At 38.0% G+C, this 138,704-nt stretch overlaps 19 protein-coding genes and 1 non-coding gene across 23 annotated transcripts; 7 read left to right on the forward strand and 13 right to left on the reverse strand.

The window, feature by feature from the left end:
- Positions 1 to 1,599: 1,599 nt before the first annotated feature.
- Positions 1,600 to 6,623, reverse strand: LOC137934879 (probable transcription factor KAN2). Of its 3 annotated transcripts, XM_068779441.1 has the most exons (7): positions 5,682 to 6,623; positions 5,490 to 5,566; positions 4,848 to 5,306; positions 4,581 to 4,629; positions 4,262 to 4,415; positions 2,897 to 2,963; positions 1,600 to 2,608 (listed from the first exon to the last, which is right to left on the reverse strand). In XM_068779441.1, the coding sequence occupies exons 1-7, from the start codon at positions 6,277 to 6,279 to the stop codon at positions 2,513 to 2,515; spliced, it is 1,500 nt and encodes a 499-aa protein (XP_068635542.1). In that variant the 5' UTR covers positions 6,280 to 6,623; the 3' UTR covers positions 1,600 to 2,512. The 3 variants fall into 3 exon arrangements, 2 of the variants coding, with proteins under 2 accessions (XP_068635542.1, XP_068635543.1); XM_068779442.1 differs by lacking the exon at positions 4,848 to 5,306; XR_011109212.1 differs by lacking the exons at positions 1,600 to 2,608; positions 2,897 to 2,963 and having other exon boundaries at positions 4,369 to 4,415; positions 4,581 to 5,306.
- A 4,960-nt stretch (positions 6,624 to 11,583) lies between these two features.
- LOC137934184 (lysine-specific demethylase JMJ13-like) lies at positions 11,584 to 18,457 on the reverse strand. Its single transcript, XM_068778443.1, has 11 exons — positions 18,112 to 18,457; positions 16,311 to 16,695; positions 15,554 to 15,710; positions 15,249 to 15,468; positions 14,727 to 14,780; positions 14,550 to 14,629; positions 14,181 to 14,458; positions 13,555 to 13,959; positions 12,882 to 13,279; positions 12,521 to 12,784; positions 11,584 to 12,391 (listed from the first exon to the last, which is right to left on the reverse strand). Exons 1-11 carry the CDS (start codon positions 18,112 to 18,114, stop codon positions 12,059 to 12,061), a joined length of 2,577 nt encoding a protein of 858 aa, XP_068634544.1. The 5' UTR covers positions 18,115 to 18,457; the 3' UTR covers positions 11,584 to 12,058.
- Positions 18,458 to 26,287: 7,830 nt separating this feature from the next.
- LOC137934418 (homeobox-leucine zipper protein ROC3-like) lies at positions 26,288 to 31,273 on the reverse strand. The gene is made up of 12 exons (XM_068778735.1): positions 31,247 to 31,273; positions 30,648 to 30,887; positions 30,396 to 30,555; positions 30,167 to 30,284; positions 29,608 to 29,796; positions 28,672 to 29,133; positions 28,491 to 28,592; positions 28,192 to 28,401; positions 27,932 to 28,100; positions 27,575 to 27,843; positions 27,397 to 27,492; positions 26,288 to 27,278 (listed from the first exon to the last, which is right to left on the reverse strand). The coding sequence occupies exons 2-12, from the start codon at positions 30,805 to 30,807 to the stop codon at positions 26,865 to 26,867; spliced, it is 2,349 nt and encodes a 782-aa protein (XP_068634836.1). The 5' UTR covers positions 30,808 to 30,887; positions 31,247 to 31,273; the 3' UTR covers positions 26,288 to 26,864.
- Positions 31,274 to 36,629: 5,356 nt separating this feature from the next.
- LOC137934876 (probable plastid-lipid-associated protein 3, chloroplastic) lies at positions 36,630 to 41,107 on the forward strand. Its single transcript, XM_068779434.1, has 3 exons — positions 36,630 to 37,366; positions 40,386 to 40,581; positions 40,708 to 41,107. The coding sequence occupies exons 1-3, from the start codon at positions 36,777 to 36,779 to the stop codon at positions 41,035 to 41,037; spliced, it is 1,116 nt and encodes a 371-aa protein (XP_068635535.1). The 5' UTR covers positions 36,630 to 36,776; the 3' UTR covers positions 41,038 to 41,107.
- A 441-nt stretch (positions 41,108 to 41,548) lies between these two features.
- On the forward strand, positions 41,549 to 41,665 carry LOC137935592 (U5 spliceosomal RNA). Its single transcript, XR_011109292.1, has one exon. It is a non-coding gene; the product is annotated as a U5 spliceosomal RNA (small nuclear RNA).
- On the forward strand, positions 41,561 to 43,556 carry LOC137934918 (tRNA-splicing endonuclease subunit Sen2-1-like). 2 transcript variants are annotated; one of them, XM_068779508.1, is made up of 3 exons: positions 41,561 to 41,846; positions 41,993 to 42,055; positions 42,646 to 43,556. In XM_068779508.1, exon 3 carries the CDS (start codon positions 42,725 to 42,727, stop codon positions 43,460 to 43,462), a length of 738 nt encoding a protein of 245 aa, XP_068635609.1. In that variant the 5' UTR covers positions 41,561 to 41,846; positions 41,993 to 42,055; positions 42,646 to 42,724; the 3' UTR covers positions 43,463 to 43,556. The 2 variants fall into 2 exon arrangements, with proteins under 2 accessions (XP_068635609.1, XP_068635610.1); XM_068779509.1 differs by having other exon boundaries at positions 42,716 to 43,556.
- Positions 43,557 to 45,962: 2,406 nt separating this feature from the next.
- On the forward strand, positions 45,963 to 47,575 carry LOC137934795 (probable calcium-binding protein CML18). The gene has a single exon (XM_068779326.1). The coding sequence runs from the start codon at positions 46,675 to 46,677 to the stop codon at positions 47,173 to 47,175; it is 501 nt and encodes a 166-aa protein (XP_068635427.1). The 5' UTR covers positions 45,963 to 46,674; the 3' UTR covers positions 47,176 to 47,575.
- A 605-nt stretch (positions 47,576 to 48,180) lies between these two features.
- LOC137935165 (uncharacterized) lies at positions 48,181 to 50,819 on the reverse strand. The gene is made up of 2 exons (XM_068779849.1): positions 50,569 to 50,819; positions 48,181 to 48,839 (listed from the first exon to the last, which is right to left on the reverse strand). The coding sequence occupies exons 1-2, from the start codon at positions 50,697 to 50,699 to the stop codon at positions 48,383 to 48,385; spliced, it is 588 nt and encodes a 195-aa protein (XP_068635950.1). The 5' UTR covers positions 50,700 to 50,819; the 3' UTR covers positions 48,181 to 48,382.
- Positions 50,820 to 53,387: 2,568 nt separating this feature from the next.
- On the forward strand, positions 53,388 to 54,581 carry LOC137967106 (uncharacterized). Its single transcript, XM_068813542.1, has 5 exons — positions 53,388 to 53,642; positions 53,731 to 53,901; positions 54,019 to 54,094; positions 54,230 to 54,304; positions 54,415 to 54,581. Exons 1-5 carry the CDS (start codon positions 53,440 to 53,442, stop codon positions 54,439 to 54,441), a joined length of 552 nt encoding a protein of 183 aa, XP_068669643.1. The 5' UTR covers positions 53,388 to 53,439; the 3' UTR covers positions 54,442 to 54,581.
- Positions 54,582 to 56,010: 1,429 nt separating this feature from the next.
- Positions 56,011 to 57,150, forward strand: LOC137934772 (uncharacterized). The gene is made up of 3 exons (XM_068779298.1): positions 56,011 to 56,315; positions 56,405 to 56,449; positions 56,543 to 57,150. The coding sequence occupies exons 1-3, from the start codon at positions 56,078 to 56,080 to the stop codon at positions 56,683 to 56,685; spliced, it is 426 nt and encodes a 141-aa protein (XP_068635399.1). The 5' UTR covers positions 56,011 to 56,077; the 3' UTR covers positions 56,686 to 57,150.
- Positions 57,151 to 59,422: 2,272 nt separating this feature from the next.
- On the reverse strand, positions 59,423 to 63,602 carry LOC137934059 (binding partner of ACD11 1-like). Its single transcript, XM_068778260.1, has 5 exons — positions 63,309 to 63,602; positions 61,250 to 61,353; positions 61,059 to 61,134; positions 60,314 to 60,397; positions 59,423 to 60,221 (listed from the first exon to the last, which is right to left on the reverse strand). The coding sequence occupies exons 1-5, from the start codon at positions 63,312 to 63,314 to the stop codon at positions 59,646 to 59,648; spliced, it is 846 nt and encodes a 281-aa protein (XP_068634361.1). The 5' UTR covers positions 63,315 to 63,602; the 3' UTR covers positions 59,423 to 59,645.
- A 460-nt stretch (positions 63,603 to 64,062) lies between these two features.
- On the reverse strand, positions 64,063 to 69,709 carry LOC137934058 (GPN-loop GTPase QQT2-like). Its single transcript, XM_068778259.1, has 7 exons — positions 69,622 to 69,709; positions 67,747 to 68,002; positions 67,522 to 67,663; positions 66,704 to 66,930; positions 66,329 to 66,619; positions 64,651 to 64,856; positions 64,063 to 64,567 (listed from the first exon to the last, which is right to left on the reverse strand). Exons 2-7 carry the CDS (start codon positions 67,834 to 67,836, stop codon positions 64,276 to 64,278), a joined length of 1,248 nt encoding a protein of 415 aa, XP_068634360.1. The 5' UTR covers positions 67,837 to 68,002; positions 69,622 to 69,709; the 3' UTR covers positions 64,063 to 64,275.
- An 8,604-nt stretch (positions 69,710 to 78,313) lies between these two features.
- On the reverse strand, positions 78,314 to 79,615 carry LOC137934228 (S-norcoclaurine synthase 2-like). Its single transcript, XM_068778502.1, has 3 exons — positions 79,438 to 79,615; positions 78,772 to 79,236; positions 78,314 to 78,600 (listed from the first exon to the last, which is right to left on the reverse strand). The coding sequence occupies exons 1-3, from the start codon at positions 79,613 to 79,615 to the stop codon at positions 78,314 to 78,316; spliced, it is 930 nt and encodes a 309-aa protein (XP_068634603.1).
- A 4,936-nt stretch (positions 79,616 to 84,551) lies between these two features.
- On the reverse strand, positions 84,552 to 85,850 carry LOC137934229 (S-norcoclaurine synthase 2-like). Its single transcript, XM_068778503.1, has 3 exons — positions 85,676 to 85,850; positions 85,009 to 85,473; positions 84,552 to 84,838 (listed from the first exon to the last, which is right to left on the reverse strand). Exons 1-3 carry the CDS (start codon positions 85,848 to 85,850, stop codon positions 84,552 to 84,554), a joined length of 927 nt encoding a protein of 308 aa, XP_068634604.1.
- A 3,760-nt stretch (positions 85,851 to 89,610) lies between these two features.
- LOC137967093 (S-norcoclaurine synthase 2-like) lies at positions 89,611 to 90,513 on the reverse strand. Its single transcript, XM_068813526.1, has 2 exons — positions 90,205 to 90,513; positions 89,611 to 90,038 (listed from the first exon to the last, which is right to left on the reverse strand). The coding sequence occupies exons 1-2, from the start codon at positions 90,452 to 90,454 to the stop codon at positions 89,752 to 89,754; spliced, it is 537 nt and encodes a 178-aa protein (XP_068669627.1). The 5' UTR covers positions 90,455 to 90,513; the 3' UTR covers positions 89,611 to 89,751.
- Positions 90,514 to 96,393: 5,880 nt separating this feature from the next.
- LOC137934508 (S-norcoclaurine synthase 2-like) lies at positions 96,394 to 97,967 on the reverse strand. Its single transcript, XM_068778894.1, has 3 exons — positions 97,763 to 97,967; positions 97,088 to 97,555; positions 96,394 to 96,965 (listed from the first exon to the last, which is right to left on the reverse strand). Exons 1-3 carry the CDS (start codon positions 97,938 to 97,940, stop codon positions 96,667 to 96,669), a joined length of 945 nt encoding a protein of 314 aa, XP_068634995.1. The 5' UTR covers positions 97,941 to 97,967; the 3' UTR covers positions 96,394 to 96,666.
- A 4,367-nt stretch (positions 97,968 to 102,334) lies between these two features.
- LOC137934230 (uncharacterized) lies at positions 102,335 to 103,231 on the reverse strand. Its single transcript, XM_068778504.1, has one exon. It carries the CDS (start codon positions 103,229 to 103,231, stop codon positions 102,335 to 102,337), a length of 897 nt encoding a protein of 298 aa, XP_068634605.1.
- A 3,545-nt stretch (positions 103,232 to 106,776) lies between these two features.
- On the reverse strand, positions 106,777 to 108,331 carry LOC137934231 (pentatricopeptide repeat-containing protein At5g06540-like). Its single transcript, XM_068778505.1, has 3 exons — positions 108,197 to 108,331; positions 107,556 to 108,043; positions 106,777 to 107,098 (listed from the first exon to the last, which is right to left on the reverse strand). Exons 1-3 carry the CDS (start codon positions 108,329 to 108,331, stop codon positions 106,777 to 106,779), a joined length of 945 nt encoding a protein of 314 aa, XP_068634606.1.
- Positions 108,332 to 109,607: 1,276 nt separating this feature from the next.
- Positions 109,608 to 111,244, forward strand: LOC137934232 (sugar transport protein MST3-like). Its single transcript, XM_068778506.1, has 2 exons — positions 109,608 to 109,737; positions 109,833 to 111,244. Exons 1-2 carry the CDS (start codon positions 109,608 to 109,610, stop codon positions 111,242 to 111,244), a joined length of 1,542 nt encoding a protein of 513 aa, XP_068634607.1.
- Positions 111,245 to 115,781: 4,537 nt separating this feature from the next.
- LOC137934564 (S-norcoclaurine synthase 2-like) lies at positions 115,782 to 117,332 on the reverse strand. The gene is made up of 3 exons (XM_068778989.1): positions 117,108 to 117,332; positions 116,461 to 116,928; positions 115,782 to 116,337 (listed from the first exon to the last, which is right to left on the reverse strand). Exons 1-3 carry the CDS (start codon positions 117,283 to 117,285, stop codon positions 116,039 to 116,041), a joined length of 945 nt encoding a protein of 314 aa, XP_068635090.1. The 5' UTR covers positions 117,286 to 117,332; the 3' UTR covers positions 115,782 to 116,038.
- Positions 117,333 to 138,704: the final 21,372 nt, after the last annotated feature.

Consider the following 138,704-nt stretch of genomic DNA (forward strand, 5'->3'; position numbering starts at 1 on the left):
GTTCGTCCATCCATGCACACACTCTCTGTTCCATCTTTGAAACAAGCTCTTGAATCAGGGTTTTACCTCTCCGATCAGGCATTTCATCATTCAAATCCAGCCCAGGAACCCTGATCTGCTAAATATTCTGCAGGGAGAGAGGTAGAGCCCCTGAAGAAAACTACATCCTCTTCCTCCCGTCATTCCATTTGCTTCCTTGGGTCTCATGTTCCTGCTTGAGCGTGACTTCAGCAGAGACGGGTCGTTCTCACGACGGGCGCGTACGAGCGGCCGCTTGTAATTTCAGCATTTCGCAGCATATGCTCGACAAAATTCCCGAGAGAGGACAAGGCGAAGATGTCAGCAGCAGCGGGGAACACGATCGCACGAAACTCAGCCAATCGATCGAGGATCGTTATCTCGGCGTGACAGACGAGAGAGCGCTTTCAATGAGGGGGGGAAGGACGGGTCCCCCATGAAAGGAGTGGAGAAGTCCGAGGAGATTAGAAAGAAAACGAAAAGACAGAGAAGAGACCAGCGCAGCAGCAGTAGCAGCGCCAAAAGCTACCACCGCATTCACGCAACTCCCTTGGTCGGCCCGCCCATGCAAGCCTGCATGAGCCATCCCCTCCCATTTGGTGAAAACTAGGCGTTAAAAAAGAAAATAAAAAATCGAAATTGAACGTCACTTCGCTCCACTCGTCCAGAGCTCCCCCGCGGTCGAAATCAAGAACCGCGGATGTTTGACACGTGGCTAAAGTAAATGATACCGTAATCATTCTTAAATAATTTGGAGTGGAGTCCATTCTAGTCAGATTCCGGACCGCGTCTCGAACGACGAAACTGGCGCGGTCCCCGCGGGGCATTCGCTACCTGGTTCGTGGGTGCGCAGTGCGCTCCCCAATAAGAGGAGGAAGGGGGGGGGGGGGTCTCCCCTGTCATGTAACCCTTTCGAATTTTTAACATGAAATAAAAAAATAAAAAAATTAAATCTTCATAAAATTGATGCCCAACGGATATATACTTTTGGAAAGAGGGTTTTGTGGTATAATATTTAATATGGTGAATAATATTGTTGGAAAAATTATGAGAGACATGACATAGAAATTGATGTGTATATGCACATTCTAAGCAAATTTGATCATTATATATAGATGGAAGGTGACCAATATTGTCACTTAAATGAAATTTTGGACCACAAAAATTATATTCGACCACAAAATGACATCACCTAGGAATACTTAGAACGCTTTTAGGTCATTGTTTGTGTTGTTATTATTATTATTATTATTATTATTATTATATAAGTAATAGTATTGTTATTTTATTGGGTTTTAATAAAAAATTGAACTTGATAATTTTTTTTGTGCAAGTTCAATTTCTTTAATTCAAAAATTTGCTAATAAAGCCAAAGAGTGCGCATCACTTTTGTCGATCGTCAGAGGTGACTCATTAAACCATGGTGTTCTCAATCAATCTACTCATGCATTTCAATCAATCTTTGTGTTTGTTACTATTTCTTATTTTGTAATTTTTGTGTGCAAGTTTAGCTTCCTTGATTCATAAAATTGCTAATAAAGCAAAAAAAAATAGATTAGTGCACATCTTAAGTGGCTAGAAATGAACTATGGTGCTCCTAATTGATTTACTCTTGCACTCCTCTCTTATATATAGATTGGACACATTATTCACAAACTAAGACAAAAACATAAGGTAAATAAATATGGTCCCTTTAAACTCTACTTTCGTATATTCGCATTGTCTCATCATCACCCCGACCTTGTCCTGATCGTGCCAAATGTGGCGGGCGAAAAACTTCCTTGTAGTACATTTGCATGAAGAAGACTATGCATGAGAGATTCCTCGTGGTCCATTCGCTACTTCCATGTCAAGGGATCGATCATACCAAAACTAAAAATAAAAAATAAAACAAATGGATTGAATAGAGCCAACACCAAGTTAGACATTTTTACTCTTAATTAAGCTGAGTTTGGAGTTTTGAACTTGTTAGAGATGAAGACATGAGTTGAAGCTTTCACCCTGAGCTGTTCTCCTGCTGCATGGTACTGAAATTTAATTTTTCTCATTGTTGGAAAGGTATAAAGTGACCACGTGAGCGTGCAAAGAGACGATGAAGAGAGGAGGCCTTTTTCAAAAATAAACTGTTCATAAAAAGGGCCGGATACAATTACCAAGTATCATCACTTCATGCTTTATGATAGTGAGAAGACATCTCTCTCTCTATCTTTCTCGTGGCGGGACCTGTAAAAATCGATTAGATTTCATTCCTATATTTACGTAGAATATATTATGCTTTTGCCTGGGCAGAGGCCACTTTCGCAGCTCCAATGGGGGTATTTCTTTTTCGACCCCTTTTTTTTTTTTTTTTTCCTTTTTTCTGCTTTCTGTCTGCTTTGTCTCCTCTGTCTTTCTTTCTTTCCACGCTTTTCTTTTCTTCCTTTCTCTGATTTTCAAGTGGGTACCGGATTCCATCACATTCCCAATGGAATGATTTGAAAATGAGTACCTGAGATCAATGCGACCTGCCCAAGGTGAACTCCAGATTGGGCTTTGATGCCTTCGTATCTGACGTTATATCGTAGCTTGAGCATTTCGGCTCCGTCTCGTTCTGGAAGAGCAAAAGAATAAATCGATGAGGCTTTTCATCAAACAGGTGTTGGGCTCGAAGTCAAGCAAGAAGAAATATTTCGAGACAGTGTAGGAGAATATAATATGTATCTTCGATTGATCTTTTCCAGATAGGAAATTTAAAACTTTCGTCTTTTTCCTCTCCGTCTCATTCTGTCATGGAAAACCCCCCACGAAGGGTCATCCGCTCAAATCCATATCTGGGACTGATTTCAGTCGTTTCTAACTAGAGAATAATATCAATGGTGTGTTTTGGCGAAGTGGGTACCTCGAAAGAAGGTCTGCTGCTTCCCCTGGAATCCCTGGTTTTTTCATGGAACCAAGCTTCTTCCCGACTGCAAAACAGCATAGAGAATATGTCTATCAGTGGAAGTCCTTGCATGAACAAAAGCAAACCCAGAAAAGAAAGCCAGCTTTTTACTATTAGCTTGTAGTAAGCTGTTAGCTTTTGCAATTATGCTGATTGAAAATAAAGTCGAGCACCATGTGATTGCCCATTAGCTATAAGAAGAAACAACAAGGAAGCTTCAGGGAGTGGTTGCTTTAGCTCCAAGGTTTCAAACCTTTGGGTCCCATCTGCTCCTCATGGGCAACCAAACAAGATCTTAGGAGGAAGCTCTACGTTTCAGAAAGATTTTACAGGGGATCTTCGTGTCTGGGACTGGGTGAATAATGGAGTTGTGCTTGTTGTTTTCCAGACTAAATCTGTCTTTTTATAATTTTTGAAGAGATCATTGCGGCTTTCATGTGGCATCCAATCTGATCCTGAGCAGAAGAACAAAACTGTGTCACCTCTCTCACTACTTTTTGTGTTCATTTGCATGCATTCTTGTGGTTAGGGAAAAAAGGGATTGGATCCTGAAAGGAATCTGATAAGTTTTGTGCGTCTGGTGTTCTCCTTGTGCAATACTGTTCAAGTAGGGACCTTCTGTGTCTTTTTCTTGCCAAGTGTTCTATATAGAAGAATCTGAAGGTCTCTGTGTCTTTCCTTCCATTTTATTCAGCACTGTCTTTTTTCTTCCTTTTTTTTTTTTTTTTTTTTTGACTGAATCATGTCTACGATGACACAGAAAAACCTTGAGAAGGATCCGCTACCGTATCATCTCTTCACCCAAAAGATTTCTTCCCCGCACAGGCGAAAGCAACAGATAACCCTTGTTCGGTTATCTGAGTTAGTGAAGAACTGATCAAGCTTTCGATCAGAAAAGATATTTTAAATTTTTTTCCTTCGATTCATCAAAACGAAGAGACTGAAATAAATACTAGAGTTGTAAATGCCCAAGTAAACTTTTGAACGAGGGAGAAAAAAATACAAGGAAGACGACAGAAGAACAAGTGAGAGGGAATAAGAAAACCACGATTATATTTCCTTTGATTCAATGGAATCAAACTGGAGTTTCAGATTACTACCAGGCACCGCTTGATGGCCAGGAGAAGTTAAAATAAAAGAAACTGATAATCAGCGGAAAAAAAATTACAGACGCAAGAAATTTAGAAAAAGCAATCCTCTAATGACTATCTCTGAAAGAAAACAGAACCCGTTTCCGCCATCTTAAATGCATCATAAGCTCGGTTAACACATAAAAACAGAAGCCGATCGATAATCGTATTCAGAGGAGAAAACGGACATCACCTGGACGAGTTGCTCCAAAGGCTACAATGCTCGGTGCCAGTAACTGTCCTTCCCTGCTGGACCGTCAGCTCAGAGCCGCGTGTATTACGACTGTCCGGCAAAAGGTCGTCGGAAACTTCACCAGCGGACCCGTTTTCAAATCCGTCCGATTGTCCTGAAGACGAAAGCATGTTAGATGCGTAGCCATTCTTTCTTCCATCATTTTGCCCAGATTTCAATCTTCATTTCAGGGATAGCAGCAATACTACGGTCTACAGAAACAAATTTTCTACAAAAAAAAAAAAAAGGGAAATCTGAACGACGATAGACATTGACGTACCTGAAGACGCCGGTGCTGGCCGATCAGTCGTCTTTACAGTCCGGTACATCTGCCATTGTACAAACAAAGTTGTTTGAAATTGTATACAGGTACAAATGTAAAAAAATTGCTGCAAGAGTTTTGACTCGATCTTCTCCGCATAAAAATTTATTAATGGATACTGTAGTACTCGGCGTTGAATAGGGTAACCCTTCTGTGTTTTTTAAAACAAAATACGATTGAATATATAGTTTTATACATGCATGAGCTTATATAACCATGGCTTACTGCTGAACCGCAGCGGGGGAAAAAAAATCGTTGTAGAATGGCGAGTTCTTGTACTTTATGTTTGTTATTTCTGTAAAAGGAAGAAAAATGATCTGCTTCTTCTACGATTGCTCCAAAAACTAAAACCCGAGTTGCAGGAATTAATTGCGTGTGAATCAGAAACGGGGCAAACTCGGCCTTGACTCGCTTAGTCTCTGGTTTCACAAAATGTCTGATCTGATCTTCTTTCTGTTTCCAGTTTCTTCTGTTAGCAGGTTTTCTGCTTCTGAGTAAAAAGCTGCAGATTAACTTGCACAAACGTGAGACGTCTAGAAAAATGAAAAAGGAAAAAATAGAGACTGATGGACTGGAGACGAAGACCCTTTGGGAGGCAATGGAATTTTCAGTGTCGTGACAATTTTTTTCCTGTAATGTGGACCTGAAAACGCCAATGCACTTACACCAAGAAGCCACTATAGCCTGTTAGAGAAACAGCAAACTGAAAATACTCAAAAAGGGGAATGAAGACAGAAGGATTTGAAGTTTGAACCATCTGCCTTTTTATTTCCTGAACCAATTAATCCGATTAAATAGCAATCATGATTATGTAGAAGAAAAGAACCCAGTTTCTGTTTTAATTTTTTTTTATGTAAGATGTTTCACCTGCAGATGGGATTTCACATGCGCCAAGGTGAGATCTTTGACATCCATGAGCTCAAGAACTGACTTGGGTGTAGCCCCTGAAATCGTTTGACACAGAAGAAACATAACCCCTCAGTACCATTAAGCTACGATGAAGCTGAGGATGAGCAGGTGAGGAAATTGATCAGAAAGAAATCAAGCTAGAGAGCATACTTTCGTGGCCACCCAGCAGCTCAACAGCATGAACAAAGCGCGCATGGAGGGTCGTAGTCCATCGCATTCTCGGAGCTCGCATGCTTCTTTTCGCAGGGAATCTCGACAAGAACCTTGATCTCATCATGGCCTGAGACGGGAAAGAAGTGGAAGTAGTAGTGGTGGTGGAAGAAGAAGAAGAATCGCACGTCTGCTGTTGCGCAAACGGAAAGGACGGAGGGTTGTGATACACGGGGATTCCTCTGATAGGTCGCAGGTACCCCAACTCGTGATGATGGCCGCCCCCATACTGCTGCTGCTGGTGATGATAGAGCTGATGCCCATGAAGATGAGGATGATGGCTCAGATTCTGTTGCAGATGATGGTGAATGTTGCCGGCGCTGCCGTTGGATTCAGACAGCCTCGGATTTGCCAAAGAGAGCTCGAATCTCGCATCGGGTTTCCCCGTAGACGGGATAACACTGTTGGTGTCCAGAGCTTTCCGCCAGAATCCCAAATCCATCTCCTCATCCGCCCTCGTCCACCCCGACGCGGGTTTGCTGTTCGGAGGACTGATTTGAAGAGACAAATCCGGTTGCGCAGGAAACAGCTCCATCATTCACCGAAGCGAACACTAACAGCAATCTACAAAAACCCTTCTTCTCCTTCCGGCGTTCTTCCCCCTTGCTGCAGTTTCTGATGATGATAACTACCTTTTCCGAAACAGGTTGTCCAACTAACAGTTTTAGGCAAGATGAAGCTGCTGAGATTTCAGGTACACCGTCTGGGTTTTTCTCTCCAATCTCCAATCCTTTTTGCTGAATTTCAGGGAGTTGGACAGAACAACGAGAGAGAGAGAGAAAGAGAAAGAGAAGAAGAAGAAGATTTGGGAGATAAGAGGAGGTAATGACAAAGGGCGATGGCTTCCCTCTTTGCTTGTTTGTGTGAAGTATGTGGGAGAAAATGACACTTACAGAGGCTTACAGCAGCAGCTAAAACAAAGAAACGAAGAAAGAAAAGGCCTCCAGGCCTTCGCTTTTGTGGACGTGGGAAAAAGGAAAAATCACCTCACACGATTCCCCCCCTTTTCACCCCTTTCCCCCAGAGGAAAACATTTTCTCTTTTTATCCGGGAAAATTGAAAGAAAAAGTTTCTGGGTTGGTGCGGCTTTCCAGAAGCCCTAAATCCCTAATCCCCCTGGATTTAACTTAATTAAGCCGTGATTAGTCGTTTTGGGCGTCATTAAAGGAATCAAAACCCTAGTTTTTAATCTCCCTTTTTTTTGGGTTGGTCGCATCACGTTTCGTGTAAACTTCATTCTTTCCTACCGTTCTCTTACTCCAGATTCTCCCCAATTTATCGTCTCCAACCACGAGAAAATGGACTTTATTGACCATGCCTGTCTTTAGTGGGCCCACTTGTACTTATTTTATATTTTTACTTATTTTTTAATTATATAAATATTTTTTTATTTGCATAAAAATTGGTAAATTATGAAAATTAATATTTATTTATAAATAATTATATAGGTAAAAAAAAAAAAACCTTCTTACTTGATACATGGTACCGAACATATATCTGTTGGAATAGGTAATGAAATGACCTTTATCTACTTTGATTGCTACACGTTTATATGTTTCGTGAACGTTTTCAAAATGGTTTTAGTATACTAACTAATGTTTGTACATGTACAACCTTATCATAAAGAGTGGTCGAGCGGAAGAAGGGGGAGGGCCAAAATTGCCCTTCTTCTGTCCCCTAAATAATAAAATAAAATAAATTAAGAGAATTTTAATCATTATTATTTTTAAAAATAGCTAATAAAAATGAGATTGTGATCAAATTCTTTTTTTTACTAATTTTTTAGGAATAATAATGGTTAACTTTTTTTTTAAAATTTTTTTCCAAACATAGGCTTAATATTTTTCCCTAATTTATATTGTAATTTAATATTAAAAATTTTAAAAATATAATTAATGTAAAATATGAAATATTAATAAAATTATAAAATGATATTAATAAATATTTTTTATTTTTTTCCCTGGTGGAGAAAATTTGGCCATTAAAATTAAGGTGACAAACTCCAAATTTTTTGACACGCCTGGGTGCACACTTAAAACAAAGGGCACGTGGCAAACATCGAGTGGTGGAAGATTTGATATCCTGAGCCGTCAACATGCTGGAACCCTAACCATCGTTTTCTCCCACATCTCACGGAACAAAATACCACCGAATCCCGCGAAGAACCCGCAATATCTCGTATCGCCTTTTTTTCCCCGTCTGACATCCCGAAATCTCCCAACCCATCGAAGCGTAACGGTTTAAACTTTTCTTACCGAGGCGGTTGGTAAAAGTAGTAAAAAGGTAAAAACGGTAAAAAACTGAATCTGAAACTGAATCTGAGGAATTGATGGGAAAAGAGAGAAAACCGTCCAATGAAATTTGAAGAGGGGAAAATGTGTTTTATAAGAAAAGAATACCAAGGAATAAAAAAAAGGGGGTTTGCTTTGACCATGGCTGGGAGTTAATGGGTCTCCTTCTTCCTATTCAAATTCATGGCTAGGGCATTGGTGAATTGTTCTAGGGTTTACTTCATTTCCCTAGTAAAAGAATTGCAACTTAACCCTAAATTTTGAATTTTTGTTAGGCTAGTATTTTTTTTGGAAATCGACATATCACCGAGTATTATACAATATCGACCGAAATAAATTAGTAAATATGTTTCGATATTGCCTGTGTCAATCGATACATGTCAAAGTTTTATGGACTTGGTAATGTATTTGGCTTGAAATACCCTTTTGGAGATTGATACTAAAGATAATGATTCATGTCACAAATGGGTTAATATAGTATTGACCGACTTTATATATCGCCAGTGATGATCGATATGTGTCAAAATTTTAGTATGAAATACTTATTATTAGGCATATAAAACCGTACATAAACTTTGTCACGGTTAATGGGAAAGAGGGTTTGTGAAGATTAGAGCGAAAGTTTAGTGATTAATAAGATGAGATGAGAGTGACCCAAGTCACAAATCTTAGAGCATTAAATTTGTTATTAGTGAAGAGCTTAAAAACCCTAGGTTTTGTCAAGAGGAGGGAGAGGGGAATGAGATAGCATGGGGATCCCAATGGAGAAGAGACAGTAGATGGTGCCTGGAAGGATCACATATTAAATAGTCCCATTTTGGTCCTCACAGGATCTGTGACAACATTGGAATTCATGCCTTGGGTTTACTAGTTTTTGTTGATTTATTTATCTGCTCTTAAACTATTATAAACTGTTCTTGGCACAAGACACAATAGAGATATAACAGCTGACATCTTGTTTTCTATATACATATTTATAGGTGTTGAGTTAGGGGGATTAATATAAAGAAAACCCATGAATGTCAACTCCTCCTTGGAAAAGGAGACTAGGGTTAGAAGCATCTCATGCTAAAGGCCAGAGACTATGAGAGAAATGTTTCTCATTGCCCTAGAAAAGAATCTGATTTTGAATTCATGGCTGACAAATCTGGGCAGAATATTAGGGTTTCAGCTTGACTTTCAGGGGGGGGTGGGGAGAGATGAGCCACATGATCTGGTTAATTAAGCAAGGAAGGAATGTGATGAACTGGAAGTTTCATCAAGGAACATTTTCTATTTGGGAGGGTCAAAAGGAATCTGGCTTGGGATGTTCAATTCTTCATGTAAAAGAAAATTAAGTAATAAATAAAGAAGAAACTCTTCTTTATTTTTTTTTTTCAGCTGTTTGGACTCATAACCTTCAAAATGAAAACTGAGTTCTTATATGATGGTTTAAGGGGTTAGTTGAATAATTTTTTTTACTTTGGATGGGTTTTTGTAATTGAAAAATCGACTAACAACCCGAAAAGAATATATAAAAGATAGTTCTCGATCCATATTCGAGCACTTGAGGTTCTTTTGAGACACTTCTTAACACGCGAGCAATCAAGGTCATTCATTCGTGTAGGTCTTATGTTATTAACGAACTATTTTAGTTATTATTTTACGATAAAAAACATATAAAAATCTTCAAGGAATTTCCCAATGTTGACTCAATGTGTTGTAGATAAGTGCAAGTGCGATTTGCCTCGAGTTGTCTTGAAATTATCTTGTAGGGTTTTCCTTTGTTTCTTTGTTGGACATAATCTTGTAATCTTTTGGTATGGAAGTCAAAGAGAGAAGTATTTTCTTATCCTACCACATAGTTGATGTTGCAAATACACCTAATTGGACTAGTTATAATTCAATAATTATGAGGAAAGCTTGTTTTCTTAATTTTCAAAGAGGAAGGGTGCACTTAATCTTGTTCTTGTGGTTGGTTATATGATTCCTAGTCTCTCCATTTTATTTTATCATTTTTACATAATTTAAATAGACAAAATGGCTATGGATCTAAGTTCTTATACTTAGGTGCACCCAGTTTCAACTTAATCATAAATTTTGAATTGCATAATTAAAATTATTTTATTTATTTATTATTCTTATTTATTATTAATTTTTAATTATAAATGAAGATAATAAATAAAGAAATAACATTCTCATGAAAAGAACAAACTTTTTGAATTCAAGGAAAAGTCCAACTTCAAATTCAAGGCTAGGGCATTGGTGAAAATTATAAGTATGTCACACGATTAAGTTGGTCGCGTGTTACATCAATAAAAGATTCATATTATTATTTGTCGCAACATAATATTTTATATATCGAAAATAGAATTTAACAGGAGTGGTAGGTGGATATAATTTTGGTGATATTATAGAGGTTTAGGGCATATAAATATTTGTCACATAAGTTTTTGTTTGTCTATGAACTTGAACAAAAGCAATTTTGTTGGTACTCTATGGGTCTCAATCAAATATTGTCCCTAGAGGGCTAAACCATTTAAAACAACTCTATCAATGCTATCTTGAAGTCATCTTATGTGCCCATCTCTTCAAAATTTTCATTTTTGCATCCTCATCTTATGTCTTATTAAAGTTTGGTTGGTTTAACAATTATGTTGTTGAATTTTGGTTTGCTTCACATGAATGCTCTTTTTTCTTTAACACCGAAAATGATTAAATTGCATGTTTCATAACTAGGTAGTTGGATACATATTTGATGTTTATGTATCATGAACATTTTTCAACTGCACTCAATTTTTTCCTCCTTTAGAAGTCTATTTATTTACAATAATACCATTACCTTATTTTATCTCTAAAATAAAATATTTTTTTTAAAAAAAATTTGAAATCCCATTTCCATAAATATAAAATATGTAGCATTTAGAAAATTTTGGTTTTATTAAATATGGACAGGCATCCAACCAAATAATTAGGTACCTGATGGGACAACAATAATGTTAATTTTCACCAGATTCCTTCCCAGCTTGCTCTCAATAATCTGCCAATATTGCTATGGAATTTTGTTATCTGGAATGTGCATCAAGCTTTTTCCATGAGCTCATGAATTTTATAAGACACATCCCATAATGGGTTTTGAAAGAGGAATATGACCCCTAATTGCTGAAAGGGGAAGTGGTTACCCAATCTATCTCTCTTTCTCTCTCCTTATATTTATAAATGTTCAAAGGAGAAAGGAAGCTTGATTGTATGAATCTTTTCATTTCACACAGTTCTGTCTTGGTGGGTCTTTTCCAGTTCATAAATATACCATCTAAAAGTAGGAAATGGGGATGAATCTTTGAAAGATTTGCAATTTTTATGAGTATATTGACCCTACTGAGAATGTTTGTTGTCTGTTCACTACATCACTTGAAGGTGTGTGAGAATGGCCTATCACACAAAGCCCAGGTTGGGTTAGGCCCTCTGGAGGGGAGAGGGCCAAACTAACCTGAATAATCTGACCAATCCTCCCAGTTGATGACCTACTCGTAAGTTCAAAAGAAAAGCAAAAGAATAGTCTATAACATAAAAGAGCAATTTGCTTTTGCATTTTATTAAAAAAGCTGTCCATGGTACAAGGCTGAGTGAGGCAAAAGAATAAAGAAATTGGTAGAGGGACGCAGTAGACGCTGACCTTCAAGAGGATGGACAGAAAAATACCCGTCGCCTCTCCCAGTCAAAAAGAATTGCAATGAAGCAAACCATTTACATCTGAAACTAACACAACTCCACTCTAACTGCCTTGCTTGTCAGTCCCCGCCAAAGATGGAAAAAAACCTTGGCTGAGAACCAAAGAAATCCAATCAACGAGTGGTAACCCCTCAATTTGAGGTCTCCACAAAGAATCCAAGTCTTCCCTCTTCTAGTAAACACACCCCTGTTAATTGCTGCCCCCCACAGTCAGTTGTTTTCTACCTGTTGTTAGAGCCGCTTTCGGAAAAAATGCCCGGTTAGAAGAGTGTTGAGTCAGTCACAAGCTCACTACCACCTGCCTGCTCATGATTACTACTGTGAAACGAAGGACCTCTTAACTTTCAAGCGCTTTGGCCCGATCTCAATTGAAGGAGGTTCCCTCTCTGTATCCCTCCTCGTGTGTTCTCTTAACTTTAGCTTTGCTGGGTCCTCTTTAGCCAACTTTGTTTCTATTTGTGACAATCTGCATTTGGAAAAGAATGGGTTGGTTCCTCCAATCATCCTACTTCTAGGAGCTGAAAATGTTGACTCCTTATAGTGAACTGTAGAGCACGAATGCAGGTCAGGCTTGTCACTGATGGATTCTGATTGTGATAACTGGCTGTGCTTCTCATCAGGGTGGAGTTTCTTCAACCGTTTAGGTGCCTGTCTCAGAATAATACAAGGAGAATTTAGACAGTTTCATTGCACTTTGAAGCAGTTGGAATGTGAATGGCAAAATAAGAAAAAAATAAACAACAAAAGAATCATTAGGAGTACATACTATCACCACACCTGCTGTTCAGGAATCTTAGACTTCATAATGCTGTTCACAGCTCTTTTCTCCAATTTTAGTGTGGATCTACGCTTAACACGAAATATTTCAGAATCAGAATCATCACTGTCCTGAACTCCAACTGTAGGTAAGACTGAAATCCCATCAGTATTGCCCTGGTTGGTGATACCGCATGTATTTAGAGATGGATAAGGGTGTGATGATGATTCATATGAAGCAACAGATGTTTCAGATGTCTTTCTACTGTTAGAGTGTGCACAGACCTGCATACAACCATTTTCAATATTCAGATTCACGAATAATATGCAGGAAAAAAAAAGGATCATGCTCATAGTTACTTTACAATTACAACAAACTTACATAATAGTCCATGGAACTTCCATATGTCTCCAAGAAAGAACGCTGCATTGATGTTGCTGTAGACAGAGCAGCCTCTGGTACATCAGACATGAAAGACAATCTTTCAGTATTAGGGCAGCAAACGGAAGCACATCCTGGACCTTGTAGTTGGGCTGGATTAGCTCCTTCAACAGGGTTCAACTCAAATCTAATCTCGCAATAAGGTACATATCCATCTCCAGTGCCAGAGAAAAGTGTCTGCCACAGGAACAGGTCATCACCTTGTTGGACCTGCTGCAGAACTTCTGATAAAACTCCGTCGTTCTCAAATTTCTGGGATGCAGCTTCCATTTCCAAAAGATCCTTCCTAACATAAAGAATATAACCATCACCACACGTGCAACACGTGGCCTCAATTTCTGATTCACAAAAAATGAGTAATAAAATCCATCAGAAACAATTGAATAGAACATGAAGTGCAGACATTCTCTACAATGTATAATAGATGAATATGGAGTACAGCTCAAGTAATAGCTAAAAAAGGCTTCAACCATCAATACCAAGCCAATTTGGAAAAAAAAACATCATAAAGGAAAACACTTATTGCTCTCTTGTTATGCTCTCCCTAGGGAGTTTCCTATAATGAACTTTTTTCTAGGTACTAAAAAAGTAAAAAGAAACTTATTGCTCATACCATGCCGCAAGCATATAGGTTGCATGCAGCTGCTGCATCTAATGTGTGCAACATAACAGTCACGTTTGCAGAGAGTGCAGAGAACAGTTCCCTCAGCACTAGTAGCAACAGTTGTGCACGCCCTTGATTTCATGAGTAACCAACGGGCCCGATGAAGACAACGCATTAAGGACACAAAAGATATTTTTAGACAGCGTTGCGAAAGCAAGTCTGCTGATGAAAGAACCAACTCTTTGCTTTCTGGAAGAGAAGACCTCCCAAAAAGAAGCATTGATTCTCTACAAAGGAGTTCTTCATGAGGGAGAAGGGGACTCCTGTTGAGAAGTGCATAATGTCGGCTGGCCACTGAACCCATTCGAAACCAATCACCAACTGCAAAGTTCACTGCCTCCCCACAATTAAAACCTAAAGAGTTGCCAACAGAAAGTTGAAGGATTAGCATGAGAGAAAACTGGATAGAGAAAACAAATGGAAAATTTTAAAAACCAAGAAAAAGAACTGCCTCACATCACCTGACAAATATTATGAGCCTGCATGTTCCTACTATTTGTCATGCAGGTATGTAAGATCCCAGAAAAAACAAAACCATTTGATGCAAAACAAAATTAATAAAAAGAAATTCTTACCATGACTGAATCCTGCATGATATGCACGAGGAAAGGTGATGACAAATTCCCCAGGCTTTTGTATGGCTTTGAAGATGGGTACACCTTGCTCTAACAAAATACTTGGTGGAAACATGGTTGTCTTTCCAAGTAGAACATCAAATGCAGCATGATCTCCTTCAACAGATAAAATATCACGAGTGTACACACGATCCCGAACAGCCTTCTCAAATTCAGGGGCTGCATGACCTGGAATGCCATACCAGGTCTTTGATGCTCCACAGTGATGGTAATTAATGCTGTGCATGTAACCAGATTTTTAAGTTTAAATTCTCATAATAAATTAAACAGGAGACAAGACCAAAATTAGAATGGACATTGATTGAGTACCTGTACAAGTAGTGATCTTCCACATGCCAAGCAAACATGCTGAATAGCATTCCAATGTAAAGCATGGGATCTGTTACACCCTGAAATGAAATCCAGAGGAAAGTGAGAATCACCTCAGACCAGCAATTCACGCTAAATATTTGTAAGAAATGTAGCTACAGGACAATAATTTCCTACCGGAATTCCATTTTCCAATAAACGCAGCACAGATTTAGGCAGCCGAGAAAGTCTCTGCAACCCAAAATTATCAAATATCAATTTCATAGTTTGTGAAACAGTAATCCATTTATCGAGCACTCGAGCAAGAACTTTAATTAAAAGAAGAATTATTTAGATATTCTCAAACTTATTCCTTTTCAATGAACTGAAATTCAACACATAATTAATTCTGAACTCTATGCAGGATAAAACACATGTACCTAGTAAAATAAGTCTCCGTAAAAAATAAAAAAAGAAAGAAAAACTGCATGGGCTAAATAACAAATGATGCACATCAGTGACATGCTTAGGCTATGCAAGCGGGGAGACAGGGAAAGATGTAGATAAAAGAAGCAAGACGGTGCACAAGAGGTTTCAGATGGAAGCATAGTAAAAGGACAAAAAAATTAAAACTTGCAAATTTATCACCTTAGTATGTAAAAGAGAATTTTTTTTACGTATAATGGAAAAGTAGCATGACAATGCAAAAAGATATCACACCTTTAAGTTCCATTTGCTTTGCCCAAGTTGATCACTCGGAGAAGATGAAAAAGCACTGCCTTCAATGTCACATGCATACTCAACACTTTCCGTTTTGCCACAGGCTATTTCATGCCAAAATTCGTTTTCCATGTACTTGGCTGGAAGACCACCAGCACTAGAGTATCTTCGAGCGAACACCTTGTTTGCCATTTTCTCAAAATCCCGGAATGTATAATTTCTGAGAAATCATTACCATATTCATCAATTTAAAAAGTTCAAAATACGAACAAATTCTCTAGGTTTTTGATCTATTAGTTTTATACCTTCCACTCATAAAAAAGGTAACCGTGTCATCAGCATCCCATTCAGCAAGACGAAGAGGCTGCACTCTAGTAGTAAACTTGAAACCGGCTTTCTCTTTCATCAAGACAACACCAGCAGGAACAGAAGCACTCAAGGGGGAAATAATCTTGCATATACCTGAAAAGTTGGTATAAGGCTAATTAAAACAAGATGTTTCTTATCAAATTAAAAGAAAGATTCATGATACAACTAGTTTCCTTTTATTCTTTATTTTTTTCTTAAGGTGGGAATGCCTCGTCTTTTATATTAGAAAAGGTTGGATGCCAACTATGGGTAGCATTGAAGACAAAATCAAAGAGTTAATTGGATGGCATCATCCAACTGTTTTTGAAATATGGAACAACAACTTGTATAAAAGTAGTCTGGCCACAAAAACCAAGTTGATTGAACCATATGATTTTGCAAGCTATCCCTCATTCCCCTATATTGATCTTGTGAGATCACCAGAATGTAACAGTAGATATTTTGATTCATAGCAAACTTTTTGGTCATCTGCTACGAGGATGGATATACTGAGAAACAATTTTGAAGGTATATCAACTCCCAGTCGAATCATATAAATACACACAGTAAACTTTCTAACAAGTTTTGTAGTAAAGTAGCAAGTTTTTTAGTATTCTGCGTAACTCATAAAAAATGCACGATCATTGAGATCGACAAATGGTACCAACAATAAAATTTGGTGAGTGAAGAGTACTACAAAAAAAAAGTATTTACCAAATTTGGAAGCTACAGGAGCAATCTGCTGCAAATAAACCAAAGGGTCCTCAAATTCCTCCTTAGTAGGACAGAACACGGGACATTCTGGAATCCTATCTAACCATTCTAAATCAGTTGTCTCAAATTTAGCCACCTTGTGCTTTGAAAAAGCATCCTTCGAAGTAGAAAAACCATTATGCCGAGGAAATGCATCAGCATTTCCACGAAATCTCATTCCACATGATGCTGAAGCTTTTAAAGCATCCCCGCCACTTCTGGTCATCATAGTAGTGACATCGGTGCCTTCAGGGACAACGCCTGAATTCATCTGTTGGAACCTTTTACGCTTCAGAATCTCTAGACCATTTTTAGCCTCTCTAGACAGACAAACCCGTCCTTCCACCTGTCAAAAGAAAGACCATGTAATAAAAGAATTTAAGATACTCATTAACTTTTCACCATATCAAAGTCCACTCTTTAATAATTTCTAAATAATTGCTGCTTCAACTAACTAGAGTGGCTTTAGCAATAAAATGACAAAATAAATGAGTGATAGCTCAAGCAAAATGTTACAGAGGATTTCTAACAAGATTAGACATACGAGATTGTACGAAAATTCATTTTGGCTTCAAAAGGGGCTCATCCTATGATGAAGAAATGGAAATATCACCTTGTCGATTTATGGCAGTGCAATTTTCACTTGTGGTCTCAACCGGGCAGAATCCATATAAACCGATTATACAATCATTCCTTCTATTTTATGGGGCTATCCCTTTGATGGTAAGGAGTCAAATGCTAGAAAATTGATTTCTAATAGATACTTCTATTGTTACCAACCATGTCACATACATTATTCAAATCACAGATGTAAACATATCTATGCAACCTACAGCACAAATCAGCAGAAAGTGTTGCTTGGTACACATCATGTATAAAAGGAATGCTCCATGGTAAATTAAGAGAATCAAGAATTTTACAAGGTTTGTCACTGTTAAATTACACAGGTGAAAACCAAAACTCCCACAACAAACAGAACACTGAGGTCTCGACCCAACACTAGGACAACCAGTGCCAAATACCGAAAATTAAAACTTTTGCATTATTTTTTAAAATTTCCCATTCAGCTTCCTCGCACGCAAACGAAGAGGCAGTAGAACATGTACGGGTAAAAAAAGTGCGGTTTTACTCTGTAGACATAATATCATAAAATTTTAAATTCTCTTATGAATCAAACCACTCCGTTCAGGAGGGTCTTAAAGAAGATAGACAAATTAGCGTAGATATTCGAGAAAACGACCACCAAGTATTCTTTCAATGTACTCAAATAGGCGTACTTTAGAAAATCCGTCATCGTCATGTTGCAAATTCCCATAATATGTACCCAAAAAGAGAAAAAAAAAAAAACAGAACACATTCGGGCGTAAGAACTCTCTCTACATCGCCATGAGGCAAATTCCCATAATATGCAAAAAAAAAAAAAAAAACTCGGTGCAAGAAATAAATAACTCCCTCGGCATCGTCATATTGCAAATTCCCAGAACATACAAATAAATAAATAACAAATCCGTTAATAGGAACTCCCTCTACCACGATAATCCCAATTTCAACCACCTGACTGAAAACAATTACGCCAACAAGGACATTGACGAAGCATTGTGCAATCACGAAATCAAACCATTCCTCAAATCAATAAAAAGATTTGAAAAAAAAAAAAAAAAAAAACTTCACGTCAAACAAAACCAAAAACCATAACAGAAAAAAAAATTCAAAAAAAGGAAACAAAAACGCCGAGAGAGATCACAGATACCGCACGACATACCATCGCATACCGACCGCTTCCCGTCAAGCCCTCCGTCTTCCGTTACAAACGACCACCAAAAACACCGAAATTCCTCAACCATAGCCACACTAGCAACGGATCACCCCCATTGCCGTCCTCAAAATACCGTCTTTTTCAAAGAGAAATCCACATTATCCCCACGAACCGAGATCTACAGTTTCCACCGCGGGAACCAAAACCGTCAGCGAATTAGACACCTTGTTGCCAGAAAAGATGAAAAGGAGGCGAAGGGAGAAGGATTCCGGCGAGAAAGGGAGGTTATCCGGCGAGGAAAAGAGATTTCCCGGCGAGTAAAAAAGTGAGACGGAAGCAGAAAAAGGAAAAGTACGAAATCCGAAACCAGGCTTAGAAAACCGGAAAAAGGAAAAGAGATGGGGTATTTATACAAAGTAACAAAAAAATAGAAATAACGAGGGAATGGAAAGCGGTAGTTGTGAGGTGGTTCAACCAAACGCCGGCGAACGGAAACGCGTCTCCCGGCCCGTTCCCCGTGACCTTTTTTTCCTTTCTCCAAGTAACTTCCACAAAATTAACGAAATACCCTTACAAAATTACCAAAACCCCGCTGTTCAATTCCTTAATTGCCACCTACTCCCCCCAATTACCAACCCTGATTTGAATCCGTTTTTTACTTAATTTAATAAATTAATTCACACAAATTAGCATCCTGTGAGAAATTATTAGAAAATCCCGAAAAGATGGAAAAGGCATTGGGGCCATTAGACGAGGGTAATTCAGTCAATCCGTAGTTACGTGATCGGAAATGAACACATGTTAGTTACGCAACTTCCCTCTAAAACCCGCCGTATCACTCAATTAACAGCAACGGCGAGAATTAGTTTTTTAAAAAGACCCACGAGAATACGGCTCCGTTTCACCTCAATTTATCGCGATAGTTTACCCTCCCCGACGGCTTCACTAAAGCGACTAGTTTCCATTTCCCGCGAAAACAACGGCGGCGAATTAGAGAAACCGCCGAACATTTTCGAGTAATTAATACGGAACCGAAACGTGATGAAGCGACAAGTACGTGGCAGAGTTCTGTGCTGCTTCAGCTTTTGTTTTTTTGAATCGTCCGTCAACGGCTACGATGCAGAATGGAAACCCGGGTTGGTTCTTTAAGCCCCATTTGAAACCTGACACGTGGCCAGACTAGAATTAGATATACGGTAGTTCGTAGACAGTTGGGTAAGGGTACGAATGATGGCGGTAAGGAGGGGGTGTGTCAGAACGGAACTAGCTGGCGGTTACAGCAGGGATCACGCCGTATCAGAGGGCAGCTTTTCGGGCAGGCCGGTCACGAGCCGGAGAGCCCGAAAGCGTCCGGGTTCTACAGGCAGCGGTTTTTTGGACATTTGGCGGTTTCTCTCGGAGCGCTTTTGTAACGCGGAGGTTGGTCTAATCATGAGCGCTTTTTCAGGATTATTTAATTTTCTCCTCGAGTCATCAGTCAGCTTAAACGATTATAAAAAGGGCTCGTGACGCACCGACCCCACATCCGCGGGGACTTGAGCCGGTCCAACGCGGCGGATGAGTCGGTTTGACTCGGCGCTGACGGACTCGGTCTTCAGACAAGGACGGGAATCTTCTTTGTCGTTTTCTTTTTTAAGAAAACTGACAAAAAAGCCCTTTTAAATTTTAAGGAATTACATGGGGTCCCCATCTGACGGTTCTATTGGCGCATTTAACGAACTAATTTCCCTTTCGGTCTTTTCCAGGGAAAAAGGGAGGAAAGAGAAAGACGTGACTCACCGAACTCTCCCCCCTCGCTTAATCCGATATTCCAATTCCTACCCAACCGAGAAAACAAAGGAAAAATGCGTTTGCGGGAAAGTGCTGGCCCGGTATTGGCATTTAATAATTTAATTAATAATAATAATAATAATAATAATAATCAAATCGAGATAAGACTGATAATAGTAATTAACGGTCAAGATATGATCTTCTTTTTCACGGCCTCTGAGTCTGGACCTCCCAAAAAGGAAACGCTGTGATCTTGTTCGAAGCTTTTGTTGCTCGAAGAGTGATGACATGTCTCAGCCGAAAGGAAATTGTGAGTGGTGGGCCCAACTACTCCCTTAAGAAAAACTGCCAGTGACACTATTTAATTTGAAGCAACCACTATAGATATTGGATAAAATAGGAAACAGGATAACGCTATAGATATCTAATGAGGATAGCAAGATTTTTCATTGATAATACGATTGGATTTGGTGGAGAGAATAAGGAGAATCATTCCCAGATATCAAGCCAAGTGTCTCTTTTGTTACCTATTTGAATGCGAATCCTTTGAGAAGATGCTCATCATTTGTTTGTCTTGATGCCTCTAAACATTTTCGTTTACTGGAACGAGCTCCGTGTCAGAAGTAAACAGCTGAATGCGAGGAAGATGATGTTCCCAGAAAACAGGGAATGGATTAATTGGGTCTGTTAAGGAAAGGACACCAGCGACAGCGACTGATTCACAGAACCCCACCGTGAGATTGACTGAAATCGTAAAGGTCGATAAGAGACCTGATTTTTCTACGCGTAAAAGGTTTTCTGGGACTGTTTGAACTTTGAAGTTTGAAAGGGTCTCGTCTTCTCGGCGGCGAGTCGGTGAAAGCCGCAGTAGGAGAATGTCAAATGGGGATCGAAGACCGAGACCATGACCGAGGCCGGTCGTTGGGTTGCATGGTCAGTCTCAGTAACTCCTAACCCTTCAAAAAAATTGCTGAAAGAAAGCCTTCTGGTGTGGAAAGTCTTCACATCATCTTTAAATGTTGGCGCCGACCCCTGACCTACCTTTCTGTTTCCTTCTTCCACGTGCACTCTTGTTTCTGCGTGTTTTTTTTTTTTTCCAACAATGAAAGTTTCTGCTTCTCTAACTTGTTTTTTTCATATAATTTACTTTTAACTTATGAAAGTTCAAGATAGTTTTATGAAGTCAATGGAGAAGGTTATCTTCCCTTGATTAATGCAGAGAAAAGCACAAGTCAAGTAAAAAAATATCACTAGTTGTGGTTCACATCTCCAACTTATTTGGATTTGTTTTTGAGTTTAATTGCAATCTAGCTCTGACTTGTTGGTGGAAGGTGATGGATGATAGCCTGTCCCATGAATTAAATTGGGAATGGACATACTTCTACTGGATGAGATTTCATTGGACACCTTTTAACTTGGTGAAATCGATGTCACCCATGTGCTCTTTGATTCCAATTTCATAAAGGGCACTCAATTGGGTTCACAAGTTCTATTCTATTCTTTTCTGTTCCAGTCATTCTCATTGATATCTGTTGAAGCGCAGAGCTTTTCAGAAAATACCTCTAGAGCAGGTAACTGGACAGGATGGTATCTGTGGCTTCTTTATTTAATAATCTCTTTCAAATGACTCCTTATTCATTGCCCGTAAAAATTTGCAGTGTTTTTTTTGTCTACTTCAATCAAAGATCACAAAAAGTGAGGATTCTACAATTTGGGAATTCAGATAAATATTGCATAAGCTGCAGGACTAGGGTCAACGGCTTCGCAGAGAAGAGGGGATGAGTGAGCCGCAAAAATCCAAGGCGAGTCTGGTGGATGCGTCATGCATGTCTGGACAATGCATCCGCCAGTGAATTGCCTTTTACCTGAAATAAGGTAGAACTGTCGTGGAGTGCACGTATTCAATAGCCGGATGCTATCTGTTGTTTCTTCTGGACGGTGTTTAGCAAGCTGTTCTGTGTCTTCTGGGCGGTGTCGAGAAGCTGTTAGACGGTATGACTACTACTTGTTTGTTTAATTGTTTCTCTGAAGTAGTCGACAAGCATAGCCATGAAATTATCGCCTGACCCTTTGTACAGAATGTCCTGAGCTCTTATAGGAATCATTTGATGCTAATACCTGCTTCTACTTTTAAATTGTCTTACATTTTCTGTAAGTAAATCATAGTGCCATCTTTTATCACCATTAATGAACAGTCAAGAAAGCAAAAAAAGGTAATTTTTTTTGCTTTCAGGAGGAAAATTGGCTATTTGGAACCACAAACTTCACCAGAGTATGTTGGTGCCCTTTTGTGAGGGTGAGGAGCCAACTGGGGGGCTTCCACCTATATTAGTTGATAAACAAGGACAGCTTGGAACACACATTGAAGAGTTCCAGGAATTTGGTTCACTACACCAAGGGAATGAGGCTAATTTTAACAGTATTAGGTGAACAGTACTTTCGGTTGGTTCTTAGTAGTCCACCTACTGTCCTAAAAGTCCCTTTTTCTTAATCTACCAAGGCTGCCCATAGGCAATGATCCAATCATTAGTTGTATCACAATTAAAAACAGACTTAGTAGCTAGGATGACTCTCCACAGGTGAAACAGGTGAATGTGGAATCTGACATAAGCAAGCTTAGACACTCCGTGCCGATCGATACTAAAGAGCCGCAAACCTCGGTGCGATGGTGCTGGCAGCCCTGCTGCAAGGAGAATGTCAAGAAGAAGCTTTCAACTGTAAGCTCAGCTAGTCCATTGGAGGGATCTCAACAAGTCCACTTGTTGAAAGTGTCTAGAAGATTTTGAAGTTGAAAAGCTGGTAAGCAGTTGATGACACTGAACAGCCAACGCAGGTTTGACCCCATAACTGGCAAAACTAAATGAATTCTCTTCCATATTATGCTAGTCTGTGTCTACCATTTGCTTCATCTTTGTCTGGGCATTTGTGGAATCAAGCGAGGGGGATACTCAAGACAGGTGAGACTTTCAGGGTGGATTGCTCAGCCTGTAAGTAAAGAAGAAAGCAAGGACACGGACGTACGCCACTTACATTCCTCCTACTCCTGGTTATGTGCCGTAACTGGGAAGGAAAGCATCTTAGCTAAGGGGGAAGGAATGAATGAGAATTATATTCCAAAAGAGAAGAGACAAGATGGACACGACTGCTGCCTGGGAATGTTGGCTTGGGCGCAGGTTTAAGAACGAGTTAAAATGTAAGAAAAGTAAAGGAAATACCAATAAAAGGTGATTGAAAGAGATAAAGACTACTCAAATTTTCGGTGATTGAATTAGAGATAAACTAAAATTGTAGAGTTGTAATCACTTATCATAATTCTATAAATAGTGTACACCTCATCAATGATAATTACGGCAATCAATGTGGAAACTGAAGTTTTCTTCACCGGCTAACTCGAGCTAAAAATCAAAGAGACTCGGAGAGTCAAAAGTTGCTTGGAGTTGTTAACGCCTCAATCATTTGGGGATATCATAATCAACTTGCTTAAACTATTGTTAACAACTCTTATAATATTTAATTCGAGAGACACCCACTCATCAATTGATAAAATTGTTCTTGAGGACAACGTGATCTTGTTTATATGTTACACTCGGGGCCATTTCCAAGGATCAAGGCCGATTGTCTCACTAACCAAACCAGCCAACATTAAGATGAAAAAGAGAATCTCGTGCAGCATGAGATCATTATTGTTAGGATAGTGACGATGATAAAGTAAAATGGTCTCCTTCTAATATAATGATCATGACATCATAACAAAAATATATTTTCTTGCTTTTTTAGTTTTATAGTTTCTCTCTGATTTTCACTAACGAGAGCCTCTGTATTTTGTTTTTCTTTTCCGCATCCCGTTTGCTTGAAAGAAAAGGGCAATGGAGTTCTGAATCGCTGATTCTTAATTGTCGGGGTGTTAGGCAATCGCAGAACACAAGAAAACACAGATACAAATACAGTCCAGACCTCTCCCACTCACCAGACAAGCTTTCTCTTGAATTTTCAGGAAACCTGTAATGCGAGGATGCTCGCCATCTGTTTGTCTAAATGCGCCTAAAGTATGCTGCTGATGTATTCCTTGGCTTTAACATGGCTAAAAGCTTTGCCTTGCCTGATTATGCTTGGAGCCCTGCAAAGAGACGAGAAACAGCTTAACGAGAAGTTGAACACGGAGTCCCCAGAAAACAGGCGCGTACTGATTCGGTCTGTTATCAAGAGGACAGCTTTGGATGCATAGACCCACACAGGAGTTCACTGAAAACAGTAAAAGAGATCATGGGTAGAGCTTAGAAGAATCTTCTTTTTTCACTGCAAGTAAAACGTCTACTGGGGCTATTTTGAATTTTGTAGATTGAATGAGTCTTGGGACTGGCCAAGAGAATCTTAAACTGGAATTGAAGACTGAGACGATGACTGTAGCCAGTAGTTGTCGAGAAGCGATGGCTGAAACTAGGTTTTCATGTCTATTACTAATGTGTGAATAAGATTAGTCCGTGAATGGGACCGTTTTCGTTCAACTGGTTTCAGAGGACCCCATCTTGTCGTTACCTTGGTGTTTATAGTGATCAAGCTGAGAAACTCGAATAGTGTGGGCACGTTTTGTTGAAAGGAAGACGTAAGGGTGAGAAAGCCTCTACTCACCTTTGTGTTTTTTTTTTTTTTTTTTTTTTGCGTGTTCACTCTTGTTTTCTGCATTTTCAACAATGACAAAGACCTGTAAAGCTTCTTTACTGAATTCAACATTGATAGGATAAATCTTACTTTGACATTTTCAGACCTCTAAAGATGTCATAAAAATGTTATCAAACACAGATTGGATTGGTTGAACCAGGTTCAGTAATACCCCTTCTCTCATCCAGGTTTGTTAATTCACAACTTTGCAGAGTTGGTAAAAATTGGTTGACCTGGTTTTAGTGTTTCCACCAGCAAACCGGATTGGATCACAGATGACTAAGAAATAACATTTTCAACTGTTTGAAGATAAATATTTTCCAAAGTAGAGAGAAATCTTTAAAAGGTCAATCTAAAGTAGGTCCCTTTGCTTTGTCTCTGTTATATTCAAAAGGGAAAACATGAATAAAAGAGTAACAGCTTTCTTTTCCGATTCTAATTGCAGCCTAACTTTGACTGGAATAGGGATGTTGATGGCCTGATGGGTGATGGTCTGCCTCTTGAAATGATAAGACAGAAACTCCCGGTGGATGGGGATTCCAGTGGAACACCTTTTAACCAGGTGAAAGTGATAACACCCATGTGCTCTTTGTGTCCCATTTTTGAATTCAGTATTGTTTTCTGCCCTTTCTATTCAATTCTATGTCATAAACATCTATGATCTGTTGCTCCTTTTTTGCTTTTCTAATCAAATAACTTTAAAGGCAGGTAGGGAAAGAGGAAATGTTTAATTACTGGATAAGAAGCCTATTTGTCATCCATGTGCTCCAGCTTCTTTGTTTATCGGGTGAGTATCCTATGCTATATTGAGCACTTTTATTAAAGATTGGTCGAGACGGGTTGAAGTACTGCAAAGCGAAGAGCAATAGTGGTTCATCTCTGTCAAGATTCATTGAAACAGTAAATTCCCCGTGCCTTTCAACCAAAGGCACCTAATTTTATTGGCATGAGTTGTCTCCCAAGATAAATCAGAAGAGGAAATCCTCTGATTATTCTCCAAGAGATTACAGGAGGAAATCCTATAATATAAGTAATCGATTATGTATAAATCCCGTAAGCAGTAAAGTGTAGAGGGTATTTAATATATGAGTGAAAGAAGATTTTTTACGGTAAAGTTTGACATGGTATCAAAGCGGGTGAACTCTTTCGGCCGATGCTAGGAGGAAACTCCACTGAGACCTTGGTCTTCCTGTCTTGTAAACTATAAAGTGTAAAGGGAATTCAATATACTAATGCAAGAAGATTTTTTTCTGTAATATTTGACATGATATCAGAGCCGGAAAATTCTTTAAGCAACAACATTGGGAGAAAACTCTCTGTAATATTTGACATGGTATCAGAGTTAGCTGTTGGATGAGTTGGAGTTATCTTGAACTCCAATTTTAATTCTAATTCTTATCTTTATCTCTATCGGATCAGATTTTACATAAAATGGTATAATTTGAACTGTTTAAAAATATAATATAAAAAAAATGATCCGAAAAATTTTAATTAAAAAATGGAGAAGGAATTATTGTCAGTGGCCACTGTGAGAGAGTGAGAAGCTACACTGGGCTCTCATCCCTTTTAATGAACATTCCTAACATGGAACTGAGCACGAAGAATAAGAACAAAAACGTAAGCCATAAGGAGTTGCATCTACTCCGCATCGAAGAGATCACCTACCACTACATCCTCCATCACTCTCGCCTGCACATTCCATCTAATGCTGCAGCCATGCAAAAGGACGGCAGATCGCCCCAGCCACCCAGAAAAGGAAACCAGCAATTAATATCATAACAGTTCTTCTTCACTACGGAACAAAAAAGTTTGAAAAAAAAATCCGAAAACATTGCAAACCAGAGACATGTCATAGGCAGAAGAAAGTCAATACCCGAACCAACACCCTTGCTGCCTGGTGAGGCCACCACCATTGCTCTTGTTGGCCCTACCAGGCAGCAAGGAGTGTACCTGGTGCGCTCTTGACTCCCTCCACTCTCCCCCTTACGTTTCCTTCTTCTACTATTTTCATGGTAATACAGACTGAAAAACTGATGTCAAACCTACAACAAACTCCATTATTTCCTACATGACTAACCGTGGCTCGTCTTTTTGCTGCTGCTGTGAATTACCCACAACATCCACTCCCTTCTGAAATGACAAAAACACCATTGAAGCAAGACCACTTTCTTTCTTCTGCTCTCACAGGGATGGCAATTCTTTGTCTTGCTTCACAGGTGTTTTAGTCACTGGGGGCTGCTTAATGTCGAAAAGTTGGGTTGTCAGTTGGAGAAGACATGAGGTAACTGTCGATGCAGAGGGTAATTCAACCGTTGCTGCTACTTTTTTGTTCAGTGACCGAGCCCTCTGGCGAGCTCGGAAGCACTGTCTCCATTGCTGCTGCCGCTTAGAGCTGCAGTGATTTGGCGAACTGTGTTGCATACGTGGTTGTTCATGGCGTTAACACTGGATAGATTGAGTTTTGCAGATGGAACTGCACTCGCCAGGACCTGGAGGCCAACAGTCAAAAGACACCCCGAAGAGAATCCATTTCCCTCCGAGGTTGGGTTACTATCATTGTTTGGCCCAGCCGGAAGGATCACAAAGCCATGCGGAAGCAGCGGAATGTATGACGGATCATCGCCGCTCATTGCAACCTGGACTGCGTCGACATCAACAGCTGCATAAACAACTAGGCTGCCGGAAGGGTCAGTGCAGCTCTCCTGTAGCATCAGTTCTACATTCTGGGAGGAGTTGCTCGCCGCCTGCACACCATGGATTTCACAAGTTAAATGCAACCATTCTGAATCTAAAAACTCAGCATCAAATTGATGAGATTAAATGAAATTGAAAAGAATAAAGGTTTTTATTAACAATATTTACATTTACACGCAGAAGTGAAATACAGTTCCCTGGATGAGATCCATTTGCAATATGAGCCACCTCATGTAGTGAATTCCCATTTGATAGAACATCCAGCTGCAGACCAAAGCCATGAATTAGAATAAAAGCTAATGACATCCGATCAAACAAAACAGAATGAACAAACCAGATGAATCACCTGAGATCTCCTCCGCTCATCCCTCAATAGATCAAAGACTTGACTCGGAGAATATGGCAGCATAGTGGTGGAGACCGCAGTCAGAATAACCCCATGGGGTTGGCCGGGCTCTACATTTTTCCTGGTAGTGATTCTCAAGGTCTCATTAGCTGAATCAGAGAGAGCTGTCCATGACTGACCGTCAGAGGAGCTGATGTTAACACAGAATGTCCTAATCATTCTCTGGGCCAGCTTCATCATATTCCTTCTTGCTTCTGGAGAGGGAATAACTGCAAGTTCAACAGTAAACGATTGAGGTTATGCTGCTGCAGATGCATTTCTGGAAGCAACAACTCTTTAAATATTATCTGTAAGTACCTCCAAGGTCGGATATGTTTCTGGCCATCAGGCTAGCAAGTCTTTCACACTGGCGTTGCAGGACTGCCAGCCATCGTTGAGCCCCAAATGCCATTCCGCTGCTAAGAAAATGATCGAACACCTGATGAACTGGCTTATCCTCTACCTCAACGTGTTCCAGCCATGTCACCTGTACATGATCAAAGCCACTGAAATATTCAGAGATTAAATTTATACAAACAAGGACAAGAAACGATCGTCATTGTAACGATTGACCTTACCCTCGAATACCCATTGGGCATATCTTGTATAATGCAGCCAGATGGCCTTCTCCTGAATCTAGGAAAAGAACCTTGAAGACCCTCATGGAAGCCATCAACAGGAAAATCAACGATGGCCCAGGTGCCCTCAACATTTTGCTGGCAATACCGGAGGAAGTAAGCTTCCCGGGTGGGCAGCAACGGCGAAAGAACCTGCAGCTCTGCATGCATCTGCCCAGAAGTTGACATTAGTCACAGGTCGAATATAATCAAATGTACCAAACATCCTCAATCAAATGACATCAAGGTGAGATCGTTACCAGTTGCAGAGAGCCATTTCCATGACCAGAGACACCAGTAGTTATGATTTGGATGGTCTTTGCTCTTGAAATAATCGAAGGGAACATCTCCATCCACTTGTTCTGTCAAACAGCAGATTGTCATATTGTCAGCGATTTCAGATTGATAGGAAAAAATCTAAGATTTGATCAAAATACTTACAGCATCCAAGAAGGCGTCAACCAAGGTAATACTGTTCATTATAACAACAGCGCTGTCCCGACTGGCTTCGGTCTTCAAGTCCATTTGCTGCTTTAGATTCAAGGGCCAATGAAACATCCTTTTGTATTCTTCAACATCAAGCATCTCCTTGTTCCCACTCCCACTTCTGACCCAAAGAGCCTCATTCGTGCTACACATCCTCACCAGCTCATCCACCGCCGCCATTGCCAGGTCCAGCGCCAGGGGCTTCTCGTGCTCCAAAAGTCCCCCGGAAAAATGAGGATTATCAGACACAGAGGAAGTGGGGATTATCTCAGTGCAAGTAGGCAGCGGCTCGTGGAAGTTCCTGCTGTAGATATTCATGTCAAGATCCAAAGAGGGTAGCATCATCGGAGGCGCCGGACTGATTACAGACAGCGGCCGACTGGTGTAACGCCCTGCCATGCAGGAGAGACGCTCGAGCTGCAAACCCATAATTTACAGAAGACATGAGTTGTAACTCTAAAGCTATGTTAATTTCTTCCATGAACAAGCATCAGCAAAGAGCTTCCATCGAAGCCATGTGCATGCACGTAGTGAAGCTAGAACAAACCCAGGTACTTGCACCATTAATACCATTGTTTACCAAGTACAAAACAGGAAAAAAAAAAAGAGATAACAGAAGGAGGCCCAGCTCCTTCGAAGGGTTACTGGATAGAAATAAATACAGCCGCGGAAAAGGGAGGTTCTATACTGTCCGCCATTCCCGAAAGCTTCGACCAGAGAGGTAAATGTCAACAGCTGGAATCAGCTGTCTCACCCAAGCCTCTCTTAATTATCATCGTCTCCGATCCAACTCCCACATGTGCGAAACCAGTACACGTGGGAGCTTTGACTGCTCGAAAACCGCAGAAAAGGCCGTCTACGACGCGTAAAGCAATTAAACCCAGCGGATACCTCTTCTTTGAGGCGAGCGTTCTCCAGGCGAAGATGCTGCTCGTCGAATGACATCTCGCCGAGCATCGCCGGACCACCGCAACTGGGGCAGATCAAGTTCCGTATAGCCGCCTGCAGCCGATAGTTCTCCGTCTTCAAGCCATCGTTCTCCGCCCTCAGCATCACATTGTCCGCCCGGTCTTGTTGCGCCTTCCGTTCCCAAATCCCAACCAAAAACCCAGGACACAAAATCAGTTCAAAAGCGAGAAAAATTCTGAAATCAATCGAAAAGACGAAGTTTCGGACGGAAAAGATTGTAATCGTTTGCATGGGCTGAAGGCGATCAGGCCGGGCAAATGGTAGCAAAAAGCGCGTGGTGCGTAGGATACGCAATTACCGAAGGGACGTTTTGGGTACTTGCACAAAACGTCACGCAAAGCAGGAAATCATGATCCTAAAAAATAGTGCCTCTGCTGCATGAAGAGGAGATATTATGAGCACCAACCAACCCACGCGCATTTTAGCCATGTGCCCCCACCCGCCTTCAACGTTGGAGTAAAGCGGCGAGGAGGTGCACCACCTTCATCTGGGTCCGGCGGTTCTGAAACCAAAACTTCACTTGCCGGGGCTTCAGCCCGAGTTCTTGACTCAGTTTGAGCCGCTGCTTGTCGTCTGGATGCGGACATTCTTTAAACAACCTGATCAGACAAATCTCTGCCAGCTTAATTAAACAACGAAGGATCGATTGTTTTTAACACAGGGGCATGACAAGGAATAATTGCAGAAAAAGGGAGAGGAAGAGAGATTACCCTTCCATTTCTTGAATCTGCCGCGCTGTGTGCCTGTGATAACGCTTCTTCTTGGGCTGCTGCTCGTTTTCCTGCTCGTCTGCCGATACTCCTTCAGTCTGCCCGCCGCTGCCGGACCGGCTCTCGATTTCCTCTTCTTTACCTTTGATTAATCCCACGTCTTCTTCGTTCGAAGACAGATAAGCACTGTTACTCAACCGTGACGCGGTGATAATTTTCTAACAGTGACAAGCATAGATGTAATGAACTCACCGGACTGATGAAATTGCATGTTGGCCATGAAGTTAAGGTTGGGGGGACTTCTGATTGGTGAAGAAAAGAGATGATCGGAGGAAACTATGTTTCCCACTCCCATAGATGACAAAACCTGGCAATCTCCATACATTCTTGCTACCGCCGGAGAAATTAACATAAAAACGAGGAGAAGGTAAAAGCAGAACGAGAGCTTCAACTCTTCTGCTATACTTCGCTCGCCCACCACGCCCAACCTGCCTAAAATTTCCCAAAACCAAAAAATGGGGGAAAAAACGAAAAAGAATCATCAGAAGTCAGTGAATGCAACTCTTATAAGCTCCAGAAGGGAACAGATTAAGCACAAAAGTAACAAACTAAAAGAAATAAAAAGGAAAAACCCAAAAAGAATCAGCGAATGTTAACTCTCACAAGCCGCAGACATGAACGGACTAAACAAAAAACGAAACGAAAGTACCCACAAGACAAGAACAGAAACTTCGAATTAAGCGTGCACCGAAATGTTCCAAAAACCTCGCCGTGAAATCCAAAACCCAGATCGAAATTGGGACAAGGAAAAACAAAAATCAAGTTCAAAGAAAAAAAATCGCTTCCCTTACCTTTTCTCACAAGAGTTAAACCTCGAAGTAAACTGAAAAAACGACGAGAGAACGGAGGGAGCAGGAAGAAGAGGGAGAGCAGAAACGAGAGAAACTAACCGGGGTTTAAGAGAATCGAGGGAGAAGAATAAATAGAGGCGCCGGTTGGCAGTGGAATGGGAGAGAAGAGGGAAGAGAAGGGGTGAAAAATGAAAATTGCCGTGGGGTGGATTCTCTCTTCGGAGCTCCGACCGACCTTAGTTATCTCCCTCTCAGTGGTTTTCTCTCACAGTAACATCTTCTTCCCATCTCTCTCGCCTCGCCATTACTCGAACCGTACGGGGTAAATGAGGACTTTAACTCCCCTCGACAGAAACCGATCGCTCTCGAGTTAATTCCGTAGTCCCTCGTAAACCGCCACGTGTCATTTTCGAACGCCCGGAGAGGGAAGCGTTGGCGTTACCATACTCCTCAAGTCAACCCTTTCTCCGCTCCCTCTACACCCTCAGGAGCATACAAATATCTGCCCCCGCGCGGCCAAAAGTCCTCGATTTGGAGGTAGCGGAGTAGAGATTGGTATGATCCGCTGGAGTTACGTGCTATCTAGCTGGACTTTAGCCTGTTCGCGAGCATCAGTTTTACCGGTTTTCAGCTGACTTGTTGACTCTCCTTTGACTCTAACGTAGGTCTCTTGATGTGAAGAGACAGAGATTTTGTCATTATCTCTAGGTTCGGGGGCTTATTTGTCCTTTCCTGTGAGCCAAGAAATTGAGATCTCTTTGATGCCGCAGATTTCGCCTCCTACGGTTCAGATTCACCTCTGCGCTGGCGATGGCGATTGCTTTCAATTGGGCCGATATGGAAAAGCGTTTCGGTTTTTTTTTTGTGTATTTTTTTTCATTTTATTCGTAATTGGGTCGATTTTAAAGAGTTTCGGTTTTTTACTTAATTCTCACCCGATTTGGAAAAACATGGAGGGGAAGAAACCGGAGAGAGCGTGTTTCCTCTTTTGTGTCTCCATATTTGGTATAATTTTCGGTCCTATGTGCACCATACATTCACAATCCTGACTCGGATCTAACTCAGCCATAGTGAAACTCAAAAGTCAAAGCCAAAGTCCAAAAGTTGAGTTGATGTATTAACTTATTTTGTTCCATTTATACACCATTTTTACAACCTTAATAAATCGAACCGGCCACTCGAAAATCCGAGTTAGCTCAGTAAATCACCAAAACCATGCCCTAAACCTAGAAAATTTGTTATATTTATAAGATTACAACAAGTGTCGTAGCATTTATAACTCTTCAGCTACGTTTATTTCTATCAGGTATCTTACTCTTGACTGAAAGAGGTTTATAGGCATTAGTGAGGCTCTTATTGACTAAAAGAGTAAGTGCAGAGTTTTCTATAAGATATCTGAGTTTATGATGAAGGAAGACTGGAAGGGGCATGGTTCTATTAAGGTAGAGCTGCTGCAAATTATGAAGAACATGCATTTAGCTTTCAGGTTAAAACATTTGAAAGACAATGCTGTCATTGATTTCATTTAAGAGCAAATGCTAGGTGGTCATGGAAACACATGAAATGAATGCTGAGTGAGTATTGGGATCAATTACATGGATGAAAAAACACTATAAATGACCTAAGTTTAAGTTTACTTTGGTACCATCTTACCTAAATTTGAATGCAAATGATCTCTCTCTTTCAGGGCTCCACTCAACCAATCAAAAAAAAAATGATAATCACAATGGACAAAAAAATGATAATTATGCAGCTGCATTAAGTGAATGTCTGTTCAAAAAGAGGTCTAATTGAGAATGAGCCTCAAGACTTCTCAAGAACAAAGCGAATTTGATTTAAAACATAAGTAAATATTTGAGACATCAAGGGTCTGTTTGGAACCCAATAAAATGAGAATTTGACCATTATTATTTTTAAAAATAGTTAATAATTTTTTTTATCATTATATCATTTTCATTAATTATTTTTTAAAATAATAATAATCAAATTCTTATTTTATTTTCTTTTCTAGGGTTCCAAACAAACCCTAAGGCCCTAAGGTTCCAAACAAAAAATAACAATGACCCTTTTTGTAACAATTGAGAAGAAAAATACTTTTCCATTTTTATGTTCAAAGAAAACACGAGAAATGAAAAAAAGAAAAAAAACCCTCTCCCCCTACCACCACCACCATCACCAGCACCAGCACCACCCACCCCACAAAGACACATTGCTGCAAGCCTTTTACATGGGAAAAAAGGTGGACCAGTGAGAGAGGGGTGATCCTATGGTATAGTTAGGGGACCAAGGGAGGGGAGGACGCCACTGATCTCACCCCTGGGGGGCAAATAACCGGAGAAAATAGGCAGGAAGACAGAAGTCAGATGAGATTAGGGAGGGCCTTAGAAAGTAGATTATTATGATAACAAAAAGGATTTAATCCATGGTCCTTTCCCAGGCTACTTTCATACTAAGATTGTTATCACTAAGCTTTACATTTTTCTAGCAATACTTAAATGATTGAACATAGGACTAATAAATATTTATTGTGTTTCCCATTCCATAACCCCAGCTTTTGAGGTCAAACCAGATCGATACAGTACACTGATGTAGCAGCTTCTTGTCCAATATGTCAGACTGGTCGGGCAAACCTGATGTCAAGAACATTAAACAGCACGAGTCATTAATAGATTAAGAACAAGCATTTCCAGTCTATTCTCCTTTCCTGTAGAGTTCATGGGTTTGGGACCAGAACGTAGACAGGATCAACAGAAAGGTTGATCAGTGCCTTCATTTCAAAAGATGAATCGGTTCATTCCATATAAAACTTTCCCAACCGGGACAGCTATCTGGTAGAAAAGAAAACAGAGATGGTCTCAGCATCTTAGAACGCGTCATCCACCAATACAACTCCTGCCCACTTACCTCATTAACAGTTCATCTTAAATCAGCTTGGACCAGAGACTGCAAGGCTGAGGCACGACCATTCAAGCACTCCTCCCCGTAGCTGATACCTATTGGGAGGTCAATAATCTCAGGGGTCTGTGCTGTAGTACCCTGTCACTCACAATGGGTGACGGGGATGGATAATGAATTTGCATGAAATTGGCATCCCTGGAGAAGCAGAAACTCAATAAAAGCTCCAGGTTAATGGGTCAAGATTCAAACTCGGTACGCCACACGAATGGAGGATTTCGAAAGCTTCGAGTTACTTCCGTCATCTACTCTCTAGGACTGCAATATATAAAACCACAGAAAGCTGGCATATTTGGCGATGCAAGAGTCACTCACGTACAGTGGGGAATTTAAACAAACTCCTTGTCTGTGGACCACTCTGTGTGTAGGCTGCACGCGTTCATTTTCCTCAACAAATGGGACATCAAAGTGTTTGACCAAGATCGACCAAATAATTATAAACCTGGGCCCTCGACTTTGATACCCATTGCTTCTGTTGCAGAGATCCCGCTGAGAGAGAATAAGAGAATTGACCAGAGGCCAAGGCCAGGAGGTGCATGATAAGTGAAAATTTGATGAAAACGCGTTCCGCGAAGTACAGGGATAAATGCCACACGCGGGTTGAATTACTGTACCCATCAACCATTCGTGGGGATTGACATTTGACTATTGCTGGCAATGGAAACTGCTCCTTTCTGCATTTCCCATCCACGACAGTTGAAAATTATCTCTCGTTTAAGGCTCTATGAAAGATATGCCTTGCTGGTATCTGGATCAGCGACCTCTGGGCAGGGGGGGAGACCGAATTGAGTGTTCGCTTTCTCACCCACCAAAATCAGCATCCCTTTGCACCCTTTTGCAGATGGATCGTAAAGTCGAAACTAATGCAATTGCATCAAAAGGGACCTGAGTTCATAATATATAAATGTAGGGAGACGGAAACAGTGGAGTGGCTCACCATCATAGATTCATTGTCTGCTTGCCATCTACAGTCATGTACAAGCAATCAGATGAGATTATGATTGAAGATATATAATAAGTTAGCTGACGGCACTGAAGGAGGATCAAATATCTGTATTCCGATCCTGCTCATCTATGATTTTAATTTTAATTTCTCTTCTTTTTTTTCATTTTAACTTTCTTGTTTGTTATAGTGTGGACTTGTTGAGTGGGAAAAAAAATTCTCACATTGAAAAATAAAAAATAAAGGTTAATGAATTATAACGTTGAGTAATAGGTCTCCTAAGTGGCTAGTTATTTTGGGATGAAACCAATATTTTTAGATTAACTAACGAAAGATGATTGAGCATATTATGCCAATGCTTTACATTTGGATTAATTGTTGCTACAACTGTCAAAATTGAAGAGTCGATGAAGCACAATGATAAAAAAAAACTCACTTAAGAGTACCAATAAAAAACACCCATATATAAAAAAGAACGAACCTAAGTAATGCAACTAAGAGGTTGGTATAAAAGGGTAAAAAAGACTAAAAAAATGATGGTTGAAGAAAGGTAATCGAGCAAAAGGGTTATAGGGGATGAATGGAAGAAACAATAACCACCACGATAATAAGACGAAGACTATTACGGTAAGCCTGATATAACTTAACAAACCAGTTAGATCAAGTATGACCTCAAGGGAATTTCTGGGGGGTGACCAAAACTTTTAGTTGACAATGTGGAAGATATGCACTATGAAGACAAGCAAGCCAATACTAGAAAGGAGACTTCAAGCTAAATTGTCTCGTGCACTTGCACACAATGGGGTTTTTGTTACAACTAGGTTACATGGTGGAAATTTCTGATATTATGGTTTGACCTAGACATATGTTACCATTATTAAGTCTATTGCATTCAACAAACTATACTCATCGATACATAATCAAATTTAAAGGGAGAACACAACCTAATTCTTAATTTTAATGTTACCACAAAAATTGTAATATTCACTATCCAACACCACATCATGAAACATCCATAGAACAAATACAACCTTATTTTTTCGGGTATTGATGTTTACATTCATGTAAAATATTTTCACTTATCTCACTTAACATTCATCCACAGTTGTGACCTCCCCATAAGTAATACAGTGTTAGTTACATACAAGATACTAAAATGAATGTTTCACATTCAAAGTAGTCAATCCACACAATGAAAGCAAAATACAAATGCCATACCAACATTCAAGAGAAGAGAAGAAAAAGGAATGAATATTGGGCGTCAAATGGCGACCAAAGAGAGGGAAGAACATGGAATATAAAAAAGAATAGGGAGGGGAAAGGAGGAGATTCAAAGAGTTGGATCAATGAGGGAAAGTTTGAGTTTGTTTGCTTTTTTTTTTTTTTTTTTCTTTCAATCAAACTAAATTAAAAGGGTACTTTCTTTAGAAGATCAATAAATGGTAAATGTGTTAGTCTTGTTAGTGATACGGGAACAAGGTTCAACGCTTGCCGACGGCGCTCGCGGGCTTCTGTCTTCTGTTTTTTTTATGTTTTTCTGACATCCATGAAGTAAGAACAAAGAACAGTCGATTCTCAGTAACAGTCGCTGACGATCGAAGAAGCGTTGTTCCTCACATTCGTGCAAAAGAAATGACTTCCTTACGTCTCTCTTCACACCCTTCTCTCCTTCAAGGCCCTAAAAACCTCCGTCTACTTTCTGCTCCAAATTCCTCACTCTCCTTCGCTTCCATCGCTTCAAATTCCCGAATTCGATTGCCTTCTCTTAAAATTACATACGCCATCTCCGATGAGGAACCCGCTAAAGATCCAACTATCGGCCACAACTTTTCTGGGAATGTGTCTGAAGAAAACGTCGACGAGGATTCTGAGGCTTCTACCCGAATTACAGACGAATGGGGGGAAGAAGTGGACATTGGAGAAGAAATCGGAAATGCCGGTCCGAAGATTGCAGCGACGGATCCGCCCGAGTATGAAGACGAGTGGGGAGAAGAGAAGGGAAGTGGGGACTATTTGTCGGGGAACGAGACTGCGTCAGGTGATAAGAACGGGGATCTGAAGCGCTGTCTTGTGGATTCTTTTTACGGAACGGAGTTGGGTTTGCGCGCTTCAGTTGAAACGAGAGCGGAGATTGTGGAACTCATTAAGCAGTTGGAGGCTGTCAATCCCACACCTGCGCCTACTCAGGTTGCGGGGCCTCTTGATGGAACTTGGATACTTGTGTAAGTTTCTTTCTCTGTGTATGTTTTCGGAGAGCTCTCTTTTGAAATGATCAAATTCTTAAGTTTCAAAAAATAAAAAAAATATCAAATTCTTGTATTTTGCATATGCTGTTTTTTTTTATTATGTTAGCTTTTGTAATTAATTTTCAGAACCTGAAAGATGCTATCTTTCTGAACATTCCACTTGTTGGGTTCTGTTGTCACTGCAAGAAACCTTAAAGATGCTATCTTTCATGTTGGGTTCTTTTTTCAGAACCTAAAAGATTCTTTCATGCTGGGTTTTGTTGTCTCTGCGGGACTATGAGTGCTTGATCCCAAAGTATTCCAACTTTTTTCTGTTGATTACCTTAAAAGTTTCCCTAGTAAACTTTGCTTATGTAATTCATTTTAAGTGACACGTTGTTGTCCTCATTAATGGATTTTGCATCTAACGTCTGGGGACATCTGGATAAATAAATATTGGAAGGGGCAAGTAAACATATATGAAGTGAGGTTCTTTAGAAAATGGAAGATACTGCAGAAACAAAGAACTAAGACTATTAATTTTAGATAAGCCGAATTATTTCATTATTGATGTGCTGCTGCCCTTTTTCTACTTCCGGTGCTTCTGAGATTCGCTAGCAACTGGTTGGAGGCTTCATTGAGACTGCTATCATTATTTCTAACAGTGGCCTCTAAGAGCTTTTGCTATTAGAATCTAAAGACATTGGACATTAGGCAAAGTTACCCTGCTCTTTCCACCTGCCTGCTTGCTTGCTCTCACTGTTCAAAAGTGAGAGAAAGTATTCTTCTTGAGATTTTCCCTCTAACTAGATGTCAAGAACCGGTCATCTATGATTCATACCCATTATATTTTGTGTTCAGCTTGTCTTTAGGATTTGAAATTGTTGAAGAGCAGATATGGAAGAGTCTACCATGACTCTCACAATAAAATGTCTCAAAAGATTAGAATTAATATGGTAGAGTCTTACAGGAGTCTCAAAGGATGAGGTCTCATAGAAGAGTCTCAATTAAATGTGTTTTAGTTATGTTAGTCTTCTATTTATGTTCAGTTGTTTAATTATGCTAGGATTTATCATTAGTGTTAGACTTTGGGTGTAATTGGGACAAGGGTAGTTTAATTGTCATTGGATTCTATTTATTTTCTCTATTATAAATAGAGGCTCATTGGACTCAAATTACATCAAGTCAATGAAGTTTTTCACTTTTCTAAAAATTCATCACAAACATTTAAAATTCGAGTCTCCTATCCAAATTTTTTTTGCATTTGAAATTGTTTAGCCTTTTCTGTGATGATTAATATGAAAGAGATAACTATGTTATATAACACATTTCTGAAGATACTTTCAAGCAGAGATTTCCTTTGACTTTGACTTCAGGGAATCTCTGCCCTGATAGGAGACAAATAGATACTTTTAGGGTCGTGTTTTGAAAACCCATCCCCACCCCATGAACCTGACTTGAAATCTGTTCCCGCAAAAACCTGCAATGGGTTTGGAAATCCAACCCCATCTCTACCCTACGACGAGTTTCTCCATGGAAGAGTTTTAGGATAGGTTCACAAGGTGGGGATGAAAATAATAAATTATGAAACTACACAAAACCTATAATAATTGGTTGTAAAAAATCCATGCATATCATTGAAACGACTTCTAACAACAAAAATAATAAAAAAAATCCCTTTTGTCTTGTAAATTTCTATATCATTCTTAATATACTCTATGGGTTCAGTTTGGGGCAGGGATTCAAAAACCCGTCTCGCCGTATATCTGCCTCGGCAAGACCCCATCCCCTCAAAAATTGGTTGAGTGTGGTCAAGTTCCCTGTTTAACCCAACACATGCCCACCCCTTGGCACTTTTGGTGTAATGAAGGTAGCGAAATCACTTTCTACTGGCTCTAGCAGCTGTAAGTTGGCAGTTGCTAGAGCTTCCTATTGATTTTATAAAATACTCTTGAGTCACTAATGCTGCATAGGTCTTAAATCCTGTTATGTACATTTGCAAACCTGTTTCTAAGTCCAAAATTTGAAAATCTGGCTGTTGCCTTGTGCTTCCACCTGTCAGACCAGGTGATACTTGAAGTTGAGTCTAGCATGTTATTCATACCTTTTCCACTGTTATATTTAGAAATCCTTGAAAATGATGGTGAAATAATTTTGGGAATAAATGCCTTTAGTTGTCTAATATAAGTTCTGCCATTGCTTCAGAAAATTAAGGCAAGTACCTGTACTTGAAGTAGTTGCTTTGTTGAGGATTAGGTGTAACCCACTGACAGATTACCTGCAAAACAAGGTTATATCCTGTTAACAACTGTTTGAAAATCTCTAGTATCTCAATGCAGGAGATTTGAGTCAGTTCCCACATCCCCAAAACAGCTCAACCATGTCACTTCAATGTCTCTTTTGGTGCTGATTGTTGTCTCGAAAAGAAGTCTTGATATGGTTAGAGTCCAGCACATGTAGAGGAGGTCTTGTCTTGGCAAGACTGCTTTCTTCACTGTTAGAGGTTTATCAACTGATAGTTAGCCCAAGAAATGTGTCAAGCGATTCAGTTATTCAAACCTTGTTGGATCAATTTTTGTTCTTTCAATCCCCGTAGCCTTCTTGATGGAGGAGAAGTGGTATTAAACAACCTGCCTGTCCTCCCCTTTTAACAAATAGGAGGTAATGTGATATCAATGGGATTAACACAGGCCATAATTCTTCTGTCCTCAAGGAGCCCACTTCAATGACTCATATCAAGTTAAAGAAGCATATAGAAGTTGCAATTTTTTATTTTATTTAATAATTCGTGTTTATGGCAACAAAAAGTTCCTAAATGAAATAATCACATTTATTATTCTAGAACAATAGTAATACCATATGTTATTCTATTTTTTACAAATGATTGTAATTCTTGTCAGTGTTTGCTTAGAATTTATACTGCCCCATGTCTTTTTCTCACTCTATATTTAAATTATCTAGGGAGCAAACATTGTTTTTGTAGTTTGTTCTGATCTATCATCTTGAAATATATCAGGTACACAGCATTCTCTGAGCTGTTGCCACTCCTAGCAGCTGGGACATTGCCATTGGTAAAACTTCAAAAGATCACCCAGGAGATTGACACTTCAAGTTCCACCATAGAGAACTCTACTACATTTTCCAGCCCTTTTGCCACCATCTCCTTCAGCACATCTGCTTCCTTTGAAGTTCAAAGCCCTTCAAGAATCCAGGTAGTTCTCATTCTCAGTAAAAACAGGTTTCTGTCCTTGATCAGAAGGCTATAAGGATTTAGTGTTATATTTTAGTTGGTCATTGAAGTTCCTATTTGCACCAAATAACTTGGACAATGGTCACAGGTTCAATTCAAGGAAGGAATTTTTCAGCCTCCAGAGATATCCTCAAGTGTTGATCTACCAGAAAGTGTTGACGTTTTTGGGCAGAAAGTTGAGTTGTCGGCCGTGAATAGTTTGCTCAACCCTCTCCAGGGACTTGTCGCCAGCATTTCTCGAGCAATTTCTGGGCAGCCACCTCTTAGGGTTCCAATTCCTGGCGAAAGGACCCAGTCATGGCTCATCATAACCTACCTAGATGAAGATCTTCGAATCTCTAGGGGAGATGGAGGGTTGTTTGTGCTTGTTAAGGAAGGGAGCCCTATAGTTGAAAAACATCTACTTCATGTATCTTGATATTTGTTTCACAGAACTGTTTGAACCATTATCATTCTTACATGTATACAAAGTCTTTGGGATTGCAAAAAGGAAGTATTAATAGAACCCTATTTCAACCCTGTCTGAGCATTCCCATGAAGTACAATTTTCATTCCTTGAAAATCAGTTTCAGTAGATGGGTCTCTTGCTAATGGAGCCTTACTCTGATCTCTTTAAACAGAGACAATATTCTCGTTAATGATCAGGTTGGGTTCTCCGAGTTGGTTTGCTTTTTCAGACTGGGAGCTTACGAGTTTGATCCCTTAATCGATTGACTTGAATCGACTTCATTCGATACAAAAAACAGCTTTGGCACAAGTTAGATTCGAACAGGTGCAAGTTTTTAGGCTAAAGGCGGACTTTGAACGCAGATATGCAGTGTAAATGGTACAGAAAACCGTAAAGACGATAGTCCCACATAGAGTAACGAGAGAAATATCTCGAACCTCCTGCTAATATAAATTAAGGGAAATATATTGCTTAACCACGGAGCTGCGTGGTGAGCACAGAGCGAACTATTCTTTCGCCTTTTACTAAAGAATACCGTGTGTTCGCCACAAATAGCAGCATACGCCAATTTTTGGAGGGTTGTCTCTTTGGAGATGGCCCTTGACAAATTCAATGAAAAATTCAAATTCCTGATTCGATCAAACAGCAGCGAGGAGGGCTTAGACAGCTCGACTTCTCATCTACATGGTATGGGTTCAGTAAGGCAGCAGCTCTTATAGGTCTTTGGTTTATCCGAGTACGCAGGCGACGGAAGAAAGGTCTTCGGCCATTGGTATGAGGTAAGCATTGTCCCTTTGGATCTGAAGCTCTCTGAAACAGTGAAGTCTTAATGGTGCCTTTTTATATTCTGACTTTTGGTTCTTATTTTCGGCCTTCTCTCTGTTTCCGTGGAGGATTCTTACTGTTTGTGGTATTTTGTGATCAGGATTCTACTCTCAGAGTAATAAACCTAGCTTGGAGAAAGTTTCCGCTGGAGAGGGAAAAGAAGGTAACTTTGGCGACGCAAATGATCCCTCAAAAAGTTGTAATCTTGTCGCTTTTCTGTATTGCCTATGATATATTTAATGGGTTAAGTAAATGCATTAGTGACATTGCTACTGGTTGTTGTTATTCGTTGCTCTCTTTACTATTTTTATTCGACCTAATTCCTTCGGAATTTTCTTTCTTGTAACTGTAAGATGCCTGCTTTTTTACATGGTTTTGTCTTGGATTACTTGTTCAATGTTACAGTCTCATATATCCCAGTACTTTCCCGGGTGATTGTGAGTCATAATTGTTTCTTTGCCTTAAACGTTCTTCCCCGGTGATTTTGGGCTATGGTCTTTGTGTTAAACCGTGACCATGTAGGTATATTTATTGCATCTGTTGCACATTTTGCAATATTGTACAGCAAAATGCACTCTTTTTTGCTTATGCACTTCTGCATAAAACAGTTGGATTGCAATGAGTTTTCTCACCTTCGTATCATTTCTGTATCTCCCTCTATACTGTGAACTTAACTTCCTCTATGTTTACCTTGAAGGTGGTTCTATATTTGATTATTCGCCTGTTCAAATAATTTGTTTTTGCTGATGACAGTTGCTCGTTATCTCAGCAGTTCCAATCTGAATTATCAGTTTACTTATTTACTTGTTTTTCCTACTAAAAGCATACCTGAATGGAGCTGAAGGGACCAAGATGGAAGGGCAAAGATTCAGCATCCATTGCCTCCTCTAATCCCATGTCAGGAATAATTACTAGGCTACAATCTTCTCTATTGCAATCAAAATCACCTGCTTATCTCTGTGGTCTTGATGTGCTTCTTGAAGCTGGACCAGAAGAAACAGATTTACTAAAACGCTCTTGCTTTGGTCAATCAATTGGCACAGCTGAGAAAGATAAACAGTTGTTCCAGTTGGACTTTGAAGAAGCTTTTTACTTGTGTCATGCCTTGAGATGCCTAGAAATATTTGGAGAAGATAAACGACCTATGGATGTGAAAGAAATCTGGGAATTAATGAAATCCAAGAAGAAGATGTTTCCTGGTTTCTATAAGGCCTATTATCATTTGCGAAGGAAGAATTGGGTGGTTCGTGCTGGAGCTCTTTATGGAAGTGATTTTGTGCTTTATCATCATCATCCAGCTCTTGTTCATTCTGGGTATGCTGCAATAGTTTTGACAGAGGGAAATGCAGATGAGAATGCGAGGCTGAGTGTATGGTCTAACTGGGAAGCTTTTGTTCGAGTTTCTGGAACCGTTGCCAAGACATTGTTGGTTATTACCATTAATGACAATGCTAGTGATGCTGCCTTCCCTTTATGTCTGGAAAGTTACACAGTTGAGGAACGTGCAATCACAAGATGGAACCCTGACAAGCACCGTGAAGATCAATCGGTTGCAAAAAATGGTATTTAGCATAATTCTGTTCTCAAACTAATAGAAGAATATATGTTGGACATGTATCCACCCTTTTAATCTCTCGTTGTTAAAGCAATGATCAAATAATGTCTTTCTGTCTTTGAACTAAGATCATTTCAGCTGCTGAAAATCTCTTCTTTCATGTAATTAACTAATACATTTTGTACTACAATCACTTGAAAACTCCAGGCTCATTTTTTGGGTCTCACCCCGTGGGTTGGGGATAGGGTGGGGAAAAACAACACATCAGTTTGGCTTCTCTAAAACACGACCTGTAGGGACGGAGATATAAAGCCGTATAGGAACAGTTTGGGATGCGCTGGGTTTAGGAGATCGAGTTGGAATCGGTCAAGTTTACAGGGACTAGCGGAAATGGGTCGGGTTAAAATCGGGTTTACAGAATGGGAAGGGATGGGTCTATAAAATCGGGTTTACAGAATGGGATGGGATGGGTTTACAAGTACGGGTGGCACCAAGCCGAGCGTGATTTAGATATTTCAAGCCGAATTTTGTCTTGACCCTAAAATTGTTATGAGTTATAACCCAAAAATCTTGATTTAGATATTTCGAGCCGAACCTTGTCTCGAGCCTAAAATTGTTATCGATTTCGAACCGAAAAATTTTGAACCTTGTCTCGAGCCTAAAATTGTTATCGATTTCGAACCGAAAAATTTTGAGCCGAACCTCGTCTCGGGCCTAAAATTGTTATTGAGTTCGAACCCAAAAATTTTAACCAAGTTTGAGCTTTAATATACATTTAAATTTTTTCAAAAAATATATATAAAATAAATTGTATATAAAATTATGTATACATTTTACATAAAATTGGGTATAATTTATATATATAATACATGTATAAGATTAGGCATGACCTCTACTTAAAATTGAGCATAATTTATGTATATAATACCTATATAAAATTTGGTATGATCTCTACTTAAAATTGGGCATAATCTATATACATAATACCTGCATAAACACTTCATAAACATTTTATAAAATTGTCTATTCATTCCATAAACACTCCATGAAATTGTTTATACACTCCATAAAATAGTCTAAACACTCTATACACTGCATAACATTATGAATAAACTCCATACAATAATCAAACACAACAAAAATAAATAAAATATCAATATCAATTTACAATTACCCAAGTAAAAACTATAAATCCTTTAAATAAAATTTTATTACTATTAGTGATTTATTAGAAAATTACAAGAAATATTTTAAATTTTTCTTAGGAAAGCTAAATGTACCTCTTATTGCCTCTAGAGAAATAAATAAAAATTAATAATCAATATAATATATTATTATATTTATCGATACATTTTTAATCAAATAAAATGTCAAACACAAAATTGTAATGAAAATTGCTTCATGCTAAAAGTATTACAACATCAACTGTTAAATACTTATTCAAAAAACATTTTTACAGTTTTCTACCCGATCTTGGCAAGAAAATCTTATTTAGAAAATTATATGATTTTTTAATAAGAATTTTCAATTAGAAAAATATTTACAAAAAATATGAGATACTAATAGTTCATTGAAACTTATTTCTATAAAATGTATTTTTAATTTGTTCAAGAGCTATGAGGAAGGAGAATTTAAGGAATTTACTTTATGATCTCGCACGTGCGAAATCATCTTCGCGCGGGGGAGGGGGAAGATTATTTCTCCCTTGAACTTGGTTCTGGTTTTCCACTGAGATAACGCGGAGGGAAGGGGGTTACGGTGCCGGGGAGAACTTGTCGTCGGGGATGACAGCTGCGATGGCAACGGAAGTAGTAGTGACGGAAACAAAGGCAACGACGAGGAGAGGAAGAAATAGAATGGATGGCCACAGAGGCAGTTGGCGAGCAGCTGTCGACGACGATAGATGTGGCGACTACAACCAACGGGAGGAGTTCGGCGGTGACGAGGGAAGGAAACCACCCCCCCCCCCCTCGCTCATGCTCCTACTCCCGATCCCAATCTCAATCCCAACTCACCTCGAGCTGGTTCGCGAGCCAAAGAACCGAACCTAACTTCAATCGAGCCCCCCCCTCGCTCCTGCTCCCGATCCCAATCCCAATCCCGACTCACCTCCAGCTGGTTCGCGAGCCAAAGAACCAAACCTAACTTCAATCGAGTTCAGTTCATTAATTTAAACAACCAATTTCGGAGCTCGAACTCGAGAGATAATGAATCGAATCGAGCCGGCACTGAGCCAAACTTGAGCCACTCGTGAGCCGGCTCGGTTCGAAGCCACCCCAAGGTTGGTGATAGAATCGATAGAATCGAGGTCAGGTTCAACATTTCAGATTTTTTTGGGCTTGTTTTGGGGTCGGATTTGGACCCGTGTTTAGGTTTCAGGAAACCCGACCCGTATCTAACCCTGGCCTACACGGGGTCCCACCCGTAGTGACCTGCGGAAGGTAGCCCCACAGCGATCAGTTGAAAATTTGACGAAGTCTCCGGTACTATCCAACGCCATGGCGGTCCTCCCCCGCCAATCCTATCAAGGAAGACGTACGTGATTTCCACTCCCTCCGCCTCTCCCGCCGCTCATCCCATCTTGCCTAATATTCTATTTCATTTTTCATAATCTCTATTGGAATAATGCGAGAGCGTTACAGCTTCGGTCCCGTCTGCTGACATAAGTTCGTCGTTGACAACAGGAAAAGGCAAAGAACCAAAAGAAAACGACTCCGTGCCTACGCGGCTTCCCCTGGTTCTCCAGCCAGAGCCTCATTCTTCGTCTTCTTCCGATCGAACTGCGGGTCAGATCCGACAAAGCTGGGTCTCCAGATCCGCAATACGGTGCGAGAAACATCGGGATCTGAACCAGAAGTCGGAGAGAGAGACGAAGGCAGAGAATTAAGGCAGCGCAGCGCTCGACTGGGACAAATCAAGTCTGATTGGATTTTGGATCGGTTTAGATACGAAAAGAGACACTGATCGATCGGCTGATTGATTACGTTGACGAAGCAGAAGAATATTGGTCTGTCTGACGCGCGGTTGTCGTTTGTTCTTAATGAAGAAGAAAGCATGATTTAGATCGCGAGGGAGAAGAAGGAAGCCGGATATTTGCTCATTCTTGACCGTGAGAAGATCGTGTATGGTCTTAGCTCGAGTTTCTTTTTCGTGTTAGCGCTGCGACGACCGATCTGAGGAGGCTGGAGGATCGGTTGAGGTATCGGGTTTCTGTCCGAGAAGGGAAAATGAACGGTAAAGGTAAAGATGAACCGGTAAAACTGGACGACGACCAGATCGTAGAATTACGGGATATTTTTCGGTCGTTCGACCGGAACAACGACGGAAGCCTCACGCAGCTGGAGCTAGGGTCCCTCCTAAGGTCCCTCGGACTCAAACCGAGTCCGACGCAACTCGACGTCTTGATACAGAAGGCAGACACCAACAGCAACGGCCTGATCGAGTTTTCGGAGTTCGTCGGCCTAGTGGCCCCCGATCTCCTCCCCGCCAAATCTCCGTACACGGAAGAGCAGCTCCGACAGCTTTTCCGGCTGTTTGACCGTGACGGAAACGGGTACATCACAGCCGCGGAGTTGGCGCATTCCATGGCTAAACTTGGCCATGCCTTGACAGTGGAGGAACTCACGGGGATGATCAAAGAGGCCGATACAGACGGTGACGGTCGGATCAGTTTCTCGGAATTCGCGCAAGCAATCACCTCGGCCGCTTTCGACAATTCTTGGTCCTGAATTGCTCTAGTTTTCCGGTGCGCTCTTAGCTCTTTAGCTCTTCTCAAACTTTTTTCGTTTTGGTTTCTTCGGTTTTGTGGGCGTTGAGATTTTATTGAATGGGTAAAAATCTCGGCCAAGCATAATCATGACTGCACCTTGTGCCGGAGTTGTTGTCGTGTGTCGTTCGATTTTCGTTTCTGTAAATACTTGTAGAGAAGAAACTTTCCCTTTGAAGACAGAAACAAGAGAAGAAACTTTCGCCTAGCTTCTTGACCTTCCTTTCACTCTTACGAATTTGGCTTGAAACAGGTAGCAGAACTGAGAAAGCAAACGTTGCATTTTTCTGTAATTTTGAAACAATTCCAAAACCTGAACCCTTGGACAATTCATCGTTTTTCCTGCGTTATACCTGCATTTGGACATGAAAAAAAAAATGGAAAAAAAATTAATAACTTGCTCTGAGATGATCAACAATTTCTGAAAGGATAGTTACAGTTGAACTGAACGAAAGGAAGTAATAATGCTTGAGCAAGCAAGAGCTGAGATTGAGAGCAGAAGAATGGAATTCTGTTCTTAATAAGATCCAATAGAAGTAGGATGATGATGAAAACGAAGAATTTACACTTGAAATTATTTCTACGAAAATTATTGCAAATTCAACTAGAAAAGGCTGAGTATGGGATTTGCATGATCAGTCCTGCTCAAAGAAGACATTTTCTCGACTCAAACCATAAGATGGTTAATGCTGATATTATTGTGAAACATGTAGGATAAACCAAAATAAGTTAATAATCAATCAAAAAATTTAGATTTTGGGATGCATAAATCGACAATATAGATATCCATAATCGATAATTTGATATAGATGTACAAAATCGATAATTTTTAAGATAACCATTAATCATAATCAAATGGCTGAGATAACCATTAATCATAATCAAACGGCTAAAATAACCGTTTCACACCAAATGACTTTTTGTATTGGATCAGCCCTTGGATAAATAGTCTCTAATTTTCCATATAAATAAGCTTTATTCACCTTCTTATGTAATTTTTCATATAAATAAGCTTTATTCACCTTCTTATGTAATTTTTCATAAAAAGGTATCTCTAACAAAATCGTTACACAGTTCTGCCCATCTCATTGTAACCATTCAACAACCTCCCACAGCATCAAGATTTACAAATTGAGAGCAACAAAACATAAAGTGGAAAGATGTAACCATCAGTTCATCATCCACTGCATTATGTCCTTCCGGTAAACACCGTCAAAACGACCCCTCGTGAAGTACAAGTTTGGGGATGCAGATACAGACCACATTTGTCTGGATTGGATGTCCAAACCTGCCGGTCTTCTTGGCCTCAGCATCATCCCTAAAGTGGGAAAAGATTTTGGACGAACATATTTTGATGGAGAAAAGAAGTGCCCATCAGCCTGCTTCTCCAAGAGTTTGGAGACCATGCGAGTCCCCTTTTTATGAAAGTTTGCAACATACTTTGCCTTCTCATTGCCATTGGCAGGTGGCCTCTTCCCAGGATTCCCACCACTTATGTTCGCAGATGGTTTCATGCGATCTAGCCACCGAAGAATCCAGTTTCCAAGATTCCGACCAACTTCAAGGTCTCTTTCTTGTACACTGCGGTGGACTTTCAATGCAACATCAAAGGCACTACGAACACGTCTGCAAGAGTTCAAATATTATAGTTTACCCATCCAAAATAAATCTGTTTTAGAAAAGCAAATAACTAAGATGGATCAATTGCAGAGTAAAGAAACAAGCACCGAGTAGAATTAGGTGAATGGTTGGCACATAAGGACAATATTAAATTATAGTGAATATATCTACCAGAGGGAAAACAGTTAGAATCAGACGACATGCAACATAAACACTAACCTCAAGTTCCACCTTGGGAAATTTACTCAAAAGGTTCCACTAATTGGTGGTACCTATCTAAGCTCGGTGACCAATACAGTAAACATCATAACTCTTTCGTGGTTGCACTGCGTGGGCTTCACCTAGATGGATAATTCTCCTCTATTCTTGGCTAATTTTTCCCACTTTCATGCCATAATATTTTTCTGCCTCCTATATTTCACTTTCAGTCCCTTGACATCCTCAATATCATTCAAATTGAACACTACTGCTCTTCACAGAACAAGCTAAAAGCTCAACTACTTGCAGAGAAAGTATTTAAACCAAACTAAGCAGTTCCTCATATCAAGGCAATATGCATCAGGAGATAAACAAATAGACTTACAAATTTAGGAAGCTGATACCAGCCATTCTAAAAAGATAAACCTTGAAACCCAACATAAATGTATTAAATAGGAAAACACACTAAAAAAATGCCATATACAATTCAAGCCCAAAAATACTAAATTCTTCTGCTACATTGGAGTACCCTAACCAAGGGAATCAGGTATGGATTTAGTCTATGTAATCAAATATATTTAGTAGCAGCGAGACTTGTGTTTCCAAGTGCAAATGCTTGCCAAAACCTTAGGATAACCACCTTGATACTCGGATGATGAATCTCTTATTACTGAAGGTGCTGAAAGCTATATTTACTAACGCCAGTTTTTTTAATCATTGAAGAATTTAAAGTGAGCATTCTCTATGTGTCTAAAATTGCTTCAGTCCAGGTAATACAGAGACACATGTCCTCGTATAGGAGACAGAAATCGCCTGTTCCAACTTTAAATGGACTTCTATGTTAAACCATTGTCAACTACTGCATGGAGTCACAATTGCTTCTCTAGTTACATGATATACATGAACACCTGAAAACTCAAGGCCAATCCATCAAAAGCCAGCAACTAACACCCAACACCCCAGCCTCCCCCTCCCCCCCTCTTCTCCACCGAAACTCTGGGATACTGACTTGAGCTGCACAAAATGCCTCCATATGCTCAAATAAAAACTAAACAAAAGCTGACACGAGAAACCAAACGCTAATCTGAATGAACCAAAAAGCTGAAAGAGAGGCTAATCAAACACCAACACACTCATTTATAAGAATTACCAGCAAGAAGTCCAAAAAGGGTAAATGTGATCTCCACAACCAATACGCATTAGCTCTAGCGATGCCACTGAAATAACGGTTTCAGTCCTTGTCATGCGTTTAAGATTGCATATCGACCATCAAGGCCCAGACAACTACCGCATATATTAAAGAAATAAATTCACAGATTTCAGCATTGAAAATACGATTCCCCTTTCACAAGATCAATTTCATGAACACACCATGATCAACCACATATCCTTCCGTTTCATTCTTCATACGCTAGCAGTTAAATACAGAAACCGTAACGAAAACATAGATGTTTCTGCCCTTTCGTTCGAGCAAAAAGATGAATCTAGAGCACGCTAATGAAAAACAAACAAAAAAATGAAAGAGAGCAAGTGTTACCTGCGAACGAATTGACGAGCCCTTGGGTATTTGGGACTGATGACACGGCGCTGGATTTTGAGAGCGAGTCTGTACGTCCGCTTCAAACCTAAAAAATAAGCAGTCCCAAGAGTAATCTCCCAAAGTACCATCTCCCCCTTCTTCTGGTAACCAATCTACTCTCACTTCCGTCACCGTCGCCGCGATATCGTCGCCGCATCCAACCCTTGTCTCCTCTAGCTCAACCTCCAGAGTTACCAATTCACGATCCCTTTTGGCTTTAACGACGCCTGAAGGCAAGCACCGAGGTTCATGGCGGATTTATAGTGGGCCCATTGGGGTCCCGGATTTTGTGGGTCCGGTTACATCGGATGCAGTTACGTTCCTTTTGTGGAACCGTCTGGAGACTATGGACGCTTAAGCCGCCGGTTCGCCAGGATGAGAGAAAATGCGGACTTGCGGGTCGGTGCATCAGTCCACGCGTGCCTCGCCCTAAAGTTTGACCAACGGTGGAGTGAGGACCAAGAAATCTTGGGGTTGCCGGACCGGATCTTAAAGAGTAAAATTTTATGGATTAAATGCGTAAGAATTAGGATTATATCAATTAAAATTGCATAGCACTCAGGGGTAAAAACTTATAATTTATATTAGAGTGGGATTTTTAAATAATTTAAAACTTTAAATATCTATGGATTAGTGGCCCCTATGAATTCACCAGATATCTCGAGAAGAGTGATTTGGAAGGGTTGGGTTGAGGGCGGGTTTTTAAAAGAATTTAATTCCTCCACAAAACCAATTTGAATATCGTCCTCATAAAAACTTGTAATGGTCTAATATCGTCCTTGTTAAATTGGATCGAAGGATCTATCCCAAAATGACTAGCCATTTAGAAAACTTTTTTTCCCAGCTAATAAATACAAGATTTTTATACTCACTAATGTATGTGGAACTATCATTTTAACACTCCTCCTCACCTGTAGGCACGTGGATAATTTAGGTAGAGGCTCCTCACGTAGAAGCACATGAATAATTTTGGGTGGATGCCCACATATGAGAACATTGCTTTGATACCATGTTAAATTGGATTGAAGGATCTATCCCAAATGACTAGTCACTTAGGGAACCTTTTTTCCAGCTAATAAATACAAAATCTTTATACTCACTAATGTATGTGAGACTATCATTTTAAGACTCCCCCTCACGTGTAGGCACGTGGATAATTTTGGTTGAAGCCCTTTATGTGGTGGCATATGTATCAAATTTGGATGGTTTGTGGGCATGAGAAGAGGCAAAATATAAACATCCAAAAACTCGTAAATGAGAGTAAATGGGGATAATATGAAATAATTGTTCATAAGGTGTTTTACCTTACAAGACTGGGATAGGTGTCCAATTTATGAGATAAGCAGTTGTTAAAATGACATCCCCCCAAAATCGTTTGGGAAGATGGGCACAAAAAAGTAAGGTTTGGGCCATATTTAGAAGGTGTCGATGTTTGCGTTCAGCTACCCCGTTTTGTTGCGGGGTGTGAACACAACTGGTTTGGTGGATAATGCTTTTGGACAAGTAGTAAGTGGCAAGAGTGAATTCAGGGTCATTATTACTACGCACAACTTTCACCTTGGGAGCAAATTGGATTTCTACTATACTAATAAAATTAGTTAGGTGAGTTTGAGTTTCAGATTTGTGACGTATCAAATAAATCCATGTCCATCAAGTAAAGTCATCAACTATAGTAAGGAAATATCGGGTCCCAGAAATCAATGCAATATGGTAACCCCCCCAGATATCAACATGTAATTTTTCAAAAGATGAATTGCTAGAAATTGTACTAAAATGAAATGACAATCTAGTTTGTTTAGCCAAGGGGCAAACCAGACAATTGTTTGAACTACAAGAATTTTGATTAAAAAACGAAAATGAGACAGATACTTGATGTGATGGATACCCGAGACGTTGATGCCAAATACCATATGAAGAATGTACGGAATAACATGATGATGGTTTTGGACGATCAAGGTAGTAGAGACCCTGCTTACCCCCTGTTGATTCCTAAGGCCAATATTTATACCCAAGAGAACTAATGGGACTGAGATAAGAGAGTAACTACTTTTAGGAGAGAGGAGAGAAGAAACCAAAGGAAATAAAGAAGAGGAAAAGAAAGAAAAGTGTACGAACGAATTTGAGCCAAGAGGAAGAAACTTGAATGTTCTATCCCATGCCTTGAGGTTATATTTATAATCATGTGAAGGTGTTACAATGACTATAATGCCCTTAAGGCTACATGTTTAAAAAATAAAATAATCTAAGAAAACATACACCAACTTGTATAATTACATCTCTATGTCATCTTTATAAATTTTTTTCTTATTTACTAGTTATGCCACCCCTACACATCCTAGGTGTTTGTTAACACCCCACCCCCGTGGCTCCATGGTAGCTCATTTAATCTTTTCAACATAATTTGATTAAATATAAATTTTAAAAATTAAATCTCACCTTACTTTGAGAGCAATACTTAAAATTTAAGTAGAAATAGAGAGAGGAGAGGAGGCACAGCCTTTGCATGTGCTCTGCGTATCAGTTTACTTTTGTATTATCAGAATCTTTGACTCAATTTGTTTAGAACGTTGACTGGCAGAATCAACCGACTCGTAGTCTTGCAGGGAAAGTGGAATCGAACTGATTATTTCCTAATCCGGTACGACAGTACTTGTCGACGCAGTTCTGATCCTTTGGACCAGGTTTCATCCTCCATTATTAAATCCTCGCAAACATCCTTCCCTTTCCTTGATTTCCTCTCTTCTCTGAGACTCTGTTTCTTTCCGTTCTGTTTTCGTTCCTTAATCCGACATTTTCTGGTCGAGATTTTGTTATCTTGACGGAATTTCGATGACCAAAACGATGGGGAAAGCGGTTCAGCTGTATCCGAAGTCTCCGTCCTTCGCAACGTCGTCTCTCTGCGATGCTGCTGTCCTAGAGGCATCTAAGAATACGAAGAGCCCCCTGGAGAGTAGTTTCAGAGGCAGGGAAGTAAAGAAGCTGACGACCCAGAAGAGGAAAGCATACTTTCTTTGCTGCAGTTCCAAGAAAAGGTAAGAGAGACGGAGAGCCAAGCTCAGAATCCAGATAAACCTTCACAATGTAAAGATTTCTGATGTCTTTTAGCTGAATTTGTTGCAGAAGGGAGGCAGCCGCGGGAGTGAACAGAACCCATCGGGGAAATCACATTCTCCGTCGGGCGCTACTGTTGGAGGCGCGGAAGAGGTTTCTGGCTCACCGGCTGAAGCAAATGGCGGCCACACTCGACACTGTGAGCAGCGAGCTGCGACCCGTCATGGAAGAAACTAAGGGGTAAAAATTAAAACCATCTCATAATCGGTGGTTTTGGATATAAAAAAGTCTTGGATTCTTTTAAGCTGCTATTCCAGTCTTCTGGTTTTCACAACAAATTGATGAAATGTTGAACAGGGTATTGGATCAGCTGCTTTCGATTGAACACAAAAATGACGTGGATGACACCAGAATCATTAACGGGTCTTTGGTGGTATAATTTTTCCAGGATCCCGTCGTTCTTTCAATGATCACAAGCTTGATTAGACGAACTAACCTGAGCAGTGAGCAGGGAATTGTGTGTTGGCTGTGAAATTTCAATCAAGTTGCTTTATCTTTTCGAAAACAGGAAAAATTCAAGAGCTTACTGGAGAGATGCGCCATGAAAGAAGACGAAATCTTGAACACGACAAAAGCTATTCAGGTAAGAACACTTTTCATTGCTTTTTTAATCTGTAATATTCGATCTTCTGATGGGATGTTTTCGGTCGGAAATTTGGTTTTTTGACATATTTTTTGTTGGTGGTTATAAAGGAAAAGATGCAAGAAATTTTGTCGTGATTGGGAAGAAGCTGAGACTATGAGCAGGACAGGATTATCACTTGATGAAATTATTTGGTTCTTGTTGTTTATCAGTTCTTCTGAACCTGTATCAGATGAAAATCTCTTCAATTATTCCATTTCTTTACTTTTCCAAAAGAAGTTGCAGAATTGAAAATTTGATTCAGCACGGTGAATTCTTATAATAAAGCTCTTAATCTATAGGCCTCTGTTTCTATCCTGGTTGCCTCAGCATCTCTGCTTCTTTGCGAACGAATCAAATTGGACCAATAGCACCACGTCAATAAAAAAATTATCGCAATATAAAAATGCTGAAAATTTTCGCTTTAACAAGCTGAGTTCCAGATTAGCTGAGTTTCCTTTCATGGCAGCTGGTCAATTAATTGAATATGGTCTTGGGTTCCAAATGTTAAGTATCTAACTAATATTATCCAAAAGATCGGCATGTTAGGAGTGAAAGTCATATATATTTAACCCCAGGACCATAACAGCTTCCTGCCTATTGTAAAATTTATATTTTTTTATTGTTAAAAATTATTTCACTTGATATAAATGAATGTTATAATAAATTGTTATATTTTGTATAATTTTATACTTTATTGTTCTCCGTTCTCCCATCATAAACCTAACCTAAAACTCAATTTTCGCAAAAATCCATCATAGTCAAAGACAATACGATTTATCTATTCTTCAACAATTTCTAATATCTAGTGGACCTCCTAGTAAGATTTGTAATAGATACTAAATTGAACCCCATATTTGCATTGATTAAAGTGAGAGAAATCAATCTTATCTATTAGTAATTAAAATTGTGACTATAGCACTGATTTTATAAATAGATCTTACTCGATAAGGATGAAGGCATGTGCAGAGGATTAATCGATCTTTCCTGATACCATATTAGAAGTTGAACTAAATTACATTTTTACATTAATTAAAAGTGGTATTTATATAATTTAGAAAAAAAAATGATTGATAGAAATCTTATCAACTAAACCAAAGGAATGATAAAAATTCAAGCTTGGATGCCAAGAGACTCAAAGTGGTAACGCCTGGTCCAACCACCGTCCCATCATTCTCCTCTCTCATTCAACTTTTGTCTCTTCCCCAAGAAAACTCCCAAATGCAACAACTATTTATTATATTAAATTACCCTCCCCAGTAACCGATCTTACTTCGCACTCTTCAAATAGATCGCGTTAGTCTATCGAGTTAACTCAGTTGCAGGTTGAGTCACAAGGGGAAATTCTCCCAACTCCGGATCCGAGTCCGGATTACGAGTAACGACTCAATCAGAACAATTAAAAATATTATCTGTCCCCTTCAAATATCCACCCAAGTCTATCCAGGATCAAACTCTACACGCGCGAGTTTGGGTTTCTTCCGGACCCACCCTTCCACCAGAGACATGATCAGGACCGTTGATTCGTCCCGCTTTCGACGAGAGCAATCAACGTAGTCGATGAGGCCAATCATTTTTTCTCAAAAAGCAAACGTAGACGCGTGTGACACCCGCGACCGATAAGAAACGGGTCTATTTGTTCACAGGCGCGACAGCCAGGCTGGACGAGAAACCTTTTATAGAGAGCTCTGAAGTGCCTCTCTCGGTTTCTCTGTTTCGATTCTTCTCCCAGGGATGCAGAGGCAGTCGCTCGGATCCCCGGCATCGAAGCTCCACGTCCATGGTGTGGAGGAGGACCTGGATAGTGACGATAAGCGTAGAGAGTTAGAAGAGAGAGACGGAGACAAGAATGTGGAGAAGGCTCACCGATCCGCTCACCGGAGGGTCGATTCCATGATACATTTAATTCCTCTCATCGTCTTGGCTTGTTTCCTCATTCTTGTCTTGGTTTCTCACTCTCCAACGGATGAAGGTAAGAATTTTTCTTTCCTTCTTCTTCTGTTTCTTTTTTCCTTGCTCCTTTTCTCATCGATTTCATATGCTTTTTTTTTGTTTTGTCAGAGCTATTCAAACTTGGAGGTTTGAAGCGGTTGTCTGCGCCGAAAGGTACAATGCGGGAGAGAAACTCAGAAACACGGTTTTGTTCCTTGGAAAATCTTTTTTAGTTTTTTTTTTTCTGCTGATTTTGTGCTTCTGCAGTTGATTCCGTTTTCGAGAGGTTGTTGAATATCAAGAAAGGCAATGTTCTAGCTGTTGTAAGCCATCGAAGCTTGCAGGAGGTTGAAAAGAGAGTTCGAAAATCTCAGCCGCGTTATTTACCAAGAAAATTGGGCAATTTTTAGTCGCCGGATCGGAATTCCGTCTATCCTACGCAGGCGACGGCTTCACGTGCGATCTCTTCTCGCAGCGGAAACAGTGACTTCGACGATAGGCACGTGACAGGAGACAACGAGGCCGCTGCTGCGGTTTCTCTGCCGCGGAATAGCGCTTTTGTCGTAAATACGAGTTCAGATTTTCCTCATTTCTGCTTATTTCTTTTTTAATTTTCGAGAGTGATGAGCGAGCGGTGACCGAGGTCCGCTCCGTCATGGTACTTCTTCTGCTTCTTCTTCCACTCTCCTCTGCTTGTAGTTAGTAGTTACTGCTGATCTGTGCCAGCTGTATGTGTCAGCGCTACTGTACCCGGGCCTGATTAAGATGGCAGCTGGCGCCCAATACCACTGCTCTCTGCGCTCCGATTGCTTTTATTGTTAATCTTCGTAATCTGTAGCTGTTCCCTTTTGTTGTGTGCAGATCCAGTTAAAGGAGATGTGATCTAGTGCTATAGATGGATTAACGTTGGGTGAAAATTCAATCATTTTAATAAATAATGTAATAAACCAGTGCTATAGATCTCTTGAGTTATAGATCCAGTTAAAGGATATGTGGTCTAGTGCTATAGATCTTGAGCCATATTGAGCTTCTTTGCTGCCCCTTCCAGCACACTCCAGTTTCAGAAATTTGAGAAAACGAAGCTTAACAGATAAGAAAGCTTTTCTGTTTTCTAGATAAAGCTTGATCATTCCTCCTTCAAAGTCCAATACAGATTTCGAAGATTAGACAATGATGGGGCGAGCAATTAGTTCCAAGTATTGTACTACCTGATTTTGATGAATTCTTTTGGGCTCCACCAGTCTGACGATCAATATTTAAATATGTTCGAATTCATGAAGAACTGAGGAACGTGGCTACATGAGCTAATCAGAGTGACAGGTGTATGCGAAATGTTCTTGTCTGGTAACTGCAATTTAAGTACGTGGCAATGCTTATCTCATTAAATGTCAATATTCTAACTGGTTATTGTCGTGGTAAAACAAAAGGGGTTGTTTTCAATCTCGTGCCTTGTTTATTTTAAAATGCAGTGTCGGCAGGCTAATTTTCTACTACTGTTTGTGAAGAATCTTCTCTTGTGACGGATTGTTGTTATTTAAGGAGGCTGGTGGAGCACTGGCGTCCTACGGTGGAGCCAAAACTAGCCAGTCCTGAGTATCTTCTCTCTCAGCCTTGAACGCTTCTCTTTGTTTTCTTTCTTATTTAAACCTGTGTTTCCTCTCGGTGGTAAGAAATAATTTTTCTGTCAAAGTAGTAGCAAGGTGGGGCAGAAAAGCCAATTAGCAAAGTGATCGGCCACTTCATCGACGGAAGCTTTTCTGTTTGTGGCTTTCTGTGTTATACTATATAATGTTTTAGCTTGTGGATTGTCTTGTCATCTGCCATGATTACTAGAGTACTGTTGCAATTCGCTTGAATAATTAATATATGATTAATATATAATTGACATTTATAAATATAAAAAATATAGATATTTGTACAAAGTTAACACATGGTGCTAAATAAAGTTAATCGGAACCGTCCATTGAATTCAAATTACCTTAAGACCTAAGGTTAGCATTTCAGATCGCCTTAATTGAGCTTTTGATTGTCCAATAGAGAGCTTTTTCATATACTACATTTAGATCCATCTATTTAGCCCCTTTCTCAATATGATCAAGCAAGGCAAAATGTTACTGATCTCGATCATCATCCAATCGATGAAAAAAGCTCAAAAAGCATTTGAAAGATTTTTTGCTATCTTTTTATTTACCACCGTCTTGCTACAATTTCCGGCGATAAATTACCCTTTCTAGCTGTTTCTTCCATATTTTAAACTTGGGTGCGTCTAAGTTATAGGTAAAACTCAAATGAGTAAACTCAAATTCCCCTGAGTTTTGTAGTTTGTTTTTACAAAAAAAAAAAAAAAAAAAAAAAACTTATTTGACCGAGTTGACTTAGCCGAGTCCCAAGTCTAAATCGGCAAATTTCCCAACTACGATTTCACAATAATAATCCGTTTTAACATCAAGATGTTTTCTGGGTAACACCGTAGTATGAAGACATTATACCAAGGTCTCAAAAGTGGAACCACTTTCAGAGTGCGAACAATTAATCTGGCAAACTAGTGCCCTGTCATGAGGATTTCAACTGAGGATTTCCGAGGTGGGATCTCAGACATGGGAAAGGAGAAAATCATATCTTATATCGGAAGAACATAAAGTATGTGAAACGTAATGGGGAAGTATGAGTGAGGGAAACCGAAATGGGGAGGAAGAAGAAAAAGTTAGGGTTTTTGTTACAATATGGGACCCACCAAAAGGACCTCAGTTAAGAGGAGTCCCCACATGAGTTAGAATATATTGGAAGATTTGAGGACCAGGTGAGACCTACAAAATATACCACAAGTTGGTATCTTTCTTGATTTATATGATTGATTTATCTTCCTTATATTAATATATTATAAGGAAAAATAAGAATCTTAATTGATTAAGGAGTTTTCCCGATTATGTATTATAAGGGAAAATAGGAATCCTATTTGTGATGTCATGGGCACATAAGTTTTGAATAGTGTAGCCAACTATGATCTCCCCCATCAAGACTCGTCGCAAAAGGCGTTAAAGGAAACCAAAAAGAAATAAAAATTAAAAGAAACCTCGTTGCTAAGATTTCCTAATGTTTAGGCAGCACCATGAGTTCAAAAAGCACTGCCTTCATCATAAAATAGAATAACTTGCACTAGCACGAAAATACCCTCTCAAATGAGGGGGACTTAGAAGCAAGGGAGGATAAAATAAAAATTATATGTCAGAATCTGCAATCTTATCTACCAACAAGGACGGGCCGGTTCAACATTTTTTTGCCAAAGAATGTGTAAATCTAGTTTATGAAATCCACAAACCTACATCTTTTATTTTTTCACCATAACTAGTTATTTACAGATGATATAGAGTCAAAGAAACAAGCCCTGGGTAGGTTGAGGTTTGGATGAATGCTCACCTGATTCATCAGCAGCTTTAGGAGAGTCAGAAAGATGAACCTGAGCATACTCTTCCACCATGCCTTTCTTTTGCTGTTCCTCAGCCGTGACGACCTTCTCTTTTGTCTTGGACCCTACATCACCGGCAGCCTTGGCAACCCTATTGAAGGCACCGGTCACCCATGATGCCCCCTGGAAGACATAACGGTTTTTCATGATCGCAGACCCTGCACTACTAACTTTCTGTTCTGCAGCTGCAAAGGCAGATTTAGTCTTCTCAGAGACTTGGAACTTCTGATCCATTTCCTTGACTTTGTCGTTAACAACTGAAGTTCCAATACTTATCTTCTCAGTGAGACCAATTTTCTTATCCAGTGAGGAAACCTTAGCGGTCGCAGTAGATGTAAGTTGATGCTTCTCATCAAAAGTTTTTGCTTTGTTCACAGCATCTTTCCCCAAGATGAAGCCTTTTGCAAGCATGCTGGTGACAACATCTTCCGCCTTCTGGACAGCTGATTCGGCACCACCAGGTTGATTTTGCCCACCTGGCTGAGAAGATTGAAAAGTATGATAAAATGGTGAGGTTTGAAACTTGGCAAAAGAAAAGTTTAAGAAAGAAAGACTATGTAGTTGATATTTACAGCAGCCGGAGCTGAAGCTGTGACTGGCAGCTGATAATCTGGAGCTGGCGTTATGCTAACAGATAAATCAACTATTGTTGCTCCCTGCGTCCACAATAGCTTGACTAAGGCCTGATATAAATAAAAAGGCCAAAAGCAAATTGCCAAACGAGAGCAGAATAAAACAAACACATATACACCGATCTGCCCCTGGACTCACACAAATCAGTGCTTGACAAAAAGGAAAAATATCATCAGCTACATAACAATAAAGTGTCAAGATGTGGGTACAAAATACATTAGGAAGTCCACAGTTGTTGGAACAATTTAAAAGATGGTGAAAAGTATGGTCAACCTGTAAAACACAGACTAAAGCAAAGACATAAAAAAAAAAAAAAAAAAACTTTTACTCCAGGGTTTTTCCCAGGTGCATGCAGATCATCACTGAGACATTTGTGAAGCTCACAATTGCAGCATCTTGAAACCATAATAGAATGGTGGCAAACACATCCATGCAATGGACTCGACTAAAGGCAGCATTCACATGTATTTCACTTAAAAGTCATTTCCCAAATATAGTAGATTAAATAGTCAACATTTCATAAAGAATAACTACATTAATAAAATGATAAAAATATAGTAAGACAATAACGGGTTTCAAGAATATTTTTTATACTTTACAACACAAAAGAACATGAGTGATACAAAATTGTGCAATTATAATCAATTAAGAAATTAAGGGAACAGCATGGAGAAGTGGGCTGACCGATAGAAGGAATGCAGTGTCTGCTCCCTGTGGATCCTTGAAAGTAACATATGCAATCTGAGATCGTTCAGTGTCACTGCCACAAACAAATGACAGAACTGCTATTGGTAAAAACGAAATTTAAAAAAGAAAGAAAGAAAGAAGTTAGAAGTTACAGATGAGCCGTTCTGCTTGCATCCATTTGGACTAACCTTCGCATCTCAACATGTTCAATATCACCTGAAAAGGAAAAGAATTCCTTGATGTCCATCTCTGATGCTCCTAAGGAGACATTGCTGACTTTAACTGTTCTTACCTATAAAGACATAAAAGAAAAAAAAAAAGTAGCAGGAGTCAAGAAGAAAAAACTATTTGAGTTGAGAAAGTAAAGAAATCTTCCTTTTTGAGATGACAAAGGAAAGTCGCATGAAACAAAAAATTAAACAAAACTAGATATTTCACTGAAAAATGGAAGTCATACTTCTATTGACTGAAAATCTTTGATCTTGTTTAAGGGTATGAAAAATATTTATGCCCACTTTCTAATTCAGGAAAAAAGATTTGATACAAATCCAGTCTAGAAGAATTCGTGATCACAAAATTGAAGGTAAATAAGCAGACAAACAAGATGTTGCACGAACCCATAACTCTGAACCACCACAAGATTATTAACCAAGATGACATGCCGGGTCTTGTATTATATAGTACTTGAAAAACATATCCACTAAAATTTACATACTATTGATTGTGATGTGATACCAGTTGACCAATGGTTGACCTCATTACACATCAACCAAGCTGCCTGATTCTTGACTTGTTCTGTTTTTATAATATTGCTGATGCACTAACAGAAGTGACCATTGATCCATAAAGAGAAGAATAGTAATATTTCATTTGACAAATTTGCACAAAATAGGTCTCAACATCCTCACAGATCCACTTTCTCATGGTCGTCCCCATCATCATCATCATTGCCATCATCCTACTTATCATCAGAACTTATCCAAATTATGTCGGTTTCAGCCACAAGAATCTTTTCCATCTTTCTAACACATCATATGCTAAGTTCACAGTTTAGTTTACATTTCTCAAATCATCTTCGCAATTCCCACCCTTATTATTTTGGACTTCCTTATACTTCTCATTGGTACACTAAATGGTCTACCTTGAACATGTCCAACTTTTTTTCTTCTTTAAAGAAAAAACAAAAGAGAATTTCACATCAAAATAATCTCAATCTGATGATAGTGCCATCTTTCCAAGATCATTTATGTGTACCATATGAAGTCGATGCATTTGCTAAAGTAATTGTTGCCTGTATGAATGAATTCAGTAAATACAGTTGGGTCGCCAATTAAGAAGCATCATGTCCCAGCCCACACCACTCCCTTCACAAGGAATAGGTTCTCCACTCTATACATGAATTTGTTACACTTAAAATTGTGCACGTCATGAGACATATAAATATACAGGGAAAAACATTGGTCATGCACATAAAAAAGTTAAGGAACTGGTCTTGAGTCTTATATACAAGTGCAATGCTTCATAACGTAAGGAGATCATGCTGCAGAAGCTCACCGATTTTTGGTCATCATTTAAAGAAAGCTGTCTATTTCAATGAAATATGTCATCAGAAGCTACTCCAAGCTACATAAGGAGTTCCTATCACTAAGTTTACAGCAGGATAAATTTCCAGCTATACTACCTTTATGAGGATCAATATGCAAACTAAATCTGCCTAAAAACATTTCAAACGCCTTTTAGCATACACACAAGCTAAGATAAAATCAGTAAACTAGAAAAAGAAACACTTCTGAGGATAAACACTGACGTGTTTCCAGATTTTCAGTAGTTGGAATCCACTTACAAGGACAGTTTCACCATACTACGGTTAAAAACAACAAGAGCAATAAAAACAAATACAATACCAGATCCACTATTCACGCTTCTAAATTAATTACTAGATCGCTTTAATTTGTACTAGAAATTGTCAATAAAATTTGCTGTATAATTTTCTAAGCACATCCAATATTCACAAAAATGAGCACTTCTCCAATTTCTAGACCTAAATCCATCTCAAGTCTCTCATAATCCAGCTCGACGTCAGGTAAAATTTACATAAAAAAAAGACACACAAGGACATAAACATCAAACCAATATAAATAGAGAAAACATGCATTTCCAGCACTGTTCATTCAACAAACAGAATAAAATCCGCATCACTTCGCACTAAGAGATCCGGAGATCTGAAAGGAGAAAACAGTTACTAACCGACATCTGTGACAGAGGTCCAACAACAGATCGAAGATCAAATGGAAACGAGTCGCTGTCAACGGAGAGTCAGACGCGAGCCAAATGATAAAAAAAAAAAAAAAACCCTAATAAAGGAGAAGTCTGCCACGAGATGGGACGACGCTTCTTCCACGAACTGGAAAAAAATTTGCGAGGGGGGCGGTGTTTTTTGTCAGCGCGAAGAGATGACAGTGGCGGGACCCACGAGACACGTCTCTAATTACCTTTTTTAATTCTGATACCTGATTCTTCGGCTGGTATTCGAGAATCATGAAACCGTCACGCACGCCACAAGTAACGATTTAGTTAGTTTTTTTTTTGGGGGGGTAGTTAGCTTTCTGTTTCTTAGGGTGGAGGAGCGGAACGCTTGAGGTGCGCGACAGACACGTTGGACAGTTAATCGAACGGCTAAGGTTCGGTAGAGGGGTTCATTGGCGGCGATCTGCACTTGGTACCGTTGATTTGGGGGTTACACGTGGTCAAGACTTGCGGCGTGGATATGCACGGTAATTAGTAATTTTACTAACAGAAACAGTTCAATAGTTGAGAAATATCGAGACATTCGTTGCCAAGACGTCCATAGCTCGCGAACCGGGTAGAATTTCCCTCCCTCCATCGCCAAAAAGGCTTACAAGTGACCCATCTTGTTACCATCTTGGGTTGGGTTCATTATCATTTTTTTTCCATAAAAACGGGGTACGGGCAATTTTGTGCAAATATTAATATTTTGTCATTAAGGAACAAAAATCAAAGAATCATAATACTAATAAAAGTCCATCAATACATTGTAAAATTTTCATAAAAATATGTGGGTTCGCTAAGATCACAAGAGAACTTCTGTTCGATGACTCCATACAATGGACTCCATGGGTTGTTGTTGCTTTTTTTTTTTTTTACATAACTGGTTCCTATTAATGTAAGACGAGATGTATCAGTTGCAGTTCCTTCAGAAGGAGAATCTAGCAACCTCTTCATCACTTTCATCATCATCATCTTCGTCGTCGTCGTTCAGATACTCTTCTGAGAACAGTTTACCATCTTCATCTTCTTCTTCCTCTTCTTCATCTTCCTCATCCAACATGTTTTTGCCGGTTGATTCTTTGTTCTTTAACCCTGTACTCAAAACCACTGTTTCGCCTCTGGCTTTCCCCATGCCCTTCTTCAACTTCTCCATTTGAGCCTGTTGCCGCTCCTCCTCCAACCGTTGCTTTTCTGCCCGTCTTTTGTCAAGATCAGTCCTGGAAACACAAAGCTGGGTTTGAATGAAGTAGATGAGAGTAATTGTGCAGGAAAATTTTTAGTATATATCGGGGGTTAGTACTTGTAGGTGTCCATGTAGTCGTTAGCACTGGCTTCTATAGCATTAAAGAAGGCATCCATTCCACTGCCGGACACTGCAGATACACCCACTGAACGGAGGTTCTTGTAGAATTCGTCAAGGACCAGAGAAAGGCTTCTTGTTAGTGTTGAGGTGTACGAGTTGTCCGACTCCAATGCTGCCTGAAATGCCTCAAAATCTTCCATCCACTGTCATCAACATGTCATATAGCATAAGAGTCAACAGAACAGAGAAATAATAATATTTCCTATAATTGTCAGACGTTAAACATTACTTTAAAGTATCAGCTTTTTCTTCTTTTTGGTACTCAAGATCTTCTTCCACACTTTTTTTTTATAAAGATGTAATCCATTAAAAATAAAAAATTACAAAGAGATAGGGAGCAGATCCATAACAACAAGATGTTGAAGAGATACTCCCTGTTTGGCAAGCACATCTGCTGCCGAATTTACAGATCTCGGAGTGTGAGACCAAATACAAGAAAATAGTGAGGTAATCTCTAAAATCTCCTGGAAAATTTCCCAATGCCTCCATGGCGGAAATGAAGTGCCACGGCCCCAAGATCTTCTTCCACACTCTCCCCAAGATCTTCTTCCACACTCTCTACAGGGATAGCTACCTCGTGGAAAAAATTTTGAACACGTAACAACTCTCCTCTCACAATTTCAGCTAACAACACACTTGGCAGATTTGAATTTCTTCCTTCATAAGGAAACCTCACACACAGACCACAAAACATGAAAAGATTCACTCAGGTAAGCCTAGAGGCATGGAGAGATCAGGAGATAGCCAAAGAAGTTAGGCTTCAAATGCATAATAAACGAATAAATACATCACTATCATCTTAATTATAGTCTACTAACACTATTTAGAATCAGCCAAATGATTCTCCTCCATTAACTCTGACCTTGACTCATATTTATCAGTAAGAGGAAACCTCAGACAAAGCATGGAAAGACTCACTCAGGATAAGCCTCGGAGCATGGAGACAACAGGTGATACCAAAGAAGTTAGGTTTTAAATGCATAATAAACAAATAAATATATAACTATAATCAAATAAATACAAAACTCTCATCTTAATTACAGACTATTCACATTATTCAGAGTGGGCCAAACAAATCCTCCTCCATTAACTCTGGCTTGGACTATTTTTTTATTAGTAAGTTATCCTTCCCTAGTTTTTATTTTGGAAAGAAATCTCTTCAAATCTTTCCCGATTATTTTCGTGACAGCATATAGAAATAAAAGCTAAAATCAGGTGATAAATCATGAAAGTTCGATATATACACCGTCATACATATACATGATGCAGACAGAAGGCTGATCATCGAACGAGGTGGTCAACTAAAGAGGACTTAGGATCACCTTAAAATTAAATTTTCATTTATAATGCTTTTCACCTCATAGGCTCTTTAAACAAAACCTGGAATGGATGTAATACATAATTGCAATCATTATATGTACCAACTTCCTTATCATGAACCTAGCTTACGAGGTTCTTTTAGCACCGGCCACTTAACACATAAAAACCATCTACACATATTCTATGATTTGCAACCCACAATTGGTCAACTAGAAGTCAAATAGCCCGCATACTTTCTTTAAAACAATATATAAAAAGCAAAGAAAAATAAAGCACATTGTATAGGTGAAAATACCTCCAAAGCAAACTCATGCTGAGCCACATCTGTCTTGTTAAACACCAAAACCAAAGGCAGTCGTGTTTTGTAGAGTATACTACATGCATAAAGCATATTACTCATGAAAGTTACTGGACTTGCAGAGCGGGGAGTGTCAACAACATAAGCAACAACAGTAGGGAAAGTAGAAGCAAATGCTTCTGTTATTATTGCTCCAGAAGCTGACCATGTGAATATTTCAATTTGACCAGGAGTATCCACTAGAACATAGTCCAGTTGATCTGCCCGCTTTTCAATAAGTGATACAACCTGAAAACCAAAAATGTATCAGTTCATTTTTTTGGGTTACAATTGCAACAGAATAGAAGACATGAGGGAAAAACAGAAAGATACATGATCAAACTTCGTAGCAAATAGATTTAATGATGTAAGAATTCCCCCATTTGGACCAAGATTGTATTCCTTCATCACATCCTTGTACTTAATAGTGTCCCTTATATCGATATTTGCACCAAAAGGAAGGGTCATAACAGCTGGATCCAGATTAAGAACATATCCCCGAATATTTGCAGCTTGTGTGTGGTAAACCAAGCGCTGAAGAAATGTTGTTTTTCCACTTCCTGCAAAATCATCACAGTGAACTATATCCTCTGATGCAAAACATTCAGCAAGAGTTATTAATATATATGTAGTAAGATTTCATGACAAATAGAAATTCTGCCGCAGACCAGCTTATCCACTTGAGAAACCAGATCCAACCAGTGGCAGTCCATTCTCAAATGTACCAGGAGTACAATAAATTTGAATAGACATGCAATCATCCTGCCTATTTCTTTAGAAGGCCTCTGATAGATAGGCCATGGTCCAAACAGCTGTTAGATACACAAGGGAATTCAACCAAAATCCTTTATATCTTGAACTATTATGTAATCAGAGTGGTTAGCATGTTTCCATAGTCACTATTAGAACATATGACCTAAATTCTATTTTTACAATGAAGCTTTTCAGTGTGATTTGGTAGCAGCAGCATTTAACATCCCTATGGGTAGATTTAGTGACGAAGGTGCTGGCAGCAAGAGAGAGGCACACAGTAGAGGTGGTCATCTAGTGTGAAAGAGACAGGGGGGGAAACACGGAATAAAGGTGATAGATTTGGTAGTGGCAATTTTCTTTTCTCTCCCAGAAAGGAACTGTACTTCCAGGGTACTCACCTGCCATGCCCACTACAAGTATAATTACTGGTTTTCTTCTGAAGCTGAAAGATGAGGTTGCTTGTGCACTGGATTCTGAGGAATCTCCTACACTGAGCTTTCCCATTGACTTTGAGAGCTCCTCGTTCTTGCTATCACTTGCCTACAAATCAAACAAGTAAATGTGATTAACATGAGGTTAAACAGGAAAAGAAACAAAATGGTTAACTTAGCAGAAGCTTATACCACACTGGCCTGGGGCTGCTCTAAATCCATCTGTGATACACTGGCACTGCCTTGTGGGTTAGAAGTATGAAGGTTTAAGTCCATGTCCATGGTTCAATTCTAAACTACCATTTTAAGCTCACTGGATATATGAAATGGTTTGCAAGTAATAAGTAAAACAGAGTTACGCAATAAAACAGATTCTACGCAGCTGTCAGGCAGATGGCTCCACCACCTTTCACAAGTTACGACCTGAATCTGCTTGTGTATATCAATCCTGAAACCAAATTTTCTACAAAGATAAGTATCATGACAAATTCATCCAAAAGATAGAATACTTGCAACAGCACAAAGAACCATTCTCTTACATCACCAAAACTGATATTACATGTTAATGACAGTCAGCTCTAGATACAGAAAGTTACTAATATTTAACCTTTGTTTCAAAGAAATGATCTAGAAGGATCACATGAGCGGTGGTTTTAATTGAAAAAATCAAGATAATGAGAATAAAGCTAAATGAAGCCAAGTTATCCTCAGGCTCCTTGCCTTACCTAAGCTGTATCAATCATAGGGAGACATTAAGCATGATGTAACTCATGAAATAAACACTTAAGGGTTAAAGGTGGAGATTCAAGAGAAGGCAAGGTTCTCGAAGAAATTGTTACGCAACCTATATTAAAGTGCGCAATGTTGACCATGAGGAAGCATCTTTTGTCAAAGAGTAAGTACGGTAGAAAAACAGAAAACTAAAAACGAAGATATTAGAAAATATTTTCAAGAGTCACTCCAATAGAAGGGAGAATAACAAAAATAATAATTAAGATGGTCTGAGCATGTTTAATCTGGACATAAGAATGCAAGATCCCATTAACTGTCTTAACCAGAGGAACATACTGATTGACTGTCGATGACACTAGATATAGGATTATATAAAAATTTAGCTGCTAAATGCATGTCACCTAATGGAAAGTACAATGAAGGATATGTTATTCACGAGCATATTTTTGTTCAGTGGTTCTTTTTTCTCTGTATCGATATTTCAATTATTCTTTACCAATGGCACTGACAACCGGCAGTTTAAAAACTTGTGCCATCATCTTTCATGTGAAAGAGCACCAGATGTTTAAAAATTTTGGGCATAGCAAGTTCCTCAACCGGCATATTACCATCAAGTGAAAGAGAGAGAGAGAATTGAGATGTGACCAAGATAAAGAAGGTAGTTTTCAAACTCCAAGTAGAATTTATCATTAGAAAATCACAGTTTCTTAAATTTTAGCAGAAGCAGGTCGATTTTGGGATCCTTAAAACCTATAACAGTTTGATTTTCCACTTGGGGAGCATAGTCAATAATAGCTCCTCATCATCCCGCTAGGAGGATTTCAAAAAACTAATTTCGCTTTTTAGGAACCTTTGCTGCATTGAATGGAACTTCCACAAAACTTTTCAACCAAGCAAAAACTACTGCAAAAAAGAGAGCATACATTCGCCAAATAAAAGCAACATATCCTTAACTCTGATTAATGATGCGACGTGACAGTGGGCAGGGAAAAGTCATATATTTCATCTCCCATTTATTCTTTCTCTGATAAATCCATTTTCCATATCCAAAAAATAACTACAAAAACAAAAGAAAGCTACAAGAAAATTTTAAGCTACCTATAGCCCATCCTCAGTCCGCGTGAACATAAAATCTTAACGAAAAATAACTCCACCATTTTTGCAGACTAGAAGGGGAAGGGACGGTCGTCTCCCTCTCTGCTAGACGAAAACGGGGAGGCGAGGGAGCAAGCGGGGGGCTTCCCCCTGTCCTCCCCCTGTCCTTCTCCATTTTAGAATAAAAAGAAATAACAGAAAGAACGAAAGAAAAGAGAGACATGAGAGGAATAAGGTTACCTGAAAGAGGCGAACGATGAGAAGAAGCTGCCGAAAGAGAAAGGTAGTGACTTGTTGTCTTCCTTCGCTGTCTGAAGTTTAGTTTAGACTGTCGCATAGAGGACTCGACGACGGTCGCAAAACCTATATAGACGGAGGGTTTAACACTTGTATGGAAATTTCGGTGTAAAGTATAAAGAGATTATTTATTAATAAAATATTTGATCGACATTTAGAAAAATATATTAATATTAGTTAATTAATTAAATATATTAAATATAATGATTAAATAAATACTTACTTTTATACTATTCAAATTGTAATCAAATTGTAATCAAATTGTAATTTTGTAATGTCTAAATATGAAATAGTTATAGAAAAATGATATTGTATTATATAAAGTTAGTCTATTAGTAATATCAAACAAATATTAATTTATTAAGTTAATATATAAAAAGTAAAATATTTATACAAATGCTTACTTTTTAATATAAAAAAACTTAATGCAATTATTATATTAAAAGTATTTAAATTCTCACTCTTAAACTATTTATTATCCAATGTACTACATAAACAATGTAATAATAAAAATAAAAATAACACAAATATAACTCAATCCCCTATTTAATACAAAAAAAACCTACAATTGTACATACAAAATACAACAAAAAAATATTTAATGTCATTAAAACATAACAGCCAATAATTTTGCCACATCTGAATTGCTAATGCATCTCGAAAATACGATGCTCTTGCAGATTGTACTACAGACTCCCTCTTAGTAGTTTTTTTGAGTGTCCACATCATCCTCAAAATCATCACAACTTTCATTGTGTTCATATTCATTTGTATTATTATCTTCTCAATGTTCTCCACCAAAATCATCACTTGAATCATGTTCTTCATCTTCACATAAATCTATGTAATCCTCTATGCGTATATAATTATGCAATATACAGTAACAATCACAATTTTTACCTGGACATCAAAATCAAAAGGAGGAGCATATTTTAATATCTTAAAACAAGTTTTTAAAGCACCAAATGTACGTTTGATAGTATTCCGTAAAGATGAGTGTCTTTGGTTAAATAATTATCTTTCATCTATAGGAGTATTATCTCCAAATTCTTGCAAGTGATAACGAGTCCCTCGATAGGGAGCCAAAACCCTTGGAAGATTTGCATATCTAGCATCTACCAAATAATATTTGCCTACAATAAAAAAAAAAATATATATATATATATATATATATCATAAAATAATAATAATAATAATAAATTAAAATAGACTACAGAGAGATGTGATATTTACTTTTAGGAATACAAAGTTTATCTCGTTTGGTTAATGTTGACTTCAATACACATGAATCAGCTGTTGATCACTTCCATCCAGCAAGTATATAACTGAATTGCATCTCAAATGTACATACTGCCATTACGTTATGTGAGAGAAAACCCTTCCTGTTCCATAATTTTGCTTGTTGATCAAACAGGATATGTGTTTTACTACGAGTACCATCGATAGCACCAATACAATCCTAATAACAAAAATTTCATTAATACAAACATATATTGGATATTTACTAAAAAATTATTCATCAAACAACTTTATATTTACCTTAAAGTGAGGATAATAGATATCACTGTTCAAAATATTTGAATGAGTACGTCTTAAAGGTCGCTTGATGTAATCAGATTGTAATTTGACAATAGCATCGAACACTGTATTAAAATACGTACTAATGGTCCAATTTGATCATTTAAACATCTCTGAGGTAACACTGCATGATTGTCATTGACCGACATTGAAACAAAAATATGCAAGTTGTTTTTCCACATATATTGTCCTTCTATCAAATAAGAGTCCTCTATTTTTCAAGATTCCAACCAACTTAAGAGGGTCGAAGCTCTGGCTCTGCGACGGCTTGGGGAAGTTCGAAAATAGAGGAGGGTGGTCACCCATAGAGCGAACAGTGGCAGCAGGCAACTAAAGATGGACGGCAACGACGACATCTGGCGAAGCTGCAATGGTAGAGGCAGCGGTGGCGGCTGGGGCAGCAACGAATGGGAGGATGGTTGACAGCAGAGATTTTTTTTTTCAAAAATTCCTCTTGCGAGATTGCTCGGAGAAAAGGAAGAGAAAATACTAGGTATGGACGGCTACAGTGGGTTGTAGGAGAAAAGGAAGAGAAAATACCAAGTATGGGCGATTGCAGTGGGCTGTTGAAGAAAAGAAAGAGAAAATACAAAATAATTTGATTTATCATATACAGTTTTTGAAATTTAATAGGCGATCTTTCTAATGCTATCTTTAAATATCGTGGACTACCCATATGATAAGAATATTGTACTCGCCTATTATGTTCATTTAAGTATAAACTGACAAGGGCAAGTACAACTGTGAAAGCTGCAATACAAATACATATTTTTTTCCTATCTGGTAGATTATCCATGGGCACCTGTAATGCTAGATATTCAATAATGAAAACATGGTTCAAACACTTTCAATTATCTATGTCTGAACGTGTTAACATAACCTGTACTATTAAAGAAGTCTCAACATCTACGTATTGAACACAAATATTAAATTATATCAATAAATAATTTTCAACCATTTTGTCATACAAAAAACACATTCAATTTCTACCCACATTCATGTCAACGACTAACCACTCCACATATTAACCATATACACATTCACTGTTTACCACAAATACTCATTAATCAACATCATTCATACAAAATCAAACGTGTATCGTAAAACTGTCGACATCTATGTGTAAGTCTATTAAATTGCATTGAAGTTACAAATCGGACAGTCATACTGATCTTTTTGTGTCATCTTGATAAACATATCCTTCTTATCTTTGGTATCAAGCATTAGGCAAGTTTAAGTATTGCCTCGACAACTTTGAAGCATAGAAGTTGGCCATGGCATGTATGAGACTAAAGATCATCGAAAGGGTTGATAACATATTGTTAATGGCATCAACGACTATTTTAGCATTGTCGACAAAAGGTTTGGATATCTTACTACACTGAGTAGCATAAATTCTATCCCCAACATTTCTTGGTGATTTGCCTCTCGAAGGAGCCTCACTTGGAGACTCTATACCGTTAGGTATTGGGATCTCCTTAATTGTATCATCTTCATCTATGTCCTCAATCATTAATCCTTCTACAGTATTAGGAAGATTTTCTTCTAACTCAACGCTTGTTTGACTTGTTGTCCCCATGGCAATAGAATTTCCAACAACTACTGCCAATTTTTCATATAATGGACAACCTTCCCACCTATACTTATCGGTTTCTTTGTGCATTGAATTTATGAAAAAGAGAAATACTTCATTGACTTGTTATAATCAGAAGACATAAACCTCTATTTATAATAGAGGAAAGTAGTAGAATCTAATTACAATAAAACTACATATGACCTAATTATACCCAAACTCTAACACTTAAAGATAAGTCCTAGCATAATTAAATAACTCAATATAAATAGAAGACAACATAACTCAAATTAGAACTCTTCTATGAGGACATGACCATAAGATAAAGATGCCAGCTCGTGGCTATCTTTGTGGGCCCACTTGATCTTCTAACCAGCTTGTAGTTATCTTTGTGAGTCCCATTTGATCTTCCAACTTATGTGATAAGGATGTTAGCTCGTGGTAATCATGGTGGGTCCTACTTATGGGTTTGGACTTTTCTTACAATATTCTTATATATGTGGGTCTTCCTTGGTCATGTAGCTCATCTTATAATACTCTTAGATATGTGGGTCTTCCTTGGTCGTGTGGGCTTGAGCCCATCTTCCAACACTCCCCCTCACGCCGAGGGTGAGAGAACATCATGAACTCCCATCTTACTGCAAATGATGTATAAGATCTTTTTGTATAAAATGGCAGTCTTCCATATCTTCCAACTCTCGCCTTCACGCTGGTGGCTCTTCCATGTGGCCTAACTGGCATAATATAAGTGAAAGTAAAATCACGATAAGTCGTATGACATTGCTCCATACTCCAGTAGGTTGAAGCACATTCCTATCTTCTGTAGGTAGTTGGTCTATAAGCAATACTTAGAAATGTAATAAAACTCCTCCATCACCGTGTCCCTCCATAGGACAACGACTCTCAAGTGGTAGGAGTAATAAATGTCAATTAAGGGGGGTATAACATAGATATAGTAATAAGTCCTTCCATCACAGTGATGTAACATAGATATAGTAATAAGCTCGTTCATCAAGGTGTCCCAACCTGGGCACCGACTCTCACAGGTAAAAATTAACGGGTAACATAGATGTAGTAATAAGCTCATTCGTCACATAGCAACACTCATGAAGTTACAATAAGGGTTGGCCCAAATATATTCGTGAGAGTCAAATAAATGATAGTATGAGAAAGGATACTAAGGCCACCACTTTTTTAATAATAATGTCTCATCCAAAGAGATCCAATAGCTGCAACTGAAATAGGCTTGGGCCCATATAACAAGAAGCAAAATAATAAACCTTGTAAAAAGACCCATGAAATAATCTGATGCAAAAAATTCTTATTAGATGCAAAAACTTGATCTTTTGTGCTCCCCCTTTCTTGAATATTTTGGTCACATAAAATTCATCCACAATATACGGAATAAAATACTTATTTCTTGTACTTTTTGTACTTCTCCCCCCTCAAGCTAGGAGGTAATGGCAGTGATCCCAGCTTGAACCAAATATCATATAAGTAGTAATAATCCAAAATAACATAGATGTAGTAATAAGCCATTAAACCATGGAGAAGTGAGATATTTTCTTGATATAGCAACTCAAAAAGTGTCGCAAAAGAATCAGCTTAAATTCGGATTTTTCAATGCAACAAGATACCAACATGACCTTTGATTCTTCCAATGCGAATATATCTTTAAATATAGATCAGATTGACAAAAACAAATCTCCTTATGAAACTAGACTTAAATACTTTTCATCCAAATATAACTTCCATTCATAAATTATACTTATTTTGAGCTAAATAATCTAATAGATTTCGGTCACTGTAATTTGGTCGAACTATGTATTTTTTTCTCCTTTTGCCAAAATGACAATTGACTCTTCCAAGATCAATATCTCCTTATAAAAAATTCAGATTGAGAATTGGTTGAATAGTTAAGAAAATAGACCTACAAATATTTTTTTTGATATATAATTCTTCATATAAAGTCTCTTTCTTGAGTACCTCGAAAGTTGAAGTTTTCTGCTGCTGCTCGAACCTCTTTTGCAATCTGACCTTCACTGCTTAAAATATTAATTTCTCTTTGTAGATAATTCATATTGTAAAAAATCATTTTTCCTTGGAAATTAGACTCGAATATCTTTCCGTCAATATATAATTTACAATATGAAAAACTCAGTATAAAGGTGAAAAACATAAAATAACTAAAAAAAAAAGATAAATACGAAACCTAAACCGCTTGATTTAATAGATCAGAAAAGGATCACATTATCTATATGGGTTGATCGAGTCAACTCATAGAACCTGCTCTGATACCATGTTGAATTTATGGAAAAGAAAAATACTTCATTGACTTGTTATAATTAGAATACATGAACTTCTATTTTTAATAGAGGAAGGTAGTAGAGTCCAATTACAATAAAACTACATTTGTACCAATTACAACCAAACTCTAACACTTAAAGATAAGTCCGATCATAATTTAATAACTTAATATAAATAGAAGACAACATAACTCAAACTAGAACTCTTCTATAAGGACCTGGTCATAAGATAAAGATGCCACCTCATGCCTATCTTTGTGGGTCCCACTTGATCTTCTAACCAGCTCGTGGTTATCTTTATGAGTCCTTCTTGATCTTCCAACCACCTTGTGGTTATCTTTGTAAGTCCCACTTGATCTTTCAACTTATGTGATAAGGTTGTTAACTCGTGGTAATCACGGTGAGCTCTATTTCTTATGGGTTTGGGGCCTTCTTACAATACTAGTAGATATATGGGCCTTCTTTGGTCGTGTGGCTCATCTTACAATACTCTTAGATATGTGAGTCTTCCTTGTCGTGTGGCCCATCTTATAATACTTTTAGATATGTGGGTCTTCTTTGGTCATGGGGCCCATCTTACAATACTCTTAAATATGTGGGCCTTCTTTGTCATGTGGGTTGAACCCATATTCCAACAGTGCTCCTACATGAAAAGTTATCGCTAAAAAAAATTTAAATCATGGTTAATAATGCAAGAAACATAACATTTTATGTTACATTTACAAACATTTAAGTAATCTTGCCACACTGTCTTACTTACGGTGACTTTCTGCGATGTTGGATCCCACCCAAAGCCGCTAGTATTAAGGCACGTTGTCACGATCTGATAGGTTTTTTTTCAAGTACGCATGCAATTTTTCAACTGTTCATTCGTCTTTTGGTTGATTGTGTTCAAATTAAACATATTCACACAGTCGTTGAAAACTTCATGTTTCCAAACTCCATTGGGTAATTTGTTACCCAAATTGACTTGCTCAATGAGCAAATCAAACACTTTACTATCTTCCTCTCACATCCATGAGTCATACGTTCTCTTTGAAGTTTCATCCATAATACCTTTACCTTTCCTCATTCCAACCATCTAAAACTCATAAAAAGTAAACAATGAATAAAAAATAATTTGTTTTAGAGAAAAAGGAAAGGAGAGGGGAAGGGGAGAAGAAAACATGAGAGGTCAAACAATAGTAGTAGTAAACCTAATTCACATTTCAACCATGAACTTTTACAAGAAACTAGTTCTACATAAAAAAGTAAACCAGGAATGGTTTAGGAGCATCTTGTCTAAGTATTCAATCCATAGAGACATTCTAGGTAAGAAAAATATTAATTAATAATTTAAGTTTAAAATATTTTTTAAATTATTTAAATAATCAAGTTAAAATCATTTAAAGTTATTGCTTAACATAATGTAAAAATATTATTCATATTCCTTAAACAAACACATTTCTTTTAACTGAATATGAAATTTTATTTTGAAACTAAGTTAATATAATTAAAAAATTAATTTACATAAAATGATTCAAATTCTTATTTATTATTAAATTATAAATACTTAAATGATAATAATTTTTAATAATTTTAAAAAGTATTTATACTATAAAATAGTCATTATATGCTAAATATTAACATCATAACCATTATAATTACTATTTTTAATATTTTAGAAAAATATAATAATAATAAAATTTATGTAAATATACTGTATATAATTATTTCAACTTAATGCTAGATTGATATATAATAATTAAAAAATAAATTATATCTTTTTTTAATAGTAAAAAATAATTTATCACATTAATAACAAAAAAAATATTTTTAATATAATATTTCATTATAATAAAAATTATTATCAATATTATAATGATTAGTTATTGTATATGAAAATAGAAACTTTTAAATAATAATAACTTCTTACTAAGTTTAAATAATAGTAGCTTCTTCATTGTTATATTTAGAAATATAACAAAATATTTTATAAATAATTATTATTTTAATTAACTATTCAACAAATTATATTAACACTATTTATATTAATAGTCAAAACTCTGTTGACCCAAGTTCAACCTGACCCGATTACTTTTTCAAAACAGCCATTGAGTGTGGGGACAAATTAGGATTTTTGGGGAGGTGAATTCATGTTAATAGGTTCACAAACAAGTGGCTGAGGTTTGAAAAAGTCCTACGAAAATTTATTCGTGACCACGTCTCAAGTAATCTAACCTAACTTGGAGCTTTCGAAACGTGCAAGAGAACAACTTGCTCTTCAATGAAAATGACTAAAACCGAAAAAGACTCGATGAGGACAAACCTTCTCTGACAGAATTTGTTTCTGCTTCTGCAAAGAGATACAGCTACAGGAAGGACTACTCCTCCTCTAGGTTTTACACGTCTATATCTTGGACCTTCCTCGTTCTAATCCTTTTATATCTCGTTCCGTCCCCTTCCCGCATGAAGAGACAAGCCACCTTGATTGCTTGATTCATTGCAAGTGGGAGTGAGAGAGATCCAGGTTTTGTCTTTGCAGTCGTCGCAATGACCAGGGATTCCCAGTTTGATAAGTCTGGTGGCTCTGATGATCTGCGGGGATTCCCAGTTTGATAAGTCTGGTGGCTCCGAAGAAAAAGATTTGAAGTAAAATCTTTTGGGTTTGTCCAGGAAGAAGACTACAAGCGATTGGGTTTGTACCAGCTTTGCTTTGACTACGATGGAATGTGATTTAGTCGTTAACTTTGAATTTTTCAGATTTTTGACAGAATATTAGTGTGGTTTGGAGTTTATAGTCTTGTGGTTTATTTGGTGTTGACCTAATTGATCTGGAAATGTTGGCGAAAATTTGCGTAATTTTGTGAGGAAAGTTAGATACTTGCACGCTTAATGTTTTCCGTTAATTTAGCCGTTTCTCAGTCGATTGCCAAATAAATATATAAAATCAGATCATAGCTTAAAAAATAATTAGAAGAAACTGATACAGAATATAAAAAAGAGAATTGAAATTACATATAGAATAACCATTTCCTTTTCGTCCTGGTTATTCACAAATTCAAAGAGAAATATAAAAGCAATCGTCCAGGACTACTCAATCGTCCTTATTTTGGAAATACAAAAGCAACAAACATGGCACACAGAACAGAGAATCCGAACATCGGATTCTACTGGCTTCGCTCGGTGGAGCTCCACCTTATTTTTGGTTTGTCAGATAATTGGAGACGGCGTCTCCTACGGCCTTCAACTCCATCACATTGGCGAGCTTCATGTTTTCGGAGGCCGTCGGGGAATTCTGATTCAGCGCGTACTGGTTGATGGACCTGATGATGGATGACTTGGGACTTTTTTCGATGATCTCGAACCGGGTGCGGAAGAAGGTGAAGTCCTTCTCCAGGTGTCCTCCTTCGATCACGTCGACTTCCTTGATTCGTTTCTGGTGGTCCAGTGTGACGATCCTCTCTTTGCGGTTTGGAAGGGGACCTTAAGCAAGCACAGAATCAGTACTCTTAAATCATCTGTCTGGTTTGAGAAGCAGAGTTTATTCGACTTTTTTGTTGTATAAATGAAGACACGATGAAAACCCAGTAAGAATTAACGCAGAAGCGCGATTTCAATCGAGTGAACTTATAACGTCCTACTGTAAATACCCACCTGGAGCAACGGTGAGTGAGAATATGGTCCCTACGGAACCGTCTCCTTCCCACTGGATATCAGGAATCAATTGCTTGAACAATTCTGGGAGCTTCAGTGTGCTGTAGACATCCCAAACGGCGGCTGCAGAGTGAGGGACCTCCATTTCGAACGATTGCTCGCCGGCCAGCTTCCTCGCGTGAGATTTTTTCTCCACTATATAATTCGCGATGGCCTTGGCAATGGCGTCCATTTCCATGAGAGCCACCATCTCTACCTTCTCGGCCGCTTGGTCATCATTAATCTCGAAGAGTACGGTGCCCCTGAACATGGAGGTCGTCGGACCCAGGTCGACGACCTCGAACCGAGTGCGGCAGAAGGTGAAGCCATGGTCCAGTACACCTCCTGAGATCACATCGACGTCCTTCAACCGATTAACGTGGTCGACCGTCGCAATCCTCTCTCTGTATACCCGAAACGGCCATCCTGTAAAACATAAAAAATAAAAAATAAAATCACAGAACAGAAACAATGACTATCAGTCGTCCCGCAGTACTATCCTCCATCATGCAACAGCCCGCAGCCGCCATTGATGACAGAAGATGTCTAACAGAACCACGTGTTGGGTCTTAGAGACTTAGACCCTTCGATGCAAATACAAGGTCAAGAAATTCAGATAGACGTTACCTTCAGGGACGACGAGGGTGAAGAGCGTCCCAACTGATCCGTCTCCGTCCACTACAAGGTCATCGAGGACCCCAGGCATATTCTTGACGAGCTGCGGCAGCTCGAGAGTGCTGACGACTTCCCATACATCGGCTGCAGCGAAGGGGACGACATATTCGTGGGTACGATGGCCTTTCATCTTCTTCTTCTCCTCCAAACTCTTGCATGCACTGTCCTATTTATAGGCTTTATAGCGTCGCAACTTGAAGCGTTTGGCCGCCGGAAGCCGCTGTCGTTCTTGGAATGCAGTCAAAGACTCGTGGCAATGGATATGTTCAAAGAACTCTAGAGCCTAAGCCCCTCAAACACGTGTTTGATTTGGCCGAATGGGTCCACAGTCTGCATCCGGTTTAAAAGTACGTGAGGTCTGAGGCTGAACCGGAAGCATCGTAGCACTTCCAGAAAATAGAAAGGGTCTCTTAGATAATTGGGAATTTTAGGTATTATCTAATTTTTTTTAACATAATAATATAAATAATTAACATTTTAACTTATTTTTATAAATACCCAACTTTAACCTGTCAATTGTACATATAATTTAATTATGTTACAATGGGTTTTAGTCTTTAAACTTTGCTTATATTTATATTATGTCATGATAGTTTTTAATTTTTAATTTTTATATATTAAAAAATATTGAGATATACTTGATTTCATTGTCCCCTCAATAGGATGACTCAATTGTTACTTTTATGATTTTAAATATAAGGACTCAACCAGTCTCATAAAGTCATTGTTTTGAGACTCAACTGAGTAGACTTGGTACTAGTGAGTCAATTCGCCTTTGAAGGTTTTGGTCATCAAACCAGTAGGATGATCGGTTTTGGTCCAATTGGGATAAATCGAATTCAACCATTGGTCAGACTTGATGCAACTGGGTCACATTCTTATTTTGTATATATATTATTTTGTTGAAGTTGGACATGAATCAATCTTATGTTTGTTAATACTACCATTTCTATATAGGTAATTGGTCATGACTTTGAATCCTCTCTAGAATAAAAAATTGTCACTATTGTTTTTATTAGAAAATAATTGAACTGAGCCAAACTAACCCGTTAGATTCAAGTTTAGTCTATACCAACGAGATAGTTTTTCATATTTTTATCCAAAAATCAATTTTCTTATATGAGAACAGAAACAAGGTTTGATTCCAGTTTAATCGAATTACACCATTTAGTTGGGTCCGATTCTAACAATGGCTTGGAAGATGGATTCAAAGATAACTCGCCCTCTTCAACTGGAATTTATGAGATCCAAATTGAGTCCCAAATCCCCTTTACCATGCATGGAATCCGAACTTTGCTAGGTCACAAAATCTCTTTAGCTATGCATATGAAGGAAATTTCACTGTACTACCCAATTATATAAAAACAATAACACAAATAACCAATTTTTCAACTAAATATCACAAATACCCAACTTTGACTTATAAAATGTATATGTGTATAGTCAAAGGTGATACATAAACTTTAACTGCTTAGTTGGTGCCACATCAGCACATGAAGAGTCGAATGACATGTCACCCCCCATGTCATCGGGAAACCACGCCATCCTCCATGTAGGATGCCACGTCTTATAATAAGTAAGATTTTAATTACATATTTAAAAATATCTATAATATTTATTAGAAATATTTAAGAAATTAAAATATTTTTGAATATTAATTTTTTTAAATAATAAAACGTGTACAGATAAATTAAAATTTTAAAGTCTAAAGTAATATTTAAAATAAAATTTAAAATATTTTTTAAAAATCGATAATAAAAGTTATTAAATAGTTAAGAATAAATTTTTATTTAAATAATATACCAATTTATATTTCTTATTACAAAAAAAAGGTAGAAAATTTGTACCAACAAATAAGAATTTTTTTTAAAAATTATTTTTTACTTAATATTGTATTAAAATAAATAATATCTTAAAGTAAAATAATTAAATGACGGTATTAATAATGTATTAAGTAAAATACAGAACTAATTACATTAAAAAAATATTTTGAAATTAAATTATAATCATATATTTTATTTTATATTTTATTAAAGTGAAGGTAAAGAAATGAAATGTGAATGTTTTTTTTTAAAACAGAAAATAATTGTTTAAAAATATTTTTAATTGAAAAATATCCTAAATAAAAGAATAGAAAAAAAGATTAACTAACATGGGAAAATTATATGGCCATGGATGTTGTGGCAAGATGACATCAGAGGATGCATGGCTTCCCGATGATGTGGTGGGTGCCGTGTTGTTTGACTATTCCCAGTTTTACGAGTGGTGGCTGAGAAGATAAGATTTGAAGCCAAATCTTATGGGTTTGTCAATGAAGAAGACTACAAGTGATAGGGTTTGTTCCAACTTTGCTTTGCCTAGAATGTGATTTAGTTGTAACTTTGAATTTACGGAATTTCACCAAAATAAAGATTTAAAATAACTTATTTTGAAAAACAACGATGTCATCAAATTATTTTGAAAAATACCCCAACTTTGACCGGTCCACTCCACATGTGTACAGTCAAAGGTGACACCTAAACTTTGACTGCTTACATGTCGCCACATCATAAGTGCAATGAAGTTAGATGAATATGTCTTCTGCCATGTCATTATTTCGCCACGTCTTTTGCCATGTCAGTTGCCACGTCATTAAATGATAATTTTTTTGAATAATTTAAAAAAAACAAAAACAATCAAATACATTTTTATTACCTTATATCTAAAATAATAAATTATTAAAAAATCTAATAAAAAATTAAAAAATTAACTCTTACATATTTAACACCATTTAATATCAATAAAAATATTTATTAATTAAAAAAATTTATCGTTACACTTTTATTACTTTATATTTTAAAAAATAAAAAATAAAATAAGTATACTAATTTGATTTAAAATATTTAGAAAAGTAAAATATTTAGAAATTTAAAATATTTATAAATTGAAAAAATATACAAAAAAATATTTTATAGTTTAAAAATACAATTTATTTGTATAATTTTTATCACATTATTTAAAAAATAATAAATTATTAAAAAAATATATTAGTTAATTAAAAATCTTACGACACCTTTTATTATCAATTAAAAATATTTATTAAATAAAAAAATATGAAAATGTTACTTGAGTTTAAAAAATAAATGTATCGGTACACTTTTTATTACCTTATATTTAAAATAATAAGTTATAAAAAATCTTACTCTTACCTATTTAACACCTTTTATTATCGATTTAAAAAATATTTTAATTAATTTTTTTGAAAATTTTACTTTGGTGTTTAAAAATCAAATTTATCAATACATTTTTTGAAATTTATTGATAGACTTTTTATTACCTTATATTTAAAATAATTAAAAATAAAATAAATATACTAATTAATTAAAAAGTCTTACTCTTACTAATTTAACATATTTTATTATCGATTTAAAATATTTTTTAATTTTTTATTGAGAAAGGGGGGGGGGGGGGGGGGGGGGGGGTTGAGGGTGAGGGTGAGGGCGAGGCCGAGCGGCAACAGGCACTGTGAGAGGAGAGAGGAGAGGAGAGAAGATCGAGGCCGAGAGGCGGCAGCAAGGGAGCCACGACAGCTAGAGGAGAGAGGGCGAGGCCAAAGGAGGCCAGGGCCAAGCAGCTGCGAGAGGATGAGTGTTATGAGACATCCTGGTTATGGGCCTGGGTTAAGTACCTATGCCTTCCGCTCCTAACAGGCCGGTCTTTTGGGTAGTATTGGCTAGGTGCTTAATATTTGGTATTAGAGCCGACCCTTGATCTTGAGTTTGATTCCCGGCAACGCTGCAGAGCTTGGATTTAAATACTGGTAGGCCGTAGGATAAAAACCTCGGTCGGGGCAGTGTTGTTGCGTCGCGCGTAAAGGCTGCATTAAAATAAAGGTAGGGCATAGGATAAAAACCCAGGTTGGGCCTGTGTCGTTACACCGCCGTGGTCGTCGGCTCGCGAAGGGGGGGGGGGGGGGTATGATGTTATGGGACATCCTGGTTATGGGCATGGGTTAAGTACCTATGCCTTCCGCTCCTAACAGGCCAGTCGTTTGGGTAGTGTTGGCTAGGTGTTTAACAGAGAGGGGGTAAGAGGAGAGGAGGCCGAGGCCAAGCGGCGGTGAGTGAGCGAGAGGAGAGGGGGCAGGAGGAGAGAAGAGGAGGTCGAGGCCGAGCGGCCACGAGAGGGCGAGAGGAGAGGGGGCAAGAGGAGAGAAGAGGAGGTCGAGGCCAAGCGGCCACGAGAGGGCGAGCAGGAGGAGAGAAGAGGAGGTCGAGGCCGAGTGGCTGCGAGAGGGGGAGAGGAGAGGAGGCCAAGGCCGAGCGGCAGCGAGAGGGTGAGAGGAGAGGAGAGGAGAAAGATGAGTGGGGACATAAAAGGTGTATTTGATTTTTTTATTTTAAAAAAATTATATAATTTTTTAATTTAATGACTTGGCAATTTACGTGGCAGATGATGTGGCAAAATAATGACATGGCAGATGATGTGTTCATCTAACTTCTTTACACGGATGACATGGTAACATGTAAGTAGTCAAAACTTACATGTCACCTTTGACTGTACACATATGCAGTGGACCGGTTAAAGTTGGGTATTTTTCAAAATAAGTTGTTTTAAATGGTTATTTTGATGAAATTCCCTTGAATTTATCACATTTTTAAAAGAATATTAGTTTGGTTTGGAGTTTATAGTCTTGTGGTTTATATGGTGTTGGCCTAATTGATTTGAAAATATTGGCGAAGATTTTGGGTGTTTGTGTGAGGAAAGTTAGATATTTTGATGCTTTATATTTTCCGTTAGTTTAGCTGTTTCCCAGTCGATCGCCAAATAAATATATAAAATCAGATCATACCTTAAAAAATAATTTTAAAACATCTGACACAGAAGATAATTGAAATTACATATAGAATAACCCTTTCCTTTTCGTCCTAGTTATTCACAAATTCAAAGGGATACAAAAGCAATCGTCCAGGACTACTCAATTGTCCTTATTTTGGAAATACAAAAGCAAGAAACATGGCACACAGAGCAGAGAACCCGAACATCGGATTCTACTATCACGAGGCTCCGCTCGATGCAGCTCCTCCTTAGTTTTGGTTTGTCAGATAATTGGAGACGGCGTCTCCTACGGCCTTCAACCCCATCACATTGGAGAGCTTCATGTTTTCGGAGGCCGTGGGGGAGTTCCGATTCAGCTCGTACTGGATGATGGACCTGATGATGGATGACTTGGGATTTTTTTCGATGATCTCCATCCGGGTGCAGTAGAAGGTGAAGTCCTTCTCCAGGTGTCCTCCTTCGATCTCGTCGACTTCCTTGATTCGTTTCTGCTGGTCCAGTGTGACGACCCTCTCTTTGAGGTTTGGAAGGGGACCTTAAGCAAGCACAGAATCAGTACTCTTAAATCATCTGTGTGGTTTGAGAAGCGGAGTTGATTCGACCTTTTTTTGTTTAAATGACGAGACGATGAAAACCCACTAAGAATTAAAGCAGAAGCGCGATTTCAATCGAGTGAACTTATAACGTCCTACTGTAATTACCCACCTGGAGCAACGGTGATAATGAATATGGTCCCTACGGAACCGTCTCCTTCCCACTGGATATCAGGAAACAATTGCCTGAGCAGTTCTGGGAGCTTCAGTGTGCTGTAGACATCCCAAACGGCGGCTGCAGAGTGGGGGACCTCCATTTCGAACGATTGCTCACCGGCCAGCTTCCTCGCGTGTGATTTTTTCTCCACTATATAATTCGCGATGGCCTTTCCAACGGCGTCCATTTCCATGAGAGCCACCATCTCTACCTTCTCGGCCGCTTGGTCATCATTGATCTCGAAGAGAATGGTGCCCCTGAACATGGAGCTAGTTGGACCCAGGTCGACGATCTCGAACCGAGTGCGGCAGAAGGTGAAGCCATGGTCCAGTACTCCTCCTGAAAGCACATCGACGTCCTTCAACCGATTAACGTGGTCGACCGTCGCGATCCTCTCTCTGTACACCCGAAACGGCCATCCTGTGAAACAAAAACAAAAAAAAAAAAAAATCACAAAACAGAAACAATGACTATCAATCCTCCCGCAGTACTATCTTCCATCATGCAACAGCCCGCAGCCGCCATTGATGACAGAAGATATCTAACAGAACTACGTGTTCGGTGCTAGAGACTTGGACCCTTCGTTGCAACTACAACGTCAAGAAATACTGAGAGACGTTACCTTCAGGGACGACGAGGGTGAAGAGCGTCCCAACTGATCCGTCTCCGTCCACTATAAGGTCATCGAGGACCCCAGGCATATTCTTGACGAGCTGCGGCAGCTCGAGAGTGCTGACGACTTCCCATACATCGGCTGCAGGGAATGGGACGTACTCGTGCGTTCGATGGCCTTTCATCTTCTTCGTCGTCTAGAAACTCTTGTATGCACTGTCCTCGTACTCTTCCCTATATATAGGCTTTGTAGCGTCGCGACTTTTCTCGTTTTGCAGCCGGAAGCCGTTCTTGGAATGCAGTCAAAGACGCGTGGCAACGGATAAGTTCAAAGAACTGAAGAGCTTATGCCCCTCAAAACACGTGTATGATTTAGCCAAATGGGCCTACCGGTTCGGTTTAAAGACATTAGGAGACACAATTGGGAGGGGGCAAGTTGTGTAGGGTTGGACCTACAACTTGTGTTCAAGTCAAAGCACCCCTTATTCGCCTGGAGTTCAACTATCAAACTTGTGACTCCAAATCTTATTAAGATAAATAGATCCAAGTTTAAGGAATTTTAGTTGTATTATGGGACTAAGTAAAAATACCTTAGTTCCAAAAAATTATGATTTTGTATATTTTTTAAATAATGCTTCTAAACTAAATTATTTTTTTACAATTTCAAATTCTCTAAGTTCCCAAACTTTTTTTTTATCACAAACTTGGATATCTAAACTTGGTCTATAAGTGAAATATTGGTAGAAGACAAAAACATCCAAGTCATTTAAAAAAAAAAAATTGAATCTGCGATAGAATATCAAAAAGAAAAATAAAAAATAAATAAAAATATAAAAACATAAAGGAGTTAAACCCATCAAATAAAGAACAAGAAATCAAATCCTCCCAACAAAAAAATTCAAGGAAGGAGAAGTCAGACCTTGTATTGAAGAAATAATAGCAATTGAACCCCTAAACAAGGAGTCGACCTCATTAAACCAGTAGAAAAGGAAAAGAAGTTGAATCTTGCTAATAATAAGTTTTGGATTAAAATGAGGAGTTTGTAGTGAAGAACACACAATAGGAGTTAACTCCATTTGAGGAAAAAGCAAGAAAAAGGAGTCCAAACCGGGTAATAATAAGTTTTAAATTAAAATGATGAGTCAACCCTTGAAGGGAGAAGAAGTCAATGGAGTCGGACAACAAGAAGGATTCGACCAGAGAAAGAGCCATTGGAAGCAAAAAGGATTTGCTCTAAGGAAAGATTGTACCCCAAACTACAAAAATTCAACTTTTTAGAAAGTCAGAGGTAAATCAAAAAGCAATAGGTGTCGAAAGTTTGTAAATTACCTAACAACATGTTCAAGAGAAGAAAAATAATTATTAATATTTTTTATCTATATTTTCTCCTATTTCAAAACATTCTCAAAGAACATTATCCATCCATAAAGGCTAGTTTTTATTATGTTGAAAATCACACTACCTTCCTCAAATTCACCCCTTCTCCTTGAGACGTTCTAGACTCCTCGAAAACATTGAAAATCAGCTAACTTTTCAAGTTTTCTTCACAGAGCTAAGTATTTTAGTGTCTATCTTTTAATTTTTATTTAAATACTCAAAACTTAGTTTCTTGAACATGTGATGACCCTAATTTTATGGATCAACTACTAGGCGTTTATCTGCTCCTATGATTTTATGGATATCGTTTCGTCATTCTATCATACATTTTATTTACACTATTTTTCCTTCAATGTTTTTAGTGGTCAGTCCGCTTTACTTTTTTTTGTATTTTTTTTTAGATGAGCACCATCAATGAAGATATTTTTCTTGCCTCATTCATAACATAAAAATAATTTTTTTAGTCAAAAGATATAACAAAATTCTAAAGATTCGTAAAACTATAACTTAGTTTAAATGTTATTTGCTAGTTTCCAAAGAGGATTGACTTTGTTGCAATTACAAAAAATTAAGCATTTGGGTATCCATTATTTTAAAATTTTTGATTTCTTTCTTTTTCTCAGTTACATGAGATTTATTGTTTTACTTGACTGAGAATTTGAGGAACAAACAAGATATTTTTTTTATAAAAACCCATAAATGGTAACTCATATATATTGAATTAAGTCTCTATTAACTAAAACAATCAATAAACATCAGATAAACATCAGATAAAGCTCAACTAAATTTAAAAGTGAGAGGATTATTTTATGAGAGATTAATATTTGATTAACTTAGCATGTAAAAGTGTTTCTATTTGATAAGTTGATTATCACCACAAAGGAATTTTTAGGTAACTTCTGACTAATACATTATCTAGCAGGAAAATTGCAGATTCATAAACTATAATTTTTGACATTATGTATTCATATTTTAATTTAAAATTATTCATATAAATTATCAAGAATGCATATATATATAAGTTGAATTTTTAAATATTGTTGACAAATGAATAAAAATAATGCCATATTTACTATATAAATCCACTTTATTTGGACAAAAAAATAACTAAATTATGTTGCAATGAGTTATAGTTTTTACACTTTTCTTATTTTAATATTAAGTTACAATTCTTTTTTATATTTTGTTTATGTTTTAAAAATTATAGACATATACTGATAGAGAAAAAGATAAAGATTAAGATAATGATAGAGACAAAGGTAACTAGTGATTGAATTAGAGATAAACTCAAATTTTAGAGTTGTAATCACGTACTCTCTCTTGTAATTCTATTAATAGTGTACAACTGATCAATGATAATCACAACAATATTATCCTACATTCTTATATTATACATGGTATCAGAGCTCCCGTTAGATTAATTAGAACCAGTCCATTGTCATTGCAAATCCTTTTTGGAAGTAGCGGTTGTCGCGTAGTTGACTGCCGCCGCCCACACTTAGTACTTTTATCTTCCCCTCTCCGTCTCTCTAAATAGCTTTCCGCCATCATCGAACCTCCCCTCCAACACCCCCCCCCCCCCCCCCCATTGTCACACCTAAATCCCTCCACCCCGCTGTTGCATGCCGCCCATCGCCACCATCATCCCTGAACGTTGTTGTTAGCCTTCGCCCACAGTTCGGTCTCCTCAATGCCATCGCCGCCATTCAATCTCGTTGACGGCATCACCGTCGTTCCATCTCGCCGATGCCATCATCGTCCTTCTCATTGCGACATTCTACAAACCGGGATCTCATGTCACCACATCCGTCGTAGTCATCGCTATCGCGACCCATGTTCATCATTGCCGTCGTCATCCGCTCAATCGACAACTACCTCCCGAGTGTCGCACCTAGCTCCATGTCGTTTCAGTGAGAGACCTAAGTTGAGGGGGAAATTTATATTTTCCCCTCGACGTCCCGTCCCGCACCGCATGCGAACCTGTACATTCAGTAGAGACATACTCAAATTGTAGAGTTGTAATCACGTACTGTTTCTATTGTAATTCTATAAATAGTATTCATTTGATCAATGATAATCATGACAATATTATCCTATATTTCTATATTCTACATATAATTAGATTTCCTAGTCCCCCTCTCATGGACGACTCAATTGTTACTTTTATGAATTTAAATATATGGACTCAACTAGTCTCATAAAATCATTGTTTTGAGACTCGATGAGTAAACTTCCAACTAGTGAGTCAACTTGCCATTGAAGGTTGGTGGTCAGGTTCAAAGTAAAATGATTGGTCATCAAACCGGTAGGATGATTTGTTTTCGTCAAATCAACTCAAGCCAACACTAATTGATCAGGAAATGTTGGCGAAAATTCGCGTATTTGTGTGAGGAAAGTTAGATACTTTCATGCTTAATGTTTTCCGTTCATTTAGCCGTTTCTCAGTCGATTGCCAAATAAATATATAAAATCAGATAATACCTTAAAAATTAATTTGAAGAAACCGAAGCCGAATATAAAAAAGATAATAGAAATTACACATAGAATAACAATTTCCTTTTCGTCCTGGTTATTCAACAAATTCAAAGAGAAATACAAAAGCAATCGTCCTTATTTTGGAAATACAAAAGCAAGATATATGGCGCACAGAGCAGAGAACCAGAACATCGGATTCTACTAGCACGAGGCTCCGCTCGGTGCAGCTCCACCTTATTTTTGGTTTGTCAGATAATTGGAGACGGCGACTCCTACGGCCTTCAACTCCATCACATTGGCGAGCTTCATGTTTTCGGAGGCCGTCGGGGAGTTCTGATTCAGCTCGTACAGGTTGATGGACCTGATGATGGATGACTTGGGACTTTTTTGGATGATCTCGAACCGGGTGCGGAAGAAGGTGAAGTCCTTCTCCAGGTATCCTCCTTCGATCACGTCGACTTCCTTGATTCGTTTCTGGTGATCCAGTGTGACGATCCTCTCTTTGCGGTTTGGAAGGGGACCTAAACAAACACCGAATCAGAACTCTTAAATCATCTGTCTGGTTTGAGAAGGAGTGATTAGACTTTTTTATATATAAATGAAGAGACGACGAAAACCCAGTAAGAATTAACACAGAAGCGCGATTTCAATGGAGTGAAGTCATAACGTCCTACTGTAATTACCCACCTGGAGCAACGGTGAGAGAGAATATAGTCCCTACGGAACCGTCTCCTTCCCACTGGATATCAGGAATCAATTGCTTGAACAATTCTGGGAGCTTCAGTGTGCTGTAGACATCCCAAACGGCGGCTGCAGAGTGAGGGACCTCCATTTCGAACGATTGCTCGCCGGCCAGCTTCCTCGCGTGAGATTTTTTCTCCACTATATAATTCGCGATGGCCTTGGCAATGGCGTCCATTTCCATGAGAGCCACCATCTCTACCTTCTCGGCCGCTTGGTCATCATTAATCTCGAAGAGTACGGTGCCCCTGAACATGGAGGTCGTTGGACCCAGGTCGACGACCTCGAACCGAGTGCGGCAGAAGGTGAAGCCATGGTCCAGTACACCTCCTGAGATCACATCTACGTCCTTCAACCGATTAACGTGGTCGACCGTCGCGATTCTCTCTCTGTAGACCCGAAACGGCCATCCTGTAAAACATTAAAAATAAAAAATAAAATCACAGAACAGAAACAATGACTATCGGTCGTCCCGCAGTACTATCCTCCATCATGTAACAGCCCGCAGCCGCCATTGATGACAGAAGATGTCTAACAGAACTACGTGTTGGGTCTTAGAGACTTAGACCCCTCCGTTGCAAATACAACGTCAAGAAATTCAGATAAACGTTACCTTCAGGGACGACGAGGGTGAAGAGCGTCCCAACTGATCCGTCTCCGTCCACTACAAGGTCATCGAGGACCCCAGGCATATTCTTGACGAGCTGCGGCAGCTCGAGAGTGCTGACGACTTCCCATACATCGGCTGCAGCGAAGGGGACGACATATTCGTGGGTACGATGGCCTTTCATCTTCTTCTTCTCCTCCAAACTCTTGCATGCACTGTCCTATTTATAGGCTTTATAGCGTTGCAACTTGAAGCGTTTCGCCGCCGGAAGCCGCTGTCGTTCTTGGAATGCAGTCAAAGACTCGTGGCAATGGATAAGTGCAAAGAACTCAAGAGCCTAAGCCCTTCAAACACGTGTTTGATTTGGCCGAACATCTGCATCCGGTTTAAAGGTACGTGAGTTCTGTGGCTGAACCGGGAGCTTCGTGGCACTTCCAGAAAATAGCAAGGATCTCTTAGATAATAGGGAATTTTAGGTGTTATCTAATTTTTTAACATAATAATATAAATAATTAATATTTTAACTTATTTTTACAAATACTCATAAATAATATACAGTCAAAGGCGACCCATAAATATTCCCTCTTGAATGTTGCAAATGTGGTCATAGCTTTTCTAAGTAGTTCTTAAATTAGCTGCTTAAATCTCCTTAAATCTCAGTAAATAGAATCTAGACCCTCCTTCTCAACATATACAATTTTATTTTAATATTAAGTCTGCTTTGTGTAGTTGTCAAATGTGGCCTCCGCATTTATTTATAATTCTGGAAAGAGCCCCTTCTCAGCATATACTAGATGACTAGTCGTCAAAGATCATATAATTGGAGTATACTTGACATGAGATTTCTCTCCGTTTCCAAATTTTTCTGATAAAAAACTTGGATATCTGACCTTGGTCTATAATAGAATTATAGGTAGAAAACAAAAGCATCCAAGTCATTTTTTTATAAAAAGATTCGAATCTATGATAGAATATCAACAAAAAGAAGCAAAAAAAAAAAAAAATTAATAAAATAAAATAAAGGAGTTAAACCCACTTACTATAAGATCTAAATTACACGAGTTGAATCATGTACTGAGGATAGAAAAAGGGAGGAGTCAAACCCATCAAATGAAGAAAAAGAAATCAAATCCTGCAAACGAAAAATTGAAGGAAGGAGAAGTCAAACCATGTATTGAAGATATAAAAGCTGTTGAACCTCTAACCATGGAGTTGATGTTGGAAGATGGGCCCAAACCCACACGACCATGGAGACCAACATATCCAAGAGTGTTGGAAGATGGGCCAAAGGCCATAATACCTTGGAAGACCTACACATCCACGAGACGTGGAAGATGGGCTCAAGCCCATGGACCATGGAGAAGGCCCCGGGCCTATTAATTATTGGCATGTTGAGTCCTACACAATAAGAAGTCTTATAGAGCCAAAATTATTATGGAAACAGATCTTAAAAAAGAGTTTCCATTAAAAGGTGTTTTAGTTATGTTAGTCTTCTATTTATGTTGAGTTATTTGATTATGCTAGTACTTATCTTGAAGTGTTAGAGTTTGGCTGTAATTGGGACAAGGATAGTTTAATTATAATTTGACTATGCTACTTTCCTTTATTATAAATAGGGGTTCATGTACTCTGATTACTATAAGTAAATGAAGTATTTCTCTTTTCCATAAATTCAACATGGTATCAAACCAGGTTATGTGAGTTGACTCGGTCATCCAACAGAGATAATGGGATCCTTTTCTGATCTATTATCTTTAGCAGTTTAGGTTCATATTTATCTATTTTTCCGCTTTTTTGTCCCTATATCCATTGTTTGATTTGCATTTTAACCTCTATACTGAGTGTTTCAAATTGATTATTATATATCAGAAAGATATTTGAGTCTATTTTCCAATGAAAAATGAATTTTGGCAATTGAAGTTTTCTAAAAAGATAAATCAATATTTGAATCAGCAAAGGTCAGATTGCTAAAGAGGTTCGAACAACAGCAGAAAACTTCTCCTTCTGAGTTATTTCATGCTATCAAGAACGATATTTTATATGGAGAATTATATATCGAAAGAAAGATTTTTAAGTGTATTTTCTTACATATTCAACCAATTCTTGATATGAATTTTGTATATGAAGATATTAATCTTGGAAGAGTCAATGATTATGTTGGCAAAAGGAGAAAGAGTAATTAGTTCAGCCAGATTACAAAGACCAAAATATCTCAGATTATTTATCTCAAAAGAAGTATATTTTATGAAGATAACTTATACTTGGATGAAAGGCATTTAAGTTTGGTTATGGAAGGAGAAAGCTTTATATCAATCTTATCTATATTTAAGTATATATTCACATTGGATAAATCAAAGGTCATGCTAGTATCCTGTTACATTGAAAAATCTGAATTTAAGCTAAATTTTTTGCATCACTTTTTGAGTTTCCGTTATTGATAAAAAAATATCAGGAAAATATCCCACTTATTTTCTGCCTCGTTTATACGAGTCCGGGTCATAAGGTTTATACCTATTTTCCTACAACTTGGCTATATTGGTATGATATCTTACTCGGTTCTACTCGAATCTATTTCTCTGTCTAGAATATTATTTTGAGGTATTCACAACATATTTCTTGGTCAACATATTATTTGGTACAGATACTCGCATCGGATTGTTTCATAGGTCCTTTTACAAAGATTTTTATTATTTTGGTTTGTGTTATATGGGCCCAAACGCATTTCTGCTGTAGTTATTGTGTCTTTTTGGATGAGACATTATTATTGAAGAAGGATTTCTCAGTTGCTAATTTTCATCAACATTGGTTATTCTGGTTGATGACGAAAGCCAAGGTGGCCCCAGAATATTATCTTCTGGGTAATTACCCATTACCTCATTTAATTGGCATTTATTACTCCTACCATTTGAGAGTCGGTGTCCCGAGTTGGGACACAATGTTGGAAGAGTTTTATTACACTTCTGAGCACTACGTATAGACCCACTACCTACAGAAGATAGGAGTGTGCCCTACATCCAACATGAGTTATGACTAGAGTATGGAACAATGTCATATGACTTTGAGTGATTTTACTATCACTTATCTTATGCAAGAAAGACCTCATGGAAAATACCACCAACGTGAGGGGGAGTGCTGGAAGATATGGAGGATTGTAATTTTATACAAGAAGATCATATACACCATTTGCAGCAAGCAGGGAGTTCATGATGTTCTCTCACCCCCAGTTTGAGAAGGGGGAGTGTTGAAAGATGGGCCCGAGCCCACACAATACAAGGAAGGCCCATGTATCCAAGAGTGTTGGAAGATGGGCCCAAACCCATAAGACCAAGGAAGACCCATACATCCAAGAGATGTGGAAGATGGGCATAAGGCCCATAGACCAAGGAGAAGCCCCCAAGCTCAAACAATGATGGCATGATGAGTCCTACACAATAAGAAATCTGACAGAGCGAAATTTATTATGGAAGCAGGTCTCACAAAAGAGTTTCAGTTTAAAGGTGTTTTACTTATGTTAGTCTTCTATTTATGTTTAGTTATTTAATTATGCTAGGACTTATCTTTAAGTGTTAGAGTTTGGGTGTAATTGGGACAAGGGTAATTTAATTGTAATTGGACTCTGCTACTTTCCTCTATTATAAATAGGGGTTCATGTACTTTGATTACAACAAGTAAATGAAGTATTTCTCTTTTCCATAAATTCAACAACCTCATAAAAAAAGTAGAAATGAAAAAGGAGTTGAATCCTACTAATAGTAAGTTTTGGATTAAAATGAGGAGTATATCCTTGTTATGAAGAGCACACAATAGGAGTTAACCCCATTCGAGGAAAAAGCAAGAAAAAGGAATCCAAACCCACTAACAATAAGTTTTTGATTAATATGAGGAGTCAACCCTTGTGGGAGAAGAAGCTAGTGGAGTGGAATGCAAAGAAGGATTCAACCATAGAAAGAGACATTGGAAGCAAAAAGGATCCGGCAATGGAAAAAGACTGTACCCCACACAACCAAAATTCAACTTTTCAAAAAGTCGGAGGCAGATCTAGATGCTATAGGTGTTCAAATTTTGTCAATGATCTAGCAACAAGTTCAATAGAAAAAAGAATCTATTAATAATTTTTTAAAAAAATTGTAGCTTTGTTTTCACCTATTTTTTAAATACTAAAATAATCTTATCCATTGACAATGGCTAGTTTTTAGAATGTTGAGAATCACACTAGACTCAAACTCACTCCCTCTCCTTGAGAAGTTTTAGACTCCTCAAAAACTCCAAATTTCCAACTTTTTTTTCATTGAGCTAAATATTCAAGTGCTTATCTTTTAAATCTTATTTAAATAATTAAAAATTAATTTCTTCAACTTGTTATGACCCTAATTTTATGGTTCAATTAGTTGGCTTTTTTCTTTCCTCTTTATTAGAGACAATTCTACATAATGTAAAACTAATTTGTGGATCAAAGGATATAAGAGGATTCTACTTATTCCTAAAACTATAACTTAGTTCCCAAAGAGGATTGACTTTGTGACAATTACTAAAAATTATTATTTGGGTTTCCTTTATTTTTAATTTTTTTTATTTCTTTTTTTCAATTACCTAAGATTTATTGTTTTCCTTGTTTGAGAATTCGAGGAACAAACTAGATACTTTTTTTTTACAAAAAAGCATAAACCGAAACTTAAATATATTCAATTAAGTCTCTATTAACTAAAATAATAATAAACATCGGATGAAATTCAACTAAATTTTCTTGGTTTATCTTGGTCGACTCAATTGTTACTTGATTTCCTTGTTCCCTATCTTGGTCGACTCAATTGTTACTTTTTATGGATTTAAATAAAAGGACTCCACCATTTTCATAGAATCATTGTTTTGAGACTCAATGAGTAGACTTGCAACTAATGAGTCAATTTGCCATTGATGGTTGGTGGTTATGTCAAAAGTAGAATTGCCAATTATATTATAGGCATTTTCCCTCTAAGTTGCTCCAAATTTGGCCTTTGAACCAATATTTTTAAAACCAAACTAGTCATCAAACCGGTGGATGATCGGTTTTGGTCCAATCGGGTTAGACCGGAATCAACCAATGGTCAAATTGGATCCAATTGGGTCACATTCTTATTTTTTGTATATATATTATTTTGTTGAAGTTGGATATAAATCAGTCTTTGGTGGGATAATACTACCCTTTCTATTTAGGTAACTTGGTCATTCGACTAAATTTTTTTGACTATTTCTTCGTAAGAAAATAATTGGACCGAGCCAAACTAACCAGTCACATTCAAGTTCAGTCCAAACCAACGAGATTGGTATACATATTTTTATCCAAAAATCAATTTTCATATGTGAGAACGGAAACAGGGTCTGATTCCAATTTAATCAGATTAAACGAGTCAGTCCGGTTCGGTTCTAACAATGGCTTCGATGTTGGACTCGGAGATAACTCACCCCTATCCCACTGGGATTTTTGACTTCCAAGTTGAGTCCCAAGTCTCCTTTTGGGATACCATGGATGGAATCCGAACTCAGCTCGGTCACAAAATCTCTTATAGCTATGCAGATTTTTTTATTCGATGATTGAGGAGAAGCAGAGTAGCATTCAACTCTTCATAATTTAGAAGCTTACATCATTTACAGCAAACCCTAACAAAGGAAATAGCAGAGTGATATGAGAACAAGAACAGCAGAAGCTCCTACTATCAGGCACCGCTGGGTGGAGCTCCACCTGTTGCAGCCGGAGGGTTTTCAGGCTCACCAAAACCCCCCCCAGAAGGGCGTCCAGAGCCCTCCCCACCAGCGCCGGAGGGTCAACCTTTTTTGTTTAGGCTACTCAGGTATTTGGAGGCGATGTCACCGGGAACCTTCATCTCCATCACATTGGCCAGCTTACTCATGTTTACAGACGCAGTCGGGGAGGTGGGATTCAGTTCATACGTGATGGTGGATCTTATAGTGGCCGAGTTCGGACCTTTCTCGAAGATCTCGAACCGAATGCGGAAGAAGGTGAAGTCCCTTTCCAGAACTCCTCCTTCGATCACGTCGGTTTCCTTCATTCGCTTCTGGTGATCCACAGTTACGATCCTCTCTTTGTAGCTTCCGATGGGACCTACAACACGCATGAAGCAGAAGTAGTTTTCTTTTTTTTTCATTTAAACGAACAAAGAGATTATGAAAACCCAGAGAGTACTTAGAAGAGCAATTTTCGAGCGAAGTAACAAGTGTAGTTACCGTCTGGAGGGACGACTACAGAAAAAAGGGTCCCAACAGAACCGTCTCCTTGATAATTGGAACCAGGTTTAAGTTCCTTCATCAGTTGTGCGAGCTTCAGCGTGCTGTAGACTTTCCAAACGGCGTCTGCAGAGTGGGGGACGTCCATCTCGAATGACTGCTCCCCGCTCAGCTTCATCGCATAAGATTTTTTCTTCACTAAATACTTGGCGACTTCCTCAGCGGTGGCGTCCATTTCCATGTAATTCACCATCGGTATCTTCTCTGCCGCTTGGTCGTCATTGATCTCGTAGAAGATGATGCCCCTGAACAAGGAGGTTGTCGGACTCAGTTCCACGATCTCGAATCGAGTGCGGCCGAAGGTGAACCCATGGTCCAGCACTCCGCCTGAAATCACATCGACATCCTTCACTCGATTAACGTTGTCGACCTTCACGACCTTCTCTTTGTACACCCGAAATGGCCATCCTGCAAAACATAAAAAAAAATTACAAATCCGAATCAACGAAGATCAGTCGACGAGCTCCAACCCCCATTGAATACCGAAGACGTCCAACAGTACCAAGAGTCGGGTCGTACATACAGACTTGCACCGTCATTCCTATTACCTCGTATCCCCGCAAATTCAAGATTAAAGAGATAACAACAACAGGAAATTAAATTCAGAGATATCACCTTCAGGGACGACTAGAGTAAAGATAGTCCCCTCTAATCCATCGCCGTCCACTTCAAGGTCATCGAGGACCCCAGGCAAATGCTTGACGAGACGCGGGAGCTCGATGGAGCCGACTACTTCCCATACATCTTGTGCAGGGAACGGAATAACGTACTCGTGTATCCGCTGGCCCTTCATCGTCTACCTCGAAGTTCTTGCTTGCACTGAGCCTGCCTCTGCGATACCGGGTTGGCCACAATTTATAGCGTTGGAACCTGCCCGGCCTTCCGTGTCCGCTTTGGAGGATTATATTGCAGCCACATACGTGGCAAATAGCTGTCCACAACAGGTGCAAAAATAGGTGAGTAGTGGGAACACAATTGGCACCAATCTTGAAATCATTCTTTCGTGTGAATAGATACACGTACAGTGGATATTTCCTATTTTCGAACTTTTAACTTTATAGATAATTTAAAATAATTTATTTTTTAGGTAGTTATGATTATCCTCTTGAATTATATCAAAATATGACCACAGTTTTTATTACCATTCTTCAATAAAGGTTTCGAGATTCACGTTTAAGCATTAGATGTTGATGGTTATGAAATCATGCCTTTCTGATTCAATGGGTGCACTTTAATTTTTTTCATGTCTAGTCAAGAAGTGGGAGTCACATTTTTGTGTTTGTCCCTACTTTCTTGGAAAAGAATCATATCATACAAGTCGGTCTTCTTTTCATGCTAGAGTGAATGGAGATTCATGGCATAGTCCATGCACATATCATACATTTAGTGAAAATTATTAAGTCTAATAACTTATTTTAAGCATTCCCTTTATTTTTAATTTTAAATATTAAATAATTAAGTTATTAAAGCATATGAATTATTTGAAATAAAAGCAAAGCACATAAAAATTTTAGTATTTGTGAATCTACATAGTGATTTATAAATTAAACACATAATTTTATCATTCACTTTAAAGAACAATTTGATGAAATAACAATTTATGTATGTTAATAGGATAATTAAAATAATTATTAAAATCACTTTAACAACTTGATGGATGATGGATGATGGATCATGAATGATTTGATGGATAATGGATAATGGATAATGGCTGGGTTGTTTTCCACTCTGGCATAGAAATATCGTCGTGATTCGTGAATCATTTCCCCTTCGTACGTGTTCAGGTATATTGAGGGGTTAGTCAGCTTGACATTTAATTTATCTTCTGACATCGATAGTGGAGTACAAATAGTACACAATATGTATAAAAATTAAATTATTTACATATATAAAAAACACTCAAAGTAAGGATATTAGCATATTTGAACCACCGTCTACTCAAAGAACTTATTTAACGGGGGGTTAGTCCATAATGAATTGGAATAAATTTTCCCTGTATTATTTAGTTCATAAAAAAATGGCGTTAGAATAAAAATACTTGAATTGAAGTGAGATTACACTATTCGCTCAGGCAAAAAAGGGGGAAAGTTGTTTCCTACCTATTTTGCAAATCATCAGCTTTCCACGCACGACGCGTGTTGCTTCTCCCCTGCGCCCCCTTCTCTTCTCCCTCTCCTCGGCCTTCGTCTCCCGATGATTTCTGCTCCCTCCGCGATCCTTTCAACAAAGTGTTTTTTTTTCTCCTCCCTCTTCCCCCACCCCTGTCGGCCTTCCTTTCCTCTCCCTCTCGACCTCCGTCATAGAGCACGGGAGGTCGAGCCTCCCGACTTCTCTTCTCTCTCGGCCTGCCTCTCTTCCCCCCCACTCAGCCTCCCGACTTCTCTTCTCTCATTGGCCTTCCATCTACAACTAATAAATATACACACAAAAATTACTGGAGAACTCTACTTCCATCTATAACAAAGTGATGAGAGGATATAGGGTAAAACTCCCTCTTTCGAACACTTCCTCTAATTGATTCTCAATTACATTAAGAAGAACTACAACTACAACTACAATTATGACTGGACGTTTTCAAGTTTAACTTTCAACAAAAGACACCAGAACTTGAAAAACTACATTCGAGGGGTTCACACTTGGTCTATGTACCCTATAAATTGTTGTCCCCGCAAGGAATCCTCCTAAATTTAAGCTCAAATCTAGCAATTCTAAAGCCAACAACTCCATAAGTCAAAGAATAAGACTGACTTTTGGGCTTAAATTGCAAAAAGGCATGAATTTCCACTACACGAGAGTAGCTACAAGAAAGAGAAGGATTCTGAAAGAGTGACAATTATTCTTCATTGGGAGATAACATGACACCTTCATTAAATTTGTTGTAACCGCATAGTATGTTGACCTCTCTAGGCACTCCAACCTTGGAATGGTGACAACAACATTGAAACAATTTTGCCACTTACAGATAAATTTGTTATAACTACATGGTAAGCTGAGCTCTCCGGGCACTCTAAGCTTGGAATGGTGACACCAACATTGAAACAATTATGCCACTTTATGCTTTGACATTTTCAAATTACATCAACATCTATTACTCCTTAAACATATACCTCTAGTCTTAGCTGATCACCTGTGTCGTAATTGGTTACCTACAAAGATCAAGACAGCTCGCCAATCACCAATTTTGTCTCTTTATGGGGAAAAAAAAAGGATGAAGTGGGAAGTTTGAACCATCTCCATTGATGATGATGAGAGAATTGAGGTCTCACAATTGAGAGAGATGCATCCTTTTAGAACCTCATGTGATCTAGGACTCTAAATCTACAAATTAGTGGACTCACAATCTAGCCATTTTAGCTATCCAATCTATTATATTTATTTTACTTATATATAAGGGTATTTTTTTGTAATTTACCTTCAAAATATTTATCTTGATCTATTATTTACATTTTATCATAAAAATTAAGGTACTAAGGGTATGTTGGAAATTTACCTTTAAAATGAAAATTTATATTACTATAACTAAGTTTAAAATAATTTTTTAGATAATAGAATTTTTGAAAATAATTGTAACTAAGTGAGGTCAACAAACTGAAAATTTGAAGTTCATCTTCATCTTCTGTTTCAAATTCATTTCATTCATCTACATGAACTTCATCTTCAAACTTGGTGTTAGTGTGGATGAGTTCATGTGCACTGGAAAACAATTTCTAGTGTTAGTGTCCAAAATGAGAACGATATAAAAAATAAGAGAATGAGTAAATTATAACAATATACTTAATTAAAATATAATACTTAAACCCCAAATTAGGTAAAAAAAATGATTACTACACGAATAAGTAATTTTTTAGTATTAGTGCCCCAAAATGAAAAAAATACATAAAAACTAGTGATCTAATCTAATTTCATAAAAATCAAATTTTGTCTTTTGGCTAGACCATTATTTAAAAAAAAACTTAAGTATTGTCAAGACACCTCCAAAATCCGAGGCATATTGACTAATACTCGCTGATATACTGGGGCTTGTTAGATATGTAAAAATTGTGGTCTAGTCTAAGATGGTATCAACCCAAATTGGCCATTTATAAATCAAGTTAGATCTAGATAAAATAAATAAGTTGATTAATCCAAACACATTCTTATATTAATCATAAACTCATGATAATTGAAGTTGAAGTTTGTTTATTTTCCCATATGTGGTTGGTGACTGGCCAAGTACTTTTTATTTGGAGGATATGCAATGGCAATTATGCATAACAGGTAGGGGTGGCTTCAAAACTAGCCGGCTCGAGTTCGGCTCAGTGCAGCTCAGTTCGATTTGGTATCTCTCGAGCTCGAGCCGATCTCAAGATCCGAAATAGACTCGTTTGAGTTAACAAGCCGAGCTTGACCGAATCAAGGTTCGGCTCGAAAGCTCGGGAGCCGGCTCGTTAATGGGCGAGTGGCGGGATCTGGAGCGGGGGGGACACCAAGCCCCTCCTGTCCGCCTCTGTCGCCATCAACAGCTCCTCGCCGGCCGCTACATCCCCTTCCCTTCGATTTCTTCCTCCTCCACCGATTTCTTCGCCTCCTTTGTTTCCGACGCCACCGTTTCCATCGCCCGCTGGCGCCGTCGCCGGTGCCGCACCTTCACTCTACGTTGTCTTGGCGAAAAACCAGAGTATAAAGAGATACCTAAGTTGGAAGAAAATAATTTCTACCACCCACCATGTGAAGTCGATTTAGGATACACAATTGATACCTAAGTTGGGAGAAAGGGTTTGAATACCTCATTCATAAGGGATTGAAATGTAGTCAGGGCATTGGTAAGCCCAAAAAGCTCATGCACAGTGTCCTTCATGAGTCCGGAAGGCTGTCTTGTGCACATCAGCTACTTTCATTCGGATATTATGGTATCCCGACTTCAAGTCCAACTTCGAAAAGACTTGTGCTCCATGAAGCTAATCTAACAACTCATCGATCACTGGAATGGGAAAGTTATCCGGAATAGTCTCCTTGTTGAGGGTTCTATAGTCCACACAAAATCTCCAGTTTCCATCCATCTTTTTGACTAATTGCACGGGGCTTGAAAAAAGGCTAGTGCTAGGCAGTATGAATCTAGCAGCCAACATTTCTCTCACCAACCTTTTTATTTCATCTTTTTGTATTTGGGGGTACTGATATGGGCAAACAATCACTGGTGAATCTCCCTCATTCAGAGTTGTGGCATGCTCTTTTTCCTTTTTTGGTGGTAACTCTTGATGCATGGCAAAAACATCCCCGAACGTCATCAAAACATTCTCCACCATTACTGTCGTGTCCTCCCTCGGTTGTGACTCTACCATTGTGGTACTGTCCAACTCCACAAGAACCCACCATGTCCCTCTTGATAGTTCGCATCATCGCCTTAAGTGAAACCAGAGTTTTGTGCAAGGAGGGATATCCCTGTAACACCACCATCTCATTACCCACTCTAAACTTCATAACATGTGTCTTCCAGTTTGTATAAGTGCCTCCCAAGGTTTCCAACCATTGCACCCCTAAAATCACATCGGTGCTTCCCAATTCCAAAGGCAAAAAATCCTCCACAATCTCTATTCCTTGAAGAGTTAATCGAACCCTCTTACAAATTCCTTCCCTAGGCAGTATCGCACCTGTACCCAATTGAACACCATACTTTGCTGTTGGAGATAAAGGCAAGTGTAGTTTCTGGACCACTGTGGTGGAAATAAAATTATGGGTTGCTACTCCATCAATAAGTACGACGACTGGCTGTTCTCCGATGCTTCCCGCAATCTTGATAGTCTTTGGAAGTGTTAATCCCACTACCGAATTCAACGACACCTCCACTATTTGAGCAACCACACTAACCTCTTCCTCCTGCTTTTCACACTTGCCGTCGTCGCTATCCTCCATAACTTCTTCTTCCAACTCCTGTAAGATCATCACTTGTAGGTCCTTTTTTTTACATCTATGCCCAGCTGAAAATTTTTCATCACAACTGTAGCACAAACCCCGCTCTCTTCGGTACTGGATTTCAGCTTCCGTGAGTTTCCTGAATGGCGTCCTCTTCTCCATCCCATGTTTCATCGTTTCTGCCATGGACATGGTTCTCCCATTACCCCCAACTATGTTTTCCGTTGGTTTTCGAGTGCCAACTTAATGGTCCTTCCCAACCCATTTGGCTCCAACACCTTCACCTTGGCCCGAATTTTGGGCCTAAGCCATTAACAAAGTTAGACTCCAACACCTATTCTGGAATATCTTCCAATGTGGAAGTCAAATTCTCAAATCGCCTTCTATAATCTCTCGCTGTGGTCTCTTGCTTCAACGCCAAAAATTTCACATAAGGAGAGCCGTCTTCGAAACTTTGGAACTGTTATAGCAATAAGGACTGAAGTTTTTCCCAATGCATGATCTCCCTCATGTTATTTTCATACTTGAACCATTGTAATGCATCCCCTTCAAGACATACTACTGCGACTTCCAGTTTTTTACCATGAGATACCCGATTAAGTGAGAAGTAGCTTTGAACTCTGTAAATCCAGTCATCGGGGTCTTCCACCTCGAAAATGGGCAACTCTAACTTTCTGGGTGCACTTCATATCGGCTCGGCCTATTCCAATCAACCTCGCCACCGTCTCTTCCATGTCCGATACCTCTCTGGATTGAGTTATCGCCCATTGCCGAATCCAACGTCGTCAACCCTGGGTATGCAGGAGTTGTTCAACCCGCTCAATCAGCGTTGTCAACCCTTGTTCCACGGCCGAAATCTTCTGAACCTCTTCCTTCATCGAGTTCACCTCCTCCCATACAGAGCTCACAATTCCTGCCACCGATTCCACCATCGACTCCATTCTGGTAGTTGCCATGAGATTTTTTTTTAATTTTTTTTTTTACTCTTCTTCTTATCTACCAATCGTCGAAGTAGATACTCACCCTTAACTCCCGGCAGACGACGCTCCCGAAACCTCTGGTATACTTCCAATTCACTAAGAAAATGCCTTGAATGCAACCGAAATCGAAAAACGAAAACTCCGTTTCACTGCCGAACTCCAGATGTGAACCCAACCTTGCTCTGATACCAGATGATATACCCCAAAACAGAAATAAAGATTTTCAAGAAAAACAAACGAAAGAAGGAACGACGAACCTTTCCTTCCCTGTCGAAATCGCCGAAATTGAACAACAATACCTCTGATAGATCCCAATCCTTATGCGAATACAACCAATGCAAGAAAACGAAAACTCCACTGTTGAAATCGATTTAGAACTAGCCGGAAATAGTTGCCGATAACCCTGGTATTCGAGAGACCAGTACTCTCCCTGAGCCATGCTCTGAAGACAAAACGACTCAATGCCTCCTCTCCCTCCGTTCCTCCCCTAAATTCCCTCCCGAAATTATTTAACATTGTTAAATTTCCAAAATACTCCTGACCCATTAATCACCCTCTAATTATCCTTTTGTTTACTCCTTCTAGAGTAGGTAACACTAATTTGGGGTCTATTAGCATGTTTCTTCTATTTCTTGCCAGCTCATTAACCAACATTGCCAAAACCCTTCTTGTGCATATTAGATTTGATCAGATATGCTCTGTGCGGTGCAGATACATGTCCTATGTGTTCTATAATACATTAATTTTATTGTCTTTCCTAGCTTTGCCACTGAACCATCTCGACATCTTATCTTTATTACGATTATCTTTTGTTGATGTAGCCCCATTTGTTAATTACTACCCTACATTGTGCAACATTATGCATAATTTGTCACATAGCCCTCTCAACATCTTATCTTTATGTTTTGTTGATGTAGCCTCATTTATTAATTATTGCCCTACTTTGTGCTGCATGATGCACTGTTCCCCATCTCTTCTGCTTATTCTTTCTATAGTTTGTTTTATCTCAAAAATCTCTTTCTATTGTTTTTTACGTGAATATGTGGGTAATTGCTCTCACAAAAAAAAAAAAAAAAAGTGGGCTAATTAGTCAATTTTCATAACATCTGAGTGCTTCTAGATGGTAGGTACAGCTTGGAAATTAACATGGACATGGTTTGATGGGTGTAGGTAAAGTCTATTTTTAGTGTGATTTTCCACAAGGTGGACTCTCATTGTAGATTTTTAAATTGTTGTCTGTCATTTCATTTCATTTCTCAAAAATCTGGTGGATCAAATATTTTAAAGACTTACTAAAGCTGCATAATCTTGGTGTAGGTTCGCGTAGTCATCCTCTGGAGATGATAATGCTAGTATCAAGGAAGAGAAAGATAATGATGAAAGCCTTCCTTGCCTTCAAATATCCTGATAATCTTCAATATTTCGTTCTGAATGTTGTTATACATACTTATCTTAGCAAATCTGCATTCTTTATTTGAGTCTGTCTTTCTGTAATTTTGACATTTTGTGAAAATTCTGTTTGCTATTTCCTTAGTAATATAATAAAGGCTGTAGCTTCCAATGTCATTGGAGCTAGAGTTCATGCTTCTGACAATGAGGAAGTTAAGATGATGACTGTTTCACCACGAGGGCTTAAAAGATCTTCAAGTTCTAAGGAAAGGACAAGTGAAATCTCTAACAGTAAAAGGAGTAGACTTGTTCAAGCCACTTTATCGACCTTGTTTGAGAAAGTGGAGGAAATTGTTGTGCTGTTCTGTTTGTCTCGTACTGCTTTATTGGATGCTTTTAGCTAGCAGTTGAAATCTTGCAATCTAAGAAAATTTCCAGGAAACAGATGGTAGTGACGAAGATTGGGCAGCTTGAACTAGTGATGGGAGCAGAATGTATGACGGTTATTAAAGTCACTTTATTATTAATTTTCTTGTAGATCTCTCTTAATTGCATGATATTTCATTTGCAGTAATGGCACTTGGCAGCTGAGTAGCTGATAATTCTGAACCATTGTGACTTACACACACCAGCTTTATAAACTTGAGCACCGATGCGTAGAAAAAAGTTTTCTTCGAGTTCTGAGTGGAGCCAAGTGCAAGAGCTTTCTTATTGGATTGGTAAATGAAAAGCTGCAGGCCTTTTTGTATTTGGGGTGGTGGCTTCATCCATATATGCACAATTGGAATGACTTGCAAAGCTTTCAATACTTCCATAATTTTTTACCATTTGCCTCTTTCAGCTCCTCCCTAGGTGCAACCTTCCTTAGCAGGCATTGAGATTATTACATTCTTGAAATATTGTATCTTTGATGGAAACTAAATGCTGTACATGGTCTATGTAGTTCAAACATACTCTAGCAGACTGAAGTGTTTTAAATTCTTGATCAATAGATGCTACTGGAAGGAAAGAAACGGCAGGAGAAAACTCCATTAATGACATGCATACGAGTAATAAAAATTAGAATTTGCAAGAGACATTCGGGCAGCTTAATAATCCTATTCCATTCAAGTTATATATTCTGAATATTGTCTAGCATCTGATTCAGATCTGATCGGAATATAGAGTCAGAACCATTGGAGACAGCTGAATTAAGCCAATTTTGGCAGCCTATCCATCCCACTAGATGTGGGATAATCCCCTGTGCATGGACTTAAAATATAGAAAATTGCAGTTCTCCCGTGCATCCACTTCCTCTTTTCAGTTTATACCTCAGGAAAAGAAGAGTTCGAATATTGAAACTTCTTGCATGTACAAACAGAAGGAAATCTACCAATGATCCCTGCACGAACATCTGCCCTCGACAAAGTGATGAAACCTATTCCAATCCCTGACAATGATTTCTCGCTCATAAACCTCAGATATCATCTTGGTCCAATGGTGACAATCTACGCACACACGCAGGTTCTTAACAATTCTAACAGGCGCAGGTGGGTTGGACTGAATCAGACCATATGCAATGGCCAGCTTCTCACTATGAACAGCAAGTGCATGTTCTTTCTCCTCTTCCTTAATGTCGAATAAAGCCTCTTTGGTATCAGGTAAATACCCAAATGCATTCTTCAGCCGAGTTGTGATCTCTGACAGCTTGCTGTAGATGTTAGATCTTACCTTTTATCATTTACCCTTCGGAGAAGTTTTAATAAAAGCAATGGTATTTTCATGAGCAGACAGCAGAAGCAAGTAAGTATGATTAACCAGGCTTAATTTTTATATCCACAGTAGTTTTAGGGGATGATAGTCTTGCTTGGGGTTCTCATTTCAAACTTGCTTGACCCTAGGTGCACAGGAAAGCCTGACCTAGTGAATCTCTACCAGCTTGGAATCTTGCTTGGATTTGTCCTACAACTGCTATTCCATAAGGCCTAACATGATGAATTGGTTCTTTTGAAACAGACCAATTGGCAGTGCAAACTCAGTTTGTAAGTGGGCAAGCTTAGACATCTCAAACTATTCTTCAATACTCTGAATATCACTAGCAATTGCAGTTCATATTCATGGTTTAAGTTTGCAGCAACAGAAGACAATGTAAAGTATCCAGAAATTACCGGCCACTATGCTGTGGTTGAAGCTTAAGAAATCGGCTTCCTACAAGCTCCCCCACTTTGATATTGTTATGAATCCGACAACCACCAAGCAAAGCACCCCAGGCACTAGCATTAGGCTCAACTGGCATAGTCTGTATCAGCATTAAAGCCTCTTCCACCAGCCCAGCGCGTGCTAGAAGATCAATGATACATCCATAATGTTCAACTTTAGGGATAATCCTGTAAGTCTCACTCATGCAATTTAACAATCCATAACCTTCATCCACCCTACCCGCATGGCTACATGCACTAAGCACTGCAACAAACGTGTTGTCATCTGGTTTGATACCAGTCTCTGGCATTTCATCGAAAAGCTGAAGGGCTTTATTTGCATGACCATGCATGGCCATGCCAGCTATGATGGTGTTCCATGCAAACACATCTTTATATTTAATGTCGTAGAACACTTGAGTCGCTTGTGAAAGGCTCCCACACTTTGGCATATATGTCTACAAGTGAAGTTGCTAGAATGGTATTTAAGTGCAATCATCCATTTGTCCACTCTCTACCAATCCAGATTTTTCACTTTAATGTGTTGGACGCCTTACATGGAGTACTACCTGTCTTAAGGGCATGCTCTATCCAGATCAACTCATCTTTACCGTGTTGGAACCAAGACACGTCCATGAAGAATCCGGAATACACCACCTGTCCAATAGAGCACATCTACGGATGCCTTTGCGATCTAATTCGAGGCCCACCACCTTTGTTCGGCATTCAAAGGATTCATCTACCATGGCTAACTTCGGGGCATAACATTGATACCATTTATAAGAACTATGGACACTACCTATCTCCACATTGGTATGATAATGTCCATTTTTGGCGAAGCCCTCATAGATTTGCTCTTTGGGTTTTACCCCCAAAAGGCCTCATACCAATAGAGATAGTGTCCACACTTATATATCCAAGATCCTCTTCACTCTAACCAATGTGGAACTTTTGGTCGTATACCCAACAGCTGAAACTGAAAAAGTCAGTCTTTGTAAAAATCCCCGGATCTTCCCCAAATTCATAATCTGGTGGACCATGCTCTGCATATAGCTCGAATAGCGGAGCCTTCAGATGAAATTGAAGATGCTGAAAAAATGGCGAGGCGATTGACGAAGTTGGAGGTTTGGTGATTAAAGCATCGCAGTAGATGACTCTTCGCGGGAATTTTGAAGGGTTTTAACGTTTATGTTCGTTCGTGTAAATGAAGTGGACGGAAATGGGCCGGAGTCCGTGGTGATGGGATCTCATCTCATGACCGCTTGGTCCGGTTTGACTTCAGATTATTTTTTCGGTTCTTGGTTTGGTTAGGAGTTCAAGTTGGGTTGAACCCGATCCAACTTGTCGGTCTGGTCCAAATTTTACACAATAAAAAAATAAAAAAAGACGAATGAATTTGAGGAACACAAGCATCTGGGATTCATGCAAAATTCTGTAAAATAATCTCCATAATATAAGCTTTTCTTTACATTTCATCAAATGAACCAACTGGTAATCATCCAACCAAAATGGAAGAATTAATCAAGATGATACGTATCTTCTGTATCCACTCTGTTCATGACTGGAGCTGAATGAAATGGGGAGGAAGATGATATCAACAGACAGCGAGCGATGTTCTAGTTCAGACGAATCGATATGTACCGAATATATAGAAGACGAGGAGGACAATATCACAGTAATGTGCAGCCAGTCCTTTTTGGGGCGAAGAAGGCGGAGAGCAGAATCTGTATCCGGAGAGCGATGGATGGTACGTGGAGCTGAAGTGAACCAGGTCTTCTCCCTGTAGAAGCGGAAGGATGAGGATTCTTCTGGCTGGGTACAAATTGCCGGAAAAAAAAATGTTCTTTCGGAATAGGAGACGAGAGAGATCATAGCCTCAGATATCGCAAGCTTTGCTTTCTTGGGGGCAGAAGAGAAGGGTATAAAAGAGCTAGAGGGAATATATAACAGTCAATCGTCGTAGTTTCGGAGAGCAATTTGTTTCATCTTTATAGGAGATTTGCATTTTGGTTGGTTTCAGAAATGGCGGGCGGAGTCGTAATGACGGGAGAGGTGAAAAACTACAGCGGAAAGGTCACGGGCTTCGTGATATTTACTTGTCTCGTTGCTGCGTCGGGTGGACTCATCTTTGGTTATGATCTTGGAGTTTCGGGTACATATGAATCAGAGGCGCTAACTGATAATCGATGTCTGTGAATTATGATCTATCGAAATGAATACTCAAAGTTGTTTATGGATTGAATGCAGGTGGTGTAACATCAATGGACGTGTTCCTGGAAGATTTCTTTCCGGGAGTGTACAAGACGATGAAAGACGATACGAAGAAGGACAATCAGTACTGTAAATTCGACAGTCAGTTGCTGACGTCCTTCACCTCCTCGCTCTACTTAGCAGGGCTGATCGCATCCTTCTTCGCCTCCGGCGTAACCAGGGTTTTCGGCCGGAAGGTGTCAATGCTCTTCGGCGGGCTCATCTTCCTGATTGGTACCATAATTAACGCCGCCGCCGTGAACGTCGTCATGCTTCTCATCGGGCGTCTCCTGCTAGGCATCGGCATCGGATTCGCCAACCAGTCGGTGCCGGTCTACCTCTCGGAGATGGCGCCCCCACAGATTCGAGGCGCGCTCAACATCGGTTTTCAGCTCGCTATCACCCTCGGAATCCTGGCTGCAAACTTCGTGAATTTTGGCACGAACAAGATCACTGGCAGGAACGGGTGGCGGGTGTCGATTGCAATGGCGGCAGTTCCGGCGCTGATTATGACCATCGGAGCCGTCTTCCTCCCCGACACGCCCAATTCCCTCGTCGACAGAGGCCACAGGGAGAAGGCAAAGACGATCCTGCAGAGGATCCGCGGCTCCACCGACGTGGAGGAGGAGTTTCAGGACCTCTGCGACGCCAGCGAGGAGTCCATGAAGGTAAACCACCCGTGGAAGAACATCTTGGAGAAGAAGTACCGTCCGCAGCTCATTATAGCCATCGTCATCCCCGCCCTGCAACAGCTCACCGGAATCAACGTCATCATGTTCTACGCGCCCGTTCTTTTCAAGACACTTGGCTTCGGCAACGACGCCTCGCTGATGTCCGCGGCCATCACCGGTGTCGTCAACGTCCTCGCCACCTTCGTCTCGATCTACTGCGTCGACAGGTACGGCCGGAGGTTCCTCTTCCTCGAGGGCGGCATCCAGATGATCATCTGCCAGATCGCCGTCGGCACCATCATTGGCGTGAATTTCGGTGTAGCCGGGACAGGGTCGATCTCGAGAGGCATAGCAAACCTGCTCCTTTTCTTCATCTGCGCGTACGTGGCCTCCTTCGCATGGTCTTGGGGACCTCTCGGGTGGCTGGTCCCGAGCGAGATCTTCTCCCTGGAGGTGAGGTCTGCCGGGCAGGCAATCACAGTCGCCGTCAACTTTTTTTTCACCTTCGTGATCGCCCAAATATTTCTAGTCCTCCTTTGCCACCTCAAATTCGGCCTCTTCTACTTCTTCGGCGGGTTCGTGGTGTTCGCCACCATCTTCATCTACTTCTTCTTGCCGGAGACAAAGAACGTACCCATTGAAGAGATGAACAGGGTGTGGAAGAGGCACTGGTTCTGGGGCAAATACATCCCTGACAATGTGGGTATCCATATGTCGGATAAGAGGGTCGTTGCATAGTCCGGCTACCGGTACGCCGGCCGATCCATTGTTCGTTCAAGCCTGAAAATTAAAGAATAAATTCAGCAAAAGAAGAAAAACCACTCTGGAAACCCAGGGAAGGAAGCTGAGAGGAGAGAGTAATTAAACAGGAAATCGCAGAAAAAATAGAAAATCTAGGATTTTACATCTGCTTGGTTCATTTTTGTTCGTATGAATTTGAATTTTTAGTGACCTTTTTGTTTGTATGATTTTGAATTTAGTGAATGAAGATGTATCTTTTCATCTTGACCTTCCTATTCTATTGAGGAAAGAGATTTTTTTTTATTATTGTAAAAATACTCATTTATACCTTAGTTCCAAAAAATATGGTTTTGTATAATATTTTTAATTAATGCCTCTAAAATTAATTATTTTTAACAAATTCAAATTCTCTATGTTCCCAAATTTTGTTGATCACAAACTTGGATACTAAATCATTTAAAAAAAAACAGTTTCGACAGGAGTTAAACCCACTTACAATAAGATCTAAATTAAACGAGTTGACCCATGTACTGAGACTACATAAGGGAGGAGTCGAACCCGTCAAATGAAGAAAAAGAAATCAAATCCTGCCATCAAAATATTAAAGGAGAAGCCATGCCTTGTATTTTAAAATTTTTTATTTCTTTCTTTTTCTCAATTACCTGGGATTTATCGTTTTACTTGACCGAGAATTAAAGGAAAAAACTAGATAATTTTTTATAAAGAAAACATAAATGGAAACTCATATATATTGAATTAAATCTCTATAAACTAAAAAAATAACAAACATAAAATAAAATTCAAGTAAATTTAAAGCGAGAGGATTATTTTATAAGAGATTAACATTTAATCAACTTAACATGTAAAAGTGTTTCTATTTGATAGGTTGATTATCTCCACAAATGCATTTTAAGATAACTTCTGACTATTGCATTATCTAGAAGGAAAATTCCAAATTCATTTTACATTATGTTTTTATATTTTAAATTAAAATTATTCATATAATCTATCAAGAATGCATACATATAAGTTGAAATTTTAAATATTTTGACTAATGAGTGATAAGATCACTTTATTTGGACCCAAAAATAATTAAATTATCTTACAATGGGTTTTAGTTTTTACACTTTGCTTATATTTATATTATGTCATGATAGTTTTTAATTTTTTATTTTTATATATTAAAAATATATTGAGATATACTTGATTTCATTGTCCCCTCAATAGGATGACTCAATTGTTACTTTTATGATTTTAAATATAAGGAATCTACTAGTTTGATAGAATCTTTGTTTTGGCACTCAAAGAGTAGACTTGGTACTAGTGAGTCAATTCGCCTTTAAAGGAACGATTATTGTTCACATGAAAAATCTTTATAATTGTTACGCATTTTTCATCACAAGTACGTTGTTGATTTGGCCAAACTGCATCTTCCTTCGGGCCGAACACAATTTGTATAAATAACTCCGTACAAACATCTATATATTTATACGCAAATTATTCTACACTACAGAGGTTACTTTGGTAACATGTAGCTTCAAACAATTTGATTGAAAATACTAGACCAACTGAATAAAATAATTTTTTTTATTCAGTTGCCCAACGCTTCGGCACCTCCCCACTGGCGCCATGGCATTGGCCTTTTTTTTTTTATTATTAGAACTAAGTCAACTCTATCGAGCCGGTTATGCCCGATTTGACCCCAATCTACAACCACAGGTCCGAGTCGACTCAGATGAATCAACTCGTAATTTAAATAAAATGTATCCTAAGTTTTAATATTCAAATTATTATTATTATTATTATTATTATTATTATAGAGACGCTACAGTGCACCTTGCGGCGATGAACAAGTCTATTCCTAATTTAAATCAAATATATCCAAAGTTTTAATATTATTATTATTATTATTATTATTATTATTATTATTATTATTATTATTATTATATTATTATTATTATTATTATTATTATTATTATTATTATTATTACTATTATTATTATTATAATTATAGCTACGCTCCGGTTTGTCCAAAGGGACGCTGCAGCTCACCTTGCGGCAATGAACAATGGGCGGAGTCCACTCGTAATTGAAATAAAATGTATCAAAAGCTTCAATTTATAAAATACAAAAAAATATTTTTATAAAACAATGTTACAATTTGTCCAACCGACGCTAGAGCGCACCTTGCTGCAGTGCACTAAGGCGCTGCTGCACCCAACGGACGCTGCACTAAGGCGCTGCTGCAGTGGAGGGGTGCTGCAGCGTACCCAAGCTGCACCCAACGGACGCTGTACTAACGCGCTGCTGCAGCGTACCCAACAGGTGCACTCGTAATTGAAATAAAATGTATCAAAAGTTTCAATTATTATAGCAATGATTCAGTTTGTCCAACGGACGCAGGAGCACACTTGCGGCGGCAGTGAAGTAAGCGCTGCTGTACCCAACGGACGCTGCAGCACGCCTCGCTGCAGTGGACGGGTGCTGCAGCGTGCCCAGCAGGTGCGGCAACGCGCCTGCGGCGGTAAACAGGCGAACGGCAATCTCCTCCACGCGCAGAGAGAACGGGGGGGGGGGGGGGGGGGGGGGGAGGAGGGGGGCGGGGGGGTTTCCGTCGCTCTCCCACGAGCAGAGAGAACGTGGTGGGGTGGGGGTTGGGTTCATGTCGCTGTCAGAGAGAACGTTGGGGGGGGGGGGGCGGGGGTTCCGTCGGTCTCCGTCTTCCAACGGCGACGCTGACGACCAACCCGAGATGAATTACACGGATAAATTCAACATGGTATCAGACCAAGATTTATGAGTTGACTCGGTCTATCCCACAAAGATAAGGGGATCTTTCTTTTTCTGATCTATTATCTCTAGCAGTTTAGGTTTGTATTTATCTATTTTTTCTCTTTTTTGTCACTCTTCCCATTGTTTGATTTGCATTTTAACCTCAATACTGAGCTTTTCAAATTGCATATTATATATCAGAAAGATATTTGAATCTATTTTCCAATGAAAAACGAATATTGGCAATCGAAGTTTTCTAAAATGAGAAATCAATATTTGAATCAATAAAGGTTAGATTGAGAAAGAAGTTCGAGCAACAGCATAAAGCTTCTACTTTCGAGCTATTTTATGTTATCAAGAACTAGCCTTTATATGGAGAATTATATATCAAAAGAAATATTTGTATTTTCTTATATATTCAACCAATTCTCGATATGAATTTTGTATATGGAGATTTTGATCTTGGAAGAGTCAATGATTATGCAGGCTAAAGGAGAAAGAGTAATTAGTTCGGCCAGATTCAACTAATTGTAGGGAGAAGAAGCCAGTGGAGTCGAACGCAAAGAAGGATTCGACCATAGAAAGAGATATTGGAAGCAAAAAGGATTCGCCCAAGCAAAAAGATTGTACCCCACACAACCAAAATTCAACTTTTCAAAAAGTCAGAGGCAGATCTAGATGCTATAGGTGTTCAAATTTTGTAAGTAATCTAGCAACAAGTTCAATAGAAAAAAGAATTTATTAATAATTTTTAAAAAAATTGTAGCTCTTTTTCACCTATATTTTAAATACTAAAATAATCTTATCCATTCATAATGGCTAGTTTTTAGAATGTTGAGAAACACACTAGACTCAAACTCACTCCCTTTCCTTGAGAAGTTTTAGACTCCTCAAAAACTCCAAATTTCCAACTTTTTTTTCATTGAGCTAAATATTCAAGTGCTTATCTTTTAAATCTTATTTAAATACTTAAACCTTAATTTCTTCAACTTGTGGTTCAATTAATCGGCTTTTTTCTTACCTCTTTATTAGAGACAATTCTACATAATGTAAAACTAATTTTTGGATCAAAGGATATAAGAGGATTCTACTTATTCCTATAACTATAACTTAGTTTAAATGTTATGTTACAATAGGTTTTAGTTTTTACACGTTTCTAATATTTGTAGCAATGGGTTTTAGTTTTTACACTTTTCTAATATTTGTTACAATGGTTTAAAATTTTTAACTTTACTTTATATTTTAAAAACCAAACTAGTCATCAAACCGGTGGATGATCGGTTTTGGTCCAATCGGGTTAGACCGGATTCAACCAATGGTCAAATCGGATCCAATTGGGTCATATTCTTAATTTTTGTATATATATTATTTTGTTGAAGTTGGATATGAAGTGGGATAATACTACCATTTCTATTTAGGTAACTTGGTCATGACTTTGAATCCTCTCTTGACTAAATTTTTTTGACTATTTTTTACTTAATTGGACCGAGCCAAACTAACCGGTCAGATTCAAGTTCAGTGCAAACCAACGAGATCGGTATTCATATTTTTATCCAAAAATCAATTTTCTTACGTGAGAACGGAAACAGGGTTTGATTCCAATTTAATCAGATTAAACGAGTCAGTCCGGTTCGATTCTAACGATGGCTTCGAAGTTGGACTCGGAGATAACTCACCCCTAGACCACTGGGATTTTTGAGACCCAAATTGAGTCCCAAGTCTCCTTTTGGGAAACCATGCATGGAATCCGAACTCAGCTCGGTCACAAAATATCTTATAGATATGCAGATTGTTTTATTCGATGATTGAGGAGAAGCAGAGTTGCTTTCTACTCTTCATAATTTACAAGCTTACATCATATACTGCAAACCCAAACAAATAAAATAGCAGAGTGATATGAGAACAAGAACAGCAGAAGCTCCTACTGGGTGGAGCTCCACCTGTTGCCGCCGGAGGGTTTTCAGGCTCACCAAAACACCCAGAAGGGCGTCCAGAGCCCGCCCCACCACCGCCGGAGGGTCAACAAGGTTTGTTTAGGCTACTCAGGTATTTGGAGGCGATGTCTCCGGGAACCTTCATCTCCATCACATTGACCAGCTTACTCATGTTTACTGACGCAGTCGGGGAGGTGGGATTCAGTTCAAACGTGATGGTGGATTTTATAGTGGCCGAGTTTGGACCTTTCTCAAAGATCTCGAACCGAATTCGGAAGAAGGTGAAGTCCCTCTCCAGGACCCCTCCTTCGATCACGTCGGTTTCCTTCATTCGCTTCTGGTGGTCGACAGTTACGATCCTCTCTTTGTAGCTTCCGATTGGACCTACAACACGCATGAAGCAGTAGCAGTTTTAATTTTTTTTTCATTTAAACGAACAAAGAGATTATGAAAACCCAGAGAGTGCTTAGAAGAGCGATTTTCGAGCGAAGTAACTAGTGTAGTTACCGTCTGGAGGGACGACTACAGAAAAAAGGGTCCCCACTGAACCGTCTCCTTGATAATTGGAACCAGGCTTAAGTTCTTTCATAAGTTGTGCGAGCTTCAGGGTGCTGTAGACTTTCCAAACGGCGGCTGCAGTGTGGGGGACGTCCATCTCGAATGACTGCTCCCCGCTCAGCTTCCTCGCATAAGATTTTTTCTTCACTAAATACTTGGCGACTTCCTCTGCGGTGGTGTCCATTTCCATGTAATGCACCATCGGTATCTTCTCTGCCGCTTGGTCGTCATTGATCTCGTAGAAGATGATGCCCCTGAACATGGAGGTTGTCGGACCCAGTTCCACGATCTCGAATCGAGTGCGGCCGAAGGTGAACCCATGGTCCAGCACTCCGCCTGAAATCACATCGACATCCTTCACCCGATTAACGTTGTCGACCTTCACAACCTTCTCTTTGTACACCCGAAATGGCCATCCTGCAAAAAATATACAAATCCGAATCAACGAAGATCAGTCGACGAGCTCCAACCCCCTTTGAATACCACGAGTCGGGTCGTACATACAGACTTGCACCGTCATTCCTATTACCTCATATCGCGGCAAATTCAAGATTAAAGAGATAACTACAGCAGGAAATTAAATTCAGAGACATCACCTTCAGGGACGACTAGAGTAAAGATAGACCCCTCTAATCCGTCGCCGTCCACTACAAGGTCATCGAGGACCCCAGGCAAATGCTTGACGAGATGCGGGAGCTCGATGGAGCCGACTACTTCCCATACATCTTGTGCAGGGAAAGGAATAACGTACTCGTGTGTCCGCTGGCCTTTCATCGTCTTCCTCGGAAGTTCTTGCTTGCACTGTGCCTGCCTCTACGATACAGGGTTGGCGACAATTTAAAGCGTTGGAACCTGCCGGGCCGTCCGTGGCCACTGCAGCCAAATACGTGGCCAATAGCTGTCCACAACCGGTGCAAAAATAGGTGAGTAGTGGAAACACAATGGGCACCAATCATGAAATCAATTATTTCCGGAGAAAGAAAAATTGGTATGAGAATATAGATCTTACAAGAAAACATAAATTAAAAAGATAGATGCTTAGATACACACAGTGGATATTTCCTATTTTCGAACTTTTAATTTTATAGATAATTTAAAATATTTTTTTTTTAGGTAGTTAGGATTATCCTCTTGAATTATATCAAAATATGACCACAGTTTTTATTACCATTCTTCAATAAAGGTTTCGACTTTCACGTTTAAGCTTTAGAAGTTGATGGTTATGAAATCGAGCTTTAGATGTTGATGATTATGAAATCGTGCTTTTTCTGATTCAATGGGTGTGCTTTAATTTTTCTCATGTCTAGCCAAGAAGCGGAGTCACATTTTTTATTTTATTTTTGTCCATATTTCCTTGGAAAAGAATCATATAATACAAGTCGATCTTCTTTTCATGCTAGTGTGAATACATGGCATAGTATGAGGATAACAAGGTGAAATTTGAAATAACAAAAAACATGATACCTCAAAAAATTAAAGCCTTTTAAAAGTTATAATAGTTTTATTTGAAATTAGGTCTTATTTGTTCAATATTTAAACACATAATATAATTTTTATTTAACTAATTTTTTAAATCTTATATGTTAAATTTAGTTTAGATACATAATAACTTATTTTAAGCATCCCCTTTTGGAACTTTTAATTTTAAAGTTGATTTAAAATATCTTATTTTTTTGGTAGTTATGATTATTCTCTTGAATCTTATCAAAATATGACCATAGTTTTAATTATAACTCTTCAATAAAGGTTTTGATAGTCACGTTTAAGCTTTAGATGTTGATGGTTATGAAATCGTGTTTTTCTAATTTCATGGGTCCGCTTGAATTTTTCTCCAAACATGTCTAGACAAGAGTCACACTTTTTTTGTCGTTCCCTTTTTGGAAAAGATTCATATAATGCGAGTTGGTCTTCTTTTCTTGCTAGAGTGAATAGAAACTCATGGCATAGTATGAGGATAACAAGGTGAAATTTGAAATAACAAAAAAGATGATACCTCAAAAAATTAAAGCCTTTTAAAAGTTATAATAGTTTTATTTGAAATTAGATCTTATTTGTTCAATATTTAAACACATAATATAATTTTTATTTAATTAATTTTTTAAATCTTATATGTTAAATTTAGTTTAGATACATAATAACTTATTTTAAGCATCCCCTTTTGGAACTTTTAATTTTAAAGTTGATTTAAAATATCTTATTTTTCGGTAGTTATGATTATTCTCTTGAATCGTATCAAAATATGACCATAGTTTTAATTATAACTCTTCAATAAAGGTTTTGATAGTCACGTTTAAGCTTTAGATGTTGATGGTTGTGAAATCGTGTTTTTCTGATTTCATGGGTCCGCTTGAATTTTTCTCCAAACATGTCTAGACAAGAGTCACACTTTTTTTGTCGTTCCCTTTTTGGAAAAGAATCATATAATGCGAGTTGGTCTTCTTTTCTTGCTAGAGTGAATAGAAACTCATGGCATAGTCTGAGGATAACAAGGTGAAATTTGAAATAACTAAAAAGATGATACCTCAAAAAATTAAAGCCTTTTAAAAGTTATAATAGTTTTATTTGAAATTATGACTTATTTGTTCAATATTTAAACACATAAAATAATTTTTATTTAATTAATTTTTAAAATCTTATATGTTAAATTTAGTTTAGATACATAATAACTTATTTTAAGCATCCCCTTTTGGAACTTTTAAAATTGGAACTTTTAATTTTAAAGTTGATTTAAAATATCTTATTTTTTGGTATTTATGATTATTCTCTTGAATCGTATCAAAATATGACCATAGTTTTAATTATAACTCTTCAATAAAGGTTTTGATAGTCACGTTTAAGCTTTAGATGTTGATGGTTATGAAATCGTGTTTTTCTGATTTCATGGGTCCGCTTGAATTTTTCTCCAAACATGTCTAGACAAGAGTCACACTTTTTTTGTCGTTCCCTTTTTGGAAAAGAATCATATAATGCGAGTTGGTCTTCTTTTCTTGCTAGAGTGAATAGAAACTCATGGCATAGTATGAGGATAACAAGGTGAAATTTGAAATAACAAAAAAGATGATACCTCAAAAAATTAAAGCCTTTTAAAGTTATAATAGTTTTATTTGAAATTAGGTCTTATTTGTTCAATATTTAAACACATAAAATAATTTTTATTCAATTAATTTTTTAAATCTTATATGTTAAATTTAGTTTTGATACATAATAACTTATTTTAAGCATCCCCTTTTGGAACTTTTAATTTTAAAGTTGATTTAAAATATCTTATTTTTTGGTATTTATGATTATTCTCTTGAATCGTATCAAAATATGACCATAGTTTTAATTATAACTCTTCAATAAAGGTTTTGATAGTCACGTTTAAGCTTTAGATGTTGATGGTTATGAAATCGTGTTTTTCTGATTTCATGGGTCCGCTTGAATTTTTCTCCAAACATGTCTAGACAAGAGTCACACTTTTTTTGTCGTTCCCTTTTTGGAAAAGAATCATATAATGCGAGTTGGTCTTCTTTTCTTGCTAGAGTGAATAGAAACTCATGGCATAGTATGAGGATAACAAGGTGAAATTTGAAATAACAAAAAAGATGATACCTCAAAAAAATAAAGCCTTTTAAAAGTTATAATAGTTTTATTTGAAATTAGGTCTTATTTTTTCAATATTTAAACACATAATATAATTTTTATTTAATTAATTTTTTAAATCTTATATGTTAAATTTAGTTTAGATACATAATAACTTATTTTAAGCATCCCCTTTTGGAACTTTTAATTTTAAAGTTGATTTAAAATATCTTATTTTTCGGTAGTTATGATTATTCTCTTGAATCGTATCAAAATATGACCATAGTTTTAATTATAACTCTTCAATAAAGGTTTTGATAGTCACGTTTAAGCTTTAGATGTTGATGGTTGTGAAATCGTGTTTTTCTGATTTCATGGGTCCGCTTGAATTTTTCTCCAAACATCTCTAGACAAGAGTCACACTTTTTTTGTCGTTCCCTTTTTGGAAAAGAATCATATAATGCGAGTTGGTCTTCTTTTCTTGCTAGAGTGAATAGAAACTCATGGCATAGTCTGAGGATAACAAGGTGAAATTTGAAATAACTAAAAAGATGATACCTCAAAAAATTAAAGCCTTTTAAAAGTTATAATAGTTTTATTTGAAATTATGACTTATTTGTTCAATATTTAAACACATAAAATAATTTTTATTTAATTAATTTTTTAAATCTTATATGTTAAATTTAGTTTAGATACATAATAACTTATTTTAAGCATCCCCTTTTGGAACTTTTAAAATTGGAACTTTTAATTTTAAAGTTGATTTAAAATATCTTATTTTTTGGTATTTATGATTATTCTCTTGAATCGTTTCAAAATATGACCATAGTTTTAATTATAACTCTTCAATAAAGGTTTTGATAGTCACGTTTAAGCTTTAGATGTTGATGGTTATGAAATCGTGTTTTTCTGATTTCATGGGTCCGCTTGAATTTTTCTCCAAACATGTCTAGACAAGAGTCACACTTTTTTTGTCGTTCCCTTTTTGGAAAAGAATCATATAATGCGAGTTGGTCTTCTTTTCTTGCTAGAGTGAATAGAAACTCATGGCATAGTATGAGGATAACAAGGTGAAATTTGAAATAACAAAAAAGATGATACCTCAAAAAATTAAAGCCTTTTAAAGTTATAATAGTTTTATTTGAAATTAGGTCTTATTTGTTCAATATTTAAACACATAAAATAATTTTTATTCAATTAATTTTTAAATCTTATATGTTAAATTTAGTTTTGATACATAATAACTTATTTTAAGCATCCCCTTTTGGAACTTTTAATTTTAAAGTTGATTTAAAATATCTTATGTTTTGGTATTTATGATTATTCTCTTGAATCGTATCAAAATATGACCATAGTTTTAATTATAACTCTTCAATAAAGGTTTTGATAGTCACGTTTAAGCTTTAGATGTTGATGGTTATGAAATCGTGTTTTTCTGATTTCATGGGTCCGCTTGAATTTTTCTCCAAACATGTCTAGACAAGAGTCACACTTTTTTTGTCGTTCCCTTTTTGGAAAAGAATCATATAATGCGAGTTGGTCTTCTTTTCTTGCTAGAGTGAATAGAAACTCATGGCATAGTATGAGGATAACAAGGTGAAATTTGAAATAACAAAAAAGATGATACCTCAAAAAATTAAAGCCTTTTAAAAGTTATAATAGTTTTATTTGAAATTAGGTCTTATTTTTTCAATATTTAAACACATAATATAATTTTTATTTAATTAATTTTTTAAATCTTATATGTTAAATTTAGTTTAGATACATAATAACTTATTTTAAGCTTCCCCTTTTGGAACTTTTAATTTTAAAGTTGATTTAAAATATCTTATTTTTCGGTAGTTATGATTATTCTCTTGAATCATATCAAAATATGACCATAGTTTTAATTATAACTCTTCAATAAAGGTTTTGATAGTCACGTTTAAGCTTTAGATGTTGATGGTTGTGAAATCGTGTTTTTCTGATTTCATGGGTCCGCTTGAATTTTTCTCCAAACATGTCTAGACAAGAGTCACACTTTTTTTGTCGTTCCCTTTTTGGAAAAGAATCATATAATGCGAGTTGGTCTTCTTTTCTTGCTAGAGTGAATAGAAACTCATGGCATAGTCTGAGGATAACAAGGTGAAATTTGAAATAACAAAAATGATGATACCTCAAAAAATTAAAGCCTTTTAAAAGTTATAATAGTTTTATTTGAAATTAGGTCTTATTTTTTCAATATTTAAACACATAATATAATTTTTATTTAATTAATTTTTTAAATCTTATATGTTAAATTGAGTGTAGATACATAGTAACTTATTTTAAGCATCCCCTTTTGGAACTTTTAATTTGAAAGTTGATTTAAAATATCTTATTTTTCGGTAGTTATGATTATTCTCTTGAATCGTATCAAAATATGACCATAGTTTTAATTATAACTCTTCAATAAAGGTTTTGATAGTCACGTTTAAGCTTTAGATGTTGATGGTTATGAAATCGTGTTTTTCTGATTTCATGGGTCCGCTTGAATTTTTCTCCAAACATGTCTAGACAAGAGTCACACTTTTTTTGTCATTCCCTTTTTAGAAAAGAATCATATAATGCGAGTTGGTCTTCTTTTCTTGCTAGAGTGAATAGAAACTCATGGCATAGTCTGAGGATAACAAGGTGAAATTTGAAATAACAAAAAAGATGATACCTAAAATAATTAAAGCCTTTTAAAAGTTATAATAGTTTTATTTGAAATTAGGTCTTATTTGTTCAATATTTAAACACATAATATAATTTTTATTTAATTAATTTTTTAAATCTTATATGTTAAATTTAGTTTAGATACATAATAACTTATTTTAAGCATCCCCTTTTGGAACTTTTAATTTTAAAATTGATTTAAAATATCTTATCTTTTTGGTAGTTAAGATTATTCTCTTGAATCGTATCAAAATAGGACCATAGTTTTAATTATAACTCTTCAATAAAGGTTTTGATAGTCACGTTTAAGCTTTAAATGTTGATGGTTATGAAATCGTGTTTTTCTGATTTCATGGGTCCGCTTGAATTTTTCTCCAGACATGTCTAGACAAGAGTCACACTTTTTTTTGTCATTCCTTTTTTGGAAAAGAATCATATAATGCGAGTTGGTCTTCTTTTCTTGCTAGAGTGAATAGAAACTCATGGCATAGTATGAGGATAACAAGGTGAAATTTGAAATATAAAAAAAGATGATATCTCAAAAAATTAAAGCCTTTTAAAAGTTATAATAGTTTTATTTGAAATTAGGTCTTATTTGTTCAATATTTAAACACATAATATAATTTTTATTTAATTAATTTTTTAAATCTTATATGTTAAATTTAGTTTAGATACATAATAACTTATTTTAAGCATCCCCTTTTGGAACTTTTAATTTTAAAGTTGATTTAAAATATCTTATTTTTTTGGTAGTTATGATTATTCTCTTGAATCGTATCAAAATATGACCATAGTTTTAATTATAACTCTTCAATAAAGGTTTTGATAGTCACGTTTAAGCTTTAGATGTTGATGGTTATGAAATCGTGTTTTTCTGATTTCATGGGTCCGCTTGAATTTTTCTCCAAACATGTCTAGACAAGAGTCACACTTTTTTTGTCATTCCCTTTTTAGAAAAGAATCATATAATGCGAGTTGGTCTTCTTTTCTTGCTAGAGTGAATAGAAACTCATGGCATAGTCTGAGGATAACAAGGTGAAATTTGAAATAACAAAAAAGATGATACCTAAAATAATTAAAGCCTTTTAAAAGTTATAATAGTTTTATTTGAAATTAGGTCTTATTTGTTCAATATTTAAACACATAATATAATTTTTATTTAATTAATTTTTTAAATCTTATATGTTAAATTTAGTTTAGATACATAATAACTTATTTTAAGCATCCCCTTTTGGAACTTTTAATTTTAAAATTGATTTAAAATATCTTATCTTTTTGGTAGTTAAGATTATTCTCTTGAATCGTATCAAAATAGGACCATAGTTTTAATTATAACTCTTCAATAAAGGTTTTGATAGTCACGTTTAAGCTTTAAATGTTGATGGTTATGAAATCGTGTTTTTCTGATTTCATGGGTCCGCTTGAATTTTTCTCCAGACATGTCTAGACAAGAGTCACACTTTTTTTTGTCATTCCTTTTTTGGAAAAGAATCATATAATGCGAGTTGGTCTTCTTTTCTTGCTAGAGTGAATAGAAACTCATGGCATAGTATGAGGATAACAAGGTGAAATTTGAAATATAAAAAAAGATGATATCTCAAAAAATTAAAGCCTTTTAAAAGTTATAATAGTTTTATTTGAAATTAGGTCTTATTTGTTCAATATTTAAACACATAAAATAATTTTTATTTAATTAATTTTTTAAATCTTATATGTTAAATTTAGTTTAGATACATAATAACTTATTTTAAGCATCCCCTTTTGGAACTTTTAATTTTAAATTTGATTTAAAATATCTTATTTTTTTGGTAGTTATGATTATTCTCTTGAATCGTATCAAAATATGACCATAGTTTTAATTATAACTCTTCAATAAAGGTTTTGATTGTCACGTTTAAGCTTTAGATGTTGATGGTTATGAAATCATGTTTTTCTGATTTCATGGGTCCGCTTGAATTTTTTTCCAAACATGTCTAGACAAGAGTCACACTTTTTTTGTCGTTCCTTTTTTGGAAAGAATCATATAATGCGAGTTGGTCTTCTTTTCTTGCTAGAGTGAATAGAAACTCATGGCATAGTCTGAGGATAACAAGGTGAAATTTGAAATAACAAAAAAAATGATACCTCAAAAAATTAAAGCCTTTTAAAAGTTATAATAGTTTTATTTGAAATTAGGTCTTATTTGTTCAATATTTAAACACATAATATAATTTTTATTTATTTAATTTTTTAAATCTTATATGTTAAATTTAGTTTAGATACATAATAACTTATTTTAAGCATCCCCTTTTGGAACTTTTATTTTTAAAGTTGATTTAAAATATCTTATTTTTTCGGTAGTTATGATTATTCTCTTGAATCGTATCAAAATATGACCATAGTTTTTATTATAACTCTTCAATAAAGGTTTTGATAGTCACGTTTAAGCTTTAGATGTTGATGGTTATGAAATCGTGTTTTTCTGATCTAAATGAGTCACTAGTGCCATTATTGTTCTAAAAGAGTCTTTCGAAGATACAGAAGTGCGAGTCTTTTTATAGTCTCTATGTCTTCCTTTTGAGAACCTTTAGCGACTAGACGGACCTTATATCTCTTGACATTGCCCTTTGAATCCCTCTTGGTTTTAAATATCCATTTACAACTAATGGGCTTCGCACCTTTAGGCAACTCGATGAGATCCCAAACGTCGTTGTCATTCATAGACTTTATCTTATTCTTCATGGCATCAATCCACTTTTGAGAGTTAGAACTGCGCAAGGCTTGACATAAGTTAATCGGGTCATCTTCTGTCAATCTGATGTCATCCTCATGTTTTTGGAGAAATATGATATAATCCTCTGGAATCATATTTCTCCTCTCCGTAGTAGATCTCCTTAATGGCAGTTCTTGAGGTTGTTGAGTTTGTACTAAAGGTCGTGCAAGAGGGAGAATCTCACTGTTGTCTTGATGTAAAACAATGTCAGGAATAGGAGCTAGGAGCCTGAACATTGTCCTCTAGTGCCTGAACTGTGTCTTGAACAGCAATAGGTATGGAGACTTGATCACTGTCAATAACAAATTCTTCTTCAAAGACAACATTCCTTATGTTTTCTTCCCCTCCAAACTCAATATCCTGAAGGAATCTCACATTTCCCATTTCAAAGAAGGATCGTGATGTGGGATCGTAAAACTTATAATCCCGAGAGCGTTCGGCGTAACCAACGAAATAACAGTTAACCGTCCTTGAGTCTAGTTTTCTTTCATGTGGCCTGTATGGTCGCACCTCATCTCGACAACCCCGAATGTGCAAGTACCTAATGCTAGGCTTCTGGCTTGTCCAAAGCTCATAGGGGTTTTTGGCAACTGCTTTGCTCGATACCCTGTTAAGGATGTATATTGCGGTCTTGAGAGCTTCTCCCCAAAGTGACTATGGCAAAGAGGAATGACTGATCATACTCCTTACCATATCCTTAAGAGTTCAATTTCGTCGCTTTGCAACACCGTTCATGCTGGGTTTACCCGGCATGGTGTATTACGGAACAATTCTACAATCTTTGAGGAAAATCGCGAAGGGTCCCGGATGTTGTTCTCCTAATCTACCATACCGTCCGTTGTATTCACTACCACAATCGGATTTGACAACCTTGATTTTCTTTTCAAGTTGAAGTTCAACTTCAGCTTTGAAAGACTTGAAGACGTCCAGGGATAGTGACTTTTCATGTATTAAATATAGGTAACCGAATCTAGAGTAATAGTCTACGAACGTAATGAAGTATTGTTGGCCATTCCATGAAGCTGTAGGGAATGGACCACAGATATTTGTGTGTATAAGTTCTAAGACATCTTTAGCTCTTTCGGCACCTAATTTTCTAACGTTTGTTTGTTTCCCCTTGATGCATTCAATACAAACTTGGAAGTTTGTAGTATCTAGAGGTTCAAGAATTCCATCCGACACAAGCCTTTACATTCTCTATTTAGAGATATGTCCTGAACGTTTGTGCCATAATGTGGCGGAATTCTCACTTAATTTTTGCATCGTACCCCGTGAACTTATTTGCAATATTTCTCTATAGGAACTAACAACATCAAACACTTATAGATTATCAATTAGGGACCGGAACCAACAAAATTTGAATTTTGGTAGAGACTAACTTTATTATTTCCAAAAGAACAAGAAAAACCTGATTTGTCCAAAATGGAAATAGAAATTAAATTCCGCCTAAAAGACAGTGCAACAAATGTCTCAAATAAATCCAAATAAAATCCAGTGTTTAATTGTAATCTAAAAGTTCCTATAGCCTCTACTACAACTTTATTGTCGTCGCCACAAAGATGAATTTTTCAGCATCACTTGGTGGTCGGCTCCACAGGCAACCCTGCAAAGACATACTAATGTGAGTGGTAGCACCAGAATCCACCCCCAAGTGTCTTTAGGTACAGAAGCTAAATTAACTTCAGAACAAACTAAAGTTACATGCATACCCTTCTTTACACGACAGGCGGCGTACTTGGGACAATCCTTCTTCATATGTCTCGACTTCTTGCAGAAGTAGTAAGTAAATTCCTCAGCCTGCTTTTTATGTTTCTTAGTCTGAGAAGAACCTACCGCAGTATCCTTACATTTCTACTTCTTCTTGTACTGAGAGGTTGAGGCTAAGTGAACACTTTCAGTCTTATCCCGTTGTTGCATTTCTTCCTTTTGCATAAAGTGAGATATAAGCTCATTTAGGGACCATTTGTCCTTCTGAGTGTTATAACTCACTTTGAATTGGTCAAAGTGTGCAGGAATAGATATCAGAACAAGTGCATGAGCAAGTCCTCAGACAACTTTAACTTAAGTGACTTGAGTTTTGACGCGAGATAAGACATTTCCATGATGTACTCTCTTATGTTCCCTTTGCCTTTATACTTTATCGAAATGAGTTTAGCCAAAAGGCTACTCACTTCCATTTTTTCATTCTTAGCAAAATATTGTTCAATTTCTTCTAGGAACTTCTTGGCGCTCTTGCTCTCTATCATAGAGCCCCGAAAGTTTGTCCCACTCAGCATTGGAACGTTACTTATTTGATCAGTAACATTTGTAGCAGTAGCAATAAAAATTGTATATAGAACAAAATGAACAAGCATACTCACATTAATTAGCATGTCATATAAAGAAAAACAAGACAAGTAAAAAATAAAATCCAAATTGGGGACCCATCTCAAGATACCTAGTACAACATTAATTCTCAGTCTTTGGACAGAGAGATTAATTGTAAGTGGTACTCTCAGTGTAGTGATCAAATACTGACAATCAATTTTATCAAACAATAGCCTTTCTTTCGACCGATTATTGTTCACATGAAAAATCTTTATAATTGTCACGCATTTATCATCACAAGCACGTTGTTGATTTGGCCAAACTGCGTCTTCCTTCGAGCCGAGCACAATTTGCGTAAATAACTCTGTACAAACATCTGTATATTTCTACGCAAATTATTCTACACTACAGAGGTTACTTTGGTAACATGTAGCTTCAAACAATTTGATTGAAAATACTAGACGAACTGAACAAAATAAATTTTTTTATTCAGTTGCCCAACGCTTAGGCACAGTCCCACCGGCGCCATGGCATTGGCCTTTTTTGTTTTTATTAGAACCGAGTCAACTTTGTCGAGCCGGTTCAACCCGATTTGACGCCAATCTACAACAACCGATCCGAGTCGACTCAGACGAGTCAACTCGTAATTTAAATAAAATGTATCCAAAGTTTCAATATTCAAAAAAAAATTTATTATTATTATAACGACGCTGCAGTTTGTCCAACGGACACTGCAGCGCACCTTGTGACAGTGAACGAGTAACTCGTAATTTAAATAAAATGTATCCAAAGTTTCAATATTATTATTATTATTATTTTTATTATTATTATTATTATTATTATTATTATTATTAATTTTATTATTATTAATTTTATTATTATTATTATTATTATTAATTTTATTATTATTAATTTTATTATTATTAATTTTATTATTATTAATTTTATTATTATTAATTTTATTATTATTATTATTCTATCGATGCTGCAGTTTGTCCAACGGATGCTGCAGCTCACCTTTCGGCAGTGAACAAGGGGCGGAGTCCACTCGTAATTGAAATAAAATGTATCAAAAGTTTCAATTTATAAAAAACAAAAAAATATTTTTATAAAATAATGCTACAGTTTGACCGACGAGCGCACCTTGAGGCAGTGCACTAAGGCGCTGCTGCACCCAACGGGCGTGCTGCAGCGTACCCAACAGGTGCACTCGTAATTGAAATAAAATGTGTCAAAAGTTTCAATTTAAAAAAAAAAACTTTATTATTATAACAATGCTTCAGTTTGTCCAACGCACGCAGGAGCGCACCTTGCGGCAGTGAACTAAAACACCGCTGCACCCAATGGACGCTGCAGCACGCCTTGCTGCAGTGGACGGATGCTGCAGCGTACCCAGCAGGTGCGGCAACGCGCCCGCGGCGGTAAACGGGCGAACGGCAATCTCTTCCACGCGCAGAGAGAACGGCGGGGGGGGGGGGTTTCCGTCGCTCTCTCTGCCACGAGCAGAGAGAAAGGGGGCGGGGGGCGGGGGGGTTTCCGTCGCTCTCTCTGCAACGAGCAGAGAGAACGTGGTGGGGTGGGGGTTGGGTTCATGTCGCTCTCTCCGCCACGAGCAGAGAGAACGTGGTAGGGGAGGGGGGGAGTTGATGTCGCTCTCAGAGAGAACGTGGTTTGGGGGGGGGGGGTTCCGTCGGCCTCCGTCATCCGACGGCGACGCTGACGAACAACCCGAGATGAATTTCGCGGATAAATTAAAATTTTCTGCGGTTCACGATATTAATTTAGAAATCCTAAGAATCTAACAAAACCGTGCCGTAGGTTCCACCTGCAAGGAAACAAATTTTTTTTTTTTTGTAGTTGGCCTGAAATCCCATTTACCCGGGTGCCCTTTCTGTTGTGTTTATCCCATCTAATAGTCCAGCCACCGTGGCTTCATAAGCCTCTTCATTCAAGGAAGCCACCAACAGCCATGCTAAAAATGCAGTGAGAGCCTCTGCTGTAGGGGAAATCCTCTTCTTCAGTGAAGCATCTGGATAATCGGGACACATCCCCACACGTCTCTTTGTCATGGCATAGAACCAGTAGGGTAGCATCAAGAGCATGGGGTTTGTCCCTTCTTGTGTGATGCATGCCTGCCTTCTCAGACGTAGGTCCCAGAAATTGGAGTGTATATCAACAATTCCAACTGCAACACGCTCCTCATAATGGCAATTATCATCCACCGTCACCATAAACTAGGGGTAGGATGGGACCAAGGGTTCTCCCGACTCAGCTGTATTGTCACATTGTGTTGGGACCCCTGGATAAGCACTGGGAAGATTTAGGTGGGGCTTTAAAGAAGTGCGGCTTTTACTGCCACTTGCCATTCTGAATGCATCTACCCGGCACGTATACCTTAAGGGCATTGACCTGACCATTGCTTGCCCGTGGGAGTGAAAAGGTTCCCATCGCAAAGGGTATCCAATTTGAGCAAAAATCTCTGTGCGGTTATGTAATAGAATGTCCAGCGGAGATGAAACCAAAAACTGATAATATGCAAGTAGTGGCATGCTATTTAAAGCACCAGCAACCACAACAGGGATGCTGCCCCAATTTGGTGATCTGGCATGCGCTGTCTTCAGAAATGTTGAAACCTGACCCAGTGGGATATGTTCACCCATATTGGGACCTGGGAACAAAGAAAGCATGAAGATTGTGTGAATAAATTTTTTTTATTTATATTTGTTATTATTTTAATTTTTTTCATACATAAACTCTAAAATTTTCATTTTTTTGCTATATATTTGCTTTTTTAGTTTACAGGATAAAGGGAGAGCAAAACTCAAAGTTTTAATTTAAGAAAAAAAATTATATCTGAAATGGAAATGCACAATAAACAAAAGTAGAGAGATATAATTCCAAAGAGTGTCTATTGGAAAACCGTAATAGTAAATCATAATCCAGAATTTACAACATGCCAGAAAATTAAGATTGTAGATACATACCTAAATCCATTCCGAAGTTTCGTCTTTCTGTTGCAGAATCAATATGACGAACGAGATGAACAGATGATTAGTATTGTGGTCTTCCTCAACTAAATCCTTTATTCTTCAATGAGACCTTCATCTCTCTTCGAAACGGGGAGAAGGAAATTTGTGTGTGATTTAGTATATTGGGGAACACAGCCATATTGTGTTTCCTTATATAGGGTTCCCATAATTCCTTATGATATCCACTTAATTGGCCCTTATTCATGACCCATATCTATGGCTCATTCCTTAATAGGCTTAACAAAATTAGATCACTTAAATAATTATATAATAAATATATTACCCAAATTAGAATAGGAAATGTGAATTCCTAGTGTCGGCCTAATTGATTTGGAAATGTTGGCGAAAATTTTGTGTTTATGGGAAGAAAGTTAGATATTTTCATGCTTAATATTTTCCGTTAGTTTAGCTGTTTCCCAGTCAATCGCAGAATAAATAGATAAAATCAGATCATACCTTAAAAAATATTTGAAGAAACTGACACAGAAGATAATTGAAATTACATATAGAATAACCATTTCCATTTCGTCCTGGTTATTCACAAATTAAAAGAGAAATACAAAAGCAATCGTCCAGGACTACTCAATCGTCCTTGTTTTAGAAACACAAAAAGCAAGAAACATGGCACACAGAGCAGAGAACCAGAACATCGGATTCGACTATCACGAGGCTCCGCTCGGTGGAGCTCCACCTTAGTTTTGGTTAGTCAGATAATTGGAGACAGCGTCTCCTACGGCCTTCGAGCCCATCACATTGGCAAGCTTCATGTTTTCGGAGGCCGTCGGGGAGTTCTGATTCAGCTCGTACTGGTTGATGGACCTGATGATGGATGACTTGGGACTTTTTTCGATGATCTCGAACCGGGTGCGGAAGAAGGTGAAGTCCTTCTCCAGGTATCCTCCTTCGATCACGTCGACTTCCTTGATTCGTTTCTGGTGATCCAGTGTGACGATCCTCTCTTTGCGGTTTGGAAGGGGACCTTAAGCGAGCACAGAATCAGTACTCTTAAATCATCTGTCTGGTTTGAGAAGCAGAGTTGATTCGACTTTTTTTTTATATAAATGAAGAGACGATGAAAACCCAGTAAGAATTAACGCAGAAGCGCGATTTCAATCGAGTGAACTCATAACGTCCTACTGTAAATACCCACCTGGAGCAACGGTGAGAGAGAATATGGTCCCTACGTAACCGTCTCCTTCCCACTGGATATCAGGAATCAATTGTTTGAACAATTCTGGGAGCTTCAGTGTGCTGTAGACATCCCAAACGTCGGCCGCAGAGTGAGGGACCTCCATTTCGAACGATTGCTCGCCGGCCAGCTTCTCGCGTGAGATTTTTTCTCCACTATATAATTCGCGATGGCCTTGGCAACGGCGTCCATTTCCATGAGAGCCACCATCTCTACCTTCTCGGCCGCTTGGTCATCATTAATCTCGAAGAGTATGATGCCCCCCTGAACATGGAGGTCGTTGGACCCAGGTCGACGACCTCGAACCGAGTGCGGCAGAAGGTGAAGCCATGGTCCAGTACAGCTCCTGAGATCACATCGACGTCCTTCAACCGATTAACGTGGTCGAGCGTCGCGATCCTCTCTCTGTACACCCGAAACGGCCATCTTGTAAAACATAAAAAATAAAAAATAAAATCACAGAACAGAAACAATGACTATCAGTCGTCCCGCAGTACTATCCTCCATTATGCAACAGCCCGTAGCCGCCATTGATGACAGAAGATGTCTAACAGAAGTACGTGTTGGGTCTTAGAGACTTAGACCCTTCGTTGCAAATACAAGGTCAAGAAATTCAGAGAGACGTTACCTTCAGGGACGACGAGGGTGAAGAGCGTCCCAACTGATCCGTCTCCGTCTACTACAAGGTCATCGAGGACCCCAGGCATATTCTTGACGAGCTGCGGCAGCTCGAGAGTGCTGACGACTTCCCATACATCTGCTGCAGGGAAGGGGACGACGTATTCGTGGGTACGATGGCCTTTCATCTTCTTCCTCTCGAAACGTTCTCCGCCGGACGTCCCCTATTTTTAGGCTTTATAGCGTCGCAACTTGAAGCGTTTCGCCGCCGGAAGGCGCTGTCGTGCTTCGAATGCAGTCAAAGACTCGTGCCAATGGAAAAGTTCAAAGAACTGTAGAGCCTAAAAGCCCCTCAAACAGTTGTTTGATTTGGCCGAATGGGACCACAATCCGCATCCGGTTTAAAGGTACGTGAGTTCTGAGGCTGAACCGGGAGCTTCGTGGCACTTCCAGAAAATAGATAATTGGGAATTTTAGGTGTTATATAAATTTTTAAAGAAATAATAATATAAATAATTATTCATTTATTTATTTTTATAAATACCCAACTTTGACTTATCAACAAACCAGTATACAATCAAAAGGTGACACTTAAATATTTCCTCTTGAATGTTGCCAATGTGGTCATAGCTTTCGTTGTAGTTTTTAAATTATCTCCTTAAATCTCAATAAATAGAATCTAGACCCTCTCAACATATGCAATTTTATTTTAATATTACGTCTGCTTTGTGTAGTTGTCAAATGTGGCCTCCTCAAGCATTTATTTATAATTCTTGAAAGAGCGAGCCCCTTCTCAGCATATACTAGATAACTAGTAGTCAAAGATAGTGGACATGAAGTGGATTTGTGGCTCAAGAATTCTCTATGTTCCCAAATTTTGCTTATCAAAAACTGGGATATCTAACCTTGGTCTAAAAGAGAATTATAGGTAGAAAAAAAAAGTATCCAAATCATTTCTTTATAAAAATATTTGAATCTACGATAGAATATCAACAAGAAGAAGCAAAAATAAAAACATAAAAACATATAAAATAAAGGAGTTGAACCATGTCCTGAGGCTAGAAAAGGCTAAAGGAGAAAGAGTAATTAGTTCGGCCAGATTCAACTAATTGTAGGGAGAAGAAGCCAGTGGAGTCGAACGCAAAGAAGGATTCGACCATAGAAAGAGATATTGGAAGCAAAAAGGATTCGCCCAAGCAAAAAGATTGTACCCCACACAACCAAAATTCAACTTTTCAAAAAGTCAGAGGCAGATCTAGATGCTATAGGTGTTCAAATTTTGTAAGTAATCTAGCAACAAGTTCAATAGAAAAAAGAATTTATTAATAATTTTTAAAAAAATTGTAGCTCTTTTTCACCTATATTTTAAATACTAAAATAATCTTATCCATTCATAATGGCTAGTTTTTAGAATGTTGAGAAACACACTAGACTCAAACTCACTCCCTTTCCTTGAGAAGTTTTAGACTCCTCAAAAACTCCAAATTTCCAACTTTTTTTTCATTGAGCTAAATATTCAAGTGCTTATCTTTTAAATCTTATTTAAATACTTAAACCTTAATTTCTTCAACTTGTGGTTCAATTAATCGGCTTTTTTCTTACCTCTTTATTAGAGACAATTCTACATAATGTAAAACTAATTTTTGGATCAAAGGATATAAGAGGATTCTACTTATTCCTATAACTATAACTTAGTTTAAATGTTATGTTACAATAGGTTTTAGTTTTTACACTTTTCTAATATTTGTTATGATGGTTTAAAATTTTTAACTTTACTTTATATTTTAAAAACCAAACTAGTCATCAAACCGGTGGATGATCGGTTTTGGTCCAATCGGGTTAGACCGGATTCAACCAATGGTCAAATCGGATCCAATTGGGTCATATTCTTATTTTTTGCATATATATTATTTTGTTGAAGTTGGATATGAAGGGGGATAATACTACCATTTCTATTTAGGTAACTTGGTCATGACTTTGAATCCTCTCTTGACTAAATTTTTTTGACTATTTTTTACATAATTGGACCGAGCCAAACTAACCGGTCAGATTCAAGTTCAGTGCAAACCAACGAGATCGGTATTCATATTTTTATCCAAAAATCAATTTTCTTACATGAGAACGGAAACAGGGTTTGATTCCAATTTAATCATGTTGGAATTATGGTTTCAAATATATTGTTTATAAAATAAAATTACCATGATTCATATGGCGTGGGGCCCACTTCTAGATGCTTTGTCATTGGATGTTCAGTACAGGGAATAATGGCCAGCACATCGCCCTATAGAGGTAGATTAAATGGGTGCATTGACTTAGTGGACATATCCCTTGGGAATAAGGAGATGTGTCTCTCTTGAGGGGATGTATCTCTCCTGAGAGGATGTATCTCTTCTAAGAGGATGTGTCCTTATGAATAGTCATTAGTGCCACACCCTTTGAAAATCTATAAATTCCTCCATGGTCTTACAAGTGAGGCTAAGGCTATTTACACACCCAGTCTGGCTGAACGGGAGCAAGCTTATTACTTGTAAACGAATTATAAAAGGTTATCTTGTGCACTTCAAGTTCTATTTATATTCTTCAAGATGAAAGGTACGCTCTCTTTATTCTTCTTATTTCAATTCTATGATATATGTATGGTTTTCATGATAATGGAATTATGGAGGATTTAATATCTATTTTCTATGATGTTTATATTATTATTAGACATCAAGCCTAACAAATACAAGTGATTAATGCCTCTGCTGGTATCATAGAGATAGATTATAGGTTTCTATATTTTTTCATAATTATTTTTGGATTTTTTGGCTATTTATTTATGAATGGAAATAAGCCTAGTTTAGGCTTATTGGGTTCTGGCACTGCAGGCGGGCTTGCCAATGCGCGGGCCTGCTGGTGCTGGCTGTGTGGGCTGCTGTGCGCAGGCCTGCTATGTGCGGGCTACTGTGCGCGGGCTGCTGTCCACAGGCCTGCTGGTGCAGGCTTGTGCGGTCCGGGTCGGTAATGACCCATAACCATGAACCAAACCGGGGTTTTACTAATATAATGAACCAGAATGTGTTTTAAGGGTTTATTTTTACCCAGAATTGTATTTTGAATAGGATTTCCAGGTTATTTGGCTATTTGAAGTATTTATAATTAGTGTTATTGCATGCCTTGTTATATATTTATGTTGTTGTATGTGAAAATTAACTTAATTATATAATTTGAAAAATCCCCAAAGGGTAATGCATTTTGTATAGATTAAATTAATTTTATGTGTGTTTATTTTGAGTATAATTTGTTTTATGAGTTATACTAATTTTATTATATGATTAGCAAAATCCCCAAAGGGTAATGCGAATTGTATAATTAGATTAGCATGTTGTAAATTAATTCATATGAATCCCCAAAGGGTAAGTATGAATTAATTTATTTGTTTGTTTGTTGGTTTGTGATTATTGGTTGTTTATCATGTGTGGAATGATTTGCCTAGTAACTCTCATGAATCCCCAAAGGGTAAATGGGAGTACTAGATGGCTGAAATGATTGTATAATTATGTATGTTCTTCCAAATATTAAAATATTTTATGGATAACAGGAATATCCAGTAGTGGACATAATTTTGCTGAAGAAAAATGTACTTGATGGGACTAATTATGTGAACTGGTCACAATAGGTTGACTTAATGCTACGAGGCTATAGGTTTGATAAGATTATCAAAGTGGATACTCCTCCTCAAAGACCTTCCCGAATAAACTACCCCGATAATCTGAAACAGTATAAGAAGGACCTTAAAAAATTCAAGGAATGGGATAATGCTAATGAAATTTCTAGGTCACATATTCTTGGGGCTCTAAGTGAGACTCTCTTGATGACTTATTTTCATGTCCCCACTACAAAAAAGATTCTCGACCAAATTGAGGCTAAATATGGTAAAAAGTCGTCTACTCACATCAATAACTTATGGCAAAAGTTCACTCGTGCCAAATGGGAAGAAAATGATGATGTGAGAAAACATGTAAATGACATGCTTGCCAAGGCAGATGAGTTACAATATCATGGTAGACCAATGGATGAAGAAACTAAAGTGGTCACCATTATCAACTCTTTACTCAAATCTCTCAAATATATTCAAGACTTTTATTCTTTGTCCAAGACAAAGTGGACTATATTTGATTTGGTTAATATGATTGACTACCAGTCCGAAAGACTCAATCCAAGTATTGAGTTAGATAAACCTTCACCTAGTGCTAACGTAGTTTTGAAGCCGAAGAAAAAGAATTTTAAGAAGAAGGGAAAAAACTTTCGATTTCAAAACTTCAAGGACAAAAAGGTCAATCAACAAAGGGTTGAAGTACATGCAAATCAACGTGTTTGATTCTTCTGTAATAAGCTAGGACATATAAAGAAGTATTGTAGGGCTTTGAAAACCATGCAAGAAGGGCAACATGAGAACACCAGTGAGTCCTTATCTCTTGAAACTTGTACTATTTATATCAAGCCTTTTAGTTGGTGGGCTGATTCTGGTGCAATTGTTCATGTATTGAATAAGTTGCAGGGCTTCACAGAGCTAAGAAATATTGAAGACAAAACAAACTTTATTTACATGGGAAATGATGAAAAGGCCATTGTGGAAGGAGTGGGAACTTACCGGCTAAAGCTTGTTGATAATAAGTTTTTTTATTTAGAAGATTGTCTTTATGCTCCTTCTATGAGAAGAAGTCTATTATCTGTATCTTGTCTTGAGAAACCTGGATTTACATTTTACTTTGGAAATGGAAAGTTTCTTATGTTATAAGATGATAAAGTTATTTTGAGAGGTTTTCAAAATTCTGGTCTATATCAATTGCAACTTAGTGGAAATATGGTGTTCAATGTTTCTACTTCTTCGGATATTAAAGAAAATGAATTGTATTTGTGGCATTTACGACTAGGGCATATAAACAAGGATAGAATTACAAGACTTGTGACACAAGGATTATTGAAAATTCTTTCACATAATGATTTTCCTATTTGTGAGTGTTGTATATATGGGAAAATGACAAAGATACCCTTTCCATCCAAAGGCTCAAGAAGTCCTCATGTTTTGGATATTATTCATTCTGATATATGTGGACCTATGAATGTGAATACTCGTAATGGTCATTCGTATTTTATCACATTTATAGATGATTTCTCAATATATGGAAGAGTATATTTACTACATAGAAAACATGAGGCCTTAGATTATTTCAAAACCTTCAAATTGGAGGTAGAAAATGCAACAGGAAAGAAGATCAAAACATCGCACACCGACAAAGGTGGAGAGAGGAATTTTCAGAGTTATTCTCTGAATTTTGCAAGTCACACGGGATTATCCATATGTTTAGCATGCATTATACACCTGAATAGAATGGTATTGCTGAAAGGAGAAATCGAACCTTACTAGAGATGGTAAGATCTATGATGGCACTTGCAAATTTGCCAATATCCTTTTGAGGCGAAGCATTATTGACAGCTACCTATATCTCAAATAGAGGTCCTTCAAAGTCGGTTGAGAAAACACCTTATGAGGTATGGTTAGGCAAAACTCCTAGTCTTAACCATTTTAAAGTATGGGGATGTGTTGTTCATGTTTTAAAACTTGATCCTAAGGACAAATTGAAGGCTAAGACTCGAAGATGTTTATTCGTTGGGTACTCTGAACATTCAAAAGGATATAGGTTATATGATCCCAAGGAGAAGGTGATTATTGAAAGTAGACATGTAAAATTCATTGAGGATAGATTTGATTGTGATGAAGATTTAGGTATGAAGTCTCACTTGGAAGAATGTGTTGAAATGTCTTCTTCTTAATCTCCTTCTAATATAGAGAAATTCACCCAAATGGATATTCGAAGAGGGACTAGAGAAAGAAAACTTAGTCAACTCTTATCATCTTCAGATTTTATACCTATGCTGGAGAAACTTATGAAAGAACAAGGTTGAATGAAGATGTTACTGATCCTGACACTTACTAGGAAGCACTCCTTGATGTGGATTCCGACAAGTGGAAGTCGGTAATGGAAGAAGAGATGGACTCTATGTATAAAAATAAAGT

Source organism: Aristolochia californica, unplaced genomic scaffold (genome assembly GCF_029961685.1).
Source record: "Aristolochia californica isolate CCGP_79_NKW_82.1479 unplaced genomic scaffold, dmAriCali1.0.hap1 SCAF_6, whole genome shotgun sequence".
NCBI lineage: Eukaryota > Viridiplantae > Streptophyta > Magnoliopsida > Piperales > Aristolochiaceae > Aristolochia > Aristolochia californica.

Bases quoted from the DNA above. Each gene is read 5' to 3' on its own strand.
- LOC137934879 (XM_068779441.1), bottom strand. From the start codon at position 6,279: ATGATGGAGCTGTTTCCTGCGCAACCGGATTTGTCTCTTCAAATCAGT. The intron at 4,630-4,847 runs GTAAGCCATGGT...GTACAATGGCAG, and splicing joins TCCCCCGCTGCGGTTCAGCA to ATGTACCGGACTGTAAAGAC. The intron at 2,609-2,896 runs GTACCCACTTCG...TTGCTCTTCCAG, and splicing joins GCAGCAGACCTTCTTTCGAG to AACGAGACGGAGCCGAAATG.
- LOC137934184 (XM_068778443.1), bottom strand. The intron at 13,960-14,180 runs GTAAGAATTTCT...GCAACTCTTTAG, and splicing joins TCATGCAGGATTCAGTCATG to GTTTTAATTGTGGGGAGGCA. The intron at 13,280-13,554 runs GTATGAGCAATA...TTTGTGAATCAG, and splicing joins ACCTATATGCTTGCGGCATG to AAATTGAGGCCACGTGTTGC.
- LOC137934418 (XM_068778735.1), bottom strand. From the start codon at position 30,807: ATGTTAATTTCTCCGGCGGTAGCAAGAATGTATGGAGATTGCCAGGTT. The intron at 30,556-30,647 runs GTGAGTTCATTA...CGAACGAAGAAG, and splicing joins CATGCAATTTCATCAGTCCG to ACGTGGGATTAATCAAAGGT. The intron at 29,134-29,607 runs GTATCCGCTGGG...ATGGGTTTGCAG, and splicing joins ACGCTCGCCTCAAAGAAGAG to CTCGAGCGTCTCTCCTGCAT.
- LOC137934876 (XM_068779434.1), top strand. From the start codon at position 36,777: ATGACTTCCTTACGTCTCTCTTCACACCCTTCTCTCCTTCAAGGCCCT. The intron at 37,367-40,385 runs GTAAGTTTCTTT...GAAATATATCAG, and splicing joins GATGGAACTTGGATACTTGT to GTACACAGCATTCTCTGAGC. The intron at 40,582-40,707 runs GTAGTTCTCATT...CAATGGTCACAG, and splicing joins AAAGCCCTTCAAGAATCCAG to GTTCAATTCAAGGAAGGAAT.
- LOC137934918 (XM_068779508.1), top strand. From the start codon at position 42,725: ATGGAGCTGAAGGGACCAAGATGGAAGGGCAAAGATTCAGCATCCATT.
- LOC137934795 (XM_068779326.1), top strand. From the start codon at position 46,675: ATGAACGGTAAAGGTAAAGATGAACCGGTAAAACTGGACGACGACCAG.
- LOC137935165 (XM_068779849.1), bottom strand. From the start codon at position 50,699: ATGGTACTTTGGGAGATTACTCTTGGGACTGCTTATTTTTTAGGTTTG. The intron at 48,840-50,568 runs GTAACACTTGCT...GAACTCTTGCAG, and splicing joins GCTCGTCAATTCGTTCGCAG to ACGTGTTCGTAGTGCCTTTG.
- LOC137967106 (XM_068813542.1), top strand. From the start codon at position 53,440: ATGACCAAAACGATGGGGAAAGCGGTTCAGCTGTATCCGAAGTCTCCG. The intron at 53,902-54,018 runs GTAAAAATTAAA...AATGTTGAACAG, and splicing joins GTCATGGAAGAAACTAAGGG to GGTATTGGATCAGCTGCTTT. The intron at 54,095-54,229 runs GTATAATTTTTC...TTTCGAAAACAG, and splicing joins TCATTAACGGGTCTTTGGTG to GAAAAATTCAAGAGCTTACT.
- LOC137934772 (XM_068779298.1), top strand. From the start codon at position 56,078: ATGCAGAGGCAGTCGCTCGGATCCCCGGCATCGAAGCTCCACGTCCAT. The intron at 56,316-56,404 runs GTAAGAATTTTT...TTGTTTTGTCAG, and splicing joins TCACTCTCCAACGGATGAAG to AGCTATTCAAACTTGGAGGT. The intron at 56,450-56,542 runs GTACAATGCGGG...GTGCTTCTGCAG, and splicing joins GCGGTTGTCTGCGCCGAAAG to TTGATTCCGTTTTCGAGAGG.
- LOC137934059 (XM_068778260.1), bottom strand. The intron at 60,398-61,058 runs GTCAGCCCACTT...TTGTGGACGCAG, and splicing joins ACACTGCATTCCTTCTATCG to GGAGCAACAATAGTTGATTT. The intron at 60,222-60,313 runs GTAAATATCAAC...CAATCTTCTCAG, and splicing joins CAGCTTCAGCTCCGGCTGCT to CCAGGTGGGCAAAATCAACC.
- LOC137934058 (XM_068778259.1), bottom strand. From the start codon at position 67,836: ATGGACATGGACTTAAACCTTCATACTTCTAACCCACAAGGCAGTGCC. The intron at 67,664-67,746 runs GTATAAGCTTCT...TTTGATTTGTAG, and splicing joins AGCAGCCCCAGGCCAGTGTG to GCAAGTGATAGCAAGAACGA. The intron at 66,931-67,521 runs GTGAGTACCCTG...ATGATTTTGCAG, and splicing joins ACTTGTAGTGGGCATGGCAG to GAAGTGGAAAAACAACATTT.
- LOC137934228 (XM_068778502.1), bottom strand. From the start codon at position 79,615: ATGAAAGGCCATCGTACCCACGAATATGTCGTCCCCTTCGCTGCAGCC. The intron at 79,237-79,437 runs GTAACGTCTATC...TATGTTTTACAG, and splicing joins CACCCTCGTCGTCCCTGAAG to GATGGCCGTTTCGGGTATAC. The intron at 78,601-78,771 runs GTGGGTATTTAC...TGCTTGCTTAAG, and splicing joins CTCACTCACCGTTGCTCCAG to GTCCCCTTCCAAACCGCAAA.
- LOC137934229 (XM_068778503.1), bottom strand. From the start codon at position 85,850: ATGAAAGGCCATCGAACGCACGAGTACGTCCCATTCCCTGCAGCCGAT. The intron at 85,474-85,675 runs GTAACGTCTCTC...TTTGTTTCACAG, and splicing joins CACCCTCGTCGTCCCTGAAG to GATGGCCGTTTCGGGTGTAC. The intron at 84,839-85,008 runs GTGGGTAATTAC...TGCTTGCTTAAG, and splicing joins CATTATCACCGTTGCTCCAG to GTCCCCTTCCAAACCTCAAA.
- LOC137967093 (XM_068813526.1), bottom strand. From the start codon at position 90,454: ATGGTGGCTCTCATGGAAATGGACGCCATTGCCAAGGCCATCGCGAAT. The intron at 90,039-90,204 runs GTGGGTAATTAC...GTGTTTGTTTAG, and splicing joins CTCTCTCACCGTTGCTCCAG to GTCCCCTTCCAAACCGCAAA.
- LOC137934508 (XM_068778894.1), bottom strand. From the start codon at position 97,940: ATGAAGGGCCAGCGGATACACGAGTACGTTATTCCGTTCCCTGCACAA. The intron at 97,556-97,762 runs GTGATATCTCTG...TATGTTTTGCAG, and splicing joins TACTCTAGTCGTCCCTGAAG to GATGGCCATTTCGGGTGTAC. The intron at 96,966-97,087 runs GTAACTACACTT...TGCGTGTTGTAG, and splicing joins TGTAGTCGTCCCTCCAGACG to GTCCCATCGGAAGCTACAAA.
- LOC137934230 (XM_068778504.1), bottom strand. From the start codon at position 103,231: ATGTCCATGGCAGAAACGATGAAACATGGGATGGAGAAGAGGACGCCA.
- LOC137934231 (XM_068778505.1), bottom strand. From the start codon at position 108,331: ATGGTAGATGAATCCTTTGAATGCCGAACAAAGGTGGTGGGCCTCGAA. The intron at 108,044-108,196 runs GTAAAGATGAGT...CTTCACTTGTAG, and splicing joins CGTGTCTTGGTTCCAACACG to ACATATATGCCAAAGTGTGG. The intron at 107,099-107,555 runs GTAATTTCTGGA...TAACATCTACAG, and splicing joins CAACCACAGCATAGTGGCCG to CAAGCTGTCAGAGATCACAA.
- LOC137934232 (XM_068778506.1), top strand. From the start codon at position 109,608: ATGGCGGGCGGAGTCGTAATGACGGGAGAGGTGAAAAACTACAGCGGA. The intron at 109,738-109,832 runs GTACATATGAAT...GATTGAATGCAG, and splicing joins TTATGATCTTGGAGTTTCGG to GTGGTGTAACATCAATGGAC.
- LOC137934564 (XM_068778989.1), bottom strand. From the start codon at position 117,285: ATGAAAGGCCAGCGGACACACGAGTACGTTATTCCTTTCCCTGCACAA. The intron at 116,929-117,107 runs GTGATGTCTCTG...TATTTTTTGCAG, and splicing joins TACTCTAGTCGTCCCTGAAG to GATGGCCATTTCGGGTGTAC. The intron at 116,338-116,460 runs GTAACTACACTA...TGCGTGTTGTAG, and splicing joins TGTAGTCGTCCCTCCAGACG to GTCCAATCGGAAGCTACAAA.